The following is a 144,179-nucleotide window of genomic DNA, read 5'->3' as shown; positions in this document are numbered from 1 at the left end:
TTCGCTATAACTTATTAGTTTGCTGGTAAAAGTCAATGAAATTTACATATTATACAAACCAATTATCACGGCTTTTATATATAAGCAAAAGATGCATGAACTCCATAAAGCGCGTTTGAAACGCGTTGCCATAGAGACCTCAGTAACGACATGCGGCGCACGCGTGTATTTTATTATAAGTATGAGCGTTACGCGAATTTAAATTTGGTTTAAATGTCGTTGATAAACAGAATTTACGGCAAATTTCACGTTACAGCGCCTAAGTCCTCCATACAGCCCGGATTTGGCCCCTATGGACTTCCGCGTCTTCCCGGAAGTTAAATCACAGTTGCGCGGTATTCGCTTTGCAAGTAAACAGGAACTTACAGTTGCAGCAAAGCGAATCGTGTCGTCTTTTGACGCTGACTGGTATAGAGACACTTTAGAAAAGTGGATTTCCCGACACATAAAGTGCATTCACGTTGGAGGTGATTATGTGGAAAAGATTTGACAGTTGTTAACTTCATAACGTCATTGACGTTGAACAGAAACGTTACACGTGCGTCGGTGTGTGCATTGTGCACATGTTTAAATCTCTGATATATATTAATTGTTTTATGTATTTCCATTATATTTGGAGAGTATATTTGGAAAGGACGAAATATTCTTGCTATTTGTTTGTGCATTTATGTTACCAAATGAAAGTTATAGCGAAAATCTTCGAACTTCTGGAACACCCCTCGTAAGTTTAGATGCACATCGTACATGTATGGTATACATGCTGGCGAATTCGGCTGTACAGCCGTTTTCAATTTCAGAATTAAATATCTGGCTTATTTCGCATTTTTCGACACATGTTCTTCTTAACTTTTATTTTAATTTATATTGAAATATATATATAATAAGTTTTTTACACAGTTTATATAAATTCTTAAATATTTGACAAAATCGTATATACCCGCTTTAAGTAATTTTGGCAGGATTAAAAAAAAAAATACCAAGATAACAAATCATTATAATTCAATCTAAACACTTACAGACACTTAATACCTTAAGAATTAACCATAATTTCTACATATAAGCGTTCATAGAATGTGCGATACCTAAACGTTTTAAGAACACTTGTGGTAACACTTCAGTATAAACATATTCATAAAAATTTGGGTCCGGTTGTAAGCACATTGATTTTAAACAGTGACCGTTTTAACCTGTCAGGCCGTTTTACCTCGGGACCGTTTAATTTTTACCAGCAATAATTTTCACCATCAATGTCCGGAAATAACAACAATCCGAACAGTAGTTTTTTGCATTCTTGATGTAAAAAGTCATTATGTACTTTTCATAATAACAAAACTACTACAAATTCAGATTTAATAAGTACTACTTGTATCGGCCATCGGTCTTAATGTTTTCACGGTCAGCGGGTTTGTTATTCTCACGGAGGTAACGTGAGAAATGCAAGACTTCCGGTTTATCTTAAGAAATTCACGGTCTTGCAATTCTCACGCGACACCGGCTTCTATCAAGTTCATGAGGGTTTCCCGCCATCTGTCAAAGTCTTATGTAGTCTCCAATCTTCAGATAAAAGAGTGAATTTCTAGTAAACAACAATGTTTTCCCTGCCACATGCACACAGAAATATACTAAAAGTAAAGTCATGGCAAGTGACCCTACAGAGAACCGTGTCTTCAAATAAATGATGTTCATGTTTTTAGAGAGTATAGCATTGCACTCCAAAAAGATTTAGTATATTGTAACCTAAACGACCTTTTCGTTCTATTTATGAAACTCACATTCATTCATAACTTTCCAAGTTTAGACGCACGCGTTCAATGCCGATGAGGGGGCGTAACTCATTCCCGTTGACCAAGTGTGACTATCCACGCCTACAATTGGAACTACTTTCAAACAAAATCGTTCGGTGTGTAAAAATCGTTCGGTTTCTAATTCCTCCAAAAATGCAATAAAGATAATACTTTTCAATATTGTACAAAAACTTGAATAAAACTGGGGACAACTAAATTTTGCATTTGGTGAGAACGTTTTTGCATGTTTGCACCTTTATCATAGTGGTCTTAATCTTACTCCTTTGTAATAAAGCTCTTTTGTTGGTATAAGTCCATTGGCATAGACACGGCCGTATATTTGTAATGTATTGCGTTATAGAACGAACCCACATTTGATAGTTTATTTTGATACCGAACCCCACTATGGAATTCGTCGTCATCGTTCATCCTTTTTGTCATCAAAATCTCTATCATCATTATTCTAATTATCAACAAATTCACCTCATCATATGTTCAGCAGTATCCGGATATTGGTTCCTATGGAAAAGGGTTCCTACTCAATCCCATTGTCTTGCTATCAGTTGACCCATATGTATTTTATTTTTGAAGAATTGTTATTTAGACATTTAATAGAGCCTCTATTAAACATATTATAATGTTGCTTTTAATTAGCATTTTTGATGTATACCAGTATATCTCAATCAATTATTTACCTGCACCACTCATTTGCAGTGTTCATTATAAAAAACTTTTTGTTTTTCTCAAAGTCCTCTTATATTATGTCATTAATAATAACCATGCATTGTTTGACTTATATGTTCATGTTCTTACTTTCAGAATGAAATGACATTATTGGGGAATGGAGAAAGATCAATCAGGTAAAGATGATGCATCCTCTGCAAAAAACCAAAGGGCCGCTGAATCTTCTTCTCGTGCACATCAGTCAAACTCTGCTAGAAACCATGGCAACAGTAATGGGGGCACCACAGTCTCTGCGATGATAGCAAACAGTGCTTCTCAGGCAAATCTAAATTCTTCTGCAGCAGCATCAAGTGGGCCGTCCATTAGTGCTGAACGTGAGTTTGAACGGCAAGAAAGTAGCATTTCGCTCGCAAGCATTACCCTGTCTGACCGCAGTGGATCGACCAATTCCCTCAGTGTTCCCATCATACCTGTAACTAGTGCACCGAATACTTCACAGGCTTTTGCAGGTCAAGGGAATGCTCCATATAACTGGCAGGCATCAAAACCTGCTGTGAAGGAGAGACTCGCATACATCATGAATACAGAAATCATGAGCGACATTCAGTTCAGGGTGGGTAAACCTCCCAACACCCAGTTAATTCCGGCTCATAAGTTTCTGTTGTGTGTTGGATCAGCGGTGTTTGATGCACAGTTTAACAGTCAGATGGCTACTAAGGAAAGCGTGATTGAGATACCTGATGTAGAACCAGCTGCTTTCCTTGCACTTTTGAAATTTCTGTACCATGATGAAGTGAACATTGGGCCGGAAACTGTCATGACAACCTTATACACGGCAAAGAAATATGCTGTTCCAGCACTTGAAAAGGCTTGTGTTGAGTTTCTGAAAAGAAATCTCAGCAGTGACAATGCCTTTATGCTTCTCACGCAGGCCAGATTGTTTGATGAGCCTCAGCTGGCTGCGCTCTGTCTCGAATCAATTGACAAAAGTACCTCAGAGGCTCTGAATGCTGAAGGCTTCACTGACATTGATCATGAGACATTGTGTGTGGTCTTGGAAAGAGACACTTTGGGCATCCGTGAGAGTAAGTTATGTACCGCTGTATTTCGATGGTCTGAGGCAGAGTGCAGGCGACGCAACCAGCATCCCACACCAGAAAACCAAAGGCTTGCATTAGGGAGGGCTTTGAGACTTATCAGATTCCCGTTGATGAGTATTGAAGAGTTTGCAATGGGACCCGCTCAAAGTGGCATTCTGGAGGACAAGGAGATTGTGGAGTTGTTCCTTTACTTCACTGTGAATCCCAAACCAGCCACACATTTTCAGGTATAATAAATTCTCAGTTAACATCAAAGACAAAATAGTAGTTTGCACATTATTTTGCCTTACTGTAAATTCAAAGGTCGCCATTATCAAATTATGCTTCATGTGCTTCATATTGTTGGTTACTAAATGTATTTTATGACCAATCATTGTTTTAATAAAATTTGTGCAGCTTGGTACAATGTTGCTTGAAGACGAAGGCCCGTATGATTAAAATCATACTTAACAAAAATATATGCATATGCATTAATACAGCATGCAACAGGGGTTCATGGTCCTGTATTAACCCTTTACCACTTAGATATACTTTGACGCATGTGTAGTCCCATAGAAAGTTTAGTTAAATAAAAAACTTTCTTTCTAAATTCAAGTTTTTAAGGCTTCATTTTCAACCCTTAGTTACTGATGAGCAGAAAACAGCATAGAACTTGAACAGACTGCAAATTATTTGCAGTCTGTTCTGGTTTTATGCATGATGCAAAAAACGCCATTTTCTCTTTGCTTCTTATGGGGGAAAGGGTTAAGAAATCTTAACATTATCATTTGAGGATCGTGCTTGGGAAACTGGCCATAATGATTGTGCCTTTCGTACCGTTCCAGATTACCCTGTGCCACCACTTTTTCTGCCTAAACTGGATTTCATCTAAAAGAGATTTTCTGTAAACCAAAAATTACATAAAAGGGGAAAGTGTTGTCCTGAATAGCCTGTGCAGACTGCACAGCTTATCTGTTGATGACAATTTATGCAGATGCATTTAAGCCAGTTTTCCCAGATTTAGGCTCATTTACATATTGTTATCTTTGCCACAGGATGTTCCGCGGTGTTGTCTGACGGGCAAGGAGCAGGTGGTGTCCAGGTTCTGTCAGATTGAGAGCCGCTGGGGCTACAGTGGAACCAGTGATAGAATCAGGTCTGATGAGAATACTTCTAATAGATTTTTTTGTTTGGGATAACTCTATCGACCGATCCAAATTGTGCCTTCTCCAAAATTTAGAAGAAACACATTTTCTCTTATTGTGATTTCTGCCAGGTTTTCCGGGCTATTTTGGGAAATAATTCAATTTCGAGATGGGAAATTTTTTTTTCGCAAAAAGTCCACTGATTTGGGAAAAAATAAATAAATAAAGCTCTTTAGTATAATTCAAATGAGAAGAACAAATCTTTTAGATTAAAGTTATAAATTGTTTGATGCTATTGAAATATATATGCCATGTTGTGATATTACTTAAAACAGACACAATATTTTATAATAAGTTTTAAATAAATAGAGTATACGCTATAAATTGCATTTTAGCTCGACTATTTTATATAAAATATATATATAGTGGAGCTATCCTACTTACCCCGGCGTCAGTATTAGCGTTAGCGTTAGCGTGCAAATGTTAAAGTTTGCGTACTACCCTAAATATTTCCTATGTCCTTTGACATATTGCTTTAATATTTTGCCTACTTCTTTACCAACATGTCCCCAACCTATAAACAAAGCAGACAACTGTATCAAGCATTTTGTAAGAATTATGGCCCTTTTTTCACTTAGAATATGCATAGTATTGATAAATCTATGTTAAAGTTTGTGTACCACCTCAAATATTTTCAATGTCCCTTGACATATTGCTTTTATATTTTGTATACTTCTGTACCAACATGACTCCAACCTATAAACAAGAGCAGACAACTGTATCAAGCATTTTGTAAGAATTATGGCCCTTTTTCACTTAGAGTATGCATATTATTGATAAATCTATGTTAAAGTTTGTGTACCACCTCAAATATTTTCAATGTCCCTTGACATATTGCTTTCATATTTTGCAAGCTTCTTTACCAATATGACCCCAATCTATAAACAAGAGCAGACAACTGTATCAAGCATTTTGTAAGAATTATGGCCCTTTTTCCATTTACAATATGCATATTACTTTAGTTACATTTCCATAACTTCTTTATTTATGATCAGATTTTATTAATACTTTGACAAAACAACACTTACCTGAATACCACAATGGATTCCACTCAAACAATACCCCACGCCCCAACCCAGAATCCCTGCCCCCTCCCCCCCCCCCCCAATTTTTTTTTTTTTATTCCTTTTTTTTTGAAAGATCATCTAATAAATGACCACATCCCACATTATACCCCCTCTCAACCCCCCCCCCACCCCCACCCCCCCCCCCCAAAAAAAATTAAAAAATATTCCTTTTCTTAATTTTGAAAGATGGTCTAATAAATTACTGAATATGAACAATTTCCTCATGATGGCTTACGTTATACTGTCAAGCACTCAAATAGTCGAGCGCGCTTTCCTCTGACAGCTCTTGTTATATATATATTACTGTGATCCTCATAAGAAGAAGTCCATAAGCCTGTACTGGTAAATTGTTCTTGCTATTACAGACTTGTAAGGATGCCTTAAGAAACACTATAAGAGTTTGGGCTGTCTTTTCCAAAATTCATATTGTTGTCTTGTATTTTGAGCCATGTCATGCATAAAAATGGCTGATGCCATATGTGACCAGCGAAGCTTTAACCCTTTCCCAGTTAATAGCAAAGTTAAAATGGCTATTTGCAAACAGCATAAAACCAGAACAGCCTGCGAGTAACTCACAGTCTGTTAAGGTTTTATGCTGTTTGTTGATCATCAGTATCTAAGGGTTGAAACTGAAACCTTTAAAACTAAGATCTAGTAAGAAAGGCTTTTAATAAAATTTAACTTTCTGAGGGACTTAAAATGTGTCAAAATACGTATCTAAATGGTAAAGGGTTAAAATCAGTCTGAGCCCGTTTGCATCGACCAATCAGATGCGCAGGCTGGTCTGGGCTATTCTTGCCTCATGTTGCATAAGACCCATTTTTGCATGACACGGCTATTTTGCTGCTTTTGTTGCAGGTTCATGGTCAATCGGCGTATTTTCGTGGTTGGTTTCGGTCTCTATGGCAGCATTCACGGCGCTACTGAATACCAGGTTAACATACAGGTAATCAAAACCAAACAAGTCATCCGGGAATTGTATAAATATGTTTTTTAATAAGATACACAAGAAACATGTTTCATAAAAACAATTATAAAATTAAAATTTTACATTGCATATTTATTGAGGAAGAATTTATACTGCTATGAAGTCATGTTATGGTAATATTACTGTTTAAGTTTTTGTGTTTTTGATGGATGGAAGTTAGTTGCAATTAACTCCCTGCTACTTACCCTCTAATTTTCTTGAGCTGTACTTATGTACTTATAAAAACTCAAAGCATCGACAAAGAACTAGAATGGAAGTATGTTAAATAAATATTTTAGATGCAATTTTTAAATATTAAAAAGTAAGGATATATATAGCCAAACCATGCGAAAGATGTCGGACCTTAGACCAAAATCTGATAAAATTTCCTGAGGTCTGATAATATTTCCAAACTGACTGACCTCTTGTCCGACAAGATAACAATATCTAAAAAATTTGATTAAAAATGAACACAAAACTACGAATATGTAAAAAAAGACAGTAAATCTGGTCAGGTCCGGTATATTTAAAAATTATGGACCTCTTGTCTGGGAAAAAAGTCTTTCCTATGGTTTGCATATTGCTTTTTTTTCATGCACATTGCTTATTAAAGGGATCTTTTCACGCTTTGGTAAATTGACAAAATTGACAAAAGTTGTTTCAGATTCGCAAATTTTCGTTTTAGTTATGATATTTGTGAGGAAACAGTAATACTGAACATTTACCTTGGTCTAATATAGCCATTATATGCATCTTTTGACGATTTTAAAACCTAAAAATTATAAAGCGTTGCAACGCGAAACGATTGAATAATTTGGAGAGTTCTGTTTTTGTCGTTAAATTTTGTGAAACTACGAAGATTGCTTACATAAGGTATAAAATACGTCAAGTATGTGTACTCAGCGGAATAGCTCAGTAGGCTAAAGCATTTTTACTTCAGGACTCTGGCAGGACTCCAGGGGTCACTGGTTCGAAACCTGGTCCGGGCAATGTTCTTTTCCTTTTTTTAATTTTATTCTCGATTTTTTACTGGAGCTTTTACGATCCAATGTTTACATTTATCGAAATAAAGCATTTAATGAATAAGTTAAAAAATGCCAAAATCTGTGAAAAGGCCCCTTTAAATAATCTCTAAATGAATTAAAAAGATGATCAGTCAGTTGAATATTTCAGTTGATTACTTTTTTCCACTCAGATGCGTATTTTGACTCTTTTGTAGTCCCTTGGAAAATCAAAATAAATTGAGTCGTGTTCAGAGAAAACTGGGCTGAATGCATGTGCTTAAAGTGTCGTCCCAGATTAGCATGTGCAGTCCACACAGGCTAATCAGGGACAACACTTTCCGTCTAAATTGGATTTTTGCTAAGAAGAGACTTCATTTAAACGAAATATGTCACAAAAGTGGAAAGTGTCATCCCTGATGAGCCTGTGCATACTGCACAGGCTAATCTGGGAAGACACTTTACACACATGCATTAAGCCCAGTTTTCTCAGAACACAACTCAATTCAAGACCTTCCTTTATAGATTCTACTTTTGAGAGCCTTCATATCCAACTCTTAGATACTTTTGAGAGCCTTCATATCCAACTCTAAGATACTTTTGAGAGCCTTCATATCCAACTCTAAGATACTTTGGAGAGCCTTCATATCCAACTCTAAGATACTTTTGAGAGCCTTCATATCCAACTCTTAGATACTTTCGAGAGCCTTCATATCCAACTCTAAAATACTTTTGAGAGCCTTTATATCCAACTCTAAGATACTTTCGAGAGCCTTCATATCCAACTCTTAGATACTTTGAGAGCCTTCATATCCAACTCTAAGATACTTTTGAGAGCCTTCATATCCAACTCTTAGATACTTTGAGAGCCTTCATATCCAACTCTAAGATACTTTTGAGAGCCTTCATATCCAACTCTTAGATACTTTTGAGAGCCTTCATATCCAACTCTAAGAAACTTTTGAGAGCCTTCATATCCAACTCTTAGATACTTTGAGAGCCTTCATATCCAACTCTTAGATACTTTGAGAGCCTTCATATCTAACTCTTAGATACTTTGAGAGCCTTCATATCCAACTCTAAGAAACTTTTGAGAGCCTTCATATCCAACTCTAAGATACTTTTGAGAGCCTTCATATCCAACTCTAAGATACTTTTGAGAGCCTTCATATCCAACTCTAAGATACTTTTGAGAGCCTTCATATCCAACTCTTAGATACTTTGAGAGCCTTCATATCCAACTCTAAGATACTTTTGAGAGCCTTCATATCCAACTCTTAGATACTTTGAGAGCCTTCATATCCAACTCTAAGATACTTTTGAGAGCCTTCATATCCAACTCTTAGATACTTTGAGAGCCTTCATATCCAACTCTAAGATACTTTTGAGAGCCTTCGTATCCAACTCTAAGATACTTTTGAGAGCCTTCATATCCAACTCTAAGATACTTTGAGAGCCTTCATATCCAACTCTAAGATACTTTTGAGAGCCTTTATATCCAACTCTTAAGATACTTTTGAGAGCCTTCATATCCAACTCTAAGATACTTTGAGAGCCTTCGTATCCAACTCTAAGATACTGACAAGCAGGAAACAGCATAAAACCTGAACAGACTGCGAGTTACTCGCATGTTCTACTGTTATTATGCTGGTTGCCATTTTCACTTTTCTGATCCTAAGCGGGAATGGGTTCATGAATTGTGTGTTGCAGATTCTGCAGTCTGACAATGGTAAGGTCATAGGCAGCAATGACACCAGTTTTCAGTGTGACGGCTCCAACTCCACTTTTCGAGTGATGTTCAAGGAACCCGTGGAGATCTTGCCCAATGTCAGCTACACGGCTTGTAGTACTCTTAAGGTATTGCAATGTGGAGTATCACTTTTGCCTTGTTTTAGGAAAATTTGGGCTAATGCATGTGCGTTAAGTGTTGTCCCAGATAAGCCTGTGCAGTCTGCACAGGCTTAACAAGGACAAAACTTTGTGCTTTAACAAGATTTTATTTTAGAAGTGTCTTCCTCTAAATGAGAAATACCATGAATGGGAAGTGTCGTCCCTGATTAGCCTGTGCTCATTGGGAACCTCACTTTACACACATTCCTGTGCTCATTGGGGACCTCACTTTACACACATTAGCCTGTGCTCATTGGGAACCTCACTTTACACACATTCCTGTGCTCATTGGGGACCTCACTTTACACACATTAGCCTGTGCTCATTGGGAACCTCACTGTACACACATTAGCCTGTGCTCATTGGGAACCTCACTTTACACACATTAGCCTGTGCTCATTGGGAACCTCACTTTACACACATTAGCCTGTGCTCATTGGGGACCTCACTTTACACACATAAGCCTGTGCTCATTGGGCACCTCACTTTACACACATTAGCCTATGCTTATTGGGAACCTCACTTTACACACATTAGCCAGTGCTCATTGGGAACCTCACTTTACACACATTAGCCTGTGCTCATTGGGAACCTCACTTTACATACATTAGCCTGTGCTCATTGGGCACCTCACTTTACACACATAAGCCTATGCTAATTGGGAACCTCACTTTACACACATTAGCCTGTGCTCATTGGGCACCTCACTTTACACACATTAGCCTATGCTTATTGGGAACCTCACTTTACACACATTAGCCTGTGCTAATTGGGAACCTCACTTTACACACATTAGCCTGTGCTCATTGGGAACCTCACTTTACACACATTAGCCTGTGCTCATTGGCAACCTCACTTTACACACATTAGCCTGTGCTCATTGGGAACCTCTTTTTACACACATTAGCCTGTGCTCATTGGGAACCTCACTTTACACACATTAGCCTGTGCTCATTGGGAACCTCACTTTACACACATTAGCCTGTGCTCATTGAGAACCTCACTTTACACACATTAGCCTGTGCTCATTGGGGACCTCACTTTACACACTTTAGCCTGTGCTCATTGGGTCCCTTACTTTACACACATTAGCCTGTGCTCATTGGGAACCTCATGTTACACACATTAGCCTGTGCTCATTGGGAACCTCACTTTACACACTTACGCCTGTGCTCATTGGGCACCTCACTTTACACACATTAGCCTGTGCTCATTGGGAACCTCACTTTACACACATTAGCCTATGCTCATTGGCAACCTCACTTTACACACATTAGCCTGTGCTCATTGGCAACCTCACTTTACACACATTAGCCTGTGCTCATTGGCAACCTCACTTTACACTTATTAGCCTGTGCTCATTGGGGACCTCACTTTACAAACATTAGCATGTGCTCATTTGGAACCTCACTTTAGCATGTGCTCATTGGGCACCTCACTTTACACACATTAGCCTGTGCTCATTGGGGACCTCACTTTACACACATTAGCCTGTGCTCATTGGGCACCTCACTTTACACACATGAGCCTGTGCTCATTGGGGACCTCACTTTACACACATTAGCCTGTGTTCATTGGAGACCTCACTTTACACATTATAGCCTGTGCTCATTGGGGACCTCACTTTACACACATTAGCCTGTGCTCATTGGGAACCTCACTTTACACACATTAGCCTGTGCTCATTGTCAACCTCACTTTACACACATTAGCCTGTGCTCATTGGCAACCTCATTTTACACACATTAGCCTGTGCTCATTGGGTACCTCACTTTACACACATTAGCCTGTGTTCATAGGGGACCTAACTTTACACACATTAGCCTGTGCTCATTGGCAACCTCACTTTACACACATTAGCCTGTGCTCATTGGCAACCTCCATTTACACACATTAGCCTGTGCTCATTGGGGACCTCACTTTACACACATTAGCCTGTGCTCATTGGGGACCTCACTTTACACACATTAGCCTGTGCTCATTGGGGACCTCACTTTACACACATTAGCCTGTGCTCATTTCTTTAAGTCCAGTTTTAACATAACAAGGATCATTTTAATTACAGTTTATGAAAAAGAAGGGTATGTCTTCTGGATCCACCATGTCTGTCTGTCTGTCTGTCTCCCTATCTGTCTGTCTGTCTGTCTATCTGTCTCCCTGTTTCTTTTTCCCAGCACGTCCCACAGCATGAAAGAACAAGTGAAATTTTTGTCAGAATTTACTATATGTTTATGGACAAGCAATGCCATGTTAAATGTTGTAACCCTTGCATTTGATCAATGTTTTCTTTAAATATTTACTATTCTTATGGTATTCTGCTTCAAAAAGAAATATAAGAAAAATCAACAAAACATTTGAGGATTTTTAGACGTTCCAAGGTGCCAACCTTCAATCATTTTTCCTCATTTTTTTCTGAATCAATTATTACAAATTACACCCCTACAAACATTAAATTATTCTTGCAAGATTTATGTTCTATATATTTATACATTAATATATTAATATGCATTTTATACAGTTAACAAGTTTACTGGTAACCTGTGGAATAAAAAAAAGCACACATGTGTTATTATGTCCCGTCATGAATCGAGGACAAATAAAAAGCTCTTTTCACAGGTCATTTAAAAAAGAAACTTTGCAAAATAGTGGAAGGTAAATGCAAGCTGTGAATCTAGAAGTTTTAGTTTACCTGTATCTTGAAAAAAATATGTATAAATATCACCGCAAAAATGTTAAATTCCAGCTTCTTTTGCAAGGACACCCACGTTTTCCACAAATGAATATGCCATAACAATTCTGCATTTAAGAATTTTATAATTTACTTTACCCTTTCCCACTCAGAGGCAAAGTGAAAATGGCTACATGTATGTGCGCAGTCTGTTCAGGTTTTATGCTGTCTTTAATTTAATTTAACTTTCTAAGGGACTACAAATGCATCAAAACATGTATCTAAGTAGTAAAAGATTAAGCATGGGACATATATTATTTGATATGCAAATATCATAACTGCTTACAAGCATGAATTTCATGCAGTACATTGTTGGTAAACGAAAAGTTATTTAGCTGGAAAGAGTTCAGGTTTAGAACAAGGAACTTATATACATCCTCGCACACATAAGTTCCCTGTTTCTAATGACTATGTTGAATATAAAATGGTATTCTGCAATATACACTAAAGAATCTTTTGTACTTATAAATAAACTCTATTGCCCCCCCCCCCCCCAGGCGGAAGGATAGAAGGATATAGAATTGGCATTGTCTGTCCATCCGTCTGTCTCTCACAAAAATTGTTTTTTGGCTTGGGATATCAATTTCTTTGTGTCTTGGGGTATCATTAAATAGACTTATTTGATGATAACATGTAATTGTACAATAAATATTAATTGTGTCTTGTTCTGAGAAAAATGGGCTTCATGCATGTGCATAAAGTGTTGTCCCAGATTAGCCTGTGCAGTCCTAGCACAGGCTAATCAGGGACAACACTTACCGCTTTAATGGTATTTTTCATTTAAAGGAAGTCCCTTTTTACCAAAAATCTAGTAAAAGCGGAAAGTGTTGTCCCTGATTAGCCTGTGCGTACTGCACAGGCTAATCTAGGACGACACTTAACGCACATGCATTTAGCACAGTTTTCTCAGAACAAGACACAATTGAATTTGTTGACTGATAATATTGTGATATTGTAAACATTCAATGCACATGTTGACTGATCAAATTTAATGTTGCAAACATAAAAGTGAATTGTTTGTGATAAATTGTTATATTACAATGTCTTTAGTTAAATTACAATGTGCAATAAAGGTACTTATTTACTGATACAATTTAAAGATTTCTGTGTTGGCTACAAGATACTAGTTTTTAAAGAAGTGAAACGATAAAGGGTAGGTCCCAGTTACCCTGAATCATTTAGATTATATTTTGGCCGTGCTCAGTGAAAAGGGGTTAAATGCATGTGTGTAAAGTGTCGTCCAAGATTAGCATGTGCAGTACGCAGGCTAATCAGGGACGACAAGTTTCCGCTTTTATGTTATTTTTATGCCCCCATTTCGAAGAAAAAGGGTATATAGTTTTCGCACTGTCGGTCGGTCGGTTGGTCGGTCGGTCGGTCACACTTCGTGTCCGCTCTCTAATTCAAATAGTTTTCATCCGATCTTTACCAAACTTGGTCAGAAGTTGTATCCAGACAATATCTAGGTTAAGTTCGAATATGCCGGGTCAAAAACTAGGTCACGGGGTCACTTAGTGCATGTCAAGGATTTAGCATGGTGTCCGCTCTCTAATTGAAGTAGTTTTCATCTGATCGTTACTAAACTTGGTCAAAAGTTGTATCAAGACATTATCTAGGTCAAGTTCGAATATGGGTCATGCCGTGTCAAAAACTAGGTCACTGGGTCACTTAGTGCATTTCAAGGATTTAGCATGGTGTCCGCTCTCTTATTGAAGTAGTTTTCATCTGATCTTTACTAAACTTGGTAAGAAGTTGTATCAAGACAATATCTAGGTCAAGTTCGAATATGGGTCATGCCGGGTCAAAAACTAGGTCACGGGGTCACTTAGTGCATTTCAAGGATTAAGCATGTTGTCCGCTCTCTAGTTTATGTGGCTTTCTGATTTATTTTGATATTCTAAGACATTTTTATGCCCTCAAAGGAGGGCATATAGTGATCGGACTGTCCGTTCGTCTGTCCGTCCGTCTGTCCTTCACACTTTGCGTTTAGATTTCGAAAAATGCTCATAACTTCTATGTCCCTTCTGATAGCAATTTCATATTTGGCATGCATGTGTATATGGACAAGGTCTTTCCATACGCACACAAATTTTGACCCCTGTGACCTTGACCTTGAACTTAGGGTCCCTGTTTAGGTTCGAAATCTGCGTTTAGGATTTGAAAAAAAGCTCATAACTTCTACCAAGCGTTTACACAGTTATACTTTTATGTAGTGACAAAGTTACAGTTGGGGGCATCCGTGTCCTGTGGACACATTTCTTGTTTTTGTTTCAAGAAAGTCTCTTCTCAGTCAAAATCAAGTTTACTCGCGACTCATTTGGAAGACTGCTCCCTTTGTATTTTTATACTATGCAATATGTGTGAATGTTAATTCACTGGCCATGAAAAAAAAATATTTAAAGGTAACTTAGATCTTAAAAAAATCTACTTTTTACATCCTGTATTGAAAATAAAATTGTTTGAACAAATATTAATGCACATATTATCATTTGTAATGCAAACACACATCTGGAACATGAACACTCATCTTGAACATGAACACACATCTGGAACATGAATGCACATCTTGAACATGAGCACACATCTTGAACATGATCACACATCTTGAACATGAACACACATGTTGAACATGAACACACATCTTGGACATGAACCCACATTTTGGACATTAACACACGTCTTGAACATGAACACGTATATCTTGAACATGAACACATATGTTGAACATGAACACACATCTTAAACATGGACATGCATTTTGAACATAAACACACATCTTGGACATGAGCACACAACTTGAACATGAACATGTATCTTGAACATGAACACACATTTTGAACATGAACACACATTTTGAACATGAACACACGTCTGCCCCATTCCCAATGGAAAAAGTATATATTTTTCCCAAAATGGGATCTAAAAATTCCCAATGGAAGTTTTCCAAAAATATATATTTGTATGCCCCCGAAGGTGGGCATATAGTCATATAATGATCACACTGTCTGTCTGTCCATCTGTCCGTCACACTTAAGCGTTTAGGTTTCGAAAAATGCTCATAACTTTTATGTCGCTTCGGATGTAACCTTCATATTTGGTATGCATGTGTAAATGGACAAGGCCTTTACATACGCACAAACTTTTTGACCCTTTGACCTTGACCTTGAACTTAGGGTCTTCGTTTTGGTTTAGAAATCTTGGTTTAGGTTTCGAGAAAGCGTTTTTCGGGGGCATATGTCATCCGATGGAGACTGCTCTTGTGTTGTTTTATTTTTAGATCACCATTTAGTTAATCTCCCATCCAGCTCTACAAGTAACACTTCAATTATTTAATATTTTAAACACTTTTATTCTCATTTTTGAAGCATTTGTAAGCCAAAAAAAACAAAAACACTAACTTCCCAATTTTTGTCAAAGCGCCGTGATATTTCCAAATCATCCTAAGGGACCTGGCCCCATTCCTAAAATGGTGAAAAAAAACACTGTTAAGATTTGTTGGGCTCAGGGACTACTGGGTTTGAGTTCAATAGCAAAAAGTGTTATCCCAGATGAGCCTGTGGCATTTCTTCTTAAACAAAACTCTGTCCACTTGGATATCTTTGTCCCTGATTAGGCCTTTTACGGACTGCACAGACTTCTATAGTATGATACGTAACCCTTTCCCACTCAGAGGCAATGTGAAAATGGCTATGTGCAAACAGCACTAAACCAGAACAGCCTGTGTGTAACATTCTGTTCACCTTTTATGCTGTTTGCTGCTCATCAGTATCGTAGGGCTGGAAATTAAGTCTTTCAAACTTGAATATAGCAAGAAAGGCCTTTAATTAAATTTAACTGTCGAAGGGACCACAAATACTTCAAAATACATATCTTAAGTGGTAAAGGGTTAAGGCACAAGCATTCATCCATTTATGCCTAGCATCTAGAAAAAGGGCCTTGGCAAACAGCATAGACCCAGATGAGACGCCGAGTCAGAGTCTGCGCTGTTTGCTTAAAGGAACTTCTGTAAGAAATATTCTAAATATAGAAATAAATATACTAGACATCCCTAATTTTGGAAATAAATTGATCCAATTTAGAAGAATGGGAGAGTCCACTAGGCATAAATGGGTTAATACTGGTTATCATTGAGGACATCTCAATCACAATCTTGGCATTCAAAGTCCTGTATGCACTTTCCAAGCAGTTGTTGGTCCCTGGTGAAATGATGTTGACATTGTGTTTTGAATAATAAGAAAAATCCTGGAAAAAGTGATAAAGCAAGGTAAATATTACTCAGGGATAATTTCCAGATAGCATGTAAACAATAACTAATGAAAATATGTACATGTACAAACAGGTCAATGTGCTTCATATTTCAGGGTCCCGATTCGTATTACGGGTCCAAAGGTCTGCGCAAGGTCACGCATGAATCAGTGTCGGGCGGTAAAGTCACGTTTCAGTTTCACTACGCGGCAGGCAACAACAATGGAACATCCGTGGAAGATGGGCAGGTTCCAGAGATCATATTCTACACATAATGCTCCCCCCCCTCAGAAGCTAAATTAAAAAAGGTTTCTACAACCAGCATAAAACCAGAACAGCCTGCGAGTAACTCGCAGTCTGTTCAGGTTTTATGCTGTTTGCTGCTCATCAGTATCTACGGGTTGGAAATGAAACCTTGAGAACTTGAATCTCTTTAGAAAGGTCTTAAAATTTAATTGATTATATGAGGGACTGCAGAAACATCAAAATCTGAGTAGTAACGAGTTAAGACTGCATCATGTGATTGTCAGCAAACACTGCGTGTCTGATGGCTGGAACTTGCAGATCACTGCCTGTATGAGAATTTCAATATGTTTCATTTGTGTCACTTTTTTGGGGGATATATGTTTTTAGCTCATCTATTTTTTGAAAAAAAATTATGAGCTATTGTCATCACCATGGCGTCGGCGTTGGCGTCCGGTTAAGTTTTGCGTTAAGGTCCACTTTTCTCAGAAAGTATAAATGCTATTGCATTCAAACTTGGTTCACTTACTTACTATCATGAGGGGACTGGGCAGGCAAAGTTATATAACTCTGGCGTGCATTTTGACAGAATTATGTGCCCTTTTTATACTTAGAAAATTGAAAATTTTGGTTAAGTTTTGTGTTAAGGTCCATTTTATTCCTTAAGTATCAAAGCTTATGCTTTCATACTTGCAACACTTACTAACTATCATAAGGGGACTGTGCAGGCAAAGTAATGTAACTCTGACTGGCATTTTGACAGAATTATGTGCCCTTTTTATACTTAGAAAATTGAAAATTTGGTTAAGTTTTGTGTTTAGGTCCACTTTATTCCTACAGTATCAAAGCTATTGCTTTCATACTTGCAACACTTATTAACTATCATAAGGGGACTGTGCAGGCAAAGTTATGTAACTCTGACTGGCATTTTGACAGAATTATGGGCCCTTTATACTTAGAAAATTTTGTTAAGTTTTGTGTTTTGGTCCACTTTACCCCTAAAGTATCATAGATATTGCTTTTATACTTGGAACACTCGCAAACTATCATAAGAGTACAGTAAAAGGACAAGTTGCATAACTCTGGTTGTCATTTTTTACGGAATTATGGCCCTTTATTGACTTAATAACTTTGAATATATGGTTACATTTCGTGTTTCGATCCACTTTACTTCTAAAGTATCAAGGCTATTGCTTTCAAACTTCAAATACTTTCATGCTATCATGAGGTTACTGTACCTGGCAAGTTGAATTTTACCTTGACCTTTGAATGACCTTGACTCTCAAGGTCAAATTATTAAATTTTGCTAAAATTGCCATAACTTCTTTATTTATGATCAGATTTGATTGATACTTTGACAAAACTACTCTTACCTGACATACCACAATAGACTCCACCCAAACCATCCCCTATGCCCTCCCCGCCTCCCCCCCCCCCCCCCCGAATCCTCCCCCCCCCCCCACTATTTTTTTTTTTTTTTTAAAGATCATCTCACAAATGACCACCACACCCTCACACTATACACCCCCCCTCCCACCCCACCCCTCCCCCCAATTTTTTTTTTTAAACGGTTAAAAAACACAAATATTTATGTTTATTATTTTATGTTTGAAATACCGTCCACCATCGCACCCAAGAATCCCCCCCCCCTCCCCGCACCCCGATTTTTGCATGTTTTTTTTTTGCATTTTTTTTCGCATTTTTGGAAGATAATGTAATAAATGTCCACACCCCCACACTATACACCCCTCTTCACTCCACCCCTCCCTCCTTTGTGATTGAAAATGAGAGTACCTTCACCTTTAAAAAGAAAATAGATGAGCGGTCTGCACCCGCAAGGCGGTGCTTTTGTTTTCTATGTTGCTATCTATGTTACTGAAGTCATTTATTTTATTTAGGAATTGTTCTTTGGACTGTCGAAGCTATCACTGTTTTGTTTTGTTTCACAGAAATCTCAAGGTTTTCGGACATAATCTCCATCCTTTTTGGATCTGATATTTCACCATACAGTAGTTACATATTTGAAAAGGTGCTCAATATATCTTAGGCCACAAAAAAATGATCCAATGTTTGTATATTTAATGAAATTGAAAAATATATAGACAATTTGGAAATGCATTTGCGTGGTCCATTTACCCCCCATCACCCCCCTTGTTTAAGCAGAGGTGTTGTTTTTCTATTTATTTCAGTTAAGCCAACATATTTTATGGCATTGACTGTTTAGTTTTGGTTATACTGTTAATATTACGGAATGGCAGCATTAAATAAGCAAAATGCATTTGGCAGCAATGTTCAACAAATATGTAAATAATAACTTTGATTTAATATGGGTCATGCGCACATACAAACCAATTGTAATACTATCCTATTTAGAAGCATATGAACATGTAGAATTTATACTTGTATAGTGTTACAAGATATTGTATCTTTCAAATTGGTTGTGTAAAGTCTTAACACAAAAAGTGGCTGTTAAATGTAGGGATGCAACAGATTAAAGAAAGCATTAACCAGTTAACCTACTATTGTAACTGGTTATGAACTCTTTTAGCTGAACAACCAAGCATTGTTTTTAATATTAAAAGTAATCGAACTACATGTGAAGCATAATACAGAAACAGAAAACCCCAGTAACAAATATTCATGCAGTTACTTGTTTTGAATGATTTAATAGTAATATTGGTTGCATATAAATGACAGGTTTAATAATTATAAGGAAAGTTGATATTGATGAAGATTTATTGACTAGATGTTTCCTTTCATATGAATTGACCATGTTGACTGTCCCATCATCAAATGAAGCTTATTGTCAGTGACAGTACTTTTAATGTTTGCTCAGTCTTTTTATAGGGGTATTCTCTCAGGTGACGATTTTCAACCTGTTCCACAGTATTTTCTATATATATTGAATGGGTTCTATGATATCACTGTAAACACATTTATGATAAATCTCACTTAAATCCATATCATCAGAAGAAAACTTCTACGCCATTATGAATTGTGTATGATTTGGAAACAACAAGGTTTGACTCTATACTGCTATTACAGGAGATTCAAGATTGGATTCATACTAGTTTTTCCCTAGATCCTTGTGTAGTTCATTTAATAAACAGTGTTTAATATTGGAGAGACAATCTTGAGTATAAGGCATGATTAGATATTGTATAGTTTAATATTTATTTTGTGAACGAACAGTGCATCTTACATTCTCAGCCAATCGGAGCTCATGAACTATTAACTCGGCTACCCAGGAAAAGTGGTGTAAATCTGAAAGACTGTTGAAGACCAGCGAACAAGCCTACTTAACAAACAACAGTTTTGCTTTGGTCTTGTTACATTGTATCATGTTTTGAAAGAAAGCAAATTATTTTTTTGTTTTAATTAATTATATTCAAATTAAAAAACATCATGATTTGTACATGTAATGATTACAGGAAATTGATACTATTTTTTCTCGTATTGTACTTGCTGCCATTTATTATAGTTCAATTATTGTGTTACAATGCATATGTTTATGTCTAGATTGTCACACAAGTTTTATACTGTGTTATATTGCCCATTTTATTTCTATTGTGTATGTTTAAGTACCATTTGTGTCCCTCATTTCTCATTTTCTATACCGGTAAATTGTTCTTTGGTTTAATGCATGTGCAAAAAGTGTCGTCCCAGATTAGCCTGTGCAGATATTTTTCACTTAAAGAAAGTCTCTTAGCAAGTATTAAGTTTAGGTGGAAAGTGTCGACACTGATAAGCCTGTGCAGACTGAACAGGCTAATCTGGGACAACACTTTACGCACGTGCATTAAACCCCCTTTTCACAGAGCATGGCCCATAAATGAAAGAAACCTAGCCTAGTTATTACATGTTAATGTGCAGTACGCAGAATCTAATCAGGGAGAGCAGTGCTCTGTGAACAGGGGGTTTAATGCATATGCGTAGTGTTGTCCCTGTGTAGTCTGCACAGGCTAATCAGGGAAGACACTTTCCGCCTAAACTGGATTTTTGCTAAAAAGGGACTTTCTTGAAACGAAAAATATCATAAAAGCAGAAAGTATTGTCCCTTATTAGCCTGTGCAGACTGTATTTTACGCACATGTATTAAACCCCTTTTTCACAGAGCACAGCCCAGGGACAATATTAATAATAATATTATTATTATTAAGAAATATTTTTATTATTATTATTATTAAGATTGGTATTTAGTCAATAAAGTCATATGTATATTTATAATCCCATAATACTGCTTTTGTTTTTTTACATGGGTAGAACACTTGTGGACTGTATTTATTGAAGTAAAGTTGATGTATTTGATAAGTTTGGGGTTTTTTTTTCAAACTAGTTTAAAGGCTTAAGCACTTTGGCAGAATAGTAGGTTCAGTTAGAATAATGTGATGTTATGCACCGGAATGTTGCCAAAATATATTATTATATTAAAAACATTACAAATAACAGATGTTTTGACAATGCGAAAACAGTGAAATTAAGGAAAGTTTGACTTTGAAAATCATCTTGTTGGAATAAAGTTATAGAAAGAGTTTTATTTATTCAGATATATTTTTGTGGGTATTATACTCTGCACTTGTATAAAAAAATTGTTCCTTTCACTTTAATAAAAGCATTGATTTTTATGCTAATTATACTAGTTTACTGCTGGAAATGACAAGTTTGTACGTTTGAAATGCTATGGCAAATGATGCTGTAAGAGCTAATATATGTGTCCGTCTATTATAATCTTTAGACAAAACTTTACCTGTGTGCGCTTAGAAACTGTCAAGTTAAAAGCAATGTTAGTGCTTATGTTTAACTGTCACAGTATTGTTCCTGTCTTTCTTGTATTGAGTCCTGATTATGTAATGTTAGTTGCGCTAAAAAAAATTATTAATATAAATATTACTGTTTTAAAAACGTTTGTTTTTTATGCAACCTCCATTCTCGACAATTAAAAATATATTTCAAAGGGAGATAAACAACCCGTTTTTAACCATTTTCTACTTCAGGTCTTTAAGGTTACTCCCCTTGATCCATCTTTTGAAAATATTAAACCACATACCCGTTGATTATATTATAGTTACAATAACTTTATCCTCCGATACAAAGTAAAGGGGGTATACTGAAATAAACATGGGCGGTGGTCTGCCTGTCTGTCTATCTGTTTGTTTGTACAAACAAAATTGTTTTCCAACAGCTTATAAAGGACACCATTCAAACTTGCTAGATTGTTTTCCGTATTTCATGAAATAATATATGCGATTTTATTGTTCTATGTTAAAATTACAAACGTAATGCCCCTGTTTCAACTTACAAATTATGTATTATAATTAGTGTTACTATGATTTTTACAAACATGTACATCTCTATAACTGCAACGTCCTGATGTGTCAAATTTAGTTTCTACTTTTGCATGTTGGACCTCCACTCAGGCCACATCGATAAAGGGGGGGTACTGTAGATTACATAGACTTATTAAGAAAAAAGAAAGCTATCTTTTCGTCTGAAACCACCTTGCCCAGAGGTTTAATGTTTGGTGTAAGATTCTTGTGTGGCTGGCAACAAACTTTTCAACTAATGCCCTTGTGGTCAAGACTGGCCGCTGATTTGGGGATGGCGTCTTATATGAACCGCGCTGTGGGAAGACAACGGGGATAACTGCATGTGGATAAAGTTTCTTCCCAGATAAGCCTGCGCGACTCTTTCCGCTTTTAAGTGTTTTTATAAGAAGTCTCTTCTTAGCGAAAATCAAGTTTAGGCGCAAAGTTTCGTCCCTTATAAGCCTGTGCGGACTGCACAGTCTAATATGGTATTTTACTTAACACACATGCATAAAGCTTTGTTTTCCCAGAGCGCGTCTTAAGTAACTTTAATTTTTATCTGTATGTCTGAGCAAATCCGAATACCTCAAACAGAATGTTTATAAACGCATTAAACCTATCGGAGATGTAAATCGTAATATCTTACATTAATTGACAATTCAGGCCATTTATTCGCAACATATCACACAAGGTTTCCATTGAGATAATCGCGCTCGGTGTTTTGATGATTAAAATGCACCAAATTTACTCCAATTAAGCTTTTAATGCAGGCATTCAAATAAATGTTAGTTCGGTTAGCAGGCGTTTGTCTCGCTGTTCGTGAGTCGGGATATTAGGATGCGCATTAAAGCCACTGACTTTTCACTTGAATTCAACAATATATCACTGATACTTGATACATCTCCGCTGCTCGCGACTGTTTTCTAATCTTCTTGTTGCATGATTGCCCGCTTTAAAGCGGAAATAATTTCAAACAAGATCGACTTATATCGCGAGATGTACGGCGCCGAATTTAGGTATAAAATAGCAAAATTTGTGAAATTAATACCCGGACAGTATTATATTCGCATCTTCGCTCGCTTTATACCATAATTCATTATAGCTCAATCAAAGAATTCATCTAGAACATAAATTGTCAATGCGATAGTATCATTTCAAGAATGCCGACTGTGTTTTAGCCATCAAAAGGCTTTTGAGACAAGAACAATGCAAATTATTCTGTTGATTTTGGTGGGATTGGCGGATTTTTCGTTCGAGGTGTATTGTTTTACCAGCAAACGGTAATCGTGTTTCGCCATCAGATGATTGCTTTGATTTTAAAACAAAAGCTTGAGGAAAGTGTTGAATTTTTAGCTTTATTCGCCACTGTCAGCGCTTATTCGAATGTAATCGACGCGGATGCGCAAACTCAATACAACATTATCATCATGAAAAAAACTGTCCTCACCCTTGTATAAATATTCTACGTTAGTTTACCTTGTCCAGGGCAATTGTAACGCGATGAAATATTTATTTGGATCGAAAAATTACATTTCCCGCGATAACTACGAGCATGCCAGTGTACTTAACGTCGAAGTAAAACTTACACAACAGTTGTACTTACATTCATCCGAATAATGTTGCTGAGTATAAGTACATGAGCGTCACTCTGGGGAAACATGCTTAATGCAAATGCGTAAAGTGTCGTCGCAGATAAGCCTGTGCAATCCACACAGGCTCAATACACTTGGGAGTACACTTACTACCCAAACAGGATTTTGCTAAAAAATACTTCCTTTCAACGCAATATTTCATAAAAGCACAAAGTGTGGTCATTGATTAGCATGTGCGAACTGCACAGACTAATCTGAGACGACACGTTTCGCACATGCATTACACCCGGTTATCCCAGAACAAGGCTCGGTTGCTTCGTTGATACCGTCGCGGTCTCCATCAGTCTTATTCTAATCAATCCAGGCGTTCGATATTGGAATTAACAGCATTATTTAATACCTAGTGTTTTGTGTTTTAAGTATTCTATAACATGTTCGTTGAAACCAAACGTATTGCAGGCCTTCGTGTGTTGATAACTGTCCATATCGAATTTGAGACCATCCGTTATTTAAATGTTATCAAATTTAAACGCTTTATTTTACTTAATTCTCTTTTTTCGATGCAAGTTTGCATATACTACTATTGTTAAGCAGCTATATCTTATAAAATGAGACTATTATTGTTATAATCCATCAAAGGGGATCCCCTTTAATTGAGATGGGATGCATTATTACAATAATAGTCTCATTTTAAAAGATGTAGCTGCTTCCAAATTATGTTGCGTCATGCAAGCCATGTGTGAAATATGACGTTTAACCTTAAAGTAACGCTACAATATAATAATTTCGCCTTAAGCATTTAATTAAAAATTAACCATCCAGCCGTCTTAATTCACACTTGGTGATTTTTTATTCAATAAAATGGGAGCCTATTTAATTCCCATAGAAACCTAAATCTTGTCTCTAAAGGAGATTATTAATTAAATTCATAACTTACAATGAGCATCTGTTGAGTAATTAACAAATAACACGCTTTGGAGAAATTTGAAACATCAATTTAAAACAGGGGGTTAGCTAACCATATATTAGCGTTTTAACTTACCAGCTTTTAGATGGTATCATACGAGCTAATTTGTAATTGCTATCAATTAAAAGGAACAGAAAGGCTATCGATTTGGGTTTATTTTCTCACCAAAAGCACTCTTAAACAACTAAGAGTTTTTATATGATAACCATCTTCTTTTCGCGGCCACACGCAATAAATAACAAGGGAACTAGAGTTAGCCTCCATCATGCTCGGTATAGACACTCGCTCCGTTCCTTGGCAAAGAAGTCTAGTTATATGTTAATCCAAATAGAAATTTGCAGGACAAAGATTATAATGCATGTCTAGCCTATCAAAATACAAAATAAAACATAGTATGTAAATCAGTACATTTATTACCGTTTATTTATGTTCATAATATGTATATGTTTTCTTTATTGCAAAGTTTAAACAAATCAATTGGCGGACGAGGCTGACGACTTCCTCTTGTATTACCTGTACATTTGGATTCTTTTGTTTGAGTATGATGATGCATCCAACAACAATTGAGCCTCGCGTTTTGGGATAAGGGGGTTTAATGTGGGCGAGTAAAGTGTCGTCCCAGATTAGTATGTGCAGTCCGCTGATCATGGGCGGCACTCCGCATTGTTTTAATTTTCTTAAAAAGATGGTCTCTTCTAAGCGTCAATCGAGACTAGGCGGAAAGTGTCGTCTCTGATTAGCCTGTGCGAACTTCGCAGGCGTATTTGGGACGACACTTTAGGCACTTGCATTTAGTCCTGTGTTCTCAGAACGCTGCTCACATGGTCAAAGACATTTGTAATTTATTTTCCATAACGCTTATTATCTTTGGCGCTATTAAAACAGCTTATGGATTAATTTTTGTCGAACAATACGTACATGCAGATGCTTACTGTAATATATTAGAACGATTGGAAACTTTTTTTGTAATATGAGTCGTGTTCTGAGAAAACTGGGCATAATGCATGTGCTTAAAGTGTCGTCCCAGATTAGCCTGTGCAGCCCGCACAGGCTAATCAGGGACGACACTTTCCGCTTTTATGACATTTTTCGTTTGAATGAAGTCTCTTAGCAAAAATCCAATTTAGGCGAAAAGTGTCGTCCCTGATTAGCCTGTGCGGACTGCACAGGCTAATCTTGGACGACACTTTACGCACATGCATAATGCCCAGTTTTCTAAGAACGTGACTCATATTCTTTAGTGCACTCGCCCAAAAAATATCTTCTAAACAACAGAACTTTTTGCGCGCGTGCATTTAAAGGATCTTCTTTAAAAAAAATATCACGTCTTGAGCTATCATTTAGTCCAGTCATAAAAATGTCAACATTTCATTAGGTACAAGCACAAAATTTTGATTAGATTATGTTTTATCCCCGTGCGTACTTTCTGACTTATTTTTACTCGTGCAAATTAGGATTTATCGTTCCATTAATCCGTGCCAGCACGAAGAAACTGTAATTAACGGCCGTATATATCATAAAGCGAATTAGCAAAGCTATTCGGGGAAATATGGAGGATTATTGCACGGGAGAAGTTATAACATTATAAATTATATACAAATGTATCAAAAATACAGCACATTGTTTTGGTTTTGGAATGCCATTTTTACAATATTGATGCACAACAGGTGATGCTTTCTGACAGTTAAATACGTTTTGTGCCTGAATATCTTACAGTGCAAAGTATAAACGAAGCAACATGTTCTTTGCGGTCAAACTTGATGGTAGGTAGGCCTAGTGGACTCTCCCATCGTTCTAAATTTGATCAATTTATATCCAAAATTAGGGTTGTCTAGTATATTTATTTATATATTTAGATTATTTCTTACAGAATTTCCTTTGAGCAAACAGCGCAGACCCAGACCAAGGCATTTTTTCTAGTCGCTAGGCATTAATGGGTTAAGTGGGACGTAATGGTCTAAAACGCTCACCCGAGTTCATTATATAATAATTATCATAGATTCGACTGGTGACTTTGTTTTCGGCATCCGATGACCAAGATTGAATATTATAAGTAATGCGGTCACAACTAAGATTCACATCGTGATTTGGTCACATATGAAGCATTAAGAGCGTTTATAATGCCTTTCTGTTGTTCGACGAGGTGACCTTAGTTTTTTGACAAACAAAAAGGCCTAAATTGGCCTAGGATTATATATTTTTAATTAATACTTTAATAAAGTTTTATCAACGTTGATGAATATATGTGGCTCATAGAGAAGTAGCAAGTTTGACCTGATTACCCGATTTTGGGACTAACTTGACCCTGAGATTTAAACTGTGTCTAGATTTTATCAAGATAAACATTCTGACCAATTTTTATAAAGAACGAGTCTTAAATGTGTCCTTTGAAGTGATTTTACCCATGTTTTAAGAACCACTTATCCCAGATTCAAACGTGGCCTAGATATTTATTGTCAAGATAAACGTTCTTACCAAGTTTCATCAAGGTTCTGCAAAAATGAGCCCTCTGTAATGGTAACGAGTTGACAGTTGACACCGCACGGCAGACGCCGCACGCCGGACATTAACTTCGTGTTCAGGTGAGCTAATGAGTCGCGTTCTGAGAAAACTGGGCATAATGCATGTGCGTAAAGTGTCGTCCCAGATTAGCCTGTGCAGTCCGTACAGGCTACTCAGGGACTACACTTAACGCCTAAATTGGATTTTATCTAAGAGGAGACTTCATTTTAACGGAAAATGTCATAAAAGCGGAAAGTGTCGTCCCTGATTAGCCTGTGCGGACTGCACAGGCTAATCTGGGACGACACTTTACGCGCATGCATTATGTCCAGTTTTCTCAGAACGCGACTCTAATACATGCAGTTCCATACACAATGCTCTCGTAAGGGTATGTTTGTGCGCGCGTGTGGCCTGCAATTATCCACCAGCTTATGTGACGACAAATTCCGCCTTAACTGAATTTTCGCTTAGAACAGACTTCATTTAAACAAAAAACTATTAAAGCGGAAACTGTTTGCCATGATTAGCATGCGCCGACTGCACAGACTAATCTGGGACGACACTTTACGCACATGCATGACGCCCCGTGTCCCAGAGCGGTTCTCATTAAAAAATAACCAGCCCCTCCCTGCATGCTTCTTATTGTCATCCCCACCATACCATTGATTTCTTTGCACACCAATTCGTAACCTGCCACCATGTTGAAGAAAATAATATCAACGAGTTAATATTTTAAATCTAAACATGAGGCAATATTTTTAATGAGCCTCGCTCTGTGAAAAGAGGGTTTAATGCATGTGCGTAAAGTGTCATCCCAGATTAGCCTGTGCAGTTCGCACATGCTAATCAGGGACGACCTTTTCTCTTTTGTTTTTGCTAAAGCGGTGAGTGTCGTCCCTGATTAGCCTGTGCGAGGCTAAGCTGGGACGACACTTTACGAATTAAACCCCTTTTTCACAAAGCGCGGCTCAATTCTAAACATGATTCAAATTGATGATTCGTCAGCAGAATTACTCTCTGATAAACATTAAATCTTCATATTAAACACACACATACTTAAGGCATTCAAGTTTCTTATTTAAGCCATGTTTTTAATAATTTGTTCATGGAAAACACATACGGGTACTTACCATTTTATTATTTGAGTAAATACGTGATTGCCTTTATAGATTCTGTCGTTTCTTTATTGTGTTGGTACAGTTCGCAGCTCGTCATCGACACTTATAACTGACATTGTATATCTTCAATTGCAACTTCTATTCAAATATTTCACGCCAATTTTGTCATTTTCGGCAAAGAAATCTGTATTAAGATGTAAGCGATGATGACCCTTCAGTATAGGATGAATAAGTTAATGATCAACCTTCATATCGCAAATAATTATTGAATCCACATCAATCAAATGTGTACACATTTCATGTGAAAGGTTGAATTCGTCGACAAATATCTTTCAATCAAGGTTGCATTGATACAAAAAAATGAAAAAAATAGAAACTTTGTTTTGCGATTTCTCACTATGTTACAATGTTAGATAACATCGCGATTGGCTGATACATCTGTAATCATTTCGTTGATTCATTCCTGGATTTCTGATTTGTTTAATTCGCATTTTATTGTGATTACAATGCGAGTAATTAACCCAACAAGTATAAACAAATTACCCTTTTACAATACCTTGGCTTAAAATCTATGTTAAGTGCATATTTAATCGTGTGCGTGTCAAATTAGACATGTGGTAAGACAAGCACGGTAACAGCAAGATTACACAACAATATAAAAACTACTATACATTTTTGTGCATAAATTTAAATTAACGAAATATCAGTTTATCTCAAGACATACTGAATCTCTAACACAGAATGATGGCGTTTTAAAAAGCGACAAAATCACTGCGCATGTATCAAGCATTCAGGAAGCGAGTCTTTGATGTACGCACGGGGCCTTCATACTGACCCCTGATGTACGAATACTGCCTTGATATTGACCCTAAATGTACGCATGTTCGCCAAAAGATGAACACTTCATGTATGAATGCTTCAAATTGCTTGAACATTGATTTACGCACTGTTCATTGAATTGGAACCTTGACAAACGCATAATAAATACTGCAATGACATTGAATACTGATGTAAGCAAGTAACCGTGACCTTGCACACGCTGCATATGCATAGACAATTGATGAGCGAAAGGTGCCTTGACATTGAACTTTATGATGCTCAAGATTATTTGACATAAAATCTTGATGTGCACAAGCTGCCTTTACATTTTCATGTGATGGGCGAAAGCTGCACTAAAATTGTACTTGTATGTGCGGAAACTACGCTGACATTGAACCATGATTACAGATGTGCCGCCGTAAAATTCAATTTTGAAGTACACATTTTGCACACGGAACCTTTATGTTCGCATACCGCATTTTTATCGAAACTCTTCTAACGCATGCTGCATTTACATTGAATCTTGTTGAATACATGCTTCATTTATTTAAATCTTGATGTGCGCATATTGCTTTGATATTAAACCTTGATGTACGCATGCTGCTTTGTTATTAAAGCTTGATGCACGCATCCTGCTTTGGTATAAAAGCTTGATGCACGCATGCTGCTTTGGTATTAAACCTTGATGTACGCATGCTGCTTTGGTATTAAACCTTGATGTACGCATGCTGCTTTGTTATTAAGCTTGATGCACGCATGCTGCTTTGTTATTAAGCTTGATGCACGCATGCTGCTTTGGTTTTAAACCTTGATGTACGCATACTGCTTTGGTATTAAACCTTGATGTACGCATACTGCTTTGCTATTAAACCTTGATGAACGCATACTGCTTTGGTATTAAACCTTGATGTGCGCATACTGCTTTGGTATTAAACCTTGATGCACGCATTCTGCTTTGGTATTAAACCTTGATGCACGCATGCAGCTTTTGTATTAAAGCTTGATGTACGCATGCAGCTTTTGTATAAAAGCTTGATGCATGCATGCAGCTTTTGTATAAAAGCTTGATGCATGCATGCAGTTTTTGTATTAAAGCTTGATGTACGCATGCAGCTTTTGTATTAAAGCTTGATGTACGCATGCAGCTTTTGTATTAAAGCTTGATGCACGCATGCAGTTTTTGTATTAAAGCTTGATGTACGCATGCAGCTTTTGTATTAAAGCTTGATGCACGCATACTGCTTTGGTATACAACCTTTATGTACGCATACTGCTTTGGTATTAAACCATGCTTTACGCATACTGCTTTGGTATTAAACCTTGCTGTACGCATTCTGTTTTCATATTACACCTTGTACTACTCACATGGCATTGATATTAAGCCTTGATGTACGCAAAATGCCTTGGCCTTGATCTATAATGTACGCATGTTGTATCCACGACCCGAACTGTGTCACAAACCACATTGTTCAGTACAAGTTAGTATTCCCGTTTTAATATTATTGAGATATCCAAACAGTTTAAAACACTTGCACCACACATTTGCTTTATGAAACTCTTAAATTAAAACGAGCGTCTTTGTGAAAGTACATTCACGGTTTATCAAAGAGTACGAATACGATACATTTGTATTTAAGAATGAATAACCTTGAATACTTGTTAGGAATTTGAAGTATATTCTTCTAAAGATAATCTATAATTTATGGTATTATATAAGAGATTTCATTTAAATAAGAGTGCATTAAATATGCTAAAAACGTGCTCTGTCTGCATACTTCGGCATGGATACTATATCTGCAGAATTGAATGTATATTCGTATGAAAACAATATAAAGACCTTATTGAAGTCTAAATAAAACTGGTTTCGTAATCATTGTCAAAGAATGTTAATTATTTCCCGCATGATTTGTTATCAAGCCATTATGCTCATGAGCGTATTTCACTTATGCCCTTTCTTAGCCCACTTTCAATTAAACCTTAATATGTCTATATTGTTTATCAATCAAAGAGTGTCATGTGAAATAAGATACAATTATTGTCTTTAATGTTTAATCATACGTAGCTTTTCTCAATTAGTATACGCTACCACATTTAGTATTAAAACCATATCATTTTATCTGACTTGATTGTTCTGGGGTCCAATTTTTTGAAGCTATTATACGAAGAAAAACTGTCCTCAAATGACATTAATCTGTCGCTGCTTTAATTAACCAATGAAAGGATATCAGGTCCATGTGTAACATTCGATACCCCTTACACGAAAGATTTGAACTAGGATTTGTGCCTCTTATAAAAGAAATTGAGCGGTGATTTCGCGTCACTAAAACAAAAGAACGCGCACTTAATGATTAAATGAATTACCACACTTCTTAAATCGGAGCCCACTTTCTTAAGAAACTTCTTAATTTAGATGGTATCGTTCCTTTTTTGTTATTGGTTTGTTAATCTTTTTTGTTCCGGATTTCATATTTCTATTCTGGCTGGAAAGATAGTTTCCCGATTAGCTGGATGACATCCGTTACTTTAATGACTACAAACAATGAACTCGCATTTTGTCAACTTTAATGGATGTCTTCAAAACGTGTTGACAACCTTTATGTCTTTTGTTTGGACTTTCAGATTACGAGAAAGGAGCTTTTGAAACATTCAGTAGTCAAAGTTATACTTGCCAGTGATATCCACTTAAAATCTCTAGAAGAACGATAGTTATTAAAATTTAACTGCAACTGAAACGTATTATGTTTGTAAATATTAAATGTATTTGTGTTTGAACATGCCGACAAAAGCGTAAGAACTGTGTAAGGCTACATCGTCGGATACCAACCACTAATTCATTCCGTTACTCTCCAACATTAGACAAATGGAGAGTAACGGAATGGGTCGAACGTGGGTATCTGACGATGGTACGGCTATAGAACCATAGTAACTTCTAATCCGTTTCAATATGTTATCTTACTATGGGTTTATTGTAAAGTGATGACTCATTTTGGGAATTGCTGGTGAAACTGTGGAAGATATACCCGCTTTTAATGACATACACGATTGAAATTAACGATACCCATGATTCTGTAAATGAACAATAAATGATCATCACCGATGTATTAACTCGAATGACCAACTTCTTGATAATCACCAAGTAAATCTGCAAAAACATGGGTATTCTCACTAGATTTCCTCTTTACGTTATTTAATTCAATGCGACGTCAAAATACGTAAAATATGTGCAACATCTTTTATAATTATTCTGGTAATTCAAGCTTAAACATTTTAACGTTTCAATAATTAAACAACTTAATCATTGAAGCTTAGCAGAAACCCGTCTTCAGTCCGATGGAAGTTTTCTCTTGGCGCTACTTGTTGCTAATTAACTTGTGTATTAATAAATAGTTGCTTCGGTTCGTGTCATAATCACACGAACATTATGATTTGGCAATTAATATCGCATGATATGACCGGATCTGCTTATCAGATCCATGTTAACGTCCCGTGCAACTGAATTTGTATAGGTGTGAACAGATTGGAAATATCAGTACCTATAAACACAAATGAGCGCTGAAAGGCGATAATGATGTTCGATAAATTTATATTGTCCCAAAAACAATGTGTATAAACTTGATGATATGAAGTCAATCTTGCGATATTAACTTATTGGCCGTATACCAAAGTCGACGTGTTTGAAATTGCTGTTTAATACCACGAGTATGAAACAAAAGACAAGTGTTGAAGTATTAATAATGCTATAAATTCCTTTGCTGAATACGCTTACAATGGAATAGTGGTCCGCCGGTATATGATTAACAGAGTTTAATCGGAATCTTATCAGATCAAGCAGATCTAAGATAATAAAAAATCTTTGGTTCCATATTTTATGTCCCATAAGAATCTTTATATTATGGTTACTGATATTACATACTTAGATCAGCACATTATTTTACCATATGCGTTTACAGTTATGTCATCATAAGTCATTGGTAAAAACTGCATCTTTATCGTCACCTCCAATTATTACAAACTGTACCTATGTCGAATTCATGAATTGGTACGAACTACATTGATGTATTCATCTTCCATTGATAAAAACTACATCCATGTCATATACATCGGTTCAAAATGAATCTGTTTCATGCTCATCTCATGAATCTTTACAAATTATATGTATGCCATCACCATACATGGCTTCAAACTACATATTTGATCTATGTCATCATCATCCCCTTGTACAAACTACATTTATATCATCTTCATCAATTGGTACACATTACATCCATTTAATGATTTAAGTATAAACTGGATCCATGTCACTACCATCCTGTGTACAAACTGCATCTGGTGGGGAAATGATTAAGCATCTTAGCCACAACCTGCTCAGCCTTGCCATAGCTGCGGGCGCCATGGCAATCTCATTCGAACATCGGCAGTGCTGATACCATCCTTGGACTGAAGTGCACCAAAGTACTCGAATAGTGTCACCTCTTCCAGTTTCTCGCCCTTCATGCAGATGCCTGCACTGGTGTTGTTCGTGCTGTTCACCATGAACGCTGACTTCTGTGTGCTTATCTCCATCCAGCATGCTCCTGCTCTCTTATAGTCTGTCGGTGAGGTATTGTAGTTAATTGCTGGTGCCAACCTTGAGGTTAATGTCATCATCGAATCCCAAGGTGGAGAAGGGTCTTCCACTGATGGAGATGGAGGTGTGGTTGACTTGGGGGCTTACCTGCATTATATTCTCCATGAAATTGATAAGGATAATGGGGAAGAACAGACAGCCCCGTCGGACGCCCACTTATGTCATGAGGAAGTCACCCATATGACCATGGAGAAGTACTGAGCTGTTGTTCTGTCCATAGAGTTCTGGGATGACTTTCACCAGCCTTTTATCAATGTTGAATCGTCTCATAATACGACATCATGCAACATGAGCATGCAAACGAACGCTTTCTTTAAGTCGATAAAGTTGTGGAAGAGCATACGTTTGTGTTGCAGGTAAATGACGACTCTGAAGTTAATGATTTGTTCCACTGTGTTCCGATGAGCTTTAAATCCACTCTGATCTCTGATGGAGGATGGTGCGTAGTATTACTTTGCTGGAATGGTTCACGATGCGGACGAGGCTGACAAGACTGATGGTTCGGTTTATACAAAAGGCTGACGAGACTGATTGTTCGGGTTATACATGAGGCTGACGGTGCGGTTTATACATCAGACTGAAGAGGCTGATGGTGCGAATTATACGTAAGGCTAACGAGGCTGATGGTGCTATTTACACATCAGGCTGACGAGGCTGATGAGGCGGTTTGTACTTTAGGCTGACGAGGCTGATGGTGCGGTCTATACATCAGGCTGACGAGGCTGATGGTGCGGTTTTTATTTCAGACTGAAGAGGCTGATGGTGCGGTTTATACATAAGGCTGACGAGGCTGATGGTGCTATTTACACATCAGGCTGACGAGACTGATTGATGGTGCGATTTATACATCAGTCTGACGAGGCTGATGGTGCAGTTTAGACATCAGGCTGAAGAGGATGATGGTGCGGTTTATACATCAGGCTGACGGGGCTGTGGTTGCGGTTTATACATCAGACTGAAGAGGCTGATGGTGCGGTTTATAGATCAGGCTGATGGTGCGGTTTAAACATCAGGCTGAAGAGGCTGATGGTGCGGTTTATACGTCAGGCTGACGAGGCTGCTGGTGTGGTTTATACATCAGGTTGACGAGGCGACTGGTAATGTTTATACATCAGGCTGACGAGGCTGCTGATGCGGTTTATACATCAGGCTGACGAGGTTGATGGGGCGGTTTATTCATCAGTCTGACTAGGCTGCTGGTGCGGTGTATACATCAGGCTGACGAGGTTGATTGTTCGATTTATACATCCTGCTGATGTAAATGACATAGATACCATGTGCTGATTTTGATGACTTAAATGTAGTTTTTTACCACCGGTTGGTAGTTGTGCATATCACGTCGATGGTGATGGATAAATGTGTACTATACGTTGATATGTATAATTATTACACTTTTGATGCTGTCTCTAAAGATTGACAAGTTCGGACGACATGTACTTAAGACATGTTTTTGTGACATGTCATGGTTCCAAAAATTTCAATCTGCTGCTTGGGTAAAAGTCTGACCATCGATTCATATATTTGGAATATGAGACGCGTTCTGAGAAAACTGGGCTTAATGCATGTGCGTAAAGTGTCGTCCCAGGTTAGCCTGTGCAGTCCGCACAGGCTTATCAGGGACGACACTTTCCGCTTTTATGACATTTTTCGTTAAAATGAAGTCTATTCTAAGCAAATATCCAATTTAGGCGGTAAGTGTCGTCCCTGATTAGCCTGTGCGGACTGCCTGTGCGGACTGCCTGTGCGGACTGCCTGTGCGGACTGCCTGTGCGGACTGCCTGTGCGGACTGCCTGTGCGGACTGCCTGTGCGGACTGCCTGTGCGGACTGCCTGTGCGGACTGCCTGTGCGGACTGCCTGTGCGGACTGCCTGTGCGGACTGCCTGTGCGGACTGCCTGTGCGGACTGCCTGTGCGGACTGCCTGTGCGGACTGCCTGTGCGGACTGCCTGTGCGGACTGCCTGTGCGGACTGCACAGGCTAATCTGGGACGATACTTCACGCACATGCATTATGCCGAGTTTCCTCAGAACAAGGCTCATATTATTAAATTAAAATGGAAATGAAATGCTTTCATTGCAGTTTGATCTAAAGTGTGTTAATTGGTATTAAGGTGTGCGGGTTGGATGAACTAAAATCAGTTTAAGCCCCCGATTTGTTTAAAATTGATCGTTCCAAATCAGTGACCCACAAAATAAAACATATTTTAATTGTGCCATTTAAGTAAATAGTTCGGGCTAAGTGTGATGGTTTGGCGCACTTTATCAGGTTGGCAACAAAATATTACAATGTATGTATATGTGTACGTAAATTAAATAAAATTTTGGAACAAAATTCAATTAAACAAAATAAGAATTGAGAACAACGACGATTTTAAACAGTAAAAACATAATTATTGTAAATGCAGTAAGGGCAAACTATTACGTTTCATTTACCTTGGTATATATGATAAAATAAATCAAATACTATCAGTTACTGATAGTACAACCAACCCAGCCCTTTGACATACTTTGCATGGGTCGTTCCAACAATTTGACCGCTGCTTTATCGATTGGTATTTGTGTTTGTCACGTGTTTTTGACGTCATTCGTCCATTAAATTGGCTTTCGGTCACTTGTCTGAAAAAAGGGATCTCGAATTGATATTAAGGATGTTTCCCGCGGGGGGATCTCAAATTGATATCAAGGATGTTTCCCGCGGGGGGATCTCGAATTGATATCAAGGATGTTTCCCGCGGGGGGATCTCGAATTGATATCAAGGATGTTTCCCGCGGGGGGATCTCGAATTGATATCAAGGATGTTTCCCGCGGGGGGATCTCGAATTGATATCAAGGATGTTTCCCGCGGGGGGATCTCGAATTGATATCAAGGATGTTTCCCGCGGGGGGATCTCGAATTGATATCAAGGATGTTTCCCGCGGGGGGATCTCGAATTGATATCAAGGATGTTTCCCGCACTCCGCACACGCTTACCAGGGACGATGCTTTCCGCTTTTATGATATCAGGGTGCAGGATCACGTGACTTTCTGGGGTTCGCAAGTAAACGCTAAGGGATGTAAAAACACCGGTAAGTGGTGCTTTATCAAATAACTTTTCATAACTGTTTTTTTTTTTTGAGAATTTCAACTAGTGCAAAAAAAACAGTTATTTATGCTGCTTATGGCAATTTGAAATACCTCAGAATTACTTTATTTAATCAGCCTGGCCAAACATTCGCTGTGTAGAGCATCATATGTACGTTTATGCTGCACGCAACGTGAAGTTTTGAACCGAATTCAAACGTATTAAATGATTTATTATTAAAGCTTAACCCATTAATGCCCAGTGGACTCTCCCATCCTTCGAAATTGGATAAATTTATTTCCAAGATTAGGGGTGTCAAGTATATTTATTTCTATATTTAGAATATTTCATAAAGAAATTCATTTAAGCAAACAGCGCAGACCCAGATGAGACGCCACATTATGTGGCTTCTCATCTGGGTCAACACTGTTGGCAATGTCCTTTTTTCAGGACGCTAGGCATAAATGGGTTAATGTATCGAAACAAACTGCAAGAAAAACTGTCTTTTTGCACTAACGAGTTTTGCAAAAGTAGTTCAATAACTTAAGATATTTGAAAAAAAGATAGTGAAATCAAGTTCAGGCGGAAAGGGTCGGCCCTCATTAGCCTGTGCGGACTACACGGGCTAATCTGGAATGACACTTTCAGCACTTGTATTTGGCCAAGTGTTCACAGAGCGAGGCTTATTTGTACCAAAATAGCATAACGATGAATAAAGTGAGTACCACACGTGGACTGTGCCAACGTTCATGAAGATTCTAACAGATGCGAAATATGGCAGCATAGATGTAGTCGTAAATTTATATAGTGACGACTAAGCAGACATAGCTGTTATTTGTCCCACTGGTCGAAAGTGACTTCTTAGATAAATTTTAGCAAATTAGGATAAAGAGGTCTTGGTTGTAGTTTATATCTGTGTAGACGGTAGTGCGCTTACTTTAGTAAATCTTAGTTCGCAATCAAAGATGAATAATAATGACGTGCGGTGTAGTTTGTTTTGTCCATAGATGAATGGTGATAACTAAAATGCAGTTGGCACCAGTTGTGGATGATGGTAAATGAAAATCTAGCTTATTCCACAGCCCAGTCATATTTACTTAAATTATTTCGCATCTCGGACAGATGATGAACACTGCGTATGTACCACGAAAAGATGGAAAATGTGTTATTGTTGTTTTCGTTTCGCTGCAATTTAATAATTGGATACACCACATGTATTGGGCGCGGGGCAAATTAACTGAAACACTATCAATATGTCATAAGACAACATTTTTCATTACTTTGACACAAAAATCTCTGGCCACGCGCCCAACATCTGTATTATACACAGCTATCATGACGTGGCCCAAGAAAACGTATACAAATAAAGACGATGACGAGGTAATATCACATACATTATTTATTAAATAATTGTATCAATCAATATCAACATTTACTAGATATAGATATGTACACAATAACGTTAAGGCGACAACAACAATGTGAGGATGCTATATACTGTGAGGAAAATGAATCGTTTTACATTACAGTTTGTCTACAAATACCGAGCAATATGCTTCAATGTTAGATTTAAAATATAACGCTCATACACACACAAACATATGCTTGCGTTTTATGAATGTTACTTAAATCTCAGATACAATATAAACTTCAAAAACATATAATATTATTTATTGTATTAGTCAGATTCCTTATAAATACGTATGTGTTCTTTTGAAGAGATTATGACGTATATATAGCAAAACGTACGAACTATAATCGATATAGAACTTTATAAAAAAAACGTGTATATCTGACGATGAAAACGAAATAAAATGCATAAAATACAAAAGTGCAATGAGTAGATCGTAAGCAAGCCCTTATTGTATGAAGGACTCACAACATGACTAGTAGACTAGGAATCAGTGATGCACTTTGTAAAGACACAACTGCGATCAATAAACAAACAAATGTTGCGGTTCGAATCGCTCCCATAAGTATTATATTCATTTTTTTGATGCTATCAAATGTAACCAGTTTACAAACCACTTGATATCGTGTGTTACCCTTAAATCATTTAATACATTCCGATCTAATACAAATTTACTGTGCTTTACATATGTTTCATAAAAAGGTTTAATATCTTCCATATGTCAACATTACTCAATGTATCTGAGTCTTACAAGAAAGAAGCAATTTGCTGAAAACTTACATGTCAGAACGGTAGTTATTTTTATAAGATTTGTTATTAATGCAAATGCATTAGCAAGCATATACAGAAAATGTTTTAACATAAATACATTAAATGCGCAACTTGGAAATTACACGTATATAAAACACTGATCTGGCAAGGAAAGTGTACTACGTTATCAACATAATACTAAGATAATATGGGCCGTGCTCTGTGAAAATAGGGCTTAATGCATGTGCGTAAAGTGTCGTCCCAGATTAGCCTGTGCAGTCCGCACAGGCTAATCAGGGACGACACTTTCCGCTTTTATGATATTTTCTGTTTAAAGAAAGTCTCTTCTTAGCAAAAATCTAGCTAAGGCGGAAAGTGTCGTCGCTGATTAGCCTGTGCGGACTGCACAGGCTTATCTGGGACGACACTTTACGCACATACATTATGCCCAGTTTTCTTAGAACGCGACTAATATCATGGCTAGAAACCCGCGTGGGTGTTCTAAATATATACATGTCTTACGGTTATGGCATGAAGACCGTAATATATATATATATATATATATATATATATATATATATATATATATATATATATATATATATATATATATATAGATATATATATATATATATATATATTGTATAGATTCGTTAATTCTATTTGGTCCGTGCTTTATTTACCCTTTCCCACTTATAAACGTATTTTGACACAAGTGTAGTCCCATAAAAAGTTACATTTAATTCAATACCATTCTACAATATTCAAGTTTTAAAGGCTTCATTTCCAACCCTTAGATACTGCTGAGCAGCAAAAAGCATAAAACCTTAACAAACTGCGAGTTACTCGCAGGCTGTTCTGGTTTTTTGCTGGTTGCAAAAGCCATTTTCACTTTGTTTCTGAGTGGGAAAGGGTTAAGATAAATTGTATGCCTAACTAACAACAACCACGGCGAATGATGCGATGTCTGATATGCAAACACCAATGAGGTATAACATCCTTATGATATCCTTGCGTTTTATCAGTGAATAATATGAATTGTATACCTTAAATCTGCAATCTCCTATTTCGAACTAGTACACAATAGTTCTAAACAATGTGTGATCATATACAAATTTGTCTACATTTTATCACCAAACGAATAACAAGTTAAACAACATCTATAACAATTGATAAATAAGTCATGTTCTGAAATTCTGTCCACCATCCGACTCGACAGAAGTGCACTGTGTCCATTGGACAGTGTGTCCAGGTGTGCGTGCTTCCTCTATTCTATGAATGGTCACTTCAGCACTAGCCTTTGTAGCACAGAGTGTAGTGGGACCCAACGGTTTGTTCTCTCGTATTTTAAAGCCTTTTCTCTCCATACCGTTCGGCAACCCGCAACTGAACAAGCAATCCACGTGCTCAGAGGCGTCCGGTTTAACGCATGCACCCTTATAGTTCGCGCTTGTGCGCCGTCTAAAATCCACAACCTAAAATGTTGTCTTTAATAATGTTTTCACATTCTCCGCGATGCTTGATGTGCGAATAATACACCTTGGTACATGATGCCATTTATTTCCATCGAAATCACTAAGGAATTGTCTATTTCAGTTCTTCCGTCATCTGAAGAAAACAATGTGAAACCATGTATAACAATGTGAAACCATAAATAACAATATAAAACAATGTGAAACAATCTATAACCAGTGTGAAACCATGTATAACAATATGACTCCATGTATAACAATAGGACACCATGAATAATAACAACTCTGGAAAACAATTTAAGATGCAAAGGTTATAGATTACCTCAGTTGTTGTTACAACTAATATGTATACTGTATTTGAACGAAACCGGTACATATTTATCGCATCCACATATAAGATATATACATATACGTTTAACCTATTTATGCCTAGCGTCTAGAAAAAAGGCCTTGGCAAAGAGCGTAGACCCAGATGAGACGCCGCATGATGCGGCGTCTCATCAGGGTCTGCGCTGTTTGCTTACAGGAATTTATGTAAGACATATTCTAAATATAGAATTAAATATACTAGACATCCCTAATTTTGGAAATGAATTGATCCAATTTAGAAGGATGGGAGAGTCCATTAGGCATAAATGGGTTTAAATAATTCGAGTAAGTCTCTTTGTATCGGTTGGAGAATTTCTGAGTGCGAGCCAAGACCAACTATTATATAATTTCTGGCATTTAGAAAAATTTACACAAGATAATTGTTATTTAATAAACAAAACCAACACACTGGCTTTCAAAATTAAAGATCGTTATTATCTGTTAACGACTGCAAATAGTTAACAATATTATTTGCATACGCAAATGTGCATAAAACAAGCAAAAGCAATCAAACTGAAAATGACACCACCGCCGAAATTTTCTGGCAATTGCTTCTTAATGATGCCGCTTATTGAATCAATAACCGCTTAAGGCAGAGAATGCTTTAATGACCGAAACATTTCATTAGAAGATCCATTCGGAACAGATTGTATTAGGCCGATAATAAAGTATCTAGTCAATATGTTCACAAGTTTGTCCTAAATGCGTTTCCTGCTATATTATCCTCTCTTGTTCATTCGATAAAATATTTAGTGCGGGATAATTAAATACATAAATATGGGTCGAGAAAATGAGATATTGTATAAGACAGATAAAAGACGAATACATTGAATTATAGAATCTCATTGGCAGATTGGGTTAATAAAGTTGGCAATGGTATCAATAATTGATGATATTTTACTAGTTTTACCACGAGATATGCAGAAAGAAAAATGCCTCGCCAAATTAATTCTTGATACATATTGTGTATATTGGATCCACCGGTATTTTGAAATACGAGTGTTAGTTTTGAAAGCTCTCCTTACAATTGTCAATTACTTTGAATTATTTATTGATTTAAATTAAAACGTCAAAACAAAACGAAACTGGTATCTTAAATATTTATATCAACTTTGTCCTTAATTGTTTAACCCATTTATGCCTAGCGTCCTGAAAAAAGGACATTGCAAACAGCGTAGACCCAGATGCGACGCCGCGTCTCATCTGGGTCTGCGCTGTTTGCTCAAAGGAATTTCTGTAACAAATATTCTAAATATAGAAAAAAATATACATGACATCCCTAATTTTAGAAATAAATTGATCCAAGTTAGAAGGATGGGAGAGTCCACTAGGCATAAATGGGTTAACAATGTCCGTAAAAAAATCATTAGCGTATTAATAAAGCGCTGGAAATTGTCGTATATTCCTGCAAATGTTTAATCTGAGGACATGCTGATATGCTTTCTTTATTTTCATCGGAGTTTTTTTTTTATCCCTTGATCGCTGACTCGCAACACAATGTCGCTAAGTTGTAACTGATCTTGTGGGGTCGTTGAGGTATGAATGCGTTTATACGCTAGATATCAAAGAAACTGAGAGGTAATAAAAACAAATTATTAATTTCTAATGATTCAATTATGTCAATTAATGAGAATTAACATTAACTTTCGCAATATAAAGATGATTTTAACCCAACGCTTATTGTGGCTTAGATTAAACATGTAACAACAGTGCATCACGCGTCGACTAAGCAATATGTTTTTAGTTTTACGGTATGATGGCAACTTTTTAGTTTTAAACAAAATCATAATGTTATTCAATGCATTTAAGTACGCATTCACTGTTTTGGGCTGGAATGTATTTCTTCCAGAGTTGCAAATGAAGTTTAAGGGTAGGAATAAGTAACAATCATCGGTAAAAGATATCTGTTTGATTGTCATACGTTCATATTGTTATTTTTTAGTGCAAAATGCAAGTTAACAGTCTACATTTGTATTTTGGAAAATACTGAAGTTTCTCAGTTTAATATGTGAAATTGGCCCTTTACAATTTAATATAACTTGATGTATTTTGAACTTTTGAAACTATAGCAGTACCATTTGCAACAACCAACGAGTCCACTTGTCTTAAGAGATGTATTGACCCGCGTCATGCGAAAATGGGTCTTATGTAATATGCGACCAATGTAGCTCCAAACTAGCCTGCGCATTCGCACAGTCTGGTCATAAGCTACGCTGTCTCGTTAATGAAACCGGGAAACTTTGCATGACTTTATAGAGTACAAGTGAGCTCCTGAACAGACTGCGCGACTGCGAAGACTGGTCTGAAGCTACGCTGGCCTCATTTGGCATATGATCCATTTTCGCAAGATGCGTCTGATTTCAAATCCATGTATTCAAACTATATTCTTAATTAAAGGTTTTGTTAACATAACTACATGAGTTTTCATAACATAATTATATCTATAAATGATTTTGCGTATTCCACGTTCAGATCTTTTATGATAAATGTTTTAAATAAATTCAACATTAGATGGTTACTGATAGCATAATCAAATGTATTTCGTTACAAAATTGCTTCGTACAACCATTTATCAGGTTATAAAACTTAATAAAAACGAAGATTATTTATTTCAATAATGGCCGATTTGGCAATAAACCCGATTAATCTCTAAGTAATCATCATATTTTATTTATTTTTGTTTTCAAAAGCATATACTAGTCTATATAATATTATCAATTAATTTCCTTTCACACGTAGTGCGAGTTATTTTCAAAATTACATAACATTTTATTAACTTCATTTATTGCTTTATACGTGATAACAAAATAATAATAGTTCATACAGTCAATGTTAAATCTTTTTAATTTCGACGCTCTTTATGTTAATTTGATTTTCAATTTTAAATCTAAACATTTTGCAAATCGCACAAATATTTGTGTCAAAAACATATGTACATAGGAAAAATATCGGCGGGCATGTTGAAAGTATAGAACAAAATATTGAAGTAGTAGTTATACAGAAGCAGTAGCAGCAGTTTAAGTCGTAATAAAAGCAGTAGTTGTCTTTTAAGTAATAGCTGTAGTAGTAATATGAGGAAGAATAGTTAACTCATTTATGCATAGCGTCTACAAAAAAGCATTGGCAAACAGCGTAGACCCAGATGAGACGCCGCATGATGCGGCGTCTTTTCAGGGTCTGCGCTGTTTGCTTTAAGGAATTTCTGTAAGAAATATTCTAAATATAGAAAGAAGTATACTAGACATCCCTAATTTTGGAAATAAATTGATCTAATTTAGAAGGATGGTAGAGTCCACTGGGCATAATTGGGTTGAAATATCAGGTGGTAAGATACTTACTTCGACTGGTTATCTTTAAATGCGCAGTGGGCATGGCGGGGTGTGGCATTATTCTGTCTTCCTCTGTCATGAGACGCTTTCGGGGAGGCTCTTCCGCTGCCATTGCGGCTGCGCGCGACGCCTCCTCCATTTTTCGCGTGGCTTCCTCCATGGCCCGCGAGGCCGCCTCCATGGCGAGCGCGTCCCTTTCAGCGTAGCGTTCAGAGAGACTTCGGTGGGTGGGGGTTGGGGGGAGGCTGTCATCTTCACCTGCAATAGAGGGGCACCAAGTGCAATAGAACAGCGCATGCATGTGTGTCTTGAGTGTTATGGTTTTCGTGTATAACATCACGGATAAAATAAGGTCATTATACAACAGTAAGTAAAGGCATAAGTAAATGACCCGCGTCTTCTAGTATATCTACAAACGATAAACTGTTTATAGTTGTGTCGTTTAATATAAAATAACATACAACTCGACAAATAAGTTTCGGTTCATTAACCAACTATTTATGTTTCTATGTTATGTTTTATTGTATCGCATAAACTAGAGACATTCTGCAAACAACCAAGCTCCTTATGGCACGATAAAAGTCACTTAAATTATTTAAACATAAGTATTATAGATAAATGCATATCACAGCAATGACCAATTACACCTTAAAGTCTAGTTCAGCCATTCTGATTTATAGGTATAATATTTCAATGTATAAAATTTCGAAATAAATCAAGCCCAATCCCGTTCGCCCATTGCGCGGCCCGCGCCATTGGTCCAAAACACGTAGCATCACTTAAGCGCAATCTAGCGAGAAAAGCGACAAGGGCGCTGGCTCCCAGATCACCCTCGCGGGTCGCTCATGAATGTTCATAGTTGTATTGAAACAAGGTACTTTCGTGTGATTATTGTCGAAATACGAGCCCAATAATTGCCGTGACATGTCGGAAGCGCTCGCATGAAGACAAGTGGCAAATAAACGGGTAGCGGGTATATATAGTGCAGAGTATCCAATGTCCGATAAAATTACATATTACAAATTATCCCCTTCAGTATTCCAACTGATCTGAAAAATACAGCGAGTTAATATCTTAATTCGGAGATTTATTAGAATTGAAATTGCCAACAATGCTTGATTTAATGTTGCCAATTTTTCATTAAACACACAACCTTGTGCTCTATAATCATATGGCAATAGTCGCGGTCCTTTGGAGAATTAGTAAAAGATGATATCAAGAGGAAACGTGATCTGCGCTTGATTTAATACTGTTTTACACAGATTTGGAGACGATTGTAGTGATGAAAACCGTGATCAAGTCAAAATGGCACGCGGAACATTGCTGTCAGACATGCGATACGTCTATGGGATTTTGACAGCAATAGTAGGGTGTAGGTTGTACTACGAGATTAAATTCAACCATCCAATAGTTTTGCATTGCCCATTTCTGGACATTATAATTTCAAACAGATTATCTTGATTTTGAGAAATTGCCGGACAACTTACAATTTAATTAAGAGCAATCGTCCTCATAAAGGAGGGCAGGAACGAACGACTGAAATGTCAGTACAAAGGCGGACAACGGAATGCGAATTTATGGTCCCAAACAAGAGATTCTCCAAAATAACAAGAACATTAATTTTGATGTATATTTTCACTTACATAATTGTTGCTGTGCTTGCATTTGCCAGAATTGTCTCAAACTGGTTATAGGTGATCTGCGATCTAAAGAAAGAGGGAAAGAAAACACTGCATTATACACACAGACCCCAAGCCAGTTAAGTGCACACGTGTATGTATTTCCAATAATCCACGAGATAATAGTTGTGCAATATAACAATAGTATTCATTGTTGGAAATGAAGTAAAGTCGACAAACATTACAAACAAAAATTGATCCTCATGCCTAATGCAATACAAAGAAAATACACTTGCATTATCAATCACCTATATTTTTATTTCTTTTTTTTCCACAATGAAGTAAATATTTAATTGACACACGGTATATGCTCATCAATATGGTCCGTGCTCTGTGAAAAGGGGGTTAATTGCATGTGCGCAAAGTGTCATCCCAGATAAGACTGGCTTATCAGAGACCACACTTTTCGCTTTTATGTTATTTTTCGTTAAGTCTCTTCTTAGTAAAAAATGCAGTTAAGAGGAAAGTGTCATCCCTGATAAGCCTGTGCGGAGTGCACAGGCTAATCTGGGACGCCAATTGACGCACATGTATTAAACCCCCTTTTCACAGAGCACTGCTCATATGTGTTCGTAATATTTACTCAAATCTTATCAGGAGTACAATTGCCCTGACCCATTTCATGCTGAAAGGCTGGACAGCTCCTTTTAATTTGTTGGTTAATATTTAAAGTCTGATGTAGCGCAATAAAAAGAATCAACTGGACCAGATTTTTTAATGCTGCTATGGTTTGATTTTGTTAAGATGGTTTAGTATGAATGCAGTTGGAGAGGCTTTATGCCTAGCACTATTAAGACCACATAACCTCAAAAATAAATAATTTATTTTATTTCGATCACCAAAAACGTGCAAGAGTGCAAGCCTCCGTCGCTCACCTCCGTTGGCTCCGTTGAACTTGCCGTTCATGAGCCCATTGAAGTGCGGATGAGGGTGGGAGGTGGGGATGAGGGTGGGCCCAGGGGACAGGTCGTAACCATACCCGGAGCGCCGCCCCTCCCGCCGGTTGCCGTCGATTGCGGCCTGGAGCTCCTGAGGGGAGCTGAGGTGTAGCTTCTCACACTCGTATGGGTAGAGGTATTTCATGTACCTGGGGAGAAGGAATGCTGAGGTTTATGGATGTTTTTTTTTTATTCAAATGTTTACGTGATATATTATAATATTATCCCTGCGTTACGGTTTCAAAGAAGTAGAACAAAAAAATTAAAGCGTGCCAACATTCCTTGAAATATGTTTCCTTAAAAAAAACATAATTTTACGTCAATTGATAATAAAAGAATGTTGTGTAAACCAAAAAGAACCTAACTGACTTTACCATCCATAGAAAATAATAGTTTTCGTAAACATTGCGCCGAACTCTACTCACATACGCAACTTACTTGGATAATAAGCATTATTAAACTCACAAACGCTACGTATTTGCATACAGAGCATCAAAATACACATTATACGCTTCGTACATGCATACGGAGCAAAACTGTATTCATATACGCTGCATTAACCTATTTATGCCTAGTGAACTCTCCCATCCTTCTAAATTGTCAATTTATTTCAAAAGTAGGGGTGTCTAGAACATTTATTTCTATATTTAGAATATTTCTTACAGAAATTCCTTTAAGCAAACAGCGCAGACCCTGATGAGACGCCGCATCATGCGGCGTCTCATCTGGGTCTACGCTGTTTGCCAAGGCCTTTTTTCTAGACGTTAGGCATAAATGGGTTATGGTACATCTATACTTTGTATAAGTACATACGTTACGTACTGTGTTCGGAGGGTGAAGGCCGCGCTCGTGATGGAGGATGGGAGGTTGAGACCCTTGGTGATCTCGCGCCACAACTTCTTGTTGATCACCTCCACCAGCCCGCCCTTCGACACCACCAGCTTGAACAGCTCGTACAGATCCAACGTCTGCTTCGCCATGATCGGGATACGGTTCACCGGTGAACCTGAAGGTGAAAACGCTGGAGTTGCAACCGTTTGATTTCAGTCGGTTTATGGTATCCTTATGGCATACCAGTCGGTTTATGGTATACTTATGGCATGCCAGTCGGTTTATGGTATCCTTATGGCATACCAGTCGGTTTATGGTATCCTAATGGCAAACCAGTCGGTTTATGGTATCCTTATGGCATACCAGTCGGTTTATTGTATCCTTATGGCAAACCAGTCGGTTTATGGTATCCTTATGGCATACCAGTCGGTTTATGGTATCCTTATGGCATACCAGTCGGTTTATTGTATCCTTATGGCAAACCAGTCGGTTTATGGTATCCTTATGGCATATCAGTCGGTTTATGGTATCCTTATGGCATATCAGTCGGTTTATGGTATCCTTATGGCATACCAGTCGGTTTATTGTATCCTTATGGCAAACCAGTCGGTTTATTGTATCCTTATGGCAAACCAATCGGTTTATGGTATCCTTATAGCATATCAGTCGGTTTATGGTATCCTTATGGCATACCAGTCGGTTTATGGTATCCTTATGGCAAACCAGTCGGTTTATGGTATCCTTATGTCATACCAGTCGGTTTATGGTATCCTTATGGCATACCAGTCGGTTTATGGTATCCTTATGGCATACCAGTCGGTTTATGGTATCCTTATGGCATACCAGTCGGTTTATGGTATCCTTATGGCATACCAGTCGGTTTATTGTATCCTTATGGCAAACCAGTCGGTTTATGGTATCCTTATGGCATATCAGTCGGTTTATGGTATCCTTATGGCATACCAGTCGGTTTATGGTATCCTTATGGCATACCAGATTATAAATATGAGCCTCGCTCTGGGAAAATAGGACTTAATGCAACTATGTAAAGTGTTGTCCCAGACAAGCACGTGCAGTCCTTCCATGCTTATCAGGGACGACGCTTTAAGCTTTTATGTAATTTGTATTGTATCCTCTTTGCGAAAATGCCTATGAGGAAAGTGGCGTAACTGATTAGCCTGTTTGATTGCACAGGCTAATAATGAACGACACTTCATAACATGCATTACGTCAAGTGTTTTTCAGAATAAGGCCCATATACATATATATCTTTGTCAGGGTTTAAATGGACGCAAATGCGCTTGAATGTAAGATGTTATTGAGCTTACGTGAGCTTGCGTACTAATACAGTTAACCGTTCAGGTGATAACTTCAATTGAACTTATGTATCATGGTCACTTAAATAATTGTGTACTCATATTCCTATTTAAAAAAATCATATTAAATGGCCAACACGAATATAAAAGTATTTAGTTTGAAATAAGTAATCATGCCTAGCCCATTTTCTACCAGTCAAATTTAATCAAATTACAAACATTAAAAATTATTATGACTTCAAAATAATGTAAGGTTTGTCCAAAGACAATAGTTGAGCTTCAATTGACCAGTGTTTTGTGTGTAAATTATTGTTCTTTTCATTTTACTCGACAACTGGCTCGATGACAAGTTGCTTTCGATTAGCCATAATCACGTGGAATCAAACACCGTATTAAAGTTTCATGGGCCCACGAGTGCGATATCTCGACTTCATTTAAGAAATCTTAATTAACAGCAAATGGATATGTTCGGTCAATACAACAAAGTTGTATGCGCTAAATTATGCATGCTGTTAGTTTATTTTCCCTACTTTGCCTTTAAATTTCATATAAACGTTAAAAGGTAGGCGGATTTAACGGAATTGTTTAGTATAAACGGAAACTTTGCCATATTGGTAAATTAAGTGACTTGGGTCACAGTCATAGAGAAATTGTTATCTATCAACCCATCGGTTTCTCCTGAGGACTGGAGGGACACGAAAACTGAAGATGTGCTTCACCGGAAAAAGCAATAAATCATATCCGATTAATTTATTATTCCATTTGTATAACGAACCAAATGCACATTGGAACTATAATGGTGGCAGTAACCGATATCGAAACAAAGGTCATATCATCGCCCTCAACTCAGCCATTACATCGTGCGTTAGAGCTTCATATTGAACTTTTACCAATCAATTGAAAGTTATCATTGTGTAAGAACACCAGATTAAAAATAATTGTTATCAAGTTGGTGTGTGTTTTATTCGAATAGTGTTTAAAAAGCCATCGATGAAACTACAATTTTTTTTGTTAAAGATCATCAATAAATTATGCCGTTCGTCGAACAAATGAATATCTTCATTTAACATGCTTGGGTTATTTTGTGGCCATGTGTCAACCGCACACTTCCCATCTCGTACCCAGCCGGTTAATAATCGCAGGACATTACCACTTACGACAGACAGTTGTCAAGACCCCAAATCCCCAATGGAGATATTAGTCCCTAAATGATCATTAATACCCATAATTCCCCTGCAATCATTTCTAATGACAGTGTAAATATTATTACACTAGAGCGATAGTCTGTCTAGGATTTAATCAACCTCCGAAATAAACAACGTCGGAAAACACCCCGAAAGTCATTTGTCTACCGCGCGTATAGACTCTAATTTTTCCAAATTAGGCACTATCATCCGCTGTCATTTGATTTGATGTTCAAATAAGCCGTAAATTCAATTACATGGAAATTGCCCCTCTACATGGGAATAATCAAGAGCGAATTAAACGCAGTAAGGCACCTGTTCCACCGATTGGCATAATCCTTCTTTCTTATCGCAGCGCTGGGCGCTCTAGAAAAACCGGCTTAAAGCATGTGCGTTAAATGCCGTCCGCGAAGTGTAATCCGGGACGTCACGTTCTGCTTATACTGGGTTATCGCTGACAAGATACTATTTTAAACGAACAAATCCATTAAAACAGAGTGTCATCACTGAACACTCTTCACGCACATGGTTCGGTCCGGTTCATCACTGAACACTCTTCACGCACATGGTTCGGTCCAGTTCATCACTGAACACTCTTCACGCACATGGTTCGGTCCAGTTCATCACTGAACACTCTTCACGCACATGGTTCGGTCCGGTTCATCACTGAACACTCTTCACGCACATGGTTCGGTCCGGTTCATCACTGAACACTCTTCACGCACATGGTTCGGTCCGGTTCATCACTGAACACTCTTCACGCACATGGTTCGGTCCAGTTCATCACTGAACACTCTTCACGCACATTGTTCGGTCCAGTTCATCACTGAACACTCTTCACGCACATGGTTCGGTCCGGTTCATCACTGAACACTCTTCACGCACATGGTTCGGTCCGGTTCATCACTGAACACTCTTCACGCACATGGTTCGGTCCGGTTCATCACTGAACACTCTTCACGCACATGGTTCGGTCAAGTTCATCACTGAACACTCTTCACGCACATGGTTCGGTCCGGTTCATCACTGAACACTCTTCACGCACATGGTTCGGTCCGGTTTTCCCCATAACGAGACTCGTATTTTACTCAGAAATGTCCATGCAAATAGTTTTCCTGCAACGCCGCCAAACAACAGACATATTTGAATTGTTCAACTTAATTACTTTGCACATAACAGTGGATTGTATTCCAACGAAGACAAAGTTAAAGTATTTTCAATTAAAACTTCATTACTATATATGTATATACAACTATTCATTCCTCAAAGAAATTGTAAAACGGATATCGCACAATTGGGGAAAAAATAATTAAGGAACTATAATTTGAGTTATAGATAACTGTCTAGATAATCTGAATATTTGCTAAGACCAATGTGCAAATTAAGTAGTCTGATTTAATGCTCTCACAAAAAGCACGCCCCCGACGCACGTGTAAAATGCGTGGTTTCAAACATTGCCGTCATTCCGTAGAAACCTCTCGTCGGCATTGCTGCCTCAAATGTAATTCAGACGTGTTTATTTACGCGCCGTATCTAATAATCTAGCTTGCATCGGAATAATCCACCTCTAATCGACCCCTGCTGGTATTAATTGACTAATGACTCAACAGAACTGTATTATAAATGTTAACACTATCATTACCCAGCGTAGCAATACATCCCCTCATCATATGGTTCTGATCTATTCGGATTAGGGTGAATTATTTTCTATTACTTTCTATCCATAGTATTATGCGCCGGGTATAAATTATCCAATTCAGTAAACAACGCCGGATACTGAACGTAAAGAAATGAACGTAAAGCAACAGTCGGGAATCAAGTTATAAAGATACACACTCTCTACATTAATTTAGTAATTAGCTGGGGGTATTTCGTAGCAAATTGTTCCATTAAATGGAATTTGCTTAATGCTGCTTTGGTTATGATAAGCTTTTTCATCGGCATGCCCGTGTCAGAATGTAGTCCTGTTGCATCCCATGAATAAATTTCTGTTGATTAAAGATGTCAACAGGGGTGGGGCATAATGGCATAAAGACATTGATTGATTTGCCACCTCGTCCGTTCTCTTGTCGGCTCCCATAGTTGTGGCGTGTAATTTCGTGCAATCAAGTTAAACGTCCGTGTATGCAACAACTTATATGTAAGCTTCATGTAAGTACTTATATTATAAAATTTGATTGATATTTTGCACTCCCATGTACAGCAGATAAACAAAACTGCTGGAAAGAATTAAATCTGCCATTGGTAGGTTATCGCATATTCGTGATGCTTGCTTAGAATTAATGTCACTTTTCTGCGGACTTTATCTTAGAGTATGCACGTCAGGAAAGGTGCTTGCGCACCCGTATACAGAATACAATTACATGGCGACGTCACGGTATGTACACAATGTAATTACATGTTGGCAGTGGCCACCATTTGAATCTCTATTGCGCATATAAAACACCTAATATAATTCGTATTTAAAGTAAATGCTCATAAGACGTATTCCCAATTCATTTTCGTTTGACTGCATCTTTGAATTACTAAGACTGATATTGGAAAATTGGAATGAAGGTAAAAATATCCCCCGGACATTTGCTAATCCGTTTAATTAATTCATTTTATTTATTTAAGCCTCGCTATGTGATCATGGGGTTTCATGCATGTGCGTAAAGTGTCGTCCCAGATGAGCCTGTACAGTCCCCAAAGGTTAATCAGGGACGACACGCTTTTATGCTATTTTTTGTTTAAAGAAAGTCTCTTCTTAGCAAATACCTAGTTTAGGCGGAAAGTGTGGTCCCAGATTAGCCTGTAAGAACTGCACAGGCCAATTATTGACGACACTATACGCGCATGCACTAAACCCCTTTTTCACAGAGCACGGCCCATTTATTATTTTTAGGGACTCTTGATGTAAATGCCAAGGAGAAAAAGCTCTGAGGAGATTTTACAACCCCGGACAGAAACTCGTCACATTTTGCCACATATGAGGAAAAAACCTATCAGTGTCCTATATATGATCTGGAAAGGGCAGGGTACTGCTTTGTCAAATGAGCATTTCAGCGAACGAGATCGTATTATCGTAGAGGAAGATGTTTATATATGAGACGCGCTCTGCGAAAAGGGGGTTAAAGGCATGTGCGTAGTGTCGTTCCAGATTAGCCTGTGCAGGTCGACACTTTCCGCCTATATTGTATTTTCGTCAAGAACAGTCTTCCTTTATTCATATTAATGTATTTGCATATTCATTAAACCCCCTTTTCACAAAGAGAGGTATATATATAACCAATATTTTTTTTCGTTTAAATATAGTTACTATGACAAGTAAAACTAGTTTCATTGTGTAAATTTGTATGATTTGTAATTGCAGCTTTGTTTATTGACGCGCAAGTGGTGAATTGGACCACTACCAAATAGATACAGTACTATAGTGTTACTTGCAAGTAAGCACACACGCTGACATTACAGTACGGTAATTTAAATAACGAAACGTGTACGACGATATGTGTATACGGTTATTAAGTCAAGATTGATGAAATCGATTGACATTTAATTGACATCTCAAATAGTCGACAATAACAATAAAGAACAGTTGATTTCAAAACAATGCCGTTATATGGGCGGTCAATCTGGTCACTTTGAAAGGCCGAAATCACAAATAGGTGTAACAAGTTTTACAGGGCAAGTTTTATTTACGGTCAACTCTAAAGCTACGCAGCCTCTGAAATAGGTTTAAATCGTGCCTGTCAACTTGACAGAGTGATGCAAAAGCTTTATAATACTATGTAAAATTGTATAATAGGTGACCGTGTACCAATGAATGTTCCAGATAACTTTTACCACAAAAGTACAAATGATATTTGCGTTTAACTTCTTTAATTGAACGATAATCCGCGAAAATATAGAGTGGCAAAAACGAAATCCCAGGTGTTGTTCGGAGAAGCGAACCACCGCATGCGAGATAATTATATTGGACAAACAGGAAGACCTCTGATCTTTTATCCACCAACTACATCTAACATACTCGCGCAGGATGTTTGTTTGCGGTTCCTTTAGATAAAGCGCTTATTAAACTGTTTATTATTTATTGGATGTCATTAAACATACACTTTAATTTATTGATGCGAATGGCCTGCAATCCAAGACTGAATGTTTCTTATTTTATAACATTGAGTCCTTTCATCACATCCGGTTGTGCTATCCGGTTCAGTAGCATAGTGTAGATGAGTCGCGTTCTAAGAAAACTAGGCATAATGCATGTGCGTAAAGTGTCGTCCCAGATCAGCCTGTGCAGTCCGCACAGGCTAATCAGGGACGACACTTTCCACCTATATTGTATTTTTGCTAAGAAGAGACTTAATTTCAACGAAAAATGTCATAAAAGCGAAATGTGTCGTCCCTGATTAGCCTGTGCGGACTGCACAGCATAATCTGGGACGACACTTTACGTACATGCATTATGCCCAGTTTTCTCAGAACGCGACTCATATGTATTTGAGCCTCGCTCTGGGAAAAAGGGACTTAATGCATGTGCAGTCCGCGTTTAATTTAAACCCTTTACCACGTAGATACGTATTTTAACGCATTTGTTGTCCCTTAGAAAGTTGAATTTAATTTAAGACCTTTCTTACTAAATTCAATTGTAAAAGGTTTCATTTCCAACCCTTAGATACTGATTAGCAGCAAACAGCATAAAACTTGAACAGACTGCGAGTTACTCGCAGGCTGTTCTTGTTTTATGTTGGTTGCAAAAGCCATTTTCACTTTGCTTCTTATGTGGAAAGGCTTTAACAAAAATCCAATTTAGGTGGAAAGTGTCGTCCCAGATTTGACTGTGCCGACTGCAAAGGCTAGTTTGGGACGACACTTTACGAGTATGCATTAAGCCCAGTTTACCCAGAACGCGACTTAATATTGTTTTACAAACAATCATACATTATCTTCATGTTAATTCACAGTTATATATACATATATATTTAGCTTTAATCATTTTTAAAAATTCCACATACATGTATGTGTTTGGAACAGAACACAACTTTGCTTCATTATAAAAGTCTAATATCATCCCCACTTTCTGTCATATTTATGGTCTTATTTCTTCAGACTTTACGTGCACGTGTATGCAGATATTAGTCAAATGCTTAGTGCATATGTGCACTATTATACATATTGTATTGTATATTCTGCATTTGATTGCGTGTACATACAACCATGCAATGATAAAGATCAAAGACATGATTATTAGTGTAAACACTTTAAACCTAATAAACAAACGTATTACAGAGAAAATCTAAGCATCCGGCCACAGACAGACACATGGGTAACAAATGAAAAATGATAAGAGCAGACAACAATCAATGTTCCCCAATAAATTTGGAATAAATCTAATGAATAAATACGAAAACATATTCGGAATACCTCTTTCATTATTTCATTATATTCAATAGCTCGCGTTATTAAGACAAATGAGAACAGTTGTGAGGAAAGGTCTAAATTAAACAGAAGTGCTTGATTCCGATCCCGGTCTTTATGCTCAATTAATATCGCCCATAAAATAGCACAGTTTCACCCATCAAAGGCTTTTAGCATTAACAGTAATGTGTATAGTCCTCGGATGGGTAGTAATATTCGGATAATCGCCTCGATAAAAAGGAATCATACGATCGCAGAAGACGTCAATGTCTGCCGTCGTTCCCTTCAAGAACGCGTCAAGTGGAGGGCATGATATCAAAGAAAATGTGCGAAAATCATATAGAAAAATAATGTTTTCTCGCTACAAGAAATTATACTTATTGTACGCTTCTAGCTTTCATGAAGGAACTTTATGAAAGAAAGCCTCTTTAGTTAAGATAACCATTTCTTCGCAGACGATGAAATTATCTGACAATAATGGTTAATATATATTGTTGATCATGTTTAAATAACGTATTAATTTTGAAACAATTTTACATTTCATTAAACTTCCGCATTTTGAAGTGGATTTAAGTTTCGCACTAATGTGTGTACGCATCCCCACGACCAGTCTTGCATGGCATCCACTCTTTATAATTTGCCCGACAACATCCAATGGACAATGGTAGCAATGTCGATATTATCTATTGAATTTCTATAAATTACATCAAAATAAAAGAACAGTTTGCCGACTGCTTTCCGTTTTTATTTAGAGATAACCAGTCCGACTTATGCACGCTTTTTGTAAAGTCATTTTCCTGAACATAATTCGTATTATTTCATATAGAACTGATATTAATTTCAGAGTTATCAATGGAATAATTCCAATTTCTCGATTCTTTCACTGACGGAACATATAAATGATTGCCCGGTTTATGGTCTCAAATATCAAACGTAATTGATAGGCTATACAAAATCAATTCTCGGTAATTGATTAATGAATTAAAGAAACCAATGGGGCTACAGGAAAATGCTTCCTTCATAGTTGACAACAAAATAGTGTTCCAAATATGGCGGAGTGTTTACCAGTCCCTCAGGAGATGTTAAACGAACCGTGAACAATTCTTGGAAGAGGCTTTGAGTGATTTAAATGATGAACGGAACAAAATGCCGTGTTACTGCAGCTTCTTTGTTTAATTCATTTAACTCGCAATACATAACGGTAATAAGATATCGCAACAAGCACAAAAACGTCAATGTAATCATATCCCCAAGACAAATGGTACATGTCACTTTTTTAAATAGTAAGTTTAACGAATGTGTGTAGGGACGAAATGTTGTTTATTTTGCTAATTGAATAAAACCTAAGTGAATGTGGCTCTAATGTAACGAACAACTCAAGTCAAATGTAAAATTGGGTAGCGCGCATTTTTTTAGGAATTTTATGCTTTATTTCACTCAATTCTCAGCGTGCGCTCTTCAAGCAGCGGGCATATGGTTTCAGACATCCACACAAAACTTACGGATAGCCATAAATCCAAAATAAATATTCAACATTATTTTAATTATGACAGTTACCGGTTTTATATACCTGCTGCGTTTTGCTTGGAATTAATTAGAAGCATTCCGAATGGAACTCTTCAGAATAAAGTGCAGAAAGTGTTATTGGCGTGCCGAGAACGAAGCTCGCAGTCAGAGCTAGCATTATCCGTGTTGTCACCCGCACGTCTGATTTTCATTAATAGTACATAAAGCAAATTGGGTGGCAGACACAGCCTGCAAAACAGACAAACCCATTACGATTACTGAAAATAAAACGTGCCATAAGCTTAAATTTATTGTTCCCAACTTCGCATCTTACATCAAATTTTAGATTTTAGTTATTTCGAAAGTATCGTGAAATTGAAAGGCGTCCACTGGGAAAATGATGTGATAGAAATAAATCCTAGACGAGAGGCTTGTTCCGCTGTATAGAGTGGAAACATGTATGACAGTCTGTCTTAATTTAAGCTGGAAGTCTAACTTCGTAGAAATATTTGTAATTAATTATACAAAAGTTCACACCCCTTGTTGATTACTGTAAGATCCTCGAACTAGAACAAAATTATATCTCTAAACTATTATTTCTGACAAGGGTTGGATCGGATTAAAATATAGAAGCAAATGTCGTGTAAAAGGCCTCCATTTTGCGTTTATTTATTTACAAATAACTACAAGTTGTTTATTAATCGCGTTAATTTCTGACATGTTAAAATGTGGCATCATGATTCCCGATTATATCAGGCTCAAACTTCGTATTCCGCTTTGTCGCTCAAGAATGTATACATTCAAGACTGACACTCATGAGTGGGAGGCCGGAGAATCAAAGTATAGCGGTTCATCCTTGTACCTTGATCACAGATATAATTAATACACGCGGCATTTCCTGGAATATAATCGCCGGATGCCACGAGCAGTCGAAAAGCTATAGCTTTAATCTAATTATCCGCTAGACACCCGTTGATGAAATTCCTATGAGAATTTCTTGCAGATTCCCAAGAATTCCGCTCCCCGTTATTTTCATTCCTCGACTTACATTAGGTTTCATATTTCTTAGAATGATTAGTGAAATTTGGGCCCCGATCGGTGCGTATCTTTCTACATTCCATCCCTCCATTTCCAACCATTGATGGTTTCCATCGCACGGACGCTTGCAACGAATCACGGCAAGCGCTTGGCGGATATGATGCTTGGTTCCTTGCTTCATACGACAATGCAGCTGAACTTGTCATCAAAATTTCAATCAAGCCGGTACCAAATGAGATTTGCAGACGCTACATTCTCACCAATTCAACAAATATAGCTCCCATCAAAACAAGTCTTCCCATTGTATTGAAAACACATCTATAAGCAAAGAAACGCGTATAACATCTTTTTATTCGCGTTATCCGCGCGTGGGGTACGTATTTTTTGTTAATTACGATTTAAGCGTTATCGCATCACACTCGTTTGATAGCTCGAATTAATGGAAATTATTGCTCGGGCGCTATTTGTAATGTATGCATTTTCTATACAGCTTCTTTCATCACATCGACGCAAGAAACGTATTGGAATTAATGGAAATGAGTTCTACAAATTGTTAATACAATCGGCATTTAAAACAGAAATATTTGTTGAATAAAATAAATAATTATAGTACGACCATACAACGCTTATAGGTTCTGGTTATTAGAGATGCTGAATTTAAGCACGAGTAAAGTATATCGACCAACTTTATTCAAACGTTTTAATTACCATCGTCATTCAAATTAAAGCACACAAAAAGAAAAGAAATAGCTTGATTGAAACTGAAAATTTTCCTGAATGAAATCACGCAATTCCACAATTCCTTGTATACCCGTATCGCGTTACCCTCATGAATGAATCAGGCCTATTTCAAGATCTCTATCAGATATCTAACAAAGCATTAATTCCAGCCAGTATCGCATTGTCTTTCGGAGACATAAACATTTTAGAATTTATGACCCAACCCGGCGAAGGTTTTCTGAAAGTTCTAAAAAATCAGCGCCCAACGCCTGTGAGGGCCATGATAGTATCTAACATTATTGTATTAATATCAGACGTATCTTAACTTATCTGAAGCGAGAAAAGAAACTGGAATTGCCTATCAAGAAATCTCCGCGAAATTCGCTGTATATAATAGTTCTAACTGACACCTTATTTCTTTCTTAATTCCTCCAATATCAGGTAATAATAATGATAAGGGGTGATGGTGAAGCCAATAAAGATCGTGTGCAGATTCGGTCAGATCAACCCGGCCCATCAAAATGCCTGCCATCACATGAGAGGATGAGCTGTAGCAGAATATCTTCGGGAGTATTACGAGACAAATCAAGGCCCCCATTTTCAGTGTTTGATTCAAAGCAGATTGCTGCGAGATGTGGCTATAAGCTGTCACTGCTCGCGGGTCGTATCATAATGCGATCTACGTTGAGGAGCAGTTTAATTTCAAGATTGATGTATCAAATAAGAAAGACATCAAGGCATATGTTAAATACGACTGACAGACATCTCAAAGCGAGGTTTTACAGTCGGAAAATTTATAGTATACGCAAACGTAAGTATTTTGCTTTTATGCTTCCCACAACGCACGAGCATTCACAGTCATTCAAAACAAACTTATTTCCCATTTACACCACAGTTGCATCAGCAATAATATTTGGGGTACTTACTCCAAACAACTTGTATCACAATATTGTTAATCTTGTATTTAAATTGCTGAAATCATTCCCATAAAATAAAATGCTGTATCAATTTAATGTGTTAATTAAGACATAAAATGTGTAGATGAACTAGAAAATAGTTTTTATCCATAATGCATGCCAATTTTGCAAACAACTTTGAAGTAAAGAACAATAAACTGTCTATAGCCGGACTTGAGTGGATGCACCTCGCTGAATCAATAACCCAATACTGAAAACCACTAATTTACTGGCGCCTCTCGAACTGTTTACGCGTTTTCAGCTTTTTAAAACCTTCATTTTAACCCTGCTGCATTAAGTCATGTTACGTTAAAATAATTCTATAATATCACTTATCAATTTACCTGTGAATCTTTATATGAGACTCCGATAAGTGCTCAAAAGTATTTTTCATTTGATGCGAATAAAAGACGATGCAGGCTACCGATGTTAAATTCTATTGATCAGTGATTCAGCACGCTCATTTAAACCAAATTAAACTCAATTAATTTAATGCTGTTTAAATTGCGCGATATCATTGATAATGCGGTTTGCTTTTTTACGAATCACCGCAAGGCGCAGTTATTTGCTTCATTTACATACGAGAAGGCGGAGTCACAAAGGAGTGCGTGCGGCTCGCGATTGTAACAGCACATTATTGGACATTTTTCATTTTGTGGAATTCACTGTTTCATTTGGCTAACTCATTTGCAATCATTTTCACTCGCGCTCATTAAAAAAAATAGATGATTAAATTTGCTTTTTTTTTAGATTTATGTGTATATGTCACCAGACATGTGCACATTCTTTTATATTGATAAACCAATATCATTCAATGAAAAGATGGCCCCTTATCAGTTTGTAAAACTGTAATCTATTGTTTCTGCAGAAAAAGGGTAAACGTCAATGCCGAATGTTTGCCTGAAACGTGGGATCACTTACTTGTTGAAAAATAAAACTCATTATTACGAGAACATATATTTAGTATTAATACCGTACCTTGCATTGCACTGATATAATATAAGCCATTTTTATTTAACAGAAATCATCACTCTCTATTCTTAACCCATGAATGCCTAGCGTCTAGAAGAAAGGCCTTGGCAAACAGCGTAGACCCATTTGAGACGCCGCATGCTGTTTGCTTAAGAAATTTCTGTAACAAATATTCTAAACATAGAAATAAATGTACTAGACATCTCCCTAATTTTGGAAATAAATTTTCCAATTTAGAAGGATGGGAGAGTCCACAAGGCTTAAATGGGTTAAAACGAATGTAGTGTGCGTCTGTGTTTTGTGGTGTAACATAAACGTGTTACAATGAAGAGTTCTCAATCCCACACCGGAAAGGCTAAATACGTCTTAGGAAAGAAAAAGTCAACTCTCAAGTCAGATTTATTACATTTCAATCCACCCCACCCCCACCCCCACCCCCACCCCAAAAAGCACACACCACAAAACGCATTTATCGACAACAAAATATGCCGCGAACTGTAAACTCTCGACAAAATGCTTAGCGACTTCACCACTTTCTTCTAACTAAGACCACTGTCATTTTGGCAATATGACTGCAAATAGAATTATTTTCGTTCGACGTTACTGATGAACGTTTTAACACATTGATTCTTAGCTGGATTTCACGCACTTACCTCGTTTTTGCATGAACTGGAATAGGTCGTCAAGAAACTCTTTGCGCTTGGGATCTTCGCTGATTTCGTACAACTGAAAGAAAGTGTGTTTGTTTAACCCATTTATGCCTAGTGGACTCCCCCATCCTTCTAAATTGGATCAATTTATTTCCAAAATTAGGGTTGTCTAGTATATTTATTTCTATATTTAGAATATTTCTTACAGAAATTCCTTTAAGCAAACAGCGCAGACCCTGATGAGACGCCGCATCATGCGGCGTCTCATCTGGGTCTACGCTGTTTGCCAATGCTTTTTTCTAGACGCTAGGCATACATGGGTTAAATGGGTTATATAGAATTTATAAAATCTATCTTCGACAGTACAACAAAACGTATACATGTATTTAAATCTTTAATTAACAAGAAACCGTCGGAGACGGGTGATGCTCCCCAAAGTTTTTTTTTGTCACAATATTGCACTGTATATTCAGATAAAAGGAAACGTCTTGAGGGCACAGTAGTTGGGGGACAATTTTTTTAAAGAAAATTTCAAAGGGCCATAACTCTGTGAAAAATCATCCGACCAGAACCCGCTGATAATATGCACATCTCCTCTTGGTAGTAAAGCTTCCCATAAAGTTTCATTGAATTCCGGTCATTAGTTGCTGAGAAATAGCCCGGACAAAAATTGTGCACGGACGGACAGACAGACGCTCACACGGACAGACGAAGCGGCGACTACATGCATGCTATTTTTCACGTTGGCTCAAGAATTGAAACAGCAGTATTAATTAATTATCTACCAATCGTTTAAACGGCTAGTTCATTGACATTTTTCTCCCATCACTTGAGCCATTGTAACCTTAACGTTGAGTTTGAATTAAGGTTTGCCTCATTTTTACGGACCCATGTATTAACAAAGCTTACTCCTATAATCATACACATTGATCAAGCAAAACTTATTTTGTGTACATTTTTATCCACATATGTGCATGTATATCAGTAAATAAGGTGTTACATGTGGAAACAACAGCATACACGTGTTATCTCGCCTCGGGAAAACAGATAAAAACACTCTTTAATCAGTAGTCTTTTTTTTAAAGATTTTTTATCGGCATAAGGAAAATACAAGCATGGAATATATTTGAGTAGAATAATTTGGAGCTCTTTTAATACCTGTAAACATGAGTTTTCTTAACAAGCGCTACTGTAATCGATACTTTCTTATCAATGAAATATTGCAATATAACAAAAATACATTTGATGCAAATATCGCTTACCGAATGAATTGTACACAGACTCTAACGCACAGATATAAAGTACAATCAAATTACATTCACAATTATAAAAAAGTGATTAATCTGATAAAATATCAATTATGTATTCTGTTACATTTCTTTCCGCAGTAAAATTCAAAAGGTTATGTTTTCGACAAAAAGAATTAATTTGAGAAAAATTTTGAACACCCATTTCGCATTTTCTCCATTTTAATGATTGACGATGACTGAATACCGGTGGCGAATCAAAGCAGTTTATTGTGGTAAGGTGTAGTATTTCTAGTATTATTCCGATAAAGAGATTAAACCAGACAGTAAGTGAGGACATAAGCAGTATCCAATTGCTCAAAAGATAAAATTTAATTTCATATGAAAATATAAGTGACTTCAAGTGCAATGATACCCGTACGTCGAACTCACCAGAAACGAAATTATCTACAAAAAAGTATCCGAATAACCAACATATGATCAAAACATGATACGTTTGCAATTTTATTTCGTATCTGTTATATTTCATTTAGTTATTTGCTTTAGAATATGGATTAAGTTAGGATGTCCCTCAATTTGCGAGAGGAACTTTGTCTTTAAATGGCGAGGTCTTTCAGGTATCATAGTTTTCCAAACGAGTGAGTTCATATGTGCTTAAATTGACTTCATTAATTGGCCGTGCCATGTGAAAAGGGGGTTTGATCAATGTGCGTAAAGTGTCGTCCTATACTAGCCTGTGCAGTCCGCGCAGGCTAATCAGGGACGACACTTTCCCCTTTTATGTTATTTTTCGTCTACAGAAAGTCTCTTCTTTGCACAAATCCAGTTAACGTGGAAAGTGTCGTCCCTGATTTGCCTTTGCGGACTGCACAAGCTAATCTGGGACGACACTTTACGCTCATGCATTTAACCCCTTTTTCACAGAGCACGGCTCAAATTTTAATTAAACTGCCTTACACTGCAATGCTAATGGTATACAAAGCTATTGCATTTTCAAACTGTGAAGCGTGAATGAGAATGAAAAGCACATATTAACTGAAGTTTGCAAGACTAAGATATTAAAGTAATATTACGGATTTGGCTGAAATGATCAATGATTAAAGTTAAAGTTTTGCTGTGGAGTTTTATACTTAATACTTTTAGACCGATGTAATAGAGGACCAGCGAAATACACAATGCTATCTGCCACAGATAAATAAACATTGTTCTTGCACTTAATGATGAATTGCTTGTCTTTTGGTGTTCACAGTCCTTATCTTCTGTCGCATCTCAGTGATTGTTGACGATACTTTATTGTATTTTATCATGTACATAACATTAATCGAGGGTGTTAACTTCGATATACCCTCTGATTAAAGTGCTTTTAGAAAAATAGCAGAACGCATGTGGTATATTAGCCGATATCTCTTTTGATTATTTCCACGATTTCAGATTAATCGATCAACTGCATATACAGATTTTGATATCACTGGGCTGTTTAATCAGATTTTGGTTAGCGCGCTAAATTACATCATTGTCTTTAATCAAAGCGTCTATGCGAATGTGGGTTAACTTAAAGATTAATTAGTTGTTCTTAATCAGTTCTTTCGATTCGGACCGACAACATTGTCTTAAATGTTGACACCATGTCTGGGAAATCATACTAAGTTCGATAATTAAAGTTTGCTCAAATCTACAAAATGAAACGAAATAAATTACAAATGAAATACTATTGAATTAATTAATTTATTTATTTATTTCCTTCTATTGTTTTTTCTTCCTTCCTTCTTCTCTTCACTCACTCACTCACTCACTCACCCACAAACTGATTCATTCGTCCATGCATTCATTTTATGGTAAATAGAAACAAACGAGTAGGTTATGTACGTTGGAAGTTGCTACATCTCCCAATAAATTAATATATTCCAAACACGATGCTAATATAATTTGGCCGTGCTCTATGAAAAGGGGATTTAATGCACGAGCGTAATGTGTCGTCCCAGATTATCATGTGCAGTTCGCACAGGCTTATAAGGGACGACACTTTCCGCCTAAACTGGATTTTTGCTAAGAAGAGACTTTCTTTAAACGAAAAATATCATAAAAGCAGAAAGTGGCGTCCCTGATTAGCCTGTGCGGACTGTACAAACTAATCTGAGACGACATTTTACGCACATGCATTAAATACCCTTTTCACAGAGCACGGCTCAATTAATTTTGAATATATTAACGTAATTTTGTGAAGGAGATATAAATAAACTAATGTAATTAAAGTACAAGTATGCGAGTTGCAACAGTGTGTCGAATTAAAATTGACAACTAAATATGTAAATGCGTAAAGTACTTAACGATTAAAGTTTGTAGGTTCTTGAAGTAACTTTTAATAAAGGTCAAATAGAAATGTTATCCGATGGACAATTATCTGAAATTGTTATAAATTTCGATTAAACGGAGTATATTAAAGTGATAAACGCACAAATAACATGCGGGTCGTCTCGGTTTACACTGACTCACAATTAAATCTAATACATTTGCCAATTTCGTCTAATAGACCTGACATATGATCCTTATCTTTCCATTGATCTCAGACCAACATTTCACAAATCAAAGTGTTGAATTTCGATAGTTTGTTAAATGGTTATGTATCATTTTAATATAATTTTTCATTCAAGGCGACGGTTTTTTTGTCAGTTTAATATTTAGTTCGTTTGTAAACTGACCGCCCCAGACAAAAACTGTTCATTTCGACAGGTATAATAATACAAGAAATGGCCATTTTATTGTTTCGCAATATATGACACGCCTTAAGACCAAATCACGTGTTTATTAACGACTAAATAGCCATTAAACACTGAAAGTTCATTAATTATGAAACGACTGGACAGTAATAAAATTGTAAATTTTGCGTACATGACATGTCAAAGCAAACACTATCCAATGATGTCATAAAAGATAAACATTGACACCTTGTCGCTAGTCACATTAGCTATTTCGTCTTAATTAATTATGTCATCAAACTTTAATGACAACCAACTGACAGATATTTGCAAATTTTCATATAAACAAATCAAATGCGAGCTTTATTGTATTTATATATCAAAATACTTTGTGTGTTCGTTTTTTTAAATGTTGTTTCATAATATATATAGGATCTGGCACGAGTTGTCATTTCATACCATATTTTATGAAACGGGTTCAGGAATTTTGTTAGTAAGCGAGCCTTTGGCGAGCTTACTAACGAATTTCCTGGACGAGTTTAATAAAATATGGTATGATATGACAACGAGTGTCAGATCTTTTTTATCACATGCTTTTAAATGAGCAAATTAAATAAATCTTCTAACACGGCACGCGACTTGTTTTCTATAGACAAAGAAGGAAATCAAGTGTGGGTTATTCTGCAATAACTTATGGGCGGAGCTTAATGCTTCGAAAATAGTTCCGAATAAATAAAGAAAATATTGCAGTAAAATGCAAGTGCTAAAACCCACTCTAAAACAAATATAATAAATGTAGCATGTAGCTCTATATAAATGTAATGAAACAACAAATTGTATATTTGGTGATAAGTGGCATAACCACGTCTGCAAAGAATGTATTTGTTAGGAAGCGTAATTAAGAAAACATATATAGCATGTAAGCTTTTCAGTAGCATCAATAAACGTGACATCATTTAGTTTCTATGATGTTTGTTCTCAATGAAAGTGACGTCATTTGCAAAATAGTTATGAATGAAAACGACGTCATATGTTTGTACAATTCAATGATGTCACTAAATAGTGACCTTTTTACTAATAAGGGCGGAGTATTAAAAAATATAGTTCACGTCCCAAAGCTTGAACCAAATCAATCAGAATCGTGTTAGAATTGAAATAATATTTTTCTATCATGGTTTGTTGTCGAATAACCCACAGTAAGGAGTATAGATTCGTGTTATCAAATCACTCGTGCCTCGCACTCGTGATTTAATTCCTACGCATCTATACTCCTTACTGTGGGTTATTCGACAACAAACCATGATAGAAACATATTATTTCTTAAATAATATTTTTCTATCATGGTTTGTTGTCGAAATTTATATACATACTACATTTATTACATTTCTTTTAGAGCGGGTTTTAGCACGTGCATTTTTACTGCGATATTTTCTTTATTTATTCGGAACTATTTTCAAAACATTAAGCTCCGCCCATACATTATTGCAGAATAACCCACACTTGATTTCCTTCTTTGTCTATAGAAAACAAGTCGCGTGTCGTGTTAGAATCCTTAATTTACGCAAATATAATGATAAATCACGAATGTTGTTTACATTTCGTGACGTCATTTGACGTTGCAACGTCACTTCAGCAAAATAACAAAATGCGATTGGTCAATAAACGAAAACTAAGCCAATGAAAACGCTTTAAAATGTTGTATTACACATGTGTAATATAAAACAATGTGTAATGGTTGTATCACATGGGGAAAAAGGGTAAAGCATGTGATAAATACATTTCCACTAAACATGATGGTTTACTAGTTCACTTTCAATAGAACTCCAAATACTTGTTAATTAAGTCATCATCGTTTTATAAACAGTGCATTTATATACATGCATAATTATGTTAAACACTTACATATAAACACATATCCAATTTTGATTTTATAGTTTTGTCCTTGGTTACGAAAAATATTATATTAGGTTTAGCTTCGTCTATAAAGGAAACCGAGCCATGCTCTAAAAAACGGGGTTTCATTCATGTGCGTAAAGTGTCGTCCCTGATTAGCCTGTGCAGTCCGCGCAGGCTTTTCAGGGACGACACTTTCCGCCTAGACCCGATTTTCGTTTAGATAATACTTCCTGTCAACGAAAAATTCCATAAATCGGGAAATTGTCGTCCCTGATTAGCCTGTGCGAACTGCTCTGGCTAATATGGGACGACACTTTACTCACATTTATTAAACCCCCTTTTAACAGAGCGATGCTCTTTTTTATCAATAAATTTATACTTTGAGTTTTGCGACTGGTTATTCCGACCCTATTGACCGACTGCACGAGTTTGCACAATAGGCAAACACAGACACGATCCTATTGATTTCTTATTGGGGTCTAACATTAATACGGAAAGTTAATATTGTTTAATATAAATGACCGCAAACAATACGATAAATGGTGCAAATGGGCCTCGCGCCTCGTCAAAATTGAAAATCAATTTTTATACAATCTGTATGTAAATGTTCATTATGGAGTCAATGTCCTAAATAAATAAGTCATTAAAATGATCATTATTGGCACGCTGTATTACGAGGATAGTCAATTATAGCTGCAGACATCGCTGGAAAAAAGTGCCCGATGCAATTATAATGTAATTCATGTTAATTGGGTGCTTTTTTCAAAGCATGACATGTCGAATGCCTGCAGAAATATTTTCGCATTGAATAAGTTGACGTATTTTAAAATAACAATCGCTTATAATTTGTTATTAGAATTTATTATAATGATATGTTATAACATGTATCTAACCCTTATTTCCTAAATAAAACGTCAAAACCTTTTCTCACTTAATACTTGCAGAAGTAAATTGCGGTGAAAACGCTGTAAACCAAACAGCGTATTTTTCGAATTAAATCAAATAGTACCGGGTAATTATGGCGCTTATCAGCATGCGCCTGTACGGGTACGAATCATAGTTTAAGTGGCAACTTGGTTCGAGAAACAATTGCGCCAACGTCAATGAAAAAATGTCATCCAAAGAAAAAAAAGAAAACTGATATGTAACAGTGCTTTAAAAGATTAAAATCCGTTTTTTCTCAGTGATTAAAGGAATTATAGTCGAAGACAATCGTGCCGCGGATAATTTCCTGCTAGTGAAATGGTCTTGTTCACAAAGAGGTGTTAGCTAAGCAGATGGCAGACGACTCGGGTCGCCCGGTGCGACAGTGGGTAATTAACCATGAAATGTCCAATGTTTAAACGCAAGTGATCGTATCATTAAACCATTGACTTTTTATCCCCTTGATTTTATTGTAAACATATTTGTTTTGCTTGCGAATGATTGTTCCAAGTGTAATCGGATTCATTTAAATATAAGACGAGTTTTCTTGATTCTTTTCTACTGTTTTCTTCTTATTTTTTTAAAGAATAAGTTGCATTTTATTTCAACAAAACTATAAACAAGTATAATAATAACATAAAAAGTTTGTTTAGATTAAAAGTAGTTGCGTTTGTTTAATATAAATATTATATTAAATTATTCCGAAATAGTTTCAAATGATATTAAGTTGATATTCCTAACCGTTGCTTACAAAAGTAACTAAGAGTCATTTTAAACAGGAATAATTGCGTTTTAACTTTTTTGCTATAGACAACCACGTGCAAAAATGTACACTAGTTCGCCACTAAACATTAACATTTAATTATTAAAAAATCCCAATCCCATAATTGTAATCCGGCTATTTTCCTTTCTTAAAATCTCTTGGATGCAATCTACACAAATGAATGTTAATAATTGTAACAGCATGTCATTACAAATTAGGTTTATAGTATGAAGCATTCATTTGATTTTCATCTAATATGCAAAATGATATGATTATTTATGTTTATTTATTGCCCTTGTGAGCGCCATTAATATTAAGAGTTCATAAAAATTAATGATAAATACATGAGAAAACAATTATCTGTTATTTCCGAATAACTCATTAATATTTCAAATTTCACATAATACTGAATCAGATAGAATTCCATAGAAAATGGGCTACTGAATAATGTTTAGAAATAAAACAATATGTTTATGTTTTGTGGAAAATAATGCGTTTAATTGATAAATAAATGCATATGCGGAGCATGCCGTGAACACAGAACAGACAACGTACAGAATAAAGGAAGGAAAATAATACAGTTATCACTATAGGGCGATTGTAAACTTGACATATTGTTATTCAATATTAATATTAAAGTGGTGGGAGAATGATACAACTTTTAATGGAATGCTACATAAAAAATAATTTGTATATGCGGAGCAGCCGTGAACACAGAACAGACAACGTACAGAATAAAGGAAGGAAAACAATACAGTTATCACTATAGGGCGATTGTAAACTTGACATATTGTTATTCAATATTAATATTAAAGTGGTGGAAGAATGATACAACTTTTAATGGAATGCTACATAAAAAATAATTTGTATTGACAAAAAAAAACAAATGTCTGCAACATGTGCTATCGGACAAAATACTCAATTATATTAATACTTTCATAAAAATGTCGCTTTTTCAAATAAAAAACCCTTATCCCCCAAACATGTTTGTTATAGTTTACGTACAAGTATAGTTTCAAGATGCTGTTAAAACGTCGTTTCTTCTTGTTTGAAAGAAAACACAAAACACGTGTAGTTAATAAAACTTTAACTTTCTATATCAGCAAATAAAATAATTTCAAAATTCATGAGCATTTCGCATAAACAGACCCTCTTGAGCTCGCAGGGTTCCCAACATTTGAGAAAGAACAGAAACTGATTTCAAGAGACCTTGTTACAACCAAACATTATACTGGTTCATTTTATACATTTACGATTCATGTATAAATTACCTTTTTTTGGTCGAAATTTTACCTAAAATGTTGTCTAACGAACGGACAAACGAATGGCGATAACAGGCTCACGCCCATAAAACACACAGCTTTCATACATGTATTATTCGATGCAAATTGAGCGACCTATAGCGTATTGCCTATTGTTTATTGATTAAAAGTAAACTTAATTTTATTTGTTTGGATCACTAACCTGTTTAAATTGTTCCTCGAATGTCCAGTGATGCGAGGGTCCATCCCCGAGGGGCGGGCTGGCAGAGGTCTCGCTCTCGGGTGAGTGTGACCTCGGGTACTGGGCAGTCGCAGCCGACATTGCCGCCAGGTACGCCGGGTGATTGTATATATTCATCGCCGGCGACGTATATCCCTTCAGCACGTTTTCTCTAAGAGATTTATAGTCCTCGCGTTCACGATCTATTTTTTCTCGCTCACTTTTGTTCACTCGAAGGTCCTGTCCCAAATCGTCGGTGCCGGGACGGAACATCCTGACATCATTGTGTCGCTTCATTCCAGCCAGAAGGCCGTCGTGTGTCTTTAAATCACGTTCCTCCTTTTGCTGTCGACGTAGCTTCTCGTAAAGGTCGCGCTCGGAAGTGTCGAGTTTCTCCATGCTGACGTCACTTCCGTGGTCGCCCCCGGTCTCGCTAGTTGTGCCGTCGGACTCTAGACTGCGGTCTTGTGGACGCTGTCCAATGGACTGAAAGAATCGAAAAGTCCTTCATAATCTTGTATTAGAAAATATTATAAGTCTCAATAGGAATTGATATGACCTTAAATTCTTATTATTTTAATACTGACAACAATTTTAAGTTAATTATTCTTTACTGTTTTATTAGTTTTCACATTCACTCTTTGCTATATTTAAGACGCGGAATACACTATTTAATTTTAAACCACATAAATCATTTGCATTCAATTATATCTTATATACTGTGCCTTTTTGCATTACCTTTAACTGAAGCTGCATTAATTAATTATTTAGCAGTTCGCCATGGTTATAAATATTTCGAATCGCTCCTCCTGAATTGTTTGGTTTGTTAATACATTGCGTTTTGTTTTGGTATGCACGTACGAGTCACACAACAGAAAGTTCTACTCGGTATTACTCATGTAGCGAACTCACGAGTACCAGAATACTTAGCGCGTAATACTATCATATCTACTAATTACCCGCACACTTAGTACACGAAAAGCGCGTGCGAATGGGCTGCACTAAATCGCATTCTTCGAAACAGTAGCGTTCACCCATAGAGCACGCGCAGATTAAAGTACAACATATCGAGAAAACGTGATCTAGTTTGGTTTTTAGTTCTTATTTTAAATTCTAAATTATATCATCTAAATAAATAATAAATTATAAATATCCGTGTCAAAATTAGTAATAACAATGCTTTTTAATTTAAAGTTTAAATGAAAATCAAGCGGTAATTCTAAAATAAAATTGCATTGGGCACAATGATGCCTATATTTTTTTAATTATTATTTTATTATAGCACAGTAGTTTTTTATATGCGTTTAATTCATAAAATATATTTTTGAATTGTTAACATGACCTTAACTAAATAATATAATATATTATTGCAAGTCATATTTATGAAGTTGTATTAAATACAATAACGCATAATACCGAGTTATTGTTCTTGTTTAATATCATACAGTGATAAATTTATAAAGAAATTGACATTTAATATTAATAACCAATTAATATAAACATAAATATGTATGCTTACACTTGCAATACTCTCTCGTCCGTCCAGGCTATTATCATCCCCTGACATTTTTCCACCAAACGACTTTTTAGATAGATCTACAATCATGTCCTGTTCACAAATAGATCTTATATTTCGTTTTCTTCTCTCTTTATATCAATACACTCAATAATCCAATCCCAACTCTACAATTAATATTAAGAGCACGTGACCGTTACGGCGAAATGAATTATCAACATATAGAAGTATCATTATGAACTTTGACTTTTGATAGACAGCAAGCGAATCATTGGTTTCGCACGCCCACTGTAGGCGGAGCTACCGAAAAACGATGAATATTAATGAAGCTGTTACTCTGTACTATGCATGAGCACTAGATATTTAATTATGTTGAAAATAAAGCTGTATAAGAAAAATTTACACGTTTTATATATTTATATTATCGAAGTAAATATTTTTGATTAACAATAATTTGATGCTGTATATTTTCTTCCATTATTTATTAGAGATTAAAACAAAGATGGCTGCGCCCTTTAAGAAAGTAAACGTGAAAACTTATCAAAAAGTTGGTGAAAAAGTCACCAGTGACACATTATATTGGAAGAAGCTAGAGGTAAAAATTTACAAAATGTGTTGATTTAGCAAATCTTTACAATCAGACGAATTATAATTGTCTTTATATCTATAATAGTAATAGAATTTACTTATCTTAAATTCGGATAGGAATATTTCGGATATTGGTGTTTGATAGTAATAGACCAGTCGTCAGCCGTCAATGAAAGGAGCTGATAAGCCTGCAATAAACCAATTGGATATAGATTTTGGACACACTCTTCATAGGCGCCTTCTTGTAGCCATTTTTTGTTTACAAAGAATTAGTGTTGTTCTCAAAATAGTTGTATAAACTTTGCATCTAAGAAATGGACGTTCACGCAAGCTGACTTAGCGGCGTAAGATTTGTTATATAAAATCAAAATGACTATACTTGATGCAAGCATGTCACAGAATTACTGTACATAAAAGAATATTCAGAATTACTGAAATTTGCTATTTGCTTTAGCAACATTCTAATTTGAATGAAAACATGTGTGCATTCGACACTTTACTGTCCAACACTATTATTCCTTTATTCTATACTTGGCTGCCTAATTAATCAGAAGAGTTAACATGCATTGACTGACAAATATACCAATTTCCTTAAGGATTTGAAGGAAAGTGCAACTGACACCTGGCCTAGAATAGATATACCCAGGGATTTTTCCTTCTTAGAGAATAGCCGTGGATGGCCATTTCACAATTTTGGCACGGACATTTCACAAATCTAGCACAGCCGCAATACTGGACAAAAACGGCGATTTTTAACTGTGAAAAACAGACTTTTGGGCTTAAAACTGTCAAAAACAGCCATTTCACAATTCAAAATTGCAATTTGATTTAATATTTTACATAAGCTAGACAAGATATTGACAGTGGTTAGGCATTTCTATGGTTTCAGATAGGATTTACCAGTCAGAATATTGTTGATCTAAATGTAAGTGGTCATTTATTGAAAAATTCAAGACAATCAAAATATGATTTAAATGCATTATTTAAAGACATTTTAATATGTCAGATGCAAATATTAAACATGCTTTTACTATACCAATTTTTAACAAACTGAATTGCAAAATTTTTACAAGTTCACAACTCTTTTTTTCACAATTTTTAGAAGTTTGTGGCTCATTTTTTCACAAAGATAGGGGCCAGGGCTGCTTCACAAAATCAGGATAAAAGCCCTGATACCACTCTTAATCTATTCTTGTCACCATATGCACCTACCATCCCTTCACACGGTAAAACTGGATTTGCAGATATCCATTAAACTTTAATATGCAGTTCATGAAAAGAATGCATACTGTTATTCTGTTAATCTTGTTAAACAATATTTTCTTCTTCAAAATTTAAAATGGCCAATAGCTTCTTCATTGTGTGTCAGCTTTTCTTTCATGAAATTTCAGACACTTCTATTGCAGGCATACAATGTTCGAATTGTTTGTCTCAATAAAACTCAAAATGGCTAACAGGCCCCATCTTTGTCAAAATGTCTGTCATTTGAACCATGTTTTCATTTTTATTTTATGTAAGTTCTGGTGACATTAAACTTCTTATACTCCATTTTGTGAAACCATTGTGTCACATATTTCCGTATTGATTCAAGATGATCGACTAGCAACACATGGGAAAATTGTTAATCTTTCACAAAATACATCTTTATTTTTACATTCATTTATGGATTTTGAAGTTACTTGGCACAAATATATTAGACAGTGTTACAACTGCAAATTAACATGACTACCTTCAAGGTCAAGGTCATACTCAAATACTGAAAGTCAAAATGCATCTTTAATTGTCAATTCTTTATATCTGTATCTTAGCAGAATCTGGGGTCGTCACCTTCTGTGATAGATCTAATTCTAATCCAACTTAATTTTTACTGTAACTACTAAAGAGCCCATTAATGTCACAGTGTATTTTGTCATTCATTGCAATGTATTTTTGAGCAAAACATTGATATTTCCATTTTTATAATGTAAGGTTTAACCACTTATAGCCCCGTCACACGGGACTGGCGTCCTTACGGCAACCTAATACTGTGCTTCTGGAAATTTCTGATTGTCGTAGTAAGGACGCCAACGACTTTTTCTGTAAAAATGCTGTTTTTGGCCTTCCCGTCACACCAGCGTCCTGGTTTATGGCATTCTGCGCGTCCTTACGGCGTCCTTAATACATTCCTCGCAACCTTACCGCTTTCGTACTGCGTCCTTATGGCGACCAAAGCTGCCCATACGGCGTCTGAGCGGCGTCCCTGGCGTTCTTACTGCGTTCTTATTGCGACCATAGTCATTCTGAGGACGCTATAGACGTACATGTACAAAGGACGTACTAAGGTAGCCGTAAGGTCGCCTTGCAGTCAATGATCATTTTCTGTGGGTTTGAGCGGCGACCACACAACGTCCATGGCTACCTCACAGCGACCCTACAACGTCCCTACTATGACTACTTCGTCTCTACGGCGTCCCTAGGACGTCCTTAACAGAACGCCGTAAAACGCCGAACTTCGGCGACTACTTTGAACATGTTCAAAGTAGTCGCCGTGTGCTCAAGTCCTGAGCAATTTCACCGTCCTCACTGCGTTCTCTTGCGTCCCTCCGAGGCTCCGACGTCTATGGCGTCCTCACTGCGCCCTGAGTCGCTGTAAGGACGCAGTAAGGTCGCCAGTCCGGTTTGACTGGGGTATTATATAGGTATTTTGAATCATTTGTAGTACTTTAGAAAGTTAATTTTAATTAAAGACGTTTCTTTCTGTATTCAAGTTTAAAGGCTTCATTTCCAACCCTTAGATACTCATGAGCTTAACATCATACAGGGGCGGGGTAGAGCCAAGCACAATGCCAATACATGAACAGTTGAATTTATTCAGAAACAGTTGTGTTTTTTAGCTCACCTGAGCACAACGTGCTCATGGTGAGCTTTTGTGATGGCCTTTTGTCCATCGTCCGCCGTGCGTCGTCCATCGTCCGGCGTCAACATTTGCCTTGTTAACACTCTAGAGGCCACTTTTATTGTCCAATCTTCATGAAATTTGGTCAGAAGATTGGTCTCAATGATATCTTGGATGAATTCGAATGGTTACGTTTGCTTGAAAAACATGGCTGCCAAGGGGCAGGGCATTTTTCCTTATATGGCTATATATGGCTATAGTAAAATCTTTTTAACACTCTAGAGGCCACATTTATTGTCGGATCTTCATGAAACTTGGTCAGAAGATTCATTCCAATAATGTCTTGGACGAGTTCGAAAATGATGCCGGTTGGTTAAAAAACATGGCCGCCAGGGGGCAGGGCATTTTCCTTATATGGCTATAGTAAAACCTTGTTAACACTCTAGAGGCCACATTTATTTTCAGATCTTCATGAAACTCAGTCAGAAGATTTGTCCCAATGATATCTTGGATGAGTTCGAAAATGGTTTCGGTTGCTTTAAAAACATGGCCACCAGGGGGCGGGGCATTTATATGCTCCCCGAAAATATTTTCTGTGGAGCAAATAGTTGCCATTTTGTAGTTCCTTCCTTCCTTCCTTCCTTCCTTCCTTCCTTCCTTCCTTCCTTCCTTCCTTCCTTCCTTCCTTCCTTCCTTCCTTCCTTCCTTCCTTCCTTCCTTCCTTCCTTCCTTCCTTCCTTCCTTCCTTCCTTCCTTCCTTCCTTCCTTCCTTCCTTCCTTCCTCCTTCCCTCCTCCCTCCTCCTCCTCCTCCTCCTCCCTCCTCCCTCCCTCCCTCCCTCCCTCCCTCCCTCCCTCCCTCCCTCCCTCCCTCCCTCCCTCCCTCCCTCCCCCCTTTTGCTACCGTTTCTCGTAGTGCCTTCAATACTTTACCAATCGCTTTCATATTTGGCAATGTAGGTACCTTGCATGGACCTCTACCTTTGATGAAGTTTGAGGTCACTGGGGTCAAGGTCAAGGTCACCGGGGTTAATAATAGACTTCCTTCTGTCACACTTTTGCTACTGTTTCTCATAGCGCCTTCAATACTTAACCAATCGCTTTCATATTTAGCATGTAGGTACCTTGCATGGACCTCTACCTTTTGATGAGGTTTGAGGTCACTGGGGTCAAGGTCAAGGTCACCTAGGCTAATAATAGACTTCCTTCTGTCACACTTTTGCTACTGTTTTTCATAGCTTTCAATACTTAATCAATCAATTTCATATTTGGCATGTAGGTACCTTGCATGGACCTCTACCTTTTGATGATGTTTGAGGTCACTGGGGTCATGGTCAAGGTCACCGAGGCTGATAATAGACTTCCTTCTGTCACACTTTTGCTACTGTTTCTCATAGCACCTTCAATACTTTACCGATCGCTTTCATATTTGGCATGTAGGTACCTTGCACGGACCTCTACCTTTTGATGAGGTTTGAGGTCACTGGGTCAAGGTGTCCGAGGCTAAAAATAGATTTTTTAGGTGTTTATTAACACATACATTGACAAAGCGTATCATTGGGGAGCATCCATCAGTTTTACTGATATTCTTGTTCCTTATATGGCTATATATGGCTTTAGTAAAACCTTGTTAACACACTAGAGGCCACATTTATTGTCCAATCTTCATGAAATTTGGTCAGAAGATTGGTGTTAATGATATCTTGGATGAGTTTGAAAATGGTTACGTTTGCTTGAAAAACATGGCTGCCAAGGGGCGGGGCATTTTTCCTTATATGGCTATATATGGCTATAGTTAAATCTTGTTAACACTCTTAGTCCACATTTATTGTCCAATCTTCATGAAAATTGGACAGAAGATTCATCCCAATAATATCTTGGATGAGTTCAAAAACGATGCAGTTTGGTTGAAAAACATGGCCGCCAGGGGGCTGGGGATTTTTTCCTATATGGCTATAGTAAAACCTTGTTAACACTTTAGAGGCCACATTAATTTTCTGATCTTCATGAAACTTTGTCAGAAGATTTGTCCCGATGATATCTTGGATGAATTTGAAAATGGTTTCGATTGCTTTAAAAACATGGCCACCAGGGGGGGGGGCATTTTCCTAATATGGCTATATATTGCTTTAGTAAAACCTTATTAACACTCTAGATACCACATTTATTGTCCGATCATCATGAAACTTGGTCACAAGATTTGTACCAATTATATCTTGGATGAGTTTGAAAATGGTTCCGGTTGGTGGAAAAACATGGCCACCAAGTTGGCGTGGCATTTTTCCTTATATAGCTATTGTAAAACCTTGTTAACACTCTAGAACCCATATTTATTGTCCGATCATCAAGAAACTTTGGCAGAAGATTTGTCCCAAAGATATCTTAGACAAGTTCGAAAATGGTTCCAGTTGCTTGAAAAACATGGCCACCAGGGGGCGGGGCATTTTTCCTTATATGAAGTCATGAATCTTCATGAAACTTTGTCAGAGTATTTGTTTAAATGATATCTTGGATGTGTATGAAAATGGTTGTGGTCTGTTGAAAAACGTGGCTGCCAGTGTGTTCACTAGTCATGAAAGTTGGTAAGAACATTTTGTTCTAATGACATCTTGTACTGCACAGAACAGGTCAGTTCCTTTCCTCTCAGGTGAGCGACTTTGGGCCTTTCAGGCCCTCTTGTTTGTTATAACTGATAAAAGATTTGTTTTTACTAACATTTATATTGTATATATTATTTTAATTTTAATTTGTAAACATTAATTGGAAGTTCAGTTTGATTTTTACTTGTATTTACTTATGTTAAAATCAGACCCAACCCAAAAATAATCTTCCCACGGTTGACAAAATGTTTGCTATGTGTTACATCCACTTCTTTTACCTTTAAAATAATTCCTAAGGTTGAATTTCATGTGAAAATGATCTTTGTCCTTGCTCCATGTCTGTAAATTAAAATCAATCCTGTTGACTGATGCAGCATCCTTTCCATTTGTTTATATTTGTCCTTATGTATTCATTTGTCAACATATTGCTTTAACATGACCTTTTATTCATTGCATATTTCAGGTCCCTGTGATAAAAAAAGAATATGGCGCCATTTCCCATATTGACTTCAGTCCAGTTGCACCTTACCAGCTGGCCGTGACCAACTCTACACGGGTAGGTATATGGAACCAGTCCCTGCAGGATAATAAACTGGGAAATGTTATATGTATGGTTGCAATACAATTCCTGTTGCATTGTTGCACAAAATTAATTCCTGCTTGCAACCCTTATACTGTTTCTTAAAACATTTGCATGTGCAAAGCATTTAAACTAAGAAACTGTGCAACTTGAACTTTTAACTGCACTGCCATCTGTTGAAATGGCCCCCTCAATATGTCTTGCAATGGCCCCCTCGATAAGCCTTGTCATGGCCTCCTCTTTAAGTCTTGAAATGGCCCTCTCTATAAGTCTTGAAATGCCCCCCTCTATTTGCCTTCAAATTTCCTCCTCTTGAATCCTTGAAATGGCCCCCTCTACAAGCAGTGAAATGGCCCTCTTTATAAGCTTTGAAATGGCCTCCTCTATAAGCCTTGCAAGGGCCTCCTCTATAAGCCATGCAATGGCCTCCTCTATAAGCCTTGCAATGGCCTCCTCTTTAAGCCTTGCAATGGCCTCCTCTATAAGCCTTGAAATGGCCTCCTTTATAAGCCTTGCAATGGCCTCCTCTATAAGCCTTGAAATGGCACCCTCAATAAGCCTTGCGATGGCTCCCTTTATAGGCATTGAAATGGCCTCCTCTATAAGCCTTGCAATTGCCTCCTCTGTAAGCCTTGAAATGGCCATCTATATAAGCCTTGAAATGGCCTCCTCTATAAGCCTTGAAAGGCCCCCTCTTTAAGCCTTGAAAGGCCCCCTCTTTAAGCCTTGATATGGCCCTCTCTTAAGCCTTGAAATGGCCCCCTCTATAAGCCTTGAAAGATCCCCTCTAAAAGCCTTGAAAATTCCTCCTCTTTAAGCATTAAAATGGCCCCTTTTATAAGCATTAAAATGAACTCCTTTATAAGCCTTGACTTGGCCTCCTTTAAAGCCTTAAAATAGCATTCTCTAGAATTCTTGTAGCATTAAATGTCCCCCTTCAAGCCCCAAAATGGTATCCTTAATAAGGCTACAAATGGAATTCTCTATCATTCTTGAAATGGCCTTCTATGTAAGTCTTGAAGCTACCTCTGCAAGTGTTGAAAGGGCCCTCAATAAGCCTTGAAATGGCATCCTCTTTTAATCTTGACATGGTCCTCTCTTTAAGCTTTATAATGTCCTCTTTAAGCCTAAAAATGTACTCTATAAGTCTTGAAATGGCCCCTTACAAAAGCCTTGAAATGACCCCTTCTGTTAGCATTAAAATGGCCCCCTGGACAAGCCTTACAATGGGCCCCCCCTCTTAAAAAGGCCCCCTTGATACGCCTTGTAATGGCCCCCTATATAAGCCTTGAAATTGCCCTCTCTATAAGCCTTAATATGGCCCCCTCTATAAGCCTTGATATGGCCCCCTCTGAAAGCCTTGAAATGGCCCCTCGGTAAGCCTTTCAATGGCTGCCTTTAAAAGTCTTTAAATGGCCCCCTCTGTAAGCCTTGAACAGCCTTCTCTCTATAAGCCTTGATATGGCCCCCTCTGAAAGCCTTGAAATGGCCCCTCGGTAAGCCTTTCAACTGGCTGCCTCTAAGTCTTGAAATGGCCCCCTCTGTAAGCCTTGAACAGCCTTCTCTCTATAAGCCTTGAAATGGCCGCCTCGACAAGCCTTAAAATGGCCTCCTCTATGGGCCTTTTGATGGGAAATGTCAAGCAAAGCAAATTAACACTGATTAAGTTTTTTTCCCTGTTTTGGGAATTGGGTGTGGGCCCTTTGAATAGGGAAAACTCTCGTGGTTTTTACTAAAATCGGGACATTTTCGTGTTTTCGTGGGTTTTTTTTTTTGCTAAAAAATACTTAAAGATCGAGTATAAAAGTGATGTTTATATTACTTTTACTAAGGTTTAACTTACATAACTTGATAGAAGATTAACTTAAAGTTTAGACTTAAATAAAAAATGTACATATATATTTGGTTTTGGAAACCTTTCATTGGGAATTTTGAGGAAAAATATTTACTTTTTTCCCATTGGAAATGGGGCACTTTGAATGAAAATGTTGTACAAAAAAGGGTTTTTATTGTCCCATTAGTCCATTGCTTTGTGTTTTTATTTCATTCTCAATAGATGACCCTTGTTCTGTGTTTATGTGTTGTTCAGTTATTAATAAATATAATGCTGACCATGTGGTCAATTAGATGATTGGTGCATTGCTACATGTAGGAGATGGACTGTTTATATACATGTAGGAGATGGACTGTTTATATGCATGTAGGAGATGGACTGTTTATATACATGTAGGAGATGGACTGTTTATATACATGTAGGAGATGGACTGTTTATATACATGTAGGAGATGGACGTTTATATGCATGTAGGAGATGGACTGTTTATATGCATGTAGGAGATGGACTGTTTATATACATGTAGGAGATGGACTGTTTATATGCATGTAGGAGATGGACTGTTCTATACCTGTAGGAGATGGACTGTTATATACATGTAGGAGATGGACTGTTTATATACATGTAGGAGATGGACTGTTTATATACATGTAGATGGACTGTTTATATGCATGTAGGAGATGGACTGTTTATATACATGTAGGAGATGGACTGTTTATATACATGTAGGAGATGGACTGTTTATATACATGTAGGAGATGGACTGTTTATATACATGTAGGAGATGGACTGTTTATATACATGTAGGAGATGGACTGTTTATATGCATGTAGGAGATGGACTGTTTATATGCATGTAGGAGATGGACTGTTTATATACATGTAGGAGATGGACTGTTTATATACATGTAGGAGATGGACTGTTTATATGCATGTAGGAGATGGACTGTTTATATGCATGTAGGAGATGGACTGTTTATATACATGTAGGAGATGGACTGTTTATATACATGTAGGAGATGGACTGTTTATATACATGTAGGAGATGGACTGTTTATATACATGTAGGAGATGGACTGTTTATATGCATGTAGGAGATGGACTGTTTATATGCATGTAGGAGATGGACTGTTTATATACATGTAGGAGATGGACTGTTTATATACATGTAGGAGATGGACTGTTTATATACATGTAGGAGATGGACTGTTTATATACATGTAGGAGATGGACTGTTTATATACATGTAGGAGATGGACTGTTTATATGCATGTAGGAGATGGACTGTTTATATGCATGTAGGAGATGGACTGTTTATATGCATGTAGGAGATGGACTGTTTATATACATGAAGAAATGAGCTTAGCTCTAGGACAATGCGGTTTCATGCATGTGCGTACAGTGTTTCCCAACATTACCTTTGCTGTTTGCACAGGCTGATCATGGATGACACTTTTTGGTTTTTATGGAGTTTTTAGTTGAGAGGTTGAAAGGTCGTCTCATTGTAGCAAAAAGTCCAGTTTTGGAAAGTGTCGTACCTAGTTAGCCTGTGTAGACTGCACAGGCTAATCTTATACGACACAGAAGACACATGCATTCAGCCCTTTTGCTAAGAGCAAGATTCATATATTAACTTTAAAATACACCTTTTAGTGTTTTGAGTACTAACTTCCACTGGATTTTTTTCCAGTTTTCTTGGAAAAAGAATGACCATTATGCACTATGTATGTGCTCTTATAGATCTGTTATAGTCAGACTGGGATCTCAGAGCTCTGTCTGGAGCCACTGTGTTGAAGAGGCAAACATTCACTTGAATTGAATTATCTCCAATCTCTTCAAAAGTCATTACATCTATAGGGGTATTACTGAAATCATTTGTTTTAATATTTCTAAACAAAACTGACAGTACTTTGCCTATTGTGTGTACAGCCTGGCCATTTGGTATGAATAATTGAAAAGTAATTAGCCTGTCCGTTTAACAGGCTGTAGAAAACTAAGTCTAATTCATTTGATATTTCTCTCTCAATGAATCTTCATCTTTCTGATTAGATTTTCGCAATTATAACACAGCTTTATTCATTCTGAGAAACAGAGTTTCGGTTTTGTTCTTAATGTAGATTAAAACGTTTATAAATGGGGAAATGTCTGGTCAAGTGATATACGACTTTTTACACATTTCTCTGAGATGTTTGCTGGAAAAGGAATGTCTGTTTGAATTTCAGTATTGAAATGACTTTTTTCTTTCCATCTTGCTTCCAAGACTATTGACAAGTGTTCATATAAATTAGCTGTCAAAGTAAATGTTGCACACTTAGCGCTAATTTATTTATGGAAGCACTTTGTCTGTACCAATACACAAAATAGTACCAATCTTGTTCACAGCGTAGGTAAAAATACTTCTGAAGTGTAGGTGTGTATTTTGAATTTTATGTGGTCCTTCCATGCCTGAGGCTGCCTAATGTGTGGACCCGGAGTGTGTCCCAGCACTCCTACTTAACTCTTTAAGTGCTGGAACCGAATTTGAAGGCCTTTGCAAACAGTTTGGATCCAGATGAGAAGCCACAGAACGTGGCGTCTCATCAGGATCCAAACTGTTTGCTATTCTTATAGTATTCTTTGAAAAAAAATGAAGAAAATGCTAATTTAAGAAATTCAGCAGACGACGTTTTAGCAGACAACAAATTTCCCAGCATGCAAATGGCTAATTTACTTACTAGACTCAAGAAAGTCGGGATGAAATATGAATTCTAGCTGGAATGTCCAGCTATTTAGTTTGTTAATGAAAGATATTAAATACATATCTAAGTGGTCAAGGGTTAAATTTGGATTTTGCACTGCTAGGGTGAACCAGAGAACAGGGCAAAACACCCACATGTCCAATATGTGATCAAGAACCAAGATCATAATTCGCCCAACTGGTGCAAAAATGTCACATGGTACCTTTTTGTACCAATGGGGGAATATGTTCTGTAAGCTGATATTAAACCCATGTCTTGTTATGCACGTTTATATACTCTTCTGCTAAATGGACAGTCCTCACTTTTGAATTCAGTTGCAAAAGTATTTGTACTTTCATGTAACAAAGGCATTAATTGTAGCATCGTCTTTGTTTTATCAGTCCATATACAACTGTTTGTAACTAGGTATGTTTTTGTGATTTAACCGTTACCATTTAGATATGCATTTTTACGCATTTGTAGTCCCTTAGAAAGTTACATTTAATTCAAGACCTTTCTTTTATACTGTATTCAAGTTTTAAAGGCATCATTTCCAACCGTTAGTTACTGATGAGCAGCAAACACAATAAAACCTGAACAGACTGCGAGTTTCTCCCAGGCTGTTCTGGTTTTATGCTGTTTACACAAAGCCGTTTTCACTTTGCTTCTTATTGGGAAAGGGTTAAATCATAAAGCATCAGCACTCCATATCATTGTTAAATGACCCCTTAACTCTTTCAGTGCTGGAACTGAAATTTGAAGGCCTTTGCAAACAGTTTGGATCCAGATGAGACGCCACACAAAGTGGCGTCTCATCAGGATCCAAACTGTTTGCTATTCTGATAGTATTCTTTGAAAAAATCGAAGAAAATGGTCATTATAGAAATTCAGCAGACAACATTTTAGCAGATGACAAATTTCCCAGCATGCAAAGGGTTAAAAATGCTCGAACAAAAACTAGGTGGATGCATGTTATATTTTACTGCATGTAATACATAAATGTTGAGGTTATTATATTTTTGCTAATTTCTTGAAATAATGGTATGGTTGCCAAATCTAAATGCTGAGCTATTATATCTTTTAACTGATAATTAAGAACCATTGAAAATCTTCTCTTCACAATAATTTAATAATATTAACTAATCTCCTAAAATATGTTACACTTAATATGAGATGTAGATTTGGCAGTCCAATCTAACCCAAATATGATCCCTTTTCCCCTTAGAAGCAAATTGAAAATGGCTATGGGCAAACAGCATAAACCCAGAACAGCCTGTGAGTAACTCGCAGTCTGTTCAGGTTTTATGCTGTTTGTTGCTCATCATTATCTAAGGGATGGAAATGAAGCCCTTGAATCTAGTTAGAAAGGTCTTAAATTATATTTAACTTTCTGAGGGACTTCAAAGGCGTGAAAATACCTATCTAAGACAAAAGTGGTATTTAAGGGTTATTCCATGTTTCACACATGTTATCTTTTTGAAATGGAGAGCTGGATTTGCTCTGAAAATGTTATTGAATGCCTGGTGATAAATGTCTTCACTGGTGCGTAGGACTGGCTGGATCCTTTGGGGTAGCCAACACTCAGCCCTTATCTGGAGGAATTTGATTGGCTGACATCATAACTGTTATATGAATTAATATCCTTCCCTTATGTTTCAATATTGAAATGATTAATTACAGAATTTGTCTGGTGTTTTGTACACTTGGGAATTAGGGGAATGAATGGGTTCATGCTTTAAACATCTGGTCTGAAAGAAGTATTGGGATTCTCTTTGTATAAGAACTATGGCAAAAATATTTTACTCACCATTGGTGCTGAATGGGTCAAGTTCCCCATGAGTACTACTTCCCCGTACCCCCGGTACTTTAAAGTATACTTCACCGTACACTAATTTTCAAATAATACTTTTGTGTACCCCGGTATACTTACAGGTACCCCATCTTTCCTAATAAAAGAAAAATTTGTACCCAAACTTTTTTGTACCCATTTTTTTTTCGTACCGCTTTTTTTAAAGCCTTTTTTTTCGTACTCACATTATTCCATACGAAAATGTTGGGTACAAAAAAAATGTGGGTACAAAAATTTTGGGTATAAAAAACAATTGGGTAGGAAAAAAAAATGGGAACGAAACATTTTGGGTACGATTTTTTTTTTCATTAGGAAAGATGGGGTACCTGTAATTCTAACACGGCACGTGACTTGTTTTCTATAGACAAAGAAGGAAAACTACTGTTGGTTATTAACCCCAATATACCAACGGTTGTTTAAAGTTACGTCACTTTGATTGTCTGCGCACTGTTTATGAATGAAGACGGCGTCATTTGATTTTATTTGTTGTGGTGACGTCACGTTTTCGCGGAAAAGTGGACGACGTTCGGTTAATATAATTCTTATTTATAAACTTTAAATCGCCGATAACTTATTAATTAATAAAATCATGTGAGAATCGAAATAATCGACGGTTAACCGTTGGTTATTGCGGTAATAACCAACGGTATGTCGTTCCGATGCTTGCTATCAAACCACTCAGGCTACGCCCTCGTGATTTAATTCCTACGCATCGGAACTCCATACTGTTGGTTATTACCGCAATGACCAACGGTTAACCGTCGATTATTTCTTAAGTATACCGGGGTACCCAAAATTATTATTTGAAAATCGTTGTACGGTGAAGTATACTTCAAAGTACCTGGGGTACGGGGAAGTAGTACCCGTGGGGAAATAGACCCATTCAGCACCATTGGTTAATCAGAAATGTCATTTAAGTAGTAATTTGGAACAAGTAAATATAAGTTAACACAATATTGGGTTTTTGTATGTTGATCAGATCATCATCATTATTATTATTCTCTGTGAAAGTTTGTTTCTTTGTCAGTTTTCAGTATTGTCATTAAAGTCGCACTCAAAAATCCCTGAATAAACAGCATATGAGGAACAGGTTGGGAAAATGGGGCTTATGTTAATGTTTAAAGAAAGAAATTTTCTAAACTTAAATAAAGTCTATGCTAAAAGTGTCATTCTGGATCAGCCTGTGCAGGCTACACAGGCTAATCTAGGACGACACTATGCACACGCATTAAGCCCCATTTTCCTTGAGTGCAGCTGATATGTTATTTTGTTGTTCAGGTACAAATATACAGCTCTAGCTCTCTACAACTACACAAGACCCTTAGTCGGTTCAAGGAAGTGGCATACTGCGGAAGCTTCCGCAACAATGGTCGCCTGCTGGTTGCCGGGGGAGACGAGGGGGTTGTAAGGTTGTTTGACGTTCGACAACAAAACAATCCTTAGAGTCTTCAAAGGACACTCAAGGTAAGAAAAACTGGGCGTTATGGATGTGCTTAAAGTAGCATCCCAGATTTTGCACAGGCTAATCAGGGAATACACTTTCTGCTACTAACAGCTGTAATGGAATATTTTTTGTAAAGGTCTCTACTAAAAATATCCTGTCTATGAAGAAAAGTGTTGTCCCTGCTTTGTGTGTGACTGCACAGGCTAATCTGTTGTGACACTTGACACACATGTGTGTGCAGACTGCACAGGCTAATCTATTGTGACACTTGATACACATGCGTTAAACCCTGTTTTCCCAGAGTGAGGCTCAATTCCTTGAAGTGGCAGTCTGTATACAAATGAGCCGTGCTCTGTTCTGTATACAAATGAGCAGTGCTCTGTTCTGTATACAAATGAGCCGTGCTCTGTTCTGTATACAAATGAGCCGTGCTCTGTTCTGTATACAAATGAGCCGTGCTCTGTTCTGTATACAAATGAGCCGTGCTCTGTTCTGTATACAAATGAGCCGTGCTCTGTTCTGTATACAAATGAGCCGTGCTCTGTTCTGTATACAAATGAGCCGTGCTCTGTTCTGTATACAAATGAGCCGTGCTCTGTTCTGTATACAAATGAGCCGTGCTCTGTTCTGTATACAAATGAGCCGTGCTCTGTTCTGTATACAAATGAGCCGTGCTCTGTTCTGTATACAAATGAGCCGTGCTCTGTTCTGTATACAAATGAGCCGTGCTCTGTTCTGTATACAAATGAGCCGTGCTCTGTTCTGTATACAAATGAGCCGTGCTCTGTTCTGTATACAAATGAGCCGTGCTCTGTTCTGTATACAAATGAGCCGTGCTCTGTTCTGTATACAAATGAGCCGTGCTCTGTTCTGTATACAAATGAGCCGTGCTCTGTTCTGTATACAAATGAGCCGTGCTCTGTTCTGTATACAAATGAGCCGTGCTCTGTTCTGTATACAAATGAGCCGTGCTCTGTTCTGTATACAAATGAGCAGTGCTCTGTTCTGTATACAAATGAGCCGTGCTCTGTTCTGTATAAAAATGAGCCGTGCTCTGTTCTGTATACAAATGAGCCGTGCTCTGTTCTGTATACAAATGAGCCGTGCTCTGTTCTGTATACAAATGAGCCGTGCTCTGTTCTGTATACAAATGAGCTGTGCACTGTTCTGTATACAAATGAGCCTTGCTCTGTGAAAAAGGGGTTCAATGCATTTGCGTAAAGTGTCGTCCTAGATGAGCCTGTGCAGTCTGCACAGGCTAATCAGGGACGACACTTTACAATTTAATGATATTTTCTGTTTAAAGAAAGCTTCTTTTTAGAAAAAGTCTAGTTTAGGCGGGAAGTGTCGTCCCTGATTAGCCTGTGCAGACTCCACAGACTAATCTGGGACGACACTTTATGCAAATGCATCAAACCCCTTTTTCACAGAGCATGGCCAAAATAGTTCTGATTCCATAATCTACATGTACATGAGTAGAAATGTGTTGTTTTCAGGGCGGTTCATGTCTCCCGATTTTTGTCCAGCAATGTACATGTGATGTCTGCGTCTGATGACAATACTGTGAAGATATGGGACCTCCCTACAGAGCAAGAAATAGTTGCATACACGGAGAACAAGGCAAGTGACCCTTTCATAGTCATGTTGGAATGATCGTAAGCATTCATGACGCATAATCAATAACCAATACATGAACAGCATTTACTACTTAAAAAAATTGATTTGTTTAAAAAATGAATTATTGTTTATCAATGCTTTTTAAAAAAATTAATAAATTTTTAAAGTAAAATGAATAAAACTATTAAGCTTCTTTTATTGATTGTGTATTTGCCTTGAACCTTGATATTTTTATGCTCCCCTAAAAAATTTTTGTGGGGAAGCATCTAGTCGCCGCTTCGTCTGTCCGTCCGTGTGTCCGTCCATGCACAATTTTTGTCCGGGCTATTTCTCAGCAATTAATGACCGGAATTCAATGAAACTTTATGGGAAGCTTCACTACCAAGAGGAGATGTGCATATTATCATCTGGTTCTGGTCGGATGATTTTTCACAGAGTTATGGCCCTTAGAAATTTTCCATTAACTTGACATATAGTGCAATTCTTGTCCGGGCTATTTCTCAGCAACTGATGACTGGAATTCAATGAAATGTTATGGGAAGCGTCACTACCAAGAGGAGATGTGCATATTATCAGCTCGTTGTCGGATGATTTTTCACAGACTTATGGCCCTTTGAAATTTTCCATTAATTGTACATATAGAGCAATTCTTGTCCGGGCGATTTCTCAGCAACTAATGACTGGAATTCAATGAAACTTTATGGGAAGCTTCACTATCAAGAGGTAATGTTCATATTATCAGCCGGTTCTCGTCAGATGATTTTTCACAGAGTTATGGCCCTTTGAAATTTTCCATTGTACATATAGTGCAATTCTTGTCAGAGCTATTTCTCAGCAACTTATTACGGGAATTCAATGAAACTTTATGGGAAGCTTCACTACCAACAGGAGATGTGCATATTATCAGCCTGTTATGGTTGGATGATTTTTCACAGAGTTATGGCCCTTTGAAATTTTCTATAAACTGTACATATAGTGCAATTCTTGTCCGGGCTATTTTTTCCCAACTACTGACTGGAATTCAATGGAGCTTTATCGGAAGCTTAACTACCTTGAGGAGATGCGCATGTTATTTGTGGGTTCTGGTTAGATGATTTATTTAGAGAGCTATGGCCCTTTGAAATTTTTAAGTTGATAAACCATCTATCGTATTATTTTGTCCAAAGTTATGCCCCTCAAGATGTTTCCTTTTTGCTGAATATAGAGTGCAATATTGTGACCAAAAAAAACTTTGGGGAGCATCACCCGTCTCCGACGGTTTCTTGTTTAATGAAGAACTCCCTTAATAATGATCTGACTCTTTTAACAGGGTCATGTGATGCACATACGAACATTGATATTTTTTTAAGTTGTTCACATTTGTATCAAAAGTCCTAGGCTTATGGAGACAATTTTGTGCCTAAAATATTCTGGACTGAGCCAGTATTTTTGTTAAGAAACAAACATCCTATATGAGCACGGCCCTAGGAAAATGGGGCTTAATGCATGTGCATTTAGTCTCATCCCATATAAGCCTGTGCTGTCCTGATCAGGACAACACCTCCTGCTTTTGTGGTATTTTATGTTTAACCCTTTTCCCCATAAGAAGCAAAGTGAAAATGGCTATGTGCAAACAGCATAAAACCAGAACAGCCTGCGAGTAACTCACAGTCTGTTCAGGTTTTATGCTGTTTGCTCCTCATCAGTAAGGGTTGGAGATGAAGCCTTTAAAACTTGAATTTAGTAAGAAAGGTCTCTTGTTAAATTTAACTTTCTTGAGTGGTAAAAGATTAAAAAAAGTCTAGTCTTAGTGAAAATTCCACTGTAGATGTGACGAAACACTAGTCACATGCATTAAGCCCTGTTTTCCCAGAACAAGGCTAAATTTGTCTTTGTTCTCTATTTTGTGCTCAGCGTAGTAACTAACATTTATCTTTTACTTTTTGCACTTAGAAATATGAGTATATTTTGTGAAATTTACGTAATAAATTTAACAAAAGAAAGTAACAAATATTCTTAAGGAGCTTATGTTATAGTCCAAGTTAGTAGGGATAATCTTTGTGATAAAAAGTACCTGTATTTGTTTTAATAATCCCAAAATATGAAGATATTTTAAATTGCATAAATTACATAAGATGGGTATTAACTTAAAATATCAAAGTCTGCATCTGTCTGTCTGAGTGTGAGTGTATCTTTGGACATTTAACCCTTTCAGTGCTGGAACCGAATTTTGAAGGCCTTTGCAAACAGTTTGGATCCAGATGAGACGCCACAGAACGTGGCGTCTCATCAGGATCCAAACTGTTTGCTATTCTGATAGTATTCTTTGAAAAAAATCGAAGTAAATGCTAATTTTAAAAATTCAGCAAACAACATTTTAGCAGACGACAAATTTCCCAGCATGCAAAGGGTTAATTGAGATGGGCTGAAAATGGAGTTTCATGCATGTGAGTAAAGTGTTGTCCCAGATTAGCCTGTGCAGTCCATACAGGCTAATCAGGGACAACACTCTTCTCCGTTACTGGATTTTTCGCTTAGGACAGACTTTCCTCACACCAAAAATACCATTAAAGTAGAAAGTAACATCCTTCATGAGCCTGTGCAGACTGCACAGGCTTATCTGGACAACACAGCAAAAATCAGATCCCTATTAAAAGCCTTATATTATTGATTCAAGTGTACATCTCTGTTTCTTTGGAATCTGTTTTGGGGAATATTGGAGGTTATTATGTTTGCTAATGAGTGCCATTTCCATTGGTGTAATCATCAACAGCCATGCCAATAATGGCTTAGAATCTCAGAAATAAGATTGACATGAAGTCATTTGTTGATGTACTTATTCAATGTTGACCCAAAATTAGAAATGTTGTTTGTGGAGGCTTCTTTGATAATTAGTTTGTAGCAAAGGCTTAAGACTTTGATGATTTCTGATGAATTGTTTGTATTCAGATTCTTATTCAGTAATTCTTGTCAACATGGCTGCGTTATTTTTTGAACACTTACAATTTGAAACATAATTAGTTTAATTGAATTTTTTGTTCATATTACTAGTAACATAATTGTTATAATTATGCAAGTGTAACCAATTTCTTAGCTGTTAAAAGTACAAATCATTTTTAAGATCATAAAGTATACAAAATCATTTATTTTTAAACAACAAAAAAGTCTTAATTGACACATCATTGATAATCAGGCAAGCAAAACTTGTTTGCTTGTTTGTAGGTAGGACTTTGTTTAAATTGTTCATCTTTAAAAAAAGCTTAGCATTAAATTGCTTTAGATTGTGTGACACATATTCACTTTGTCCTTGTCTTACCCATATTTGTTATTTATGATTAAAAACCAATACTAAACAAAAATATTTCTTATCTAGTAAGAGGGCCTGCGTGGCTTGTAAACTGCGAGCCTCCTCTATTATTGGTTACCTATTTGTCTAAACTCCGCCCCCTGAGTCTGTATGACAGTGCAAAGCTTTCTGGAGAATTTAGAAGCTGAAAAACCGGATATTGGCTTACTTCTCTACATTATTCTGGAGGTTTTTGTTGATGGGTTTTATGTAGCACTTTCATGGACTTGTCATCAATGGGAGAGAATAAAGATCATATAACAAGATGAAATTGAAAAAGAAATGTGAATAATGAACATAGCAGATATCTGGTGCCCAAAAGTTAATATTCAACAGTTGCTTGTCATTATTTTTTACCCATTTTAATTTTGGTGTCTGCATTTCTACATCCGATGTTATTAATTTCTGTCCATTTTTTAGACATGGACTCTTAATAGATTGTTGTACATGCCGGGGTTATATTTCACACTTCTAGACTACCCAACTGTTTTTCCAGGTTGCTGGATTTGCCCAATTATTTTTGTTCTCAAAATTTTACATTCAAGTTATTAATGAAAACAGATAACTTTATTCGAGTTAAATTTCTTTTACAAATGCACCATGTATGTCGGATAGTGTGATATAATTTCTCATTGTTAAAACTTTTGTGTAATTATTGTTTTAATATTTGCTATGGAAGTTAATACTCACAAAAGCCATTTGTTTGTTGGACACTGCTGTAATATTCAGCATTTTGTTTGAGGATTTAAAATTTGAATATATATATATATATATATATATATATATATATATATATATATATATATATATATATATATATATATATATATATATATATATATATATATATATATATACATGAACCAATAATTATAGTACTATGCCATAAACATGTATATGATTTGAATGCTAATCTGATGCATCTTTTATATTATCATTGTATGATAAAATATTGCAAAGCAAAACTGCACATATTTTCAAATTTAAAAAAAAAAGGTGCCTGTTATACAGGACTGGTTGTTATGCATCTGATGTTCCACAGCAATAATAATAATAATAATAATTATAATAATAATAATTATTATTATCATTATTATTATTATTATTAATTTATTTATTATTAGAAATTTTAATCATTTTATTTTATTTCCATTATTAAGCTTACCACCCTCAGATGACATAGTAAACTAGAATGGTGAATTCCCTTTTGTAAAATCAGTAAATCAGCTTGATAGAAATTGCATTAATTGCTACTGAACGGGTAGAAGGCTGTTTATTGCAATTTCTGATTTCTAATCACTTGACTTCCTTCTGACCCATATAATTGCAGTTTATTTGTATAGCCTTGGGAATGACATGATTTGGTCTCAATAAATGTGCCTCGCCTTGTCATGGAAGATGGCCGGCATGTGTGGGGTGGATACAGACTGATAAGCCCTGCCTATGAAACTATAGCTGTGCAGCATTCCATGTGTTTAGTTTATTAGATATACTATCATCTTAAATTTTTATGATGATTTTGATCAAAAGGCATGGACACTTGACTTCTTCCCTTACTAAAATGTCACCCATGGGATGTTTGTGCATTCAACAGACAAATACTTATAAAAAATGTTTGATTGATTGCTCGAAAAATAATGAGCAATTTCCAAAAAGCTATAATCTTATTTGTGCACTAAACAAGTTGCATACATCATGTTGAACATGTTTGTTAATTGTAATGTTCAGATAATTAGCCTCCGTCTGGAAGAACCTGCTTATCAGGGAGGACACTTTTCTGTCTAAAGCAGATTTTCACTTAAAGAATCTTCCTTTAACCCATTTATGCCTAGCGTCCTGAAAAAAGGACATTGCAAACAGCGTAGACCCAGATGAGACGCCGCATTAATGCGGCGTCTCATCTGGGTCTGCGCTGTTTGCTTAAATGAATTGTCCCTGATTAGCCTGTGCAGATTGTACAGGCTAATCTGGGAGGACACTGTATGCATATGCATTAAACCGTTATTTATTGCTCAATAAAATATTTCAACTCATTTAGTTAGCTTGTGGTCAGTATGGCGTCCAGCAGCCTCCAGACATTGGCCAAAGGTCAGATTTAATGTTTTCAGTGGCAGAAATGGCTACCTAATACACAAATAATGTAAATTGATAAATTCTCAGTAGGGGGTAGGATTGAGGTGAATAAACAGATAACAAGATTGTTGTCTTATCATTTATCAAAGTGGTGAAATTTGTTCAGGTGTTGCCCTCATTAGATGGACACCCCTGCCAACACTTGAAAAATTAGACTTTGCTTCCATTCCTCTGTTTATCACCTCAGCATTGGCATAGGGAAAAATTGTTTTTTGGTGTTATCCAGGTTTTTTAATGTTTGAACATTTTTATTTTCAAGAAAGTTATCGGAAGACAAAAATGCAATTAGGGAGAAGTGTTTTTTGGTTTAATTTGACACTGAAATTTAATGTGAAATGAGTTATTGCTGCAAGAAGTGTTCTTTACATGTATAGAACATCTTTAAATGATGAATAGAACATTTTTAAATGATGAATGGACAGAATATTTTTATGGTCCCAGTTTTACAAATGTATTTATTGCCATTCCTTTTAATCTTTGGTAAACTAGATTATACTACAGGTAATCATCATCTGCCTGCATTGGTTTGCAAAATGGTATTTAGTTGTGTTATTTGTGTTATTTAATCTTGATGGTTATATGTGTCTGGTTACATAACACTAAATGTTCTAGATATGAGTCTGGTCTGGGAAAACAAAGTTTAATGAATGAGCGTTATATGTTGTCCCAGATAAGCCTGTTCAGTCGTCACAGGATACCGGTAATTAGGGACAACACTTTCAGCTTTTATTGTATTTATCATTTAATGGAAGTCTTTTGTTGGCCAAAATCCAGTATAAGCAGAAAGTGGTGCCTCTGATTAGCCTGTGCAGACTGCACAGGCTCATCTGGGAAGACATTTTACGCATATGCATTAAACCCCATATTCCCAGAGCGAGGTACATACGTCCTGGACTGTTGACCATTACGCTATTGTCTCCGGTTTTCAGGACTATGTAAGGTGCGGTGTCACCAGTCAATCCAGTCAAGACATCGTCCTCACAGGTAATCAGTCTTTTGATTTTACTGTTTTGTTAAGGGTAGCTGATGGTGGTGGTGTGGGGGGGGGGGGATACAAAAACGAATCAAAATAATGGATATTGTATATGTGTTTTATTCACCATTTTGGGAATTGGGCAAGGTGCCTTTGGACTTGCTACAAAATCTCTTAGGGGTATCACAATATTACTGCTCCTGCTAATAAAGTTCATAGTGAGTAAAGTCCAGATATAAAGCCAAACAAAATTAAAGCTAATCACTGTTTTACTGGTATGGCTGGAACGTGAGCGGCATTAAAAATTTAACAAAGTCATAAAAATGTCTATCTGAGTTTGAAATAATTAATTTATTTGCAAATGACTTAACTGAATAGTTAGAATGCTACGATACAGGCTTGTATGACTACAGTGTACATCTGTTTGACTTACAGGCTCGTATGACCACAGTGTACGTCTGTTTGACTTGCAGGCTTGTATGACCACAGTGAACATCTGTTTGACTTGCAGGCTTGTATGACCACAGTGTATGTCTGTTTGACTTACAGGCTTGTATGACCACTGTGTACGTCTGTTTGACTTGCAGGCTTGTATGACCACAGTGTACATCTGTTTGACTTGCAGGCTGGAATTACCACAGTGTACTCTGTTTGACTTGCAGGCTTGTATGACCACAGTGTACGTCTGTTTGACTTGCAGGCTGGTATGACCACAGTGTACTCTGTTTGACTTACAGGCTTGTATGACCACAGTGTACGTCTGTTTGACTGGCAGGCTCGTATGACCACAGTGTACGTCTATTTGACCCACAGGCTCGTATGACCACAGTGTACGTCTGTTTGACTTGCAGACTGATTTGACCACAGTGTACGTCTGTTTGACTTGCAGGCTCGTATGACCACAGTGTACATCTGTTTGACTTGCAGGCTGGTATGGCCACAGTGTATGTTTGTTTGACTTGCAGGCTCGTATGACCACAGTGTACGTCTGTTTGACTTACAGGCTTGTATGACCACAGTGTACGTCTGTTTGACTTACAGGCTCGTATGACCACAGTGTACGTCTGTTTGACTTGCAGGCTCGTATGACCACAGTGTACGTCTATTTGACTTACAGGCTCGTATGACCACAGTGTACGTCTGTTTGACTTGCAGACTGGTTTGACCACAGTGTACGCCTGTTTGACTTGCAGGCTCTTATGACCACAGTGTACATCTGTTTGACTTGCAGGCTGGTATGGCCACAGTGTATGTCTGTTTGACTTGCAGGCTGGTATGACCACAGTGTATGTCTGTTTGACTTACAGGCTGGTATGACCACAGCGTCTGTTATGACTTGCAGGCTCGTATGACAACAGTGTACGTCTGTTTGACTTGCAGGCTTGTATGACCACAGTGTACGTCTGTTTGACTTGCAGGCTCGTATGACCACAGTGTACGTCTGTTTGACTTACAGGCTTGTATGACCACAGTGTACGTCTGTTTGACTTGCAGGCTCGTATGACCACAGTGTACTCTGTTTTACTTACAGGCTCGTATGACCACAGTGTACGTCTGTTTGACTTGCAGGCTCCTATGACCACAATGTACATCTGTTTGACTTGCAGGCTCGTATGACCAATGTGTACGTCTGTTTGACTTGCAGGCTCGTATGACCACAGTGTACGTCTGTTTGACTCCCGGCTGGACAAGAGTGTGATGTGTGTTGACCACGGTGCCCCGGTCGAGAGTGTGCTCATGTTCCCCCATGGAGGCCTCTTAGTATCTGCAGGTAGGCTACAATTTTAGTAGTTATATACATTTGCGTTGTGACTATTCAAATATTGCAGATTCTTGGTTTCGTAAAGGCAAGCTCTTAACATGGATGTAAAAACAATCGAGCCCTGCTCTTGGACAAGGGGGCTTAATGCGTATGAGTAAAGTGTTGTCTCATATTAGCCTGTGCAATCCACACAGGCTAATCAGGGTAAACACTTTCCGCTGTTTTGGTACTTTTTGGTACCCAATAAACAATCCAAAAGGAAGGTCCAGTCCTGAACTCTTGAGGGCAGCCTAGTAATATTATGTTCTCATTTCATTTTTAAAATAGGTCTATTCAAAGTAGAATCTTAAAAAATATATTATAATTGTGTATTATTGGCCAAATGAAAAACTCTTGCTTTTTCCGATTAAACTCTCAGGTTTACACCCAATTTGTTGAATCAGAAATTCATCTCATCTCCAGAAAGATGTTTCCTAGCCTGTAGACAAACATGAGTCCTGTTCTGAGAAAAAGGGGCTTAATGCATGTGCGTAAAGTGTAGTTCCAGATTAGCTTGTGCAGTCCGCACAGGCTAATCAGGGACGACACTTTCCGCCTTAACTGTTTTTTTGTGTAGAAGAGACTTCCTTTAAACGAAAAATACCATAAAAGCGGAAAGTGTCGTCCCTGATAAGCCTGTGTGGACTGCACAGGCTTATCTGGGATGACACTGTACGCACATGCATTAAGCCCTGTTTTCTCAGACCACGACTCATGTTGATTTGTTTTTAAATTTTAGGAATTTTTGCAATTGATAATGATAGCAAAGAAATCATATATTGTATATGCTGGATCTATTAGCAAATGATGCATGTGAGTGTCCTAACCCTATAAGATGTCATTTGCACACCCCAACCCCCCTCTCTGGAGTGTTTTTGAAGTTACAATATGTTAGGTAATGATGCTTTATAAAAAACACAATTAGCAATACAATAAATTATCTAAGCATCATCCCAGCATAGTACTTGTATCAGGAGTTGTGTGCCATGAAGATGTTTTTATGCTGCAAATGATTTGACACGGATGAATTTATGGGGAAAAAAGTTGCAAAAGTATCAGAAATCTTTTTTTTATTATTGCCTCTTGTTCTTGTAAACCCCTTACTTGTTAGTATTTGTGATATACTGGTATTTAGATGCAGTGTTTAAACCATTTATGCCTAATGGATTCTCCCATCCTTCTAAATTGGATCAATTTATTCCAAAATTAGGGATGTCTAGTATATTTATTTCTATATTTAGATTTTTTTTACAGAAATTCCTTTAAGCAAACAGCGTAGACCCAGATGAGACGCCGCATGATGCGGCGTCTCATCTGGGTCTACGCTGTTTGCCAAGGCCTTTTTTCAAACGCTAGGCATAAATGGGTTAAAGCTCTTCTTATTTGGGAACAGACTTTCCCTGTACAACCATCACATATGTTAAAAGTCTCAATAGATATTTTTATAAATATGAACATATTACAAAAAGAAATAAATGAATAAGATCTCTGTAGTTTTGTAGTAAAACGTATGTTTAATCTGTTGTTTTTAATGACCAAAATACCAAAATCTGTGTAGGTTTATAGTTAAATGTTTGTTAAATCTGTTGTTGTTTTTAATGCTATTTAGTACTCTCAGTCACTTGGCATAAAAGTGAAGATACTGGGCAACATTTATTGGTGGTGAACAGCATAGGGTTTTGTTGTAAAACATTTCTTTTTGCATGTAATTATGTAGCATTGCTCCAGTTTTGTAATTCTTACATTAGTGAGATTCATTATTGAACATCTCTGACATATGCCAATCAAATAAGAGCTACCTCAGCTAGAATCAGGTGCAGCAAAAAATAAATCTGCTGTAATCCAGCAAGACCTTGAGCAGACATTAGCTTATTATTATTCCAGATTTGTATGTTTTGTTCAGATGTCAACATTAATTGCAATGGACATGCAGTTCTTGGAATCATCAAAGATTCAGTAGAAAGGTCGCTTTTCATGGTTATTTATGGGGTCATAAATTAATATTATTGCTCCGGTAATGTTGACTGCGCTGGTACCACTGCATAAAAAACTGTTGCCTCTTGGCACACAAGATGACTTTACAATTGTTGGTATTTTACCTGCACATAGCATGTCAATTTGTGCTGTTATATCAGTGAATATTTTTTGCGGCAGTGGTAACAATATGTGATTTGGCAAAGGCCCCTCCTATAGTATCTTTGGTATTTGTATTAACAGTTTATTACTGGCAGGTCATCAACTGTCTGTATAATGGTATAACAGTAATCCTGATGTTGGATGGATTACAGTAAACATTCATACACCTACCAGGAAATAACAAAAGAACAACAACAATCTCATCAATGACTTTTAGTGCATATGCATTAACAATTGTATTTTATACACAATTGTTTTGTAACTCTGTTTATTACAATAAGCAAAAGAATGCAATGCACTTGTGATGCAATTGCACTTAATAATAATATATTCATCATGATTAATTGCCATAAATTATTAATATATATACATGTATATTATATTACATGTGTGTAAATGTCAATATTCCCTTTAAGTAATATTGGATCCTCACTCTGGGAAAATGGGGCTTAATGCATGTAAATGAAGTGTTATCCCAGATGGGGCTTAATGCATGTAAATGAAGTGTTCTCCCAGATGGGGCTTAATGCATGTAAATGAAGTGTTCTCCCAGATGGGGCTTAATGCATGTAAATGAAGTGTTATCCCAGATGGGGCTTAATGCACGTAAATGAAGTGTTATCCCAGATGGGGCTTAATGCATGTAAATGAAGTGTTCTCCCAGATGGGGCTTACCGGTAATGCACGTAAATGAAGTGTTATCCCAGATGGGGCTTAATGCATGTAAATGAAGTGTTATCCCAGATGGGGCTTAATGCACGTAAATGAAGTGTTATCCCAGATGGGGCTTAATGCATGTAAATGAAGTGTTCCCCAGATGGGGCTTAATGCATGTAAATGAAGTGTTCTCCCAGATGGGGCTTAATGCATGTAAATGAAGTGTTCTCCCAGATGGGGCTTAATGCATGTAAATGAAGTGTTCTCCCAGATGGGGCTTAATGCATGTAAATGAAGTGTTATCCCAGATGGGGCTTAATGCATGTAAATGAAGTGTTCTCCCAGATGGGGCTTAATGCATGTAAATGAAGTGTTATCCCAGATGGGGCTTAATGCATGTAAATGAAGTGTTATCCCAGATGGGGCTTAATGCACGTAAATGAAGTGTTATCCCAGATGGGGCTTAATGCATGTAAATGAAGTGTTATCCCAGATGGGGCTTAATGCACGTAAATGAAGTGTTATCCCAGATGGGGCTTAATGCACGTAAATGAAGTGTTCTCCCAGATGGGGCTTAATGCACGTAAATGAAGTGTTCTCCCAGATGGGGCTTAATGCATGTAAATGAAGTGTTCTCCCAGATGGGGCTTAATGCATGTAAATGAAGTGTTCTCCCAGATGGGGCTTAATGCATGTAAATGAAGTGTTCTCCCAGATGGGGCTTAATGCATGTAAATGAAGTGTTCTCCCAGATGGGGCTTAATGCATGTAAATGAAGTGTTCTCCCAGATGGGGCTTAATGCATGTAAATGAAGTGTTCTCCCAGATTATTCCTTTCAGTCTGCACAGGCTTATCAAGGACAACACTTTCTTCATTTGATTTTTTATTTCAATGAAGTCTCTTTGAAACAAAAATCCAGTCTTGGTGGAAAGTGTTGTCCCTGATTAGACTGTGTGGACTGCACAGGCTAATTTTAATCAACATTATACACACATGCATCAAGCATTGCTCAATTAGGCTACTATTCCATCTGTCCGTATCCACATCCGCATATCCGCATCCGCAAAAAATAGAACCAGTTGAAATGCACTGCGCTTATTCCATTCATCCGCATATCCGCACGCGCAATAGGTGTCCGCAAAAGAACGCTCAAGTGAGCATTCTAATGCGGATGCGGACAAGATACGGACGGCATTTAGCAAGATGAGGGAAGCTGGCATCTCAAAAATCAACTGAAAAACTGATCAAATTCGTGGAAAATTACCCGGAATTATACAACCAACGCAGTTCTGCATATCGGGACTCTGATTTCACTTCAAATGTTTGAAAAAGCATAGCCAAGGCACTAGAAGAAGATGTTTCAGGTATTTACCATGTGTATTCTTGTACAGGCAGAATGATGATTTGTACCTTATATCATCTTAAATTCACGCTTGTCCTTCATAATAATTATCTCAATTAAAATTTTCAGTTTTATCCATAATTTTTTTTTCCCAAAAAAGAAAGACGTATGCGGATAAATGGAATATAGCGTCCGTATTATGATTTTGCGGATACGGATGCGGATACAGATGTGGAAACATATGCGGATAGATGGAATGCTAGCCTTATAATGTTTTTTTCTCAAATTAGTTTACATTAATTAATATAATTCTAAGACAGCTCACTTTTTTTTCATTTCCATTTAACTTCCCCCGCGCCATTTCATTCACCTGTTGTCATTACCAGCATTATTTACAGTGTTTCCACAGTAACATATTTATGGTTGACTCCCAGGCTGTCTTGATAGCTGGTGCTAATTTCATAATTAATCCTTACTGACATCCACAGTGCCTTCACAAAGATAAAGCCCAAGTTAATGATGGGTATGAATCCACAAATCTGTGTAAATAAACAGTAGTTCTTGATTAATTTTCTGGTCTTTCTACCTTTTAATGTGCAAAGATGGATTTGGGAATGTTTTTATCCATTATCGTATTCTTCTTTGGTGGGTTTGTTTCACTTTCTGCATGCACAGGGCATTTTTTTTGTTATTGAGTGTTATTGTACCTCCGTTAATTTAGTCTTATATATTTAATGAGAAATTTACAGCCTTCGGCTGTAATTGTCTGGAAGTGTTTTTTGGAGCACATTAGGTAAAAGATATCCATTTCTTACATAGACACTACGAAGTGCTTTGTACTCTGGGCCTTGCTCTGTTATTAAGAGGTGTAATGCATGTGCATAAAGTGTCGTCCCAGATAAGCCTGTGCAGTCTGCACAGGCTAATCAGGGAAGACACTTTCTGCTTAACCTAGATTTTTGCTAAGAAGAAACTTTCTTTAAACAGAAAATATCATAAAACGGCAAGTGTCGTCCCTGATAAGCCTGTGCGGACTGCACAGGCTAATCTGGGACGACACTTTACACACATGCATTAAACCTCTTTATCACAGAGCACGGCCCATATCCATTTCTTACAGACAGTATGAATAGTCCATTCAGGTTCATTTACCTTTCCTTCCTATGGCTGTCTGATGTATTTTGGCATTACTTTAATGGATTTTTGTGTGCTTTGTCCTTTGCTTACAGTTATATGTACCATAGACACTCACAATGAAATAATCTTAAAATTTATTTTGAAGTTATACAAAAAAACTGTAAATCCTATAATATTGTTTTTTAAAGTGGCTCTACAAATTAATAAAATCAATACTTAAATATTTATCAATTTTATAAGGTAATTTTATAATGTATCACAGTTTTTTTCAAGAAAGATATATATTTATTTAAATGATACTTTTATGTTTAATCGTATTGTAATCAATTTAAAAATTATTCTATAAAACAGTTCTGTATATCTTTGAGTCTTCCACCCATCTGTGATATGCATCAAATGGTAGATGAATTAGAACCAATATTGGGTGATAGTGTTCCATGCAGGAGGGGGATATAATAACCATCTCCCCCCCTTGCCAAGTCTTTGTTAGCCTGAAAACACCATGAAAATCCATTTTGCACCTTCTAATGATCCGCATTTGATGCTATTCGAGAAGTGTATTTATGTATTCCAAGGCAATTTGCTATAATTATTAATGACTGCCGGCACAAGACGAAATGCCAACATCAACAGCATTACAATATGGAATCACGTTTATTTTGAAAATTTGATGAGATTTCCATTTGCCAGCCTGAGTGATATGTGGATATAAAGCGATGGTAAATGTTTTATATTTCTATGCTGGTTGATCGAAGCGAGATTTAATGTATGGGTCACAGGGTTTCACAGGGTCCAAAATGGCGGAACAGTTACGCTCAATTTGAAGCAAGTCATCAAACAGTGATCAATATTGCTTCCCAGAGAGCTTGAAACAGTGTTTTATTTCTTAAGGCTACCTTTGTTTCTCTTTTTTACTCAGAAATAGGTATTTAAAAAAATAAATCTTTTTATAATGATATATTAGCAAATTATTTGCTTTATCGTGTTTAAGTACCGTACTATATTTTTTGTAAATGTACAATTTGTACTGTTATTGTAGCAGAATATTTAAAGGGAGCGAGGATTTTTAACAACAACATGAAAGAGCTGCATTATTTGTTGTTTTATTTCATTAACAGTTTCCTTGTTTATGGTTTTACATACATTTGAGCCGTGCTTTGTGAAAATGGGGTTTAATGCATGTGCTTAAAGTGTCGTCCCAGATAAGCCTGTGCAGTCCACACAGGCTAAACAGGGACGACACTTTCCGCTTAAACTGGATTTTTGCAAAGAAGAGACTTTCTGTAAACGAAAAATACCATAAAAGCGGAAAGTGATGTCCCTGGTTAGCCTGTGACACACATGCATTAAACCCCCTTTTCACAGAGCATGGCCCATTTGTATACGACTAGGCGGCTAGTTCTGTTGGTAGAGTGTTTGACTACGAATGTGTGGATTGTGGGTGCAATCACTAGGACGAAAGTGTGAATTGTCATGAAATCCTTTCTGTTGCCAATCTTCCACTACGGTTAATTCAAGCTGGGCAGTTGTCTAGTTCTGGCATAACTAAGCTCATTAAGTACTGTTTATACTGCTAGCCTAGGAATAGTATTAATTAATTTAGCACCGTGACATGACTGAAATATGGTTGAAACCATTGGAAAAAACACACACAAAAACACATATTTAATTGATTTGATTTTATTTCAAAATTGTCACATGATCAGAATGTATATATTTCATGCTCTTGGAACATGGGGCATAATGCATATGCTTAAAGTGTCTCTCAAGATTAGCCATGTTCAGTCAGCACAGGCTAATCAGGGACGGCACTTTCCGCTTATATTGTATTTTTTAGCTCGACTATTATATATGAAATATATATATAGTGGAGCTATCCTACTCACCCCGGCATCGGCGTGAGCGTCTGCGTTAGCGTTAGCATTAGCGTCTGTGTTAGCGTGCAAATGTTAAAGTTTTCGTACTACCCCAAATATTTTCTTTGTCCCTTGACATATTGCTTTCATATTTTGCATACTTGTTTACCAACATAACCCCAACCTATAAACAAGAGCAGACAACTCTATCAAGCATTTTGTCATAATTATGGCCCCTTTTCCACTTAGAATATGCAGCAAATGTTAAAGTTTTCGTACTACCCCATTTATTTTCATTGTCCCTTGACATATTGCTTTCATATTTTGCATACTCGTTTACCAACATCACCCCAACCTGTAAATAAGAGCAGACAACTCTATCAAGCATTTTGTCATAATTATTGCCCCTTGTATACTTAGAATATGCATATTATTGATAAATCTATGTTAAAGTTTGCGTAATACCCCAAATATTTCCTATATCCTTTGACATATTGGTTTTATATGTTGCATACTTGTTTACCAACATGACCCCAACCTATAAACAAGAGCAGACCACTGTATCAAGCATTTTGACATAATTATGGCCCCTTTACACTTAGATAATTGAACATTTTGCTTAAATTGCCATAACTTCTTTATTTATGATCACATTTTATTATTACTTTGACCAAACAACACTTACTTGAATACCACAATGGATTCCACCCAAACAATACCCCACGCCCCTGCCCAGAATCCCTCCCCCCCCCCCCTCCCAACCTCCCCCCCCCCAAATATTTTTTTTTTAAACATCATCTTATAAATTACCACACCCCACATTAAACCCCCCTCTCACCCCCCTACCCCCGCCCCCCATTTTATTTTTTATTATTTTTGAAAGATTGTCTAATAAATTATTGAATATGATTAATTTCCCCATGATGGCCTACGTTATACCGTCAAGCACTCAACAGCTCTTGTTTTAATTAAGTATTTTCTTATGGAAAATCCAGTTTAGGCGGAAAGTGTGGTCCCTGATTAGCCTGCACCAACTTATTGGGGGACGTCACTTTACAAACATGCATTTAGTTGTGTTTCCCCAGAGTGCGGCTCATATTGTTTCTTATTACTTCAATATGTATATGAGCTGTGCTCTGTCATAAGGGGGTTATATGCATCTGAGTAAAGTGTCGTCCCAGATGAGCCTGTGCAGTAAGCACATGGTAATCAGGCAGGACACTTTCCGCCTAAACTAGATTTTTGCTAAGAAGAGACTTTCTTCAAACGAAAAATATCATAAAAGAGGAAAGTGTCGTCCCTGATAAGCCTGTGCAGTATGCACAGGTTAATCTGGAACAACACATAACGCACATGCATTAAACCCTGTTTTTACAGAGCGCGGCCCATTTGCAAAAATATTCATAAATTTAAATTGAATTAATATAAACACCAACTATGGTGCTTGCTTAAAAGGCCAATGCCACATACGTGAAATAGGCTTTATGTATATCTCACCTCCTACCAAAATGACCTAATCCGATTAGCTTAGAGCGGTCACATGCCCATGGAGTATTTTCCATACACCCCCGAGTAATTTCCATACTATCCAAGTAATCGAGTAGTGTGTTGAGATATAATTGTTACACCGTTAGTAAATTCGCTCTTGTATGGTAAGGTATGGTATGGTATGGTATGGTATGGTATGGTATGGTATGGTATGGTATGGTATGGTATGGTATGGTATGGTATGGTATGGTATGCACAGGCTAATCTGGGATGAAACTTAATGCACATGCATTAAATCCCCTTTTCACAGAGCACAGCTCATATGTTTACAAAGCTGCATAGTTGGCTGTCTGCATATTATATTAACAAACCATACAAAAATAAGTACACAAAATGATTTACTAAAGTCACAGAAGGCAAATAATTATTTGATATTAACAAAACCCTTCATCAGAGACCTGAACACAGAGAAAACTCTGTCATAAAATTGCCAAAACAAGAAATCCATTGTTTTATATTATACCATCATCTCAGGAATCCGCTAACGAAATAATAGGCCAGCGCCGTGCACTTGGAACTAAATAATGTTCAGTCCCAAGACGGCTCTCTTATAATTATACAAATGCATAGAGCCAAGTGTGTAGATTCCTCTAACATCACTTTTCAATACGTGCGTCTAAGTGCTGTGCCATGGTTTTTCATATTTAATTGTAATATTTGAAACAGATGTAATGATGAAGGCCATTATTTTAATATACTTCTCAAATTTTTACTGAAATACCCTTTGATTTATGTCTGCAGCATGGCACTCTTATTGCTAATCTTGAATGATACTTTTTACTTTTAATTGAACAGGGATGAGATTTTGAATTTGACTAGAGCCATGCCACTCTTCAATTTATTTTCACTTGGAAAGAAATCTTCTGTCAAATTCCTGGGCAAAGAGAAGGGCCCAGGTTTGTTGAGTACTTGACTTTTGAATGGTCTGATTTCAGACAGTATTCCTGCTGTACTTGACTAATTTTATTTATTAGCGCCAGCATTGTTGATGGAACATGATTTTTGTGTTAGCAGGAAATTTCTAACACTATTAAAATATTTGTGAGACTGAATGTAGGTCATGGGCATTTAGAAGGATGTTGAACTGCTTTTTAGAAGTGTTATGACCTGTTACTGATAAAGTGTGGTGTACTTTGCAATATTTTACTGACATTACAGTGATCAAATTGAAACTTTCCCAAAAAATTGAAATTGTTCTGCATACTAATGGCTAATCTTTTAATCTTATATATTAATCAATAATTATAACATTTTTGGTGCAACAGGACCTATGTAAAGCATTTAATTATTAATTCATTTTATTATTATACCCCCACAAACGAAGTTTAGGGGGGTATATAGGAGTGAACTTGTCTGTCGGTCGGTCGGTCTGTCGGTCGGTCCGTATTAAGTGTCCGCTTTCTAATTCAAGTAGTTTTCCTCCGATCTTCACCAAACTTGGTCAGAAGTTTCATCTACATGATGTCTAGGCCAAGTTCGAACATGGGCCTTGCCAGGTCAAAAACTAGGTCACAGGGTCACTTAGTGCGTTTTAAACATTCAGCATGTTGTCCGCTCTCTAATTCAAGTAGTTTTCATCCGATCTTCACCAAACTTTGTCAGAATTTGTATCTAGATGATGTCTAGGTCAAGTTCGAACATGGGCCTTGCTGGGTCAAAAACTAGGTCACGGGGTCACTTAGTGCGTTTTAAACATTCAGCATGTTGTCCGCTCTCTAATTCAAGTAGTTTTAATCCGATCTTCACCAAACTTGGTCAGAAGTTGTATGTACATGATGTCTAGGCCAAGTTCGAACATGGGCCTTGCCGGGTCAAAAACTAGGTCACGGGGTCACTTAGTGTGTTTTTTAACATTCAGCATGATGTCCTGCTCTCTAATTCAAGTAGTTTTCACCCGATCTTCACCAAACTTGATCAGAAGTTGTATCTAGATGATCTTAAGGCCAAGTTCGAACATGGGCCTTGCCGGGTCAAAAACTAGGTCACGGGGTCACTTAGTGTGTTTTTTAACATTCAGCATGATGTCCTCTCTCTTATTCAAGTAGTTTTCATCTGATTTTCACCAATCTTGGTCAGAAGTTTTATCTAGATGATCTGAAGGCCAAGTTCGAACATGGGCCATGCCAGCTCAAAAACTTGGTCACAGGGTCACTTAGTACGTTTTACTCATTGAGCATGGTGTCCACTCTCTATTTCAAGTAGTTTAAATCCGATCTTCACCACACTTGGTCAGAAGTTGTAACTAGATGATGTGTAGGTCAAGTTCGAACATGGGCCATGCCAGGTAAAAAACTAGGTCACGGGGTCACTTAGTGTGTTTTAAACCTCACCATGTTGTCCGCTCTCTAATTCAAGTAGTTTCTATCCAATCTTCACCAAAATTGGTCAGAAGTTGTATCTTGATAATGTCTAGGGCAAGTTTGAATATGGGTCATGCCGGGTCAAAAACAAGGTCACGGGGTCACTTAGTGCGTTTTTAACATCACAATATTGTCCGCTCTCTAATTCAAGTAGTTTTCATCCAATCTTCACCAAACTTGGTCAGAAGTTGTATATAGAAGATGTCTAGGTCAAGTTTGAATATGGGTCATGCCGGGTCAAAAACTAGGTCACGGGTATCTTAGTGCGTTTTAAACCTCACCATGTTGTCCGCTCTCTAATTCAAGTAGTTTTCATCCAATCCTCACCAAATTTTGTCACAAGTTTTATCAAAATGATCTCTAGGACAAGGTTGAACATGGGCCATTCCGGGCCTAAAACTAGGTCACGGGGTCACTTAGTGCGTTTTTTAACATTCAGCATGGTGTCAGCTCTCTAATTCAAATAGTTTACATCCGATCTTCACCAAACTTGGTCAGAAGTTTTATGGAGATGATCTTAAGGCCAAGTTAGAACATGGGCCTTTCTGGGTCAAAAACTAGGTCAAGGGGTTACTAAGTGCGTTTTAAAAATTGAGCATGGTGTCCGCTGTTTTTTGTGAAGACAACATGCAAAATATTATGTGTCAATGCGGCATGTGGGGGTATTCGTCACATCTGTGACAAAGTTCTAGTTTATTCTTGTTTTAAAGACCTTAGGCACTTTAATAGGTTGATTTAAAAAAAAACAACAAAGGGCATGGATTGTTGACATTGCAATATAAATAAGTGAAACTTCAACGTCTCCAGCAGTATTGCATTCTTACTATACACAAGTTTGTGGTCCTTTATTATGCTCCCCCAAAATTTATTTTGGGGGAAGCATATAGTCGCCGCTTCGTCTGTCCGTGTGTGCGTCTGTTTGTCTGTCTGTCTGTCAGTCCTGTGCACAATTTTTGTCAAGACTATTTCTCAGCAACTAATGACCAGAATTCAATGAAACTTTATGGGAAGCTTCACTACCAAGAGGAGATGTGCATATTATCAGTGGGTTCTGGTCGGATGATTTTTCACAGAGTTATGGCCCTTTGAAATTTTTGAAATTTCCCATTAACTGTACATATAGTGCAATTCTTGTCCGGGCTAATTCTCAGCAACTAATGACCGGAATTTAATGAAACTTTATGGGAAGCTTCACTACCAAGAGGAGATGTGCATATAATCAGCGGGTTCTGGTCGGATGATTTTTCACAGTTATGACCCTTTGAAATTTTCTATAAAAAAATTCTTGTCCCCCAACTTCTGTGCCCTCAAGACATTTCCTTTTATCTAAATATATTGTGCAATATTGTGACAAAAAAAATCTTTGGGGAGCATCACCTGTCTCCGACGGTTTCTTGTTTATGGCAAGTGACCTAGCAAAAACTGTACGGCACAATACAAAACAACAAACACATATAATAGAATAAAAGATGGGGTCACCCTCTTGAAACGGTCAATGCAAAGCACTGGGGGTTTGCAAAACATTGGGTGATACAAACTCCCAAACAGGCACTGTCCAAGAAATGGCATGGTACAGGCCACCCCATGAATCATTCCTCCAGATGTGGACAAATGCCATATTTCATGCATGTATTCATGATTCAAACCAATCATGTCCGTTATCTGAACATTTGGGCGTCTTCTATTAAAATTCTTCACATCTTAGAGACCGCATGTCAAATTGCTGGCATACTCTTCCAGCAGCTCTTCTGGCAACCCCCAGTGAGTGAAGTGATTCCAACCGGGGCATTTATTTACCATTAAATTGGCAAATGATCACAGTGTCAGTTGTTTAATTATCCAGGAGGTCTTGTAGGTCAAGAGGGGTCAGTATAAATCAGCCACATAATTAGCTGCAACTAGCATTGTTTTAAATATCATTGGCTTCTGTTTTTGACACTGATTACTGTAAAATCTATGTTGGAAAATGTGCTGACTGATCAGGTTGTCATATTGGTTGGTCCCCTTGCTATGTCAGATGAAAATTTAAACCATCCAAAAAGCAATATGAGCCATGTCGTGTGAAAATGGGTCTTATGCCATATGCGTACCTTCTGACTAGCCTGCACATTTTGGCAGTCTGGTCTGGTTCTACGCTGTCTGCCGCAAAGTCCCGCAAAGTTTGATTGTCTCATAAGCAGACAGTGTAGCTTCCGACCAGCTGCATATGGGTTATGAAATAAATTACTATTGTTATAAATACATTTAATCCTTTACACTTAGATATGTATTTTGACGCATTTGTAGTTCCTTAGAAAGTTACATTTAATTAAATACCTTGCTTACTAAATCCAAGTTATAAGGTTTCAGTTCCAACCGATGGATACTGATGAGCAGTAAACAGCATAAATCCTGAACAGACAGCGAATTACTCACAGGCTGTTCTGGTTTAATTCTGTTTGCACAAAGCTATTTTCACTTTGCTTCTGAGTGGGAAAGGATAATTAATACATTTATTTGTTTTTTATGCTGTAGTTGACATACTTGAAATTGTAATACTTTATTCATGAAATCAACAACATACTTTTAATAACAGTAACACAAATGATTGATGCCCTGTTTTCATCTATTATACTAGTCAGAACAATCTTTAGGTTTAATAAGTACAAATTATTTTTAATGGAATTAGATTCCCATCATAATTTTGGTAAATTTATTTGTTCTTCTATCTCCAAAAAGGATAAATGCATTATGTTCATGAAATTCAATTACATGTAATGCTATGGTATGCCTTTAAGACTTGGACACTGTTGGAAAGCACTCTCCTATTTATGAACCTGTTTTTGCAATTATCCCGGTGTAATGTTAGAGGAATGATGTAAAACATTAACTTCCATATTGTTATACAAAACTGTTGGTTTTCATGCTACGGCGAGCGTGACTATTTTCTATTACATTTTCTAATTGATAGAAAAAAATGGCACTTCTTGGAGAGTGATAGATTGTCTACATAAAATTCATGTTGTATATTGAAAACATGTGTAGATGTTGATTTTTATTTCGTTTTCCAAAATAATAGGACACAAATGTATGGTTTTGATTGTGTTTGTTATTGAAAGAAGAGGTTTGTAGGGGATGGCATAAAGATGTGGCAAACAGAGATGTTTGTTTATGGTTTCAAGAACTCAGCATCAGAATTCAGTTTCATGATTGCATTATTTTAGGGAGATATTGCCCTTTGTTTAAAATTGCATATTGTGATTTCTTTGTGATTTCAGCTCTATTTTTTCTGGAGAATTCAATTGCATATTCTTACTGTACCTTTTCACAACAATGCACCTGTTGGGAGGGATACACTGTCATTGATATTGTTTTGTTCTTTTTTTATGATAAACCCATTGCAAACGAGTTTATCATATGAAAAAAATGATTTATTTAATTAAATTGCCAGATTTTTTTTTGTTAAAAATTATTTTGATGCATTGTTTTGTTTAAGTTGTAATAGATTTTGCTACAGAATCAAGATTTAATTCATCAATAAAAAAAGTAGAATAATGTATGATTTTCAGGGCAACAGATAGGAACTCTTTTCAAATATTTTTTACTACAATGCTTTTTGTAAAACTTAGTTTTTTTCCCTTACACTAATTGTCAATTAGTTCTTGACTATTTGATTAAATTATTTTGGGCTTTGATAATTCTCAGCATTTTTTTTCCAATCAATAAAGTTGTTATAAATTAACATTGTTAATGTTTGTTTTTAACTATAAATAATTAATCTATTGACAAATCATGGTTGATAATGAGTTATTTTGTTTAAAGGCGCATTTTCAAACCTTATTCAGCAACGACAAGCCAGTGGAAATCATTTTTCTATCAGGTTATTTGTTTTACAGTCACGGAATCGCCTTATTGGTTTCAGCGAAATTTCAGAAACTGTCCCCACATGCGTTATTAAATCTGAGAATGTTCTTTTCGCATCGTCTTTTCTTAAGGATTTATTTAAATTTGTAAAATAAAAAATTTATCGTACAAACAATAAAACGATCTTTATTTGTTGCCCTGGACATTATCAAACAAATTTGAAACTTTTGCAGAAATTCCAATAAAGCAAAATAATTCATATCACCCGGTGTTTCTTAATAGTTTTTATAGAGGTAGATAAATGGTGTAGCACTGAAAATAGTACCAATGGCCATCACGTTACTGCAAAACAGTTGTAAACAGCGAAAAATCCATCTTAACAAACAAACATGTTAAAAATAATTGGATAAGCAAAATTGAATAAAATAGTCAGATACATTACTAAATAAAGTGAAAGAAAAAAATAAAACATTTTTAAATAAATAACTATTATCAACAAAGCATGGAAGAGATCATTTGCTGCTGAATGTGCAGCAATTATCCTGAATGTTAGTGATGCTAATTTTTTTATGAGAATAGAAAACTAGGCTGTTGATTTTTCACCAGATTCCAATGCAAACAGCACCCATTGTAATCACTTGTTTCAGAAATTAAGTCCAATTTATGAAATATTCAGACTTAATACGTTGAAGGACCTAAGAAAAATAACTCTAGAAAAAATGTTAAGAAATAGCCATAAAAATGTCATGGCCAAGAGCATATGTTTGAATTTAAATTCAATTACTGCTCCTGTTATTTGTTATGCCCCCGACATGATTATGGTGGAAGGGCATATAATGTTACCCATATCCGTGTGTGTGTTTGTGTGGGATAGCAAGTGTCCGTTTCATAACTTTGATAAACATGATGGTATTTCGAAATAAATTGGCACAAGTGATCATCCAATCATGGTGGCTGCAAGAAGCATGTCACTCTTTTTAAGAATAAAGTCACGGTGGACTACTTCAAGTTTTTGCATTTTCCTTTCATGTTATATGTCCGTTCAATATTTTTCATGTATGAGGGGATTCAAAACAAATGACATGTCAAGACAAGGCTAATCAGGGACTACACTTTCCAGTTAATTTTGATTTTTGCTAAGAGGAGACTTTCTTGAAATGAAAAATATCATGAAAGCAGAAAGTGTCATCCCAGATTAGCCTGTGCAGAATGCACAGGCTAATCTGGAACAACACTTAACGCACATGCATTAAACCCTGTTTTTACAGAGCGCGGCCTATTTTGCAAAAATATTCATAAATTTTAGATGAATTAATATAAACACCATTTATGGTGCTTGCTTAAAAGGCCAATGCCACATATGTGAAATAGGCTTTATGTATATCTCACCTCCTACGAAAATGACCTAATCCGATTAGCTTAGAGCGGTCACGTGCCCATGGAGTATTTTCCGAACACCCCGAGTAATTTCTATACTACCCAAGTAATCGAGTAGTGTGTTGAGATATAATTGTTACACCGTTAGTAAATTCGCTCTTGTATGGTATGAAATTACTGAGGGTGTATATCCCATACACCGTCAGTTACTAATGGTGTAACTAATAGTAACAACAAGTAGAAGGATCTTTACATGCATGCTGTATTAACTGTTCACATTATATGAGGCAAACAACACTTGTAATGTTTCTGTGTCAAGCGAAATATGACGTTGGTATCCATGTCCTTCTGACATGTCTCTAGCTTTATGTTTTAATTATTTATCATAATGCCTAGATGAAGAAGCATAATCATATAAATCTATGTGCCATTCATTAAAAAAAGTACTCCCAGGACAGATATTTGAATGAAGACAATCTGATACAAAACTGTTCTCCTTTCCCTTGTGAAATTCATATTTCTACGAATGCATTCTTTCAATGTTTTGTAATACAAAAATGATTGATCAGCAATTGACTTTACTTGGAAAAACAATAAGTAATTCAAAGTTGTGTTAGTCATTACGTCAGAGACTTACAACTTTTGTTTGTATGCACATGAATCGATGGAACTTATTACTAATGTATAATGCTTTCAGGGCAACAGCCTTTCTTCATCATGTTTCATGAAAACATAGTTTGATTCTTCTAACTTCAACAATTTACAAATGTTCAAATAAATACATCTAATATTCATGAAATGTGACACTTTCCGCACACACGCTTCAATATAATTAATTACTCCAATTATCACCATGGTGTTCAAAAGGTCTTCACATTCAACTGTTCTAAAGAGGTTAGTGGCTGAAACAAAGATGGAAAATCTGAAAAAGGGTCCATAAACCATTCTTCATGAAAAGGGGACAAGGAAGGACCATGTTAGGGGCCATGGGAATTACTGGTTGAGTGTAACCCTTTTATATGTCTGCTGGGAATTGCCAAGGCTAAACCTGATTCTTCCTTTTTTAATTTGATTATTGGACAAGCAGGGACAAATTATTGAACACATTTTTTTTGTAAATATAAATTGTATCAGACTGTGTTTGCCTTATTTCATGATACATCTTGTGAACAGAGAGAGTAAACAAGTTTTTTTTACATCTTTGGGGGAAAGGTTACCAGGTCCTTTGGATGGGGAAATTAACCTCAGAAGCGGAGTCATTTACAGGTGGAAAATATATACCGTTCGTTTTGAGCAGGGAAATGGGGCTGGCAACTTTGCCCTAAAAAATCATTGGTTTACTGATATGGTATACTGACACAATCAGAGTTAACTATAACAATTATTATACTGTGTATTCATACAAGAAAAGCTGACTTAGATTGTTTACACAAAAAAAAGTGACGTTCTCTACGGGCACGTACTTTGGACAGCAACTGATGCTGACAACAATATGATATAGGAGCCTCCTCATGCCCAAATGGCTCCTATACCATAGGTAGCCAGTGAGGCCCCAGACCAGCCTGTGTTATGCAATAGGTAGCCAGTGAGGCCCCAGACCAGCCTGTGTTATGCCATAGGTAGCCAGTGAGGCTCCAGACCAGCCTGTGTCATGCCATAGGTAGCCAGTGAGGCTCCAGACCAGCCTGTGTTATGCCATAGGTAGCCAGTGAGGCCCCAGACCAGCCTGTGTTATACCATAGGTAGCCAGTGAGGCCTCAGACCAGCCTGTGTTATGCCATAGGTAGCCAGTGAGGCACCAGACCAGCCTGTGTTATGCCATAGGTAGCCAGTGAGGCTCCAGACCAGCCTGTGTTATACCATAGGTAGCCAGTGAGGCCCCAGACCAGCCTGTGTTAAGCCATAGGTAGCCAGTGAGGCTCCAGACCAGCCTGTGTTATTCCATAGGTAGCCAGTGAGGCCTGAAACCAGCCTGTGTTATACCATAGGTAGCCAGTGAGGCCCCAGAACAGCCTGTGTTATGCCATAGGTAGCCAGTGAGGCCCCAGACCAGCCTGTGTTATACCATAGGTAGCCAGTTAGGCCCCAGACCAGCCTATGTTATACCATAGGTAGCCAGTTAGGCCCCAGAACAGCCTGTGTTATACCATAGGTAGCCAGTGAGGCCCCAGACCAGCCTGTGTTATACCATAGGTAGCCAGTGAGGCCCCAGACCAGCCTGTGTTATACCATAGGTAGCCAGTGAGGCCCCAGAACAGCCTGTGTTATACCATAGGTAGCCAGTGAGGCCCCAGACCAGCCTGTGTTATGCCATAGGTAGCCAGTGAGGCCCCAGACCAGCCTATGTTATGCCATAGGTAGCCAGTGAGGCCCCAGACCAGCCTGTGTTATGCCATAGGTAGCCAGTTAGGCCCCAGACCAGCCTGTGTTATACAATAGGTAGCCAGTGAGGCCACAGACCAGCCTGTGTGATGCCATACGTAGTCAGTGAGGCCCCAGACCATTCTGTGTTATACCAAAGGGGGCCAGTGAGGCTCCAGACCAGCCTGAGTTATGCCATAGGTAGCCAGTGAGGCCCCAGACCAGCCCGTGTTATGCCATAGGTAGCCAGACAGGCCCCAGACCAGCCTGTGTTATACCATAGGTAGCCAGTTAGGCCCCAGACCAGCCTGTGTTATGCCATAGGTAGCCAGTGAGGCCCCAGACCAGCCTGTGTTATGCCATAGGTAGCCAGTGAGGCACCAGACCAGCCTGTGTTATGCCATAGGTAGCCAGTGAGGCTCCAGACCAGCCTGTGTTATGCCATAGGTAGCCAGTAAGGCTCCAGACCAGCCTGTGTTATGCCATAGGTAGCCGGTTAGGCCCCAGACCAGCCTGTGTTATACCATAGGTAGCCAGTGAGGCCCCAGACCAGCCTGTGTTATGCCATAGGTAGCCAGTGAGGCTCCAGACCAGCCTGTGTTATACCATAGGTAGCCAGTGAGGCCCCAGACCAGCCTGTGTAATGCCATAGGTAGCCAGTGAGGCCCCAGACCAGCCTGTGTTAAGCCATAGGTAGCCAGTGAGGCTCCAGACCAGCCTGTGTTATTCCATAGGTAGCCAGTGAGGCCTGAAACCAGCCTGTGTTATACCATAGGGGGCCAGTGAGGCTCCAGACCAGGCTGTGTTATGGCATAGGTAGCCAGTGAGGCGGTAGACCAGCCTGTGTTATACCATAGGGGGCCAGTGAGGCTCCAGACCAGCCTGTGTTATGCCATAGGTAACCAGTGAGGCTCCAGACTAGCTTGTGTTATACCATAGGGGGCCAGTGAGGCTCCAGACCAGCCTGTGTTATACCATAGGTAGCCAATGAGGCTGCAGACCAGCCTGTGTTATGCAATAGGTAGCCAGTGAGGCTCCAGACCAGCCTGTGTTATGTCATAGGTAGCCAGTGAGGCTCCAGACCAGCCTGTTATGCCTTAGGTGGCCAGTGAGGCTCCAGACCAGCCTGTGTTATACCATTGGGGGCCAGTGAGGCTCCAGATCAGCCTGTGTAATACCATAGGTAGTCAGTGAGGCCCCAGACCAGCCTGTGTTATGCCATAGGGGGCCAGTGAGGCCCCAGAGCAGCCTGTGTTATGTCATAGGTAGCCAGTGAGGCTCCAGACCAGCCTGTGTTATACCATAGGTAGCCAGTTAGGCCCAAGACCAGCCTGTGTTATACCATAGGTAGCCAGTGAGGCCCCAGACCAGCCTGTGTTATGCCATAGGTAGCAAGTGAGGCTCCAGACCAGCCTGTGTTATGCCATAGGTAGCCAGTGAGGCTCCAGACCAGCCTGTGTTATGCCATAGGTAGCCAGTGAGGCTCCAGACCAGCCTGTGTTATGCCATAGGTAGCCAGTGAGGCTCCAGACCAGCCTGTGTTATGCCATAGGTAGCCAGTTAGGCCCCAGACCAGCCTGTGTTATACCATAGGTACCCAGTGAGGCCCCAGACTAGCCTGTGTTATGCCATAGGTAGCCAGTGAGGCTCCAGACCAGCCTGTGTTATACCATAGGTAGCCAGTGAGGCCCCAGACCAGCCTGTGTAATGCCATAGGTAGCCAGTGAGGCCCCAGACCAGCCTGTGTTATGCCATAGGTAGCCAGTGAGGCTCCAGACCAGCCTGCGTTATGCCTTAGGTAGCCAGTGAGGCTCCAGACCAGCCTGTGTTATGTCATAGGGGGCCAGTGAGGCTCTAGACCAGCATGTGTTATGCCATAGGTAGTCAGTGAGGCTCCAGACCAGCCTGTGTTATACCATAGGTAGTCAGTGAGGCTCCAGACCAGCCTGTGTTATGTTATAGGTAGCCAGTTAGGCGCAAGACCAGCCTGTGTTATGCCATAGGTAGCCAGTGAGGCTCCAGACCAGCCTGTGTTATGCCATAGGTAGTCAGTGAGGCTCCAGACCAGTTTGTGTTATGTCATAGGTAGTCAGTGAGGCTCCAGACCAGCCTGTGTAATGCCATAGGTAGCCAGTTAGGCCCCAGACCAGCCTGTGTTATACCATAGGGGACCAGTGAGGCCCCAGATCAGCCTGTGTTATGCCATAGGTAGCCAGTTAGGCCCCAGACCAGCCTGTGTTATACCATAGGGGACCAGTGAGGCCCCAGATCAGCCTGTGTTATGCCATAGGTAGCCAGTTAGGCCCCAGACCAGCCTGTGTTATGCCATAGGTAGCCAGTGAGGTCCCAGACCAGCCTGTGTTATGTCATAGGTAGCCAGTGAGGCCCCAGACCAGCCTGTGTTATGTCATAGGTAGCCAGTGAGGCTCCAGACCAGCCTGTGTTATTCCATAGGTAGCCAGTTAGGCCCGAGACCAGCCTGTGTTATACCATAGGGGGCCAGTGAGGCTCCAGACCAGCCTGTGTTATGCCATAGGTAGCCAGTGAGGCCGGAGACCAGCCTGTGTTATACCATAAGGGGCCAGTGAGGCTCCAGACCAGCCTGTGTTATGCCATAGGTAGCCAGTGAGGCCGTAGACCAGCCTGTGTTATACCATAGGGGGCCAGTGAGGCTCCAGACCAGCCTGTGTTATACCATAGGTAGCCAATGAGGCCGCAGACCAGCCTGTGTAATGCCATAGGTAGCCAGTGAGGCTCCAGACCAGCCTGTGTTATGTCATAGGTAGCCAGTGAGGCTCCAGACCAGCCTGTGTTATACCATAGGTGGCCAGTGAGGCTCCAGACCAGCCTGTGTTATACCATAGGGGGCCAGTGAGGCTCCAGATCAGCCTGTGTAATACCATAGGTAGTCAGTGAGGCCCCAGACCAGCCTGTGTTATGCCATAGGGGGCCAGTGAGGCCCCAGAGCAGCTGTGTTATGTCATAGGTAGCCAGTGAGGCTCCAGACCAGCCTGTATTATGCCATAGGTGGCCAGTGAGGCTCCAGAAGAGCCTGTGTTATGCCATAGGGGGCCAGTGAGGCTCCAGACCAGCCTGTGTTATGCCATAGGGGGCCAGTGAGGCTCCAGACCAGCCTGTGTTATGCCATAGGTAGCCAGTGAGGCTCCAGACCAGCCTGTGTTATGCCATAGGGGGCCAGTGAGGCTCCAGACCAGCCTGTGTTATTCCATAGGTAGTCAATGAGGCTCCAGACCAGCCTGTGTTATGTCATAGGTAGTCAGTGAGGCTCCAGACAAGCCTGTGTTATGCCATAGGTAGCCAGTTAGGCCCCAGACCAGCCTGTGTTATGCCATAGGTAGCCAGTGAGGTTCCAGACCAGCCTGTGTTATGCCATAGGGGGCCAGTGAGGCCTCAGACCAGCCTGTGTTTTGCCATAGGTAGTCAGTGAGGCTCCAGACCAGCCTGTGTTATGCCATAGGTAGTCAGTGAGGCTCCAGACCAGCCTGTGTTATGCCATAGGTAGCCAGTGAGGCTCCAGACTAGCCTGTGTTATGTCATAGGGGGCCAGTGAGGCTCCAGACCAGCCTGTGTTATACCATAGGTAGCCAGTGAGGCCGGAGACCAGCCTGTGTAATGCCATAGGTAGCCAGTGAGGCCCGAGACCAGCCTGTGTAATGCCATAGGTAGCCAGTGAGGCCCGAGACCAGCCTGTGTAATGCCATAGGTAGCCAGTGAGGCTCCAGACCAGCCTGTGTTATTCCATAGGTAGCCAGTGAGGCCCGAGACCAGCCTGTGTTATACCATAGGGGGCCAGTGAGGCTCCAGACAAGCCTGTGTTATGCCATAGGTAGTTAGTGAGACTCCAGACCAGCCTGTGTTATACCATAGGTGGCCAGTGAGGCTCCAGACCAGCCTGTGTTATGCCATAGGTAGCCAGTGAGGCTCCAGACCAGCCTGTGTTATGCCATAGGTAGCCAGTGAGGCCCCAGACCAGCCTGTGTTATGCCATAGGTAGTCAGTGAGGCCCCAGACCAGCCTGTGTTATACCATAGGTAGTCAGTGAGGCTCCAGACCAGCCTGTGTTATGCCATAGGTAGCCAGTGAGGCTCCAGACAAGCCTGTGTTATGCCATAGGTAGCCAGTGAGGCTCCAGACCAGACAGTGCAATATTGCAGTCTGGTCAAGCGCTCGTAACCCTGTAAGCTTATGAGATCACATAACCCTGTGTAATATTATAACAGAAACCACAGCTACTGATCAGACTGCGCGACTGTGCAGGCTAGTCTTAGCTACGCTAGCCGCCTATGACATAAGACTCTTTTTTGCATGATGCGACTTGTATACATTTTTAATCAAAATATCAAGAGTTGAAAACCAGAATATTAAAATATTTAAGATTTCATTGACTATTGGTACCTTTTATTTTGCAAAATCTTGACATGACAGTGATAATATTATGTTTGTATTTTTAAGTGGACTGTCCTGCAATACTTGCAAGTTACGAGTCCTTTTAGATTATTTGTGCATTCATACCATAATCATTACTGCAATAGTGTGCCATTTTCGATCATCGCAAAAATGTCTTATTCTGGGAAAACTGGGCTTAATTCATGTGCCTAAAGCATTGTCCCAGATAAGTTGGTGGTGCAGTCGGCACTGGCTAATTTGGGACAACACTTTCCAATTAAACTGAATATTTTAAATGGAAAATACCCTTAAACAGACGGTGTCGTCCTTGATTAGCCTGTGCAGACTTCTCAGGCTAATACGACACTTCATGCAGTGGCATTTAACCCAGTTTTCCAGTTCAGTTATTAGGCTCATAACAACAAAAGTGTGCCACCTTTTATAATAACAGACGCGTTTCCTACATTCCTCAATTATTTCTCAAATCATTCCATCTAATAAAACAAGGATTCTCTTCCAAAAGAATATGTGTCAGATTATAAAACTTTTATCAAAATTGTTTTCGTCATTTGCATTTAGGTAATGGCCATGAAAAAGAAGCATAAAACATGTCATATGATGAATTCTGCGTTACAATTGCATTTATTCTGAGGCATGAAGTGTAAGCCAGCCATTATGATGTGTTTATGATAATTTCTCGTAAAGCAAGATATAAAATTAATGTCTGTGTAATGCATTTGTACAATTAGATTAGAGGATCGCAGCTTCTATTATTGCATTTTTTTTACCAGGTATTGAATTATTGGGCACAGGAAAATATGCATTTTTTCCACAAAATTTTATATTATTTTCCTGTGGAACATGTGATACTTATAATTAAAACATATTACAATAAATCATTATGTTTTAAATGTGATGTGATGTGTTCCATTAAATGATAGCTATTCACTAAATTAGGTGAATTTGCATGCTTATTATTATAGTTATTGTGCACAATAGAGTGAACTATCAAAACACATGGCTATGATGAAAAAGAAATAAAGGCTTTGGCAAAACTTAGGAAAGCTTTTCTTAAGAACCACATATCTTATCGTTATGCTTTTAAAATGCACTCTGCATTATTATAAATTGTTAACTTAAAGCACATGGATTCTACAATGATTTCTATTACGGTAAGATTATTAAAGGGACAGATTAGGGAAATGACAATTGTGAAACAAATTGATTTAAGATTTAAAATAAATGCATGCATTATATTCAAGCAAAAAACAAACATTCCTGACAAAAAATTATAATATTAAAATATATGATAATTTATCAATAATCATCAATGGAAATCAGAAAAATAATAAGGCTTTCGTGACGCTCATTTGCAATATTTTTTCTAACACTTGGAATCAGGTATTAATCCTTTACCACTTAGCTATGTATTTTGACGCATTTGTAGTCATTTAGAAAGTTTAATATCATTCAAGACCTTTCTTACTACTAAGATTCAAGTTTTAAAGGCTTCATTTCCAACCCTAGGATACTGATGAGCAGCAAACAGCATAAAACCTGAACATACTGGGAGTTACTCCTTAAAGCCTTTTCACTTTGCTTCTGAGTGGGAAAAGTTTAAACGGGTGGTTTTCTGTAGTTCTGTAGTGCTGTGTGCAGGTGATCCTGAGAAAACCTTGCCTTTTTGATCTGCTTCATGACTCTGCAGTCCCTTCTTTCTCAATGTACAGATGGTGATGCGTGTTTCTGGACTCTGTTTAGGGTCTGCTGATGGGACTGGGCAACTTTCATCCAGAATTCTTATTCCAGGGTCTTTTCATTTGCTTCCAATTGTGTTGCTGCAAGTTTTCTCTTGATGTAACATTTCCTTCTGACCTTTCCTCTTGCCCTGGGCTCCCTTTTTGTTGTTTGTCATTCTCTTTTCAAATGTTGAATGTGGCCCTCAAGTAAGTCTGTTGGTCTTCATACTGGAACGCTGTGTTGTCCAGGTTCAGTTTGCCACTTGGTTTTCCCATTGTTGACGGTTATGCACCAGTTGAAAGTCCAAGTTGACATCATGTATAAAGCTAGTTGCAATTTGTATGTGGCAGTTGTTGCACACACTGTTCTTTGCACCAGTTCATTTGCCCATAAGGCTGCTTGTCCGCCATTTGGTAGTTCTGGTATGATGTCATTGATGAAAAGACCTCGTATGAACACACAGGTGCTCTAGTTGTGTTCACAAGAATGACCAAAACGCAGGTGTGGGCAACAATCATCAATCATCTCTTGTGTTAACCTGACTTGTCTCCCCTTAGAGGAGGGACCACAGTAAAGTTGTGGGTAGTAATCATCAGTTATCTCATGTTTTTTACCTTTACCACTCAGATACATGTTTTTACCTGTTTGCAGTCCCGTAGAAAATCAAAATAAATTGAATAACTTTCTAAATGAATTTAAGTTTTAAGTTATAAAGGCCTCATTTCCAACCCTAAGATACTGATGAGCATCAAACAGTGTAAAGCCTGAACAGCTTACCAGTTATCCACAGGCTGTTCTGGTTTTATGCCGGTTGCATTTATCCATTGTCACTTTTTCTGAGTGGTAAAGGATTACCCTTACTTATCTCCCTTTACAGGAGGGACCACAGTGAAGGTGTGGGATGCATTGGCAGGGGGGAAGCTGGTCACGTCCCTCAGTCACCACCACAAGACGGTCACCTGTCTGGCCTTCTGCAGCAACTACCAGAGACTCATGTCTGGTGGCCTTGACAGGTAAGGGGCATTGGGACCATGGTGCTAGGGCAGGGTCAAATGAGGCGCTATTCACATGTTGTTAGGGCAGGGTCAAACTTAGGAAACTATACAATAAAATGAAATACTGTTGTTTATGAAATATTGAGGCAAAAACATATTGTTGTGCTTTTATAATGATATTTGAGCCTTGCTCAGAAAACAAGACAAAATGCATGTGTGTAAAGTGTTGTTCAAGATTTGCCTGTGCAGTCCTCACAGGCTCATGGGGACCAATTTTTCTGTCTATACTGCATTGTCATTCAGATGAGGCATTCTTTAAACTGAAACTTGTATTGAATTGGAAATTTTTGTCCCTGATTAGCCTGTGTGGACTGCACAGGCTAATCTGGGATGACACTTTATGGACATGCATTAAGCATTAAGCCACATTTGTATCACCCAAAAAACATTTTCATCAATTTAGGTGTCAGACCCCCTTTAAGCTGGGAGCAATAATCCCTGTCACATCAGGCTCTAGTGAGATAAATCTGTGATAATTTATATAAGACATACCACAAGCGAATAATTGGATTTGTGAATAAAAACGCAGTTGCTTTGAGTTGATTTCTCCAAGAAAAATCACAATGCATAACATTCTGAGTGCCAATGTCTGACCATTGACAAATTCAGACTGACATTTATGTCATGTCTTGCTTGTTATATGGGGTAAAGTGAAATCTGTGAATCATTTTATTCTGATCTGTGACTGATAAGCACATCGGCTTTTCTATTTCCTCTGCAATAAAACGCAATAATAGCTTGCCAATATTGGCCATTGTTCTTGTAAATAATGAATTGTCATTGGATTCTACATGGCAATTAAAATTATTAAACATGGCTGATTCCACTTAGATACGTATTTTGACTCATTTGTAGGCCCTTAGAAAGTTATATTCAATTGAAGGCTTTTATTACTAGATTCAAGTCAACCCTTAGATACTGATGAGCAGCAAACAGCATAAAACCTGAACAGACTGAGAGTTACTCGCAGGGTGTTCTGGTTTTATGCTGGTTGCAAAAGCCATTTTAACTTTGATTCTTATGGGGAAAAGGCTTAATGCATGTACATTAAGTGTCGTCTCAGATCAGCCAGTTCAGTCCACACAGGCTAATCAGGGACATCATTCTCCTCCAAAACTGGCATTTTGCTAAGAAGAGACCGCCTTTAAAAGACAATTATCATAAAAGCAGAAAGTGTCGTCCTAGGTTAGCGTGTGTAGACTTCACAGGCTTTTCTTTGACAATACTTTACGCAAACTTATAAAGCCTAGACCTATGTTCGAATTAATTTAAAAATGTTTTCAGTATATGTTGATGAAAAATCTTCATTGCTGCAATACTGTATACAGGATAATTGACCTGTAATTGAGCCACGTTCTGAGAAAACTGGTCTTAATGCATGTGCGAAAAGTGTCGTCCCAGAGCCTGTGTAGTCTGCATAGGCTAATCAGGGACGACACTTTCTGCTTTTATGGTATTTTTAGTTTCAAAGAAGTCCCTCCTTACCGAAAATCACGTTTAGGCAGAAAGTGTCGTCCCTGATTAGCCTGTGCGGACTGCACAGGCAAATCTGAGGTGAAACTTTACGCACATGCATTTAGCCCAGTTTTCTCAGAACAAGGCTCAATTGACCAGCTATCAGGCAAACTGAAGGATCAAGCAATCATATAACATTTATCATTTTTCCGACCTAAAGAGTTTTGATGGAGTAACTGTAACGGAATGAATCTTTAAAAAAACAATTAAGTAAGCATTGCGATTTGGTGACTGGTCAAATGCAAGTTCTAATTTACAAAGTGTCCATATGCATGATACTTTTTAAGAATAATTCTTTAAATTGAAAGCTGGTATATGAATTGTTAATTTTAAATTGATAACTATGGTAACAAATGGAAGCCATGTTTAAGGTGATGGTTTGCATGAATTATCGTTGACGGTTTGGATTAAAAAACAATTAGTGATTCCTAAAATTTCCTTCATGTGCTGGTGTGCTTGAATTGTTGCCACACATCGGCCCCCTGGGTAGACCTGCTTCAGGTTAATGGAACTTCATATTATATTCCATTACATTTATTGTGGAGTTATAACAAATGGTCTTGAATTTGTCTTTTGGTCCTGCTGTAAACTAAGTTCCTTTAGCATGTGTTTACATTAGGACATCATAATATGAAGCTAAAACGTTTTTAATTTAATTACTGTTGGAATATCAAACTGTATTAACATGCCAGCTCCGTGTGATGTGCATACCATTAAAGCCATGAAAAACGTCAGTTTTACCCACCCACAATATTCTCAACATGCTGTGCAAAAAGCACAATAATTTGTCTCCTTATTACAAGCCATTGGCCATAACAGTTTTCTTCAACACATGGTACCCAGAAGAACATTTATAAATCACCAGCCATAGTTTATTGCTGACTCCATTATTCATTTTAAATGTTCAAGAACTTATTACAAAACACATTTCAAGATTATATAAAACTGTTTTTATACCAGTTATAAGGATTATAAAAACATGTTATTATTTTTATAGACACAATAAATCATAACATTTGAGTTAAATGAAGATTTTATTAAAGTTATTTACTATAAATGTTAATTTAGTTACAAAACAATTTGAATTGAATGTATCTAACTGTCATTCTGAAATTGGATTTTGCAGAATTTGTAATTTCTATTAAATATTTTGCAAATAACATCATCAAAATAAAAATGCCAAGATCAGTACAAAATTATTCTTGAATTAACCTAAGATTCTTGGTTATATTTACTGGAAGCATGCCAATAACAATTGTGTCAATAACTGATCTTGGTTTTGAGGCCATGCTTAACACTTGACTATCTGAGTGTAAAAAAGGATATTTGTTTTGAGACCGTTTTCGACCAGTGACTTTATTTGTCAAAGATGGATATTGGTTTTGAGGCCTTGCTTAACCATTGGCTATCAATATCAACAATGGATATTAGTTTTGAGGCCATGCTTAACCATTGGCTATCAATATCAACAATAGATCTTGGTTTTGAGGCCATGCTTAACCATTGGCTATCATTGTCAACAATGGATCTTGGTTTTGAGGTCATCCTTAATCATTGGCAATCATTGTCAACAATGGATATTGGTTTTGAGACCATGCTTAACACTAAACTATCATTGTCAACAATGGATCTTGGTTTTGAGATCATCCTTAACCATTGGCAATCATTGTCAACAATGGATCTTGGTTTTGAGGCCATGCCAAACCATTGGCTATCATTGTCAACAATGGATCTTGGTTTTGAGACCATGCTTAACACTAAACTATCATTGTCAACAATGGATCTTGGTTTTGAGGCCATGCCAAACCATTGGCAATCATTGTCAACAATGGATATTGGTTTTGAGACCATGCTTAACACTAAACTATCATTGTCAACAATGGATCTTGGTTATGAGGCCATGCCAAACCATTGGCAATCATTGTCAACAATGGATCTTGGTTTTGAGGCCATGCCAAACCATTGGCTATCATTGTCAACAATGGATCTTGGTTTTGAGGCCATGCCAAACCATTGGCAATCATTGTCAACAATGGATCTTGGTTTTGAGGCCATGCTTAACACTTGACTATCATTGTCAACAATGGATCTTGGTTTTGAGGCCATGCCAAACCATTGGCTATCATTGTCAACAATGGATCTTGGTTTTGAGACCATGCTTAACACTTGACTATCATTGTCAACAATGGATCTTGGTTTTGAGGCCATGCCAAACCATTGGCTATCATTGCCAACAATGGATCTTGGTTTTGAGGCCATGCTTAACTATTGACTATCATTGCCAACAATGGATCTTGGTTTTGAGACCATGCTTAACACTTGACTATCATTGCCAACAATGGATCTTGGTTTTGAGGCCATGCTTAACCATTGGCAATCATTGTCTACAATGGGTCTTGGTTTTGAGGTCATGCTTAACTATTGACTATCATTGCCAACAATGGATTTTGGTTTTGAGGTCATGCTTAACTATTGACTATCATTGCCAACAATGGATCTTGGTTTTGAGGCCATGCTTAACTATTGACTATCATTGCCAACAATGGATCTTGGTTTTGAGGCCATGCTTAACTTTTGACTATCATTGCCAACAATGGATCTTGGTTTTGAGGCCATGCTTAACCATTGACTATTATTGCCAACAATGGATCTTGGTTCTCAAACAATTCTGAACCATGAACTACCTCTGTCAACATTGATATTGGTTCTGAGACTTTGGTCTACCAAGGAGTATCATGACCCGCCTCATGCAAAAATGGACACCAGTGTGCGCATGAGCTGGTGTCATGGCTATGGGCTCTTTTTTGGAAATGGGAGGTCTTGAGTGCGATCCCTACTCAGCCAGCAATGGAAGGTTCTGTATTACTCTATATAAGACATAAAGTACTGGTTCTTCCGTGAACAAAACTAGAGGAAAAATTCAAAAAATACTATTTCATCTCATCTTTACTATATACCAAGGTAATTTTAAGTAATATACATGTATTTGATTGAAATAGCATGATGTTTTTATTCAATTATGTTGTTAATTTTAATGCTAGCTGTATGATTACAAATACTACCAAAACGATATCAGTGAATCAATAGATGCTCCTACAAGTAAAATATTGCACACATACAAGTTTTAGGGAGCACACACAAAAGTTCCATATATCGACCATTTTTTATGTTTTTCAACCTATTAACAAGCTCCTAAAAGTTATTATGCAATATTCTATTTGTTTTAAATTAAAAGCTGAAGCATGTTAAAGCAATTAACTACATTTCATATTAGCAACTGTATTTTTCCTAGTCAATCCCAATGTTTTATAAATAATTTCATGGCGGAAAACATCATCGGAAATTAATTACAGCAGGATGAAAATGACTCTGATTTCAAATTGAGCATGAAAGTGAAAGTCTTGGGGGCTTATCAGATTGAAGACTGGGAAAATCAGTGGCAATGTTAAAGGGGCACATGATGAATGAAACTACCAGTAAAGACTGAATACAGTTGCTTGCTTTATTCAAGATGGGCATATGATAGCACATTTGCTGATTAACCCATTTATGCCTAGTGGACTCTCCCATCTTTCTAAATTGGATCAATTTATTTCCAAAATTATGGATGTCTAGTATATTTAATTCTATATTTAGAATATTTTTTACAGAAATTCCTTTAAGCAAACAGCGCAGACCCTGATGAGAACGCTGCATCATGCGGCGTCTCATCTGGGTTATAACGCTGTTTGCCAAGGCCTTTTTTCTAGACGCTAGGCATAAATGGGTTAAGAACAACTTTTGAAAGCCCCATTTCATCCATAGGTACAAACATTGCTGATCCATTTTATTTTATCCATCAAAGGTTCATTCCAATAATAATGATTGTTATGTAATATAATTTTTAAAGGATTTTCAATAAATCAGCTTGATTTGTATCCCAGATAAGTTTTTTCTCAAGAGTAGGTCTGTACTTAAAACTTCACATATAGGCAATATACAAATTATATGTAGTATGAAAAAATAATTTAGAAGTGGTATTGACATTACTCATTTAAGGAAATCGGAAAAAAATAATATGCAAGGAAATCTTACAGTTTTTCTTTAACATTGTTCGCATCATTATTAATAAGTAATTCAATTAACAAACCAATTTGTTTTCTGTTGTGTTTCCCTAATTACCCTGTGTCTACAGTCACACATTCTTTACTTAGTGTTATGCATAATGCTCAACCAATTTAAGGGGGAAACAATACAAACACTCTGTCTACACAGGGATCCAATTTTCACAATGTTTGGTTCATCCAGGTTTCAATGAAAGTAAAACCCAATATCCATTTGGAAAAATTCGTAGTTCTGGCCTTAGCAAAAGCATTTTGGTTGTTGACCAGACATATTCATTGCCCCTTTAACCACAAACAGCCTATTGCTTATCAGTCATGAAGAAACTGCATGGAGATCAAACAATCCAGCAGACTCCTTTGGACACTTTGATCCTCACAAAGACAAGTGACAGCTGATGATTGTTTCAGAAATCCTCACAATCCTGTGGCAATTCAAATAAAATTAAATAGATATTTATTGCAGGTCCTGTGTACAGTTGACTTCACTCCATACAGCATTTTTCCCTGAGACTTGTTTTCCATAGAACAATGTGTCAGATCTCATCCCTCAAACAAAGCAATCAAGGTTTTTTATGAATCTCTTACACTGACCTTGTCATTTGAAAGAATGTTGTGGCATAAAAAATATCACCAGTGGCATCATGCAAAATGGGGCCTTAAAAGGTACCGAAACAGGGTCACTTCTCTGCATATGTTTACTCTCAGGAGGAGGCATAATGTCTGTTATTGAGACCACAAAACCTTGTGTGACTCAATAGTGGATACAGTGTTTTTATGTCCCCCACCACAATAGTTTTTGCTCTGTCTGTTGGTTTGTTGCTTTTGTTTGTTTGCGCCAACTTCAACATTTGCCATAACTTTTGCAATATTGAAGATAGCAACTTGATATTTGGCATGCATGTGTATCTCATGGAGCTGCACATTTTGAGTGGTGAAAGGTCAAGGTCATCCTTCAAGGTCAAAGGTCAAATATATGGGGACATAGTGTTTCACAAACACATCTTGTTTTAATATCAAATTTGTGGCCTGTAGGGAGATTCATTGCCAATGGAAAAACGTATGTATTTTTCTCAAAAAGGATCCAAAAATTCCCAATTGAAGGTAAAAAAACAATGAAAATTAAAAAGTACAGAAAAAATCTCAATATTTTATTCGTCTCCCATCTAGCTCTATACGTTAATTCGAAGGAAATTTATTCACATCACTTTTATTCTAATTTTTTAAGCATTTGTTAATAAAAAGAAGGCAACAATAATTTCCCAATTTCAGCCAAAAGACACAATTTTTCCTAATCAAAATGGATCCGGCTCCATTCCCAAAGTAGTGGGGGAAAAATGCTGGGATAGGGGTAGCTCTTGACCTTACTGCACTGATTGCTTATAGGCACAATACCCATTTTTGCACATTGTGGCATACATGACTTGTATATGTTTTCCCAAATCTCCCAGTTATCAGCTGACTTATTTAAAGCAGCTCTCAACAAATTTAGTAAGTTACACATCTAGAATTTAACAGCTTTAAAACTAGGATTAGTCTGTGCAGTCCACACAGGCCTATCCATGATACATTTTGCACATGCATTAAGCCCTGTTTTCCCAGTGCAAGGCTCCATTGATGTAGATTGGATGGATTGCAGGTACATTGTACCTCATGGACTGAGATTGTGATAAGAATACTGACTTTCATTCCACTTAACTCAGTTACCCCACTTTGAGCTTTATTAGTGTTTCCTGCTCTTGAGTTACCCCACATTTACAAGATTATCAAGTTCAAAATCCTCATAGCTTTTCTGACATTTGTTATATTATATAATGAATGTCTACTTAAGAGTTTCATTAATGGCATATTATTTTAAGAGAGTGAAATGGTTTTACTGCTTAAAGACAATCAACACCTGTCATTTTCATGTTCTTCTAGGTTTCATATGAAATTGTACTCTTATTTTTGCAATAAGATTCCTTTAATTACAAAATCAGAGGAAAATTCCTGTCAGTTTTGTTATTACAGTTGAAGCACATCAAGATGATATCCCAATATCTCAATCTTTGATAAGAAACAGTTTCATTTTGTGGCCAAGTGCTTTTAAGACTTTGATGAAATATATCTGGAAATAAGCATAATTGAATTGAATATGTTGAATAAGTGTTGTTTTATTGCAATGAAGTATGAAGCAACCATCAAGCAGGCATGATTAATGTGTAATGTCTGCCGCAGGGTAATAGCGTCCATTGACCCCACCTCACCCAAACGCCCCCCTGACAAAATATTTTACATAACTGCCAATGAAACATCACAGCAATAAATTATGCTCCTCTTAAACCATAAAGCTATCGCAATTTATACCAACTTGTATGTTATGTGAAGGTACCAACTATTATGCTATGTGTAGGTACCAACTATTATGTTATGTGTAGATACCAACTATTATGTTATGTGTAGGTACCAACTATTATGCTATGTGTAGGTACCAACTATTATGTTATGTGTAGATACCAACTATTATGTTATGTGTAGGTACCAACTATTATGTTATGTGTAGATACCAACTATTATGTTATGTGTAGGTACCAACTATTATGTTATGTGAAGGTACCAACTATTATGTTAGGTGTAGGTTTCAACTTGTATTTTATGTATAAGTTCCCCAACTTTTATTTAATGTGTTGGTATCAACTTGAACTTGTATGTTATGTGTAGGTACTGACTTGTACTTTATACATAGGTAATTAGGTAGACTAATTTCTATATCAAATATCAAATAAAAATGTTTCTTTTTATTTAAGAAAGTGTCGCTTAAAACCCCAAATGCTGTGGTTTAGAATTTACCCCCAGATATCAGTTCAAAGCTATTAAGCATTGTCATCATTAACCTTCACCTGTACAAATAGTGTTGCCTGCTGAAGACACACTCTCTGCCTACCTGTGCTCCCAGCGCAGGCTGCTGAATTGCGTTGATTTACAGCCTGTCTTCACTAGATCTGCAATAACCATCTGCTAGCAATGTTTTATATTGTTTTCACCATATTTTTCCATCGGCTTGATTGCCATTTATGATATTAATTATCGTTATGTGAGTTTCAAATCATCTCAGAGATAGTGAACATTATACCAATGCCGAATTATAAATCCATGTTTTATTTTGGACATTTGATTTGATTGCAGCAAGCCTTGCAAAAGGCATCTTTAGTACCTGTGACTATTGAAAGTGTAAGAAAAGAAATACATGTATTATAGAAATGAAACTAAAAACTACTTCAGATTAATTCTGATCAGATGGATTCTGTTTTAGATGGTTTCAATCTTAATCTTTAGTACCTGTGGCAGCTTCTTTAAGAAATGAATACAGAAAGTGGCATTGATTAATAGGGTCTTATAATGGTTTCTAAACTAGGGTAAAGATTGTCCACATGTTTTACAGAAAATCCAGTTTCAAGAAAATTCATTAATTATGCAGTCATTTTTCTTTGTCAAAATCATGACTTAATAGATTTTGCATATGAGCTTTATTTTTTTCTATTTATTTATACATGTAAAAAACGCAAAAGGGACTTGAACAAAAAAGCAACAACAATCTAGTTTTTTTCCAGAAATGTAAAATGTTGTATGGTAATCTCATTTTAAAAAGTATCCTTTAAAGGATTTTCTTTTGATGACGAATCATGGATCATGGTCAACATTAATTTCTTGTTTTGTAATTAAGTAACCTATTACCACGTAGATACATATTTTCATGCATTTGTAGTCACTTAGAAAGTTAAGAAAGTTAAATTTAATTAAAGACCTTTTGTACTTGATTCAAGTTTATAATGCCTCATTCTGTATTATCTGGGAATCAAGTATTTAAGTGAATTCTTGAAAAAAATAATTAAATCTTTTCAGGAAATTATGATAATAAACTAGAATTGATGATATAAATGTCAGAATATATTTATAGCAAATTTAATACAAATGTCGGAAATTCCCATTTAGATTCAGAATATTTGAGGAGAAAGTATTCAAAGCCACAACAATACTCTTCCAAGAGAATACTGATAAAATATACATCCTGTTTTATGTAGCGCTATGTAACAGTTAAGTTTATTGCAAGGAAAGCTGAAATATGGATAATAAAATATACATCCTGTTTTATGTAGCGGTATGTAACAGTTAAGTGTATTGCAAGGAAAACTGAAATATGGCTAATGCGAAAACTTTTACAAACATAAGCACAAAAACTGTCAGATTTAGTACTGATGCCGGTGGAAGCAATACAAAACTCATCTCTCAACACATAAATCATAGCACAATTGACACACTGGGTACTTCACACTTCAATCAAGATACTAACATATTCCCTTTGCTCACCAATTATTAAATATTTTAGAGCAGTCTAAATGGAAACTTGTTTGGCCTTTGTTTTCTATCATTTGATGGTCGAAAAGAAATTAATTATCAGAGAGCTTAATTTGTTTTTGAGAATGTAGTCTGTAAGTACTTGCAGTGCATACTTTTGTGTTTAAGTTATAGCTGTAGACATCTACGAAAGGTTGATACTCCATTATTATAACCATTAGCGTTATCTGCATTTAAAATCTATAGAAGATCTCATTTGCTACAAGTATATGTTCTCCAGTTGAAGACTCAATATGTATTGGTAATTATTTATGCATACTAGTAGAACATACATGATAAAAACACAATCCAATATCCACACTTTTGCACTATTTGTGTCGCGGTCTAAGAAAACTGAGCATAATGCATGTGCGTAAAGTGTCGTCCTTGATTAGCCTGTGCAGTCCCAGTCTAAAAATTAGATTTTTGCTAAGAAGAGACTTCATTTTAACGAAAAATGTCTTTAAAGTAGAAAGTTTCGTCCCTGATTAGCTTGTGTGGACTGCACAGGCTAATCTGGGACACACTTTACTCACATGCATTATGCCCAGTTTTCTCAGAACACGACTCATTTTATTAAGGTACAAAGTCAATGAGCCACTCTCCTGGAAAATGTGGCTAAATGCATAAAGCCTTGTCTTCGATTAGCCTGTGCAGTGTGCACAGGATTAAAACTGAGGAAAGACACTTTCCGCCTAAACTTGATTCATGCTAAGAAGAGACTTCCTAAAAATGAACATAACCACAAAAGCAGACAGTGTCGTCCTTGATAAGTCTGATTAGGCTAATCTGGAAAGGCAGTTTACGCACATGCTTTTAACCACATTTTCTCAGAGCGTACCCCATTTACATTGTTGACCCTGTGTGTTTTCAGGCATGTGAAGATCTATGATGTGGCCAGCTATCAGGTGGTTCATACCCTAGACTACCCAGGGGCCGTCCTCAGTCTGGGAGTGGCGGTAAGTACCCAGCTTTATAAAGAGGCGTGATTCATACTCTAGACTACCCAGGGGCTGTCTTCAGTGTGGGAGTGGTGGTGAATACCCAGCTTTATAAAGAGACGCCAAGAGTGCGCTTGTTCCTTTACACTGGTACTTTATCCAGGCTCTCTAAACATTCCTGGTTTTGCATGTGCAGATATATTATCAACCCTTTCCCACTCACACACAAAGTGAAAATTGTTATGATCAAACAGTAATAAACAAGAACAGCCTGCAAGTAACTCACAGCCTGTTCAGGTTTGATGCTGTTTTGATTTTCTAAGGGACTTCAAATGCGTCAAAGTGTGTTTCTGAATGGTACAGGGTTAAGGTTAAACTATGCTTCATAGAGGCATGAACATGTTATAACACAGTGTAAACTTGTATTTTAATGTCAATATCATATTTTAATGGTTGTTCTACATAAAGTGACATCATATTTATGATTTTCCATAACTTTGTAAGTTTTATCACTGGAATATATTTTCAGTTTAAGTTTAATCTTTGAATTGTTCATGCCTTTTTGGAATCATTGTTGTCTTTCCATCCTAAGTAGACAGAGAAGCTTGAAATTTCCAATTTTTTTTACCTGCACCTTTGTGAATGGAAATGCATTCTGATTGGTGCCAATATACTGTGGCTATTAACTGCCAAAATTTTTAACCAGGTTTTCCGAAGGAAAAAACTGGTTATTAGATTGGCGAATGCGGGCGGGCTGGCTGGCTGGCTGGCTGGCTGGCTGGCTGGCTGGCTGGCGGGCTGGAGGGCTGGCGGGCGGGCGGAACATGCTTGTCCGGGCCATAACTATGTCGTTCATTGTCAGATTTTAAAATCATTTGGCACATTTGTTCACCATCATTGGACGGTGTGTCGCGCGAAATAATTACGTCGATATCTCCAAGGTCAAGGTCACACTTTGAGTTCAAAGGTCAAAAATGGCCATAAATGAGCTTGTCCTGGCCATAACTATGTCATTCATTGTGAGATTTAAAAATCATTTGGCACATTTGTTCACCATCATGGGACGGTGTGTCGCACGAAAGAATCAGGTCAATATCTCCTATGTCAAGGTCGCCACGACTAAAAATAGATTTTTTTTTAAAACAAACTTACAAAGGGGGTTAATTTTGTTTGTACATTTCAAAAGTTCATTTTGAGTTTTCTCCCTTTATCAGATTTTTTTTTCACAATGAAAACCTGGTTTTGTGACAATTTTGTTCTTTGTTTTTAATTTTATTGATATTATTTGGCCCTATATTTATTGATATTATAATGCCCTATATTTCAACCTCTTCACAAACTGTTTACGCCTTGTAGAAAGATGACAGTCTGCTAGCTGTGGGTACAGTGGAGGGACTGGTTTCGCTACAGAGGAGGACTGCAGAGGAACAAACAACTGCTACAAAGAAAACCAAAAAACCAGTCTCATTCAGATATGGTCTAAGAGGCAAAACTGTTGTACCACACAAGGTATGAGCCTTTCCAGGTCATTGATGAGGAATTCTTTTAACCCTTTCGGACCTAGATACGTATTTTCACGCATTTGTAGCGCCTTATAAAGTTATATTTAATTTAAGACCTTTCTTACCAGATTCAAGTTTTAAAGGATTTGTTTCCAACCCTTAGATACTGATGAGCAGCAAACAGCATAAAACCTGAACAGACTGCCAGTTACCTGCAGGCTGTTATGTTTTTTAGCTGGTTGCAAAAGCCATTTTCACTTTGCTTCTGAGTGGGAAAGGGTTAATATTTGAGGCTGTCTCTGGGAAAAGAGAAAACGGGCCTAATGCATTTGCGTAAAGTATCGTACCAGATTACCCAGTGCAGTCTGCAGAGGTTAATTATGGAGGACACTTTCTGCCATTATGAAATTTTCCATGATTATAAAACTTGAATATAGTAAGATAGATCTTTAGTATAATTTACTTTTCTAAGTGACTGCTAACACGTCACGGTTAATATAATATTGATGCTTGAATGCTCTTTCAGGATGATTATGTGATAGCCCATCAGCGGAAGGAGAAGCTTGCACAGTACGACAAGTACTTCAAACAGTTTGAGCACAGTAAGGCACTGGATGCAGCCCTTGATGTAAGTATGAATTTTACATTGATTTGCCATATGAGCTACATTCTTGGAAATCTGGGCTTGATCCATATGGGTAAAGTGTTGTCCCAGAATAGCCTGTACAATCTAATCAGGGACGACAGTTTCAGATTATTTGGAATTTTTTGTTTAAGAGAAGTTTTTTCTAAATGAAAATGCAGACAAGGTGTAAAGTGCTGTCTCAGATTAACCCATTTATGCCTAGCGTCCTGAAAAAAGGACATTGCAAACAGCGAAGCATGATGCGGCGTCTCATCTGGGTCTGCGCTGTTTGCTTAAAGGAATTTCTGTAAGAAATATTCTAAATATAGAAATAAGTATACTAGACATCCCTAGTTTTGGAAATAAATTGATCCAATTTAGAAGGATGGGAGAGTCCACTAGGCATAAATGGGTTAACCTGTGTGGATTGCACACATCCCAGAACGAGGCTGGTATTGAGGTTTGATTTGTGAATTGAGTTGTGAAACTTTATCATATATATTAAATGTTTCATTAAGTGCTTGTTTTGTAAAAAAAAAACACATCAAGTATGTGGCATAATGAGGATTAGACTTTTAATGAAACTAATAAAATAAAGATTCTTGGTGTGTTAAACCCTGATAGAATGTACATGATTGTATTTTTGTTTCTCTTGGTGCTTTATGTCTGTTAAAAATCATGTGAAATGTCCTTTTCTGCTAGTAGCTATCATGCAGATGTTGTTGTTTTCCAGAACCGCCTTCGTGCCAGTATGCCTCATGTTACTGTGGGTGTCATGCAAGAGCTGGCCAGACGTGGAGCTCTCAAGTCAGCCATAGCAGGGCGAGAAGGGGCCTCACTGAAGTCATTGCTCACCTTCATCAGACTGTAGGCAACAGTGCTTTAATGAAATATATGAGCCATGCTCTGGGAAAATGGGGCTTAATGTATATGTGTGAAGTGTCCCCCCAGATGTGTGAAGTGTCCCCCCAGAAGTGTGAAGTGTCCCCCCAGATTGGCGGTGCTGTATGTGTGAAGTGTCCCCCCAGATTGGCTGTGCTGTATGTGTGAAGTGTTCCCCCAGATTGGCTGTGCTGTATGTGTGAAGTGTTCCCCCAGATTGGCGGTGCTGTATGTGTGAAGTGTCCCCCCAGATTGGCTGTGCTGTATGTGTGAAGTGTCCCCCCAGATTGGCTGTGCTGTATGTGTGAAGTGTTCCCCCAGATTGGCGGTGCTGTATGTGTGAAGTGTCCCCCCCAGATTGGCGGTGCTGTATGTGTGAAGTGTTCCCCCAGATTGGCGGTGCTGTATGTGTGAAGTGTCCCCCCAGATTGGCTGTGCTGTATGTGTGAAGTGTTCCCCCAGATTGGCGGTGCTGTATGTGTGAAGTGTCCCCCCAGATTGGCTGTGCTGTATATGTGAAGTGTTCCCCCAGATTGGCTGTGCTGTATGTGTGAAGTGTTCCCCCAGATTGGCTGTGCTGTATGTGTGAAGTGTTCCCCCAGATTGGCGGTGCTGTATGTGTGAAGTGTCCCCCCAGATTGGCTGTGCTGTATGTGTGAAGTGTCCCCCAGATTGGCGGTGCTGTATGTGTGAAGTGTCCCCCCAGATTGGCTGTGCTGTATGTGTGAAGTGTCTCCCCAGATTGGCGGTGCTGTATGTGTGAAGTGTCCCCCCAGATTGGCTGTGCTGTATGTGTGAAGTGTCCCCCCAGATTGGCGGTGCTGTATGTGTGAAGTGTGCCCCCAGATTGGCTGTGCTGTATGTGTGAAGTGTCCCCCAGATTGGCGGTGCTGTATGTGTGAAGTGTCCCCCCAGATTGGCTGTGCTGTATGTGTGAAGTGTCCCCCCAGATTGGCGGTGCTGTATGTGTGAAGTGTCCCCCCAGATTGGCTGTGCTGTATGTGTGAAGTGTCCCCCCAGATTGGCGGTGCTGTATGTGTGAAGTGTCCCCCAGATTGGCGGTGCTGTATGTGTGAAGTGTTCCCCCAGATTGGCTGTGCTGTATGTGTGAAGTGTTCCCCCCAGATTGGCGGTGCTGTATGTGTGAAGTGTCCCCCCAGATTGGCTGTGCTGTATGTGTGAAGTGTTCCCCCAGATTGGCGGTGCTGTATGTGTGAAGTGTCCCCCCAGATTGGCGCAGCTGTATGTGTGAAGTTTTCCCCCAGATTGGCGGTGCTGTATGTGTGAAGTGTCCCCCCAGATTGGCGCAGCTGTATGTGTGAAGTGTCCCCCCAGATTGGCTGTGCTGTATGTGTGAAGTGTCCCCCCAGATTGGCGGTGCTGTATGTGTGAAGTGTCCCCCCAGATTGGCGGTGCTGTATGTGTGAAGTGTCCCCCCCAGATTGGCGGTGCTGTATGTGTGAAGTGTTCCCCCAGATTGGCGGTGCTGTATGTGTGAAGTGTCCCCCCAGATTGGCTGTGCTGTATGTGTGAAGTGTCCCCCCAGATTGGCTGTGCTGTATGTGTGAAGTGTCCCCCCAGATTGGCGGTGCTGTATGTGTGAAGTGTCCCCCCAGATTCGCGGTGCTGTATGTGTGAAGTGTTCCCCCAGATTGGCGGTGCTGTATGTGTGAAGTGTCCCCCCAGATTGGCGGTGCTGTATGTGTGAAGTGTTCCCCCAGATTGGCTGTGCTGTATGTGTGAAGTGTCCCCCCAGATTGGCTGTGCTGTATGTGTGAAGTGTTCCCCCAGATTGGCGGTGCTGTATGTGTGAAGTGTCCCCCCAGATTGGCGCAGCTGTATGTGTGAAGTGTCCCCCCAGATTGGCTGTGCTGTATGTGTGAAGTGTTCCCCCAGATTGGCTGTGCTGTAAGTGTGAAGTGTCCCCCCAGATTGGCGGTGCTGTATGTGTGAAGTGTCCCCCCAGATTGGCTGTGCTGTATGTGTGAAGTGTCCCCCCAGATTGGCGGTGCTGTATGTGTGAAGTGTCCCCCCAGATTGGCTGTGCTGTATGTGTGAAGTGTGCCCCCAGATTGGCTGTGCTGTATGTGTGAAGTGTCCCCCCCAGATTGGCTGTGCTGTATGTGTGAAGTGTCCCCCCAGATTGGCTGTGCTGTATGTGTGAAGTGTCCCCCCAGATTGGCTGTGCTGTATGTGTGAAGTGTTCCCCCAGATTGGCTGTGCTGTATGTGTGAAGTGTCCCCCCAGATTGGCGGTGCTGTATGTGTGAAGTGTCCCCCAGATTGGCTGTGCTGTATGTGTGAAGTGTCCCCCCAGATTGGCGGTGCTGTATGTGTGAAGTGTTCCCCCAGATTGGCTGTGCTGTATGTGTGAAGTGTCCCCCCCAGATTGGCTGTGCTGTATGTGTGAAGTGTCCCCCCAGATTGGGCGGTGCTGTATGTGTGAAGTGGTTCCCCCAGATTGGCGGTGCTGTATGTGTGAAGTGTTCACCCAGATTTGGCGGTGCTGTATGGTGAAGTGTCCCCCCCCAGATAGGCGGTGCTGTATGTGTGAAGTGTTCCCCCAGATGGCCGCAGCTGTATGTGTGAAGTGTTCCCCCAGATTGGCGGTGCTTTATGTGTGAAGTGTCCCCCCAGATTGGCTGTGCTGTATGTGTGAAGTGTTCCCCCAGATTGGCGGTGCTGTATGTGTGAAGTGTCCCCCCAGATTGGCGCAGCTGTATGGTGTGAAGTGTTTCCCCCAGATTGGCTGTGCTGGTATGTGTGAAGTGTACCCCCAGATTGGCTGTGCTGTATGTTGTGAAGTGTTCCCCAGATTGGCGCAGCTGTATGTGTGAAGTGTCCCCCCAGATTGGCGGTGCTGTAAGTGTGTAAGTGTTTCCCCCAGATTGGTGTGCTATGTGTGAAGTTTCCCTTCCCCCCCCCCCAGATTGGCTGTGCTGTATGTGTGAAGTGTCCCTCCCAGATTGGCGGTGCTGTATGTGTGGAAGTGTCCCCCCAGATTGGCGGTGCTGTATGTGTGAAGTGTCCCCAGATTGGCGGTGCTGTATGTGTGAAGTGTCCCCCCGGATTGGCGGTGCTGTATGTGTGAAGTGTCCCCCCAGTATGTGTGAAGTGTTCCCCCAGATTGGCGGTGCTGTATGTGTGAAGTGTCCCCCAGAATGTGTGAAGTGTTCCCCCAGATTGGCTGTGCTGTATGTGTGAAGTGTCCCCCAGATTGGCTGTGCTGTATGTGTGAAGTGTTCCCCCAGATTGGCGGTGCTGTATGTGTGAAGTGTTCCCCCAGATTGGCGGTGCTGTATGTGTGAAGTGTCCCCCAGATTGGCGGTGCTGTATGTGTGAAGTGTCCCCCCAGATTGCTGTGCTGTATGTGTGAAGTGTCCCCCCAGATTGGCGGTGCTGTATGTGTGAAGTGTTCCCCCAGATTGGCGGTGCTGTATGTGTGAAGTGTCCCCCAGATTGGCGGTGCTGTATGTGTGAAGTGTCCCCCCAGAAGTGTGAAGTGGTGCTGTATGTGTGAAGTGTTCCCCCAGATTGGCGGTGCTGTATGTGTGAAGTGTCCCCCAATTGGCGGTGCTGTATGGTGTGAGTGTCCCCCCCAGATTGTCTGTGCTGTATGTGTGAAGGGTCCCCCCAGATAGGCGGTGCTGTATGTGTGAAGTGTTCCCCAGATGGCGGTGCTGTCTGTGTGCAGTGTCCCCCCAGATAGGCGGTGCTGTATGTGTGAAGTGTTCCCCCAGATTGGCGCAGCTGTATGTGTGAAGTGTTCCCCCAGATTGGCGGTGCTGTATGTGTGAAGTGTCCCCCCAGATTGGCTGTGCTGTATGTGTGAAGTGTTCCCCAGATTGGGGCGGTGCTGTATTGTGAAGGTTCCCCCCAGATTGGCGCAGCTGTATGTGTGAAGTGTTCCACCCAGATTGGCTGTGCTGTATGTGTGAAGTGTCCCCCCAGATTGGCTGTGCTGTATGTGTGAAGTGTTCCCCAGATTGGCGAGCTGTATGTGTGAAGTGTCCCCCAGATTGGCGGTGCTGTATGTGTGAAGTGTTCCCCCAGATTGGCGGTGCTGTATGTGTGAAGTGTCCCCCAGATTGGCGGTGCTGTATGTGTGAAGTGTTCCCCCAGATTGGCGGTGCTGTATGTGTGAAGTGTTCCCCCAGATTGGCGGTGCTGTATGTGTGAAGTGTCCCCCCAGATTGGCGGTGCTGTATGTGTGAAGTGTTCCCCAGATTGGCTCTGCTGTATGTGTGAAGTGTCCCCCCAGATTGGCGGTGCTGTATGTGTGAAGTGTCCCCCCAGATTGGCGGTGCTGTATGTGTGAAGTGTTCCCCCAGATTGGCTCTGCTGTATGTGTGAAGTGTCCCCCCAGATTGGCGGTGCTGTATGTGTGAAGTGTTCCCCCAGATTCGCTGTGCTGTATGTGTGAAGTGTCCCCCCAGATTGGCGGTGCTGTATGTGTGAAGTGTCCCCCCAGATTGGCGGTGCTGTATGTGTGAAGTGTTCCCCCAGATTGGCGGTGCTGTATGTGTGAAGTGTCCCCCCAGATTGGCTGTGCTGTATGTGTGAAGTGTCCCCCCAGATTGGCTGTGCTGTATGTGTGAAGTGTTCCCCCAGATTGGCTGTGCTGTATGTGTGAAGTGTTCCCCCAGATTGGCGGTGCTGTATGTGTGAAGTGTCCCCCCAGATTGGCGCAGCTGTATGTGTGAAGTGTCCCCCCAGATTGGCGGTGCTGTATGTGTGAAGTGTCCCCCCAGATTGGCGCAGCTGTATGTGTGAAGTGTTCCCCCAGATTGGCGGTGCTGTATGTGTGAAGTGTCCCCCCAGATTGGCTGTGCTGTATGTGTGAAGTGTTCCCCCAGATTGGCGGTGCTGTATGTGTGAAGTGTCCCCCCAGATTGGCGGTGCTGTATGTGTGAAGTGTCCCCCCCAGATTGGCTGTGCTGTATGTGTGAAGTGTCCCCCCAGATTGGCTGTGTTCTATGTGTGAAGTGTCCCCAGACTTTCCGCCTAGACTGGATTTTCGTTTTCAAGAGACTTCCTCTGAATGAAAAACTATATACAAGTGGAAAGAGTATGCCATGATAAGTCTGTGTGGACTGCGTAGACTGCACAGGCTTATGTGGGATGTCACATAACAGACATTCATTAAGCTCCATTTTCCCAGAACAAGGCTGAGTCATCTTTATAAATTCTTTGGCATTATCAGGATTGTATCACAGTAAACTTTTCTAATAATTATTCGGAAAAAAAATATTTCCTGATAAAATATACATTACATGCAATTCCTTTGTTTGTCTGCTTGATGTTTTGACAGTTGAACTTAAAACTGTTGTTTGTATCTACTACTTCGATATTAGGCACACTATTATTGCAGTCAGCTATCTATATGGGCCATGCTATGTGAAAAGGTGGTTTAATGCACGTGCTTAAAGTGTCGTCTCAGGACTGCAAAGGCTAATCTGCGACAACACTTTCCGCCTAAACTTAATTTTTGCTAAGAGGAGACTTTCTTTTAACGAAAAATATTATAAAAGTAGAAAGTGTCGTCCCAGATAGGCCTGCCCAGGCTATTCTGGGACGACACTTTATGCACATGCATTTAACCTTTTCACAGAACATGGCTCATACGCTTTCCTAACATTACACCATTAGCTGGTTACACCATTAGCTGGTTGTTCTTAAAAGTACCTTCATGCTGTATAATGTAATATAATGTATCTAAATGTATAATGCACCTTCATGTACCATTGTGTCTGCTTTCAGGAACATCAGCAACCCTCAGCTTATGCCCACTCTCATAGACGTGACCAACATTGTGTTAGGTAGGCAGTGCTTCGATTTGAACTGGTTAACACTTTACCAATTAGATACGTATTTTAATGCATTGGTTGTCCCTTAGAAAATCAAATTTAATTTAAGACCTTTCTTACTAGATTCAGGTTTTAAAGGTTTCATTTCCAACCCTTACATACTGATGAGCAGCAAACAGCATAAAACCTGAACAGACTGCAAGTTACTTGCACGCTGTTCTGGTTTTCTGCTGTTTGCACATAGCTATTTTTACTTTGCTTCTGAGTGGGAAATGGTTAAATGTGCCTCTTCTATGACATTATAACATTACTGTTCAGCAAAATTATTATCATGGTATTACAAATTGTATAATTTTCAATTATTATATGAAAATTATATGAAATATTTAAAGACATAAGGGAACACATTTAATCACATACTAGTATACTTGGAAATTCAATTATCATGTATTTATAATTTTCCATATTGTAAATAAGTTTTAAGAAAAAGAAATGTTAGTATATTCAACTTTCAATACAGAAAACATTTTGGTGTCCTACAAAGCATGTGCTAAACAACAACAACAACATGTGCATGTATTATTGAAAATCATTAATGTATTATCATGAAGATAAAAGTCATTCGTATAGGTTAATATTGTGTTTTATACAAATTTATAGGTCCATTTTGGTAAGGAGTGTTCATACATGAAGTATTTTTATAGTAAATAAAACATAGTACATGCACAAGTTTACAAATAAGAGTTTACAAATAATGAAGAACAAGGACATTGATACTGTCACCAAGGCAAACACAAACAATGACAGAAAACTTTTTTTTTTTGGGGGGGGGGGGGGGGGAACGGATATGAAATGACGGCCATACCAATGTACATTGGCAAACAAAAACAACATCGTTTTTTTTTTGGTTCTTGAAATGACCCTCTCCCCCCCCCCCCATAAGTTCATACCTAACCACCTGTCGCGATGTCACCAAGGCAAACAAAAACAACAGAAAACTTATTAAGATTTGTTTTGTTCTTCAAATGACCCCCCCCCCTCACCCCCATAACAATATACATGCCTGACACAGTATGTGACTGTTGCAGACGTGTATGGCCCACAGATCGGGCGGTCATCCATGCTGGACACTGCTGTCCACCACCTGAAGGCTACAGTGGACAAGGAGGTCAGCTACATGATGCAGCTCTTGGAGGTTATAGGTCAACTGGACACTCTCTTCTCCGCCTCCCAGCATGTCCAGTCGACCAATGAAATGCAAGCTTCGATGTCACATGATGCCTCTGACCAAATCACATTGCAGCCTTCAGTGGCTGCTACTGAGGCGTCATGAAATTTGAATTTACCATAAAATGTGTAAGAAAAATAAAACCCTTTAACCAACGTCATGGTTTGTAATCATGTGTATCCTGACCTATAGAGAAGTTTACTCTCTCTTTGTGTTAATTATGTCGTGTGGTTCTATTATAATCAGTTGAAATCTACTTCAAATATCTTTTGCGAATCGACTGATACCAAATCAGTAGTTCGCCGTGCTAGTGATTTTAGTGATCTTCAAGCGTGTTATTAAATCAAAATATCATCAGAAAAAAATGCCTTTTTAAGGAACTTTTTAATACGCGTTATGATCGTAGTTTAGTCGAAATGCAAACGTCTTGGTAGCTGTAGGGTCGTATAAGACACACCGCCAAGAACCTGGTGTCACACCGTTACGGCGCCGATAGCCGCCGTGTAAACGCAGTGAAATTACAGTTAAAAACGCCAAGGATAGTGTGAACGTACCTACAAAATAACAGCTCCCGCTTAGAAAATTCGTAGCAAATTTAATCCTGATACAAAGCGAATATTGATGCGAAATAAACGCTTATCACTTTCTTACTGACATGGCTTGAAATTAAGCAGCATTTAAAAATTATTCAATTGTAATAAAGGGTATACAGTGGCAAAAATTGCCTATTTTGGCACGGAAGTCGCCATCTCCTCATTATCCCCTCTGGTAGCGTAAACGCGAAGAAAACAGCAGGGCCCAAGGCGTGATGGTTGAAGATATTTCTATTTATTTGCAAAAAACAACACGTAAGCGTTCTTACTACGACTATCGGCATGTTCCAACACTTGTGTTTGTCGAAGAGGGGATGCTTGCGTCGAGGGTTTAATATGCGTGTTGTTTTGTTATATTTTGTATGTAAACACCATTTAAAGAAAATACGACTTATTTCTGATTTGATTCAATCTTTTCCTACTTGGCTATTAAACAGTATAATGAATTTCAGGAAAACTAGCAATGACGAAACACATAAATATTTTTTATGTTCAGTTTACGTGGTAACATACTGTATACGCGGATATTTCCGCG

The 144,179-nt window shown here is 38.0% G+C and overlaps 3 protein-coding genes across 5 annotated transcripts; 2 read left to right on the top strand and 1 right to left on the bottom strand.

The window, feature by feature from the left end:
* The first annotated feature begins 1,881 nt into the window (after positions 1 to 1,881).
* Positions 1,882 to 18,317, top strand: LOC127879577 (BTB/POZ domain-containing protein 1-like). Of its 3 annotated transcripts, XM_052426520.1 has the most exons (7): positions 1,882 to 2,012; positions 2,604 to 3,795; positions 4,603 to 4,703; positions 6,678 to 6,765; positions 9,498 to 9,644; positions 16,767 to 16,958; positions 17,016 to 18,317. In XM_052426520.1, exons 2-6 carry the CDS (start codon positions 2,626 to 2,628, stop codon positions 16,923 to 16,925), a joined length of 1,665 nt encoding a protein of 554 aa, XP_052282480.1. In that variant the 5' UTR covers positions 1,882 to 2,012; positions 2,604 to 2,625; the 3' UTR covers positions 16,926 to 16,958; positions 17,016 to 18,317. The 3 variants fall into 3 exon arrangements, with proteins under 3 accessions (XP_052282480.1, XP_052282479.1, XP_052282481.1); XM_052426519.1 differs by having other exon boundaries at positions 16,767 to 18,317; XM_052426521.1 differs by lacking the exon at positions 9,498 to 9,644 and having other exon boundaries at positions 16,767 to 18,317.
* Positions 18,318 to 39,710: 21,393 nt separating this feature from the next.
* LOC127878689 (AT-rich interactive domain-containing protein 3C-like) lies at positions 39,711 to 71,977 on the bottom strand. The gene is made up of 8 exons (XM_052425217.1): positions 71,930 to 71,977; positions 70,393 to 70,896; positions 61,406 to 61,478; positions 47,658 to 47,841; positions 46,773 to 46,984; positions 45,862 to 45,924; positions 44,228 to 44,476; positions 39,711 to 40,656 (listed from the first exon to the last, which is right to left on the bottom strand). Exons 1-8 carry the CDS (start codon positions 71,975 to 71,977, stop codon positions 40,550 to 40,552), a joined length of 1,440 nt encoding a protein of 479 aa, XP_052281177.1. The 3' UTR covers positions 39,711 to 40,549.
* Positions 71,978 to 72,368: 391 nt separating this feature from the next.
* On the top strand, positions 72,369 to 143,206 carry LOC127879165 (U3 small nucleolar RNA-associated protein 15 homolog). Its single transcript, XM_052425843.1, is given in 14 exon segments — positions 72,369 to 72,521; positions 78,451 to 78,543; positions 86,244 to 86,387; positions 86,389 to 86,429; positions 87,906 to 88,029; positions 94,414 to 94,468; positions 96,103 to 96,228; positions 121,901 to 122,036; positions 132,942 to 133,026; positions 134,365 to 134,517; positions 135,037 to 135,138; positions 135,869 to 136,002; positions 141,777 to 141,835; positions 142,912 to 143,206. Coding segments are annotated over 14 exon segments (1,635 nt in total). The 5' UTR covers positions 72,369 to 72,383; the 3' UTR covers positions 143,157 to 143,206.
* Positions 143,207 to 144,179: the final 973 nt, after the last annotated feature.

The sequence above is a fragment of the Dreissena polymorpha genome, chromosome 4 (genome assembly GCF_020536995.1).
Source record: "Dreissena polymorpha isolate Duluth1 chromosome 4, UMN_Dpol_1.0, whole genome shotgun sequence".
NCBI classification, from domain to species: Eukaryota; Metazoa; Mollusca; class Bivalvia; order Myida; family Dreissenidae; genus Dreissena; species Dreissena polymorpha.
The sequence above is the reverse complement of the archived record's forward strand: the minus strand, read 5'-3'. Positions and strand labels throughout refer to the sequence as shown.

Excerpts from the sequence above, each read along its gene's own strand:
- LOC127879577 (XM_052426520.1), top strand. The coding sequence starts at position 2,626 with ATGGAGAAAGATCAATCAGGTAAAGATGATGCATCCTCTGCAAAAAAC. Across the intron at positions 4,704-6,677 it reads GGAACCAGTGATAGAATCAG|GTTCATGGTCAATCGGCGTA; the intron begins GTCTGATGAGAA and ends CTTTTGTTGCAG. Across the intron at positions 9,645-16,766 it reads CGGCTTGTAGTACTCTTAAG|GGTCCCGATTCGTATTACGG; the intron begins GTATTGCAATGT and ends TTCATATTTCAG.
- LOC127878689 (XM_052425217.1), bottom strand. The coding sequence starts at position 71,977 with ATGTCAGGGGATGATAATAGCCTGGACGGACGAGAGAGTATTGCAAGT. Across the intron at positions 47,842-61,405 it reads CCAGTTCATGCAAAAACGAG|GTTCACCGGTGAACCGTATC; the intron begins GTAAGTGCGTGA and ends TTTCACCTTCAG. Across the intron at positions 46,985-47,657 it reads GCCTTCACCCTCCGAACACA|GTACATGAAATACCTCTACC; the intron begins GTACGTAACGTA and ends CCTTCTCCCCAG.